This window comes from Perissodus microlepis, chromosome 8 (assembly GCF_051167445.1).
Source record: "Perissodus microlepis isolate ML-2025 ecotype Zambia chromosome 8, ASM5116744v1, whole genome shotgun sequence".
NCBI lineage: Eukaryota > Metazoa > Chordata > Actinopteri > Cichliformes > Cichlidae > Perissodus > Perissodus microlepis.
This window is the reverse complement of record NC_140468.1, coordinates 24,428,546-24,572,724: the sequence shown is the minus strand read 5'-3', so window position 1 is coordinate 24,572,724 and position 144,179 is coordinate 24,428,546. Positions and strand designations below refer to the sequence as shown.

Here is a 144,179-nt window from a genome sequence, read left to right as displayed (position 1 = left end):
CCATATGTGAGATGACCTCCGTGTTTGCGCAGTCCAGATGCAAGAAGAACTATTATTCCAACAGTAGCAGGTACAGATGACACTCCCCAGTTCTCCCACAGCTTTATTTTGGTGCTACCTTATACCCTTCACACGTACTCAGACTAGAACCTCTGTCCGAGGAGCTTTTAGCCTTTATTTTATTGCTGCAGCCACCAGTGTCTTCCAGTTGGGTGATCCACTGCTCTTCTTTCTTTAACCTCAGGGGTTAGACAACCCTTCAGTCGCTGCACAGATCAGGGGATTATTCTGCCCCGATGTCAAACAACAATCTGTGTATCCTCGGGTCCTGTGTATCCTGTGTATCCCCCAGAAAAAGGAACCGGAACGTGTCCCCCTTTTGCCCAAGAGCCTCTCGAACCTCATTGGTCTGGTGTTCCTGGATCTCCGCCAACCCATTCATGGTTATTGCTGTGTTTATGGGATCCATCCTTTTGAGGTGACTTATCAGAGCCCAAAATGCCATGACACTTGGACCCAGTTGGTGTCTCGGCAGTCACTGTGTCTGCCTCTGCTGCGAAGGATCCTCGTATATCTGTGACCTCGTCTGGTGTCTGTTCCTTTCTCTGTAAGAGACAGAAAACCAAAACACCTCTCTGCCTAGCCCTAATAATCTACTGTTGTTATCTACTGACCTTCTGGTGATTCAGAATTGGTTTAGAATATTCAGAATGTCCCAGGGACTTCCTATGTGTGTGTAAGCGTGTTTGCATTTAGCCCTCTGCACTCAAAGTCAATACCTGCAATATATCAGTCCGGACCATCACGCCGAACGAAGCTTATGACCTTCAAAAGACCAAGTGCCAACTCATTATAAGCACATTTGCAAGGTGTGTAAGAAAATTATTAAAACCACTCATGTGTTTCCTTCCGCCTACTGTCCCACGGTTTCCTCTCCAGTGTGGTACTCAGCTTCTCGTGAACACAGGCATTTTATCTTCTAAACGCTATTCAGTTATTTCAATGATTAATGCTTAAACATGGATTAAAAATGATTTATGCTTCTCACTGGTTCTCTAAAAAAGGTCCGGAGACCTCTTGGGTCACTATTGGCTTAAGCTTTACCATACCTAAGTTATTAAAACAAATGTAGTCATAAAAATGTTCATATAACCTTTGTTTGATGTTAAAACCTAACTTTCCCCCCTTTTTTGACACATTCCAATGTGTCAAATCAACGGAGCTAGAAAATTAAAAGAAAAGGTTAGTGACCTCATCTCTCAGAAAGTATCAGACTTTCTCCTATCCAGTGTCGTAGCTCCAGTAGGCTCCGCCCAGAGCCAAGAAAAGCATGATATTTGTGTTGTGTAAGCGCGTGCGGCCTTCTATGCTCAAAGTCACTCCAGTCCATAGATCAGCCAGACATCGCGCTGACTGTAGCTTTTAACCCTTATTAACTTGAGCACAACTCTATAATGAGCAACAAACTGCAATATGTATAAAAATGATCATGGTTACACCTGCAATGAAAGATCATACGATTATCCTGACCCCTGCAAATAGAAGATTAACCTGAGGGTATGACAATCACCGGAACACAAATGTTAATATAATGTCAAAAGCTTCAATAAATCATTAATGCAATGCTTGTTATATGATTCTGATGCAATAATAATGCTGATGCTAAAATAACAGTAAAACACCCCCTTTTATCCCGTTTATAAACTTCACAAATAAACGTTTATCCATGCCTCTTTTGAATTTTATTTCCCCCTGTTTTTCCCTCACTGACCACAGCAGGGGAACCTATGTTTTGATTCAGCCATGAATCCAGCCCACCTGATTCATCACTGAGCCCCATCGCCACTGGCGTCTGACAGGGTGGCGCTGCATATTCTTCCTTTAATGTCTCTATTTTCAATCTGTTAATTAGAGTGCTTAAACATGAAGTAGACTACGTCCACAACAAGTCAATACAGCTGTAAATGTGGCCAATTATCAATCTATAACCAAGCAATAACGAAAAATTGCTTTTATGTTATGCATGCTTTTAGTCAACCACTCACCCAGAGGATCTTCAATCCCAGAAAATTCCTTCTCCTCATTTAATAAGTCTGTCCTCCTTCCATGCCCTGGTAACTGGTCCATCCAGAGCCATATCATCTCGAAATATACATACACCAAGCCAACCCACACCTTGGTCACACCAACCCTCTTCCGCCCTGAAGATGTCCAATGCCATCTTAGTCTGGATCAGGGTTCTAATAGATTTGCAATTTAATTAGTTTCTATTTAGTTTTGACTTCAGATTTTCAATTTTATGTCAGTCGTAATTAGTTTTTACCAATTGTTTGTTAGTTTAGCTTAGTTTCTATCTTTTTTGAAAATCCTTAGTTTCAGTTCAGTTTTGATTAGTTTCCGTTATAGTTGTAGTTGTGTTTGCAATAATTAAGTGTAACAAAATCCCAGTTTCATCCTATCAGTCGTGCTCTTCTGCTTATCCTTGGGTATTGAGACTATAAACTCTTGCAGCGCCGGTGTTCGTAATTTTGGTTCAAGTGAATTGATAAACTTTTAGAAGGCAATTGACTCACACAGTTATGTAGATGTCCCCGTCCTGTTGTCTCGGGATGCATCACGCTGCCTTGCATGGGGTTAGCTTCTGTTTTCTGGGGATGAGGGTTGAGTGGGGGGAGCTCTTTGAGGAGGGGGAGTGTGCTCCCCCTTACCTTTTCAAGGTAAGCCAGGTCAGCCTTCTTGTGTGGGCTTTTCAAGTGCACTTTAAGGTTTGTAAAGTGGGATTTTTCCCCTTAGAAGTGTCCCTCATAATTTGTCTCTTTCCACTACAAGACACTTGCTTTATCCAAAACACAGTCATATTTAAAGTAATTCCAAATTGGACTCTGGCGCTTTCTCCCGACTTTTCCTGACATGATTCTGCGCGTGGACGGAGCAGCAACACAGACGACTCGCCTAACGTACTGGTCACCTGCTGGCCTAATGAGACGGCAAGAAAAAAATCTAGGAAACTAAACTTCATTTTCACCCATGACTATTGTAGGACACGCACACCTCAATGAAAACTAAACACACTTTGCTATAACTTCAGTTAATTTTAGTTAGTTTTGTGAACGCTCATTACAGTTTTAGTTAGTTTTCCTTTTTTGTTCTTATTTTTATTTCTGTTAATGAAAATGTTTTTTTTCTTTTCACTTCTAGTTTTCGATATTTCGTTTACATGTACTCTATTTGAACAGGGATTTATCAGTGTCAAATGGGATTTTTTTTTTTTTTTTTTTAATGTGTGTCTGTTAATGCAAATCAATTTATTTATTTATCTTTCTGAGAGACAGATGTTAAACGGGCTCTAACAAATCCACTTCATTGCGTGCTCATAGATTTTCTCTTGTCAGGGTCGCTCACCCAATGTGCTTTATTTAAGCTTATTAATTCTGTCACGGTTATTAGTGGCTCATGATTGCTTAAGGCCTATGTCTGAACTTGACTACAGAGGCAGAGCATCATTCCATCCTTTCAGGGTGAAGGACTTCACTTTCTTTGTGTCAAGGCAGCTCACAATTATCTTAATAGCTTTACCTAATCAAGTTATGGCTTACCATCACTTGTGTTATAAGTATGAAGTGTCCTAAATTCATTCAAATTTTGTTTCCAATTCACTTGCAGCAGTTTAGACCGAATTATTAACGATAATAACCTTGCTCTGGACTGTCAAAGGTGACTTTAACGCTGACTGTTCCGACAATTCATTTTATAACATTTCCTTGTCAGATTAGGTAATCTCTGCACTCTGGAATCAACATAATCAACATGGTCAATATTTTCCTGTGTGTTATTTCACCATGGTATCGATTCCAACTCTCCATCCGCATGTGGTTTGGCACATTATATTTATCTAAAACTCCACTCCGTCTCTAAATGTTTTGAACAATTTTTCAAGCCGGGGGTCAAATTTTGAGAATTTGACCATAAGTGAAAGTTATGGTGTTATCACCCCCTTTTGGGGCTTACCTTTCCCAGTTTTGATGACATTCCTCCCTATTCTTTGCAAGTACCCCCTTTTGGTGGCGAGAAACTGTTGGTGCGGTCAAGTGGGTGCTGTAAAAACAAAAGCTCAGGACAGAACAGTCACCAGTCATGTACTTCATACAAAATTAGCATATATTTGATTTCATATTGATCCTCTGAGTGTAATGGTACATTTTAATTTGAATTTCTCAAAGCTAAACACAAAAATTTTCTTTATTTTGCTCTTGTTCCTGTGCAGCACCACCTCTCAGCACATGACCCTGTCGGTTATATCTCTACTTTTCTGAATTATTGACTATTTCAATGAAAGGACCTAAAAGATGGGGACCAGTGTTTATCCTTACATATCTCCATTTTGAATGTGACAAGTCTATCATTCCCCTGTTATTCACAGACCTCAATAGAGTGTTTTTTTTTTTTTTTGGCTTTTTTCTTTTCTTTTTTTTCCTCTATAAAAGTTAATTGACTTTTTACAGTGGGCTGCTATGGTTAATAATAACATGTTCAGTCATGAGTGAAATCAAACCTTTTCTTCACTTTAGCATTTAACCTTCCCAACAATATAATGTGATACATTATCGAAACACAGCTACTAAAACACAATTTTCTTAATGCAAACATCAGTAACTCAAAATTAGCCACCAAAGGGTTAAGTCTGCAGTTCACGCTCATGTGAAGCTACAGTCTCCCCCTTTAGTCTCTGTCATCCTTCTGTTCTTGCAAAAACAAATCAAAGCAAGACAAAACATCCACCCTTTTTTTATAGGCTGGGTGAATTGTTTGTGGACATTTACTAATCCTAAAGTCGGCACCATTTTTGTCTCAGTATCAAGTCCATTAGAACTTTTAGTCGTCAGTCCATCACAGTCCAACCACATGCATACATCCACACACATTCATACCAGAAGTTGCTGATAATGGAGTCTCACGCGCAACCTATTCGAGCCTCCCTCACCAGCAAGATGACGTCATCATTTTAAAGGAAAACAGTTCCTTGTTTTTTGACTGGATTGACTCGCTGCAATCCTTTTAGGCTCAGGACTTCTCATGTGATCAATGTCCCATATAAGTGAATTTCTCCCCAGCCCATTATAATCATGGAGAAAAACACTTTGCGACTGTCTTCAGTAAGAATATTTTATAGCGCTTTAAAGTTCAATCTCTCAGGCCTGGATTAAAGAGCTTATTTGTTAAATCAGGAACTCACAAAATACCAAAATATCACCACCGGTGGATCACACCTCTCAGATGTTCTTATTTCAGTGCACTGTAACAAAAGCAAAAACAAACGTAACCAATAAAATACTCATATAATAACAAATACTGGGGCCCATTGCAAACATGTCCAAGCATAAAACCATCTTTCTCTCTCTTAGAGAAAGAAAACAATCCAAACCTCACTGATGAAATCAACCTAGTGTTAAGCAAAACCCAAAAATCAACTAAAATTCACCAGAAAGTTTTTCTCCCTCCTGGGACAATATTGTGTAGGAATACAGGGACCGTAACTCCTTTTTGCCCTGACAAAAAACGTGTTGGATTTACTTGATTCAATAGTGGACACTGGTTGCACACAAATGTTTTGCTCCGACAGAAACTTAAACAACTGAGTTAAATCAACACAACCTTTTCATATTCAGTAAACCTGTGCATTTTGTGTTCATAAAACACGATTGAAACATGTTCAGATGGATTAAGTTGAGCTCCTGGAATATTTTGATCCTTCAATTCTGTCAGTTTATTTCAACACTATTCAATAACTTTTATTCAAATTCTACTTGGTCACTTAAATACTACATGTTGTCTTCATATTGCATGCGGTTCAACAAAGTCTAGATCCTGGTTACCATAAAAATTGAATGGGTCTACAACAACTACCATCCTCCTATCTTTCTCCTGGTTGCAGCAGGGCCGGGAAATAACCCTAAAGTGATAGGTTATCAGGCAGGGTACACCCCGGACAGCTGACCAGTCTATCAGATAGAAACAATCAGCCATTCACACTCACATTCATGGATAATTTAGAATCATCAATTAACCTAGCTCTAATAGCTGCATGACTTTTCACTGTGGCAGGAAACCAGAATACCCAGAGAGAAACCACTGCAAACTAGCCAGACTGTGGACCTGCACCCAAGACCTTCTTAATGTGGAGCAACAGCACCAGCCAGCATGCCAACAATGTAGGAAATACAGGAAAGCTATGATTTCCTGTATTTGATGCAGAATTCTTTTGTTCCTGTCCTTGACAGGTTAATCCACAATAAATAGCAATAGCATGCATGTGGTGTGTGTGTCGCTGTCTGCCTCTTATAACTCCAGTGATTTTCCTGTACTTTGAAATCTTATGCGGTGTTGTGAATTCCGTGAGTTCAGCAGCTAACCACTCTTATTAGATCGTATCGTGTCATCTCAATGAGAACAAATTGAGTTGTTGGATTTTATTTATTTATTTATTTATTTTTTCAGTGTGTTCCTCCTCCAATTAAGTCTCAATCACAAAAAATGTGGCGCTCCGATATAAATCTCACTCCGTTAATTCATCATTTTCATTCTGTACCACTGCTCCTTATCAGGCTGTGTGAAGCACAGTAAACAATTCAGTCGAGGCCTTGAGCCATAAACAGACATCACGCACAGACATTGTTTTCATAACCAAACTGCCTTAGACCCTGTCCCCTAAATCTACACAAACGCCCTCTGGGTGACATGAAATGCATTTAACCAATAAACAATCAATGGCTTCTTGTTGTTGTAACAGATTCTGTATTTGGACGTTTGTGTGCAGCATTTTGCGTGTCAGCATAAGCATTTGTTAGTAAAGCATTCTTCATTGCAGCAGCGTGTGTGTGTGTATCACTCTTCATTGCACAAGCGTGTGCATATATGTGTGTGTGTGTGTGGATCACTTCTCAGTGAACTGAATCAGCATTTCGATTTGTGTGCGTCATTTCTCACTCAATTGACTCAGCGCGTGTGTGTGTGTCAGTGAATCAACGAGTGCATATGTGTTCATATGTGTGTTTCTCTTCATTCTGAGTCAGTGTATGTAGATGTGTGTGTGTGTGTGTTCATCACTTTCCTGTTCTGGTGTTCTGGGTAAACCACGGCCTGAGGCGTGCCCTGGGGTCCTGCCCTCCTCCATTTCAGTCTGTTTGCATCCATTGGTGCTGCTGCTCAAAGTTCTGTCCATACTGGTTCTGGCCCCAATTGAGGCAGTCCTTTTCTCCAGTGTCCTGCATCTTCTCCTTGTCCAGCTCCTCCTTAACTTGACCCTTTTGCTTCTGTAGCTCCTTCAGGGCTTGCTCCTGCTGTAGGAGCTTCTTGTCAGGTTTGGCGACCTCCTGCTCCAGCAAGCTCCAGCCTGATTTCAAGTCCTGTGTCTGGGACTCTAAGCCTGACTGATGGGTTCGATTATCAGCCAGCTCCTCCTGAGCCATGCTCAGTTTTTGCTCTGATGCCTTGAGCTCTTACTGAGGGCAGAAACCTCAGAGTCTTTTCCGTACACGTCAGATTAAAGTCCATTGATGTTTTCCTTGCTTTGCTCCACGGCCTTCTGCAGCTCTGCTGTCCGGCTCTTCTCAGAGGTCAGCTCCTGGCCGAGCCCCGACACCTGTGCCTTCAGCTTATTTTCTTCTTGTGCTTTTGTCCATTCTGAGGTGCCCCCTGACCTCAGTTACTCCTCCTGTCTCTGGCACGCCCTTTTTGCTGCCCGATCATCCGTGTTGGTCAGTCACTGTCCTGCACAGTTTTAATGCAGAGTTGTTAAGGTCAGCATTCTTTTGCTCTGCCTCACTTTTCATCCGGGCTTAATGGGCGTCTCGTCAGAGCTCTGTTAGCTGAAGCTGTCTGGAAATCTCCCCCGTGTAGTGAAACGGGCCTTGGATTTAATGCTCTCCGTCTCAGCTGCATGAGATCGTTTTCCTGCCGCTCTGTTGACATTTTCAGGTTGTTGTTGTGGGTCCAGCTGCTGTAGCATTTGGTCAGGGTCACATCAAAGATGGTAGAGGAGTGAGCAAAGATGGTAGAGGGGAGAGCAGGAGTCCAGGTCAGCCTCGGCAAAGCAGCCTGTAATCAAGCATAAAGAGAAAAAACAAAAACAAAACAAAAACAGACGAACAGGAAAATGATGTTGTGTTGGCTCTGTTATTCAGAGAGGGGAGAAACAACGGGGCCAGGCCCTGTGTCAGCCTTCTCTCCCCCTTTTTTTTGTTTTTTCTCAAAGTTATGTATGTATGTATGTATGTATGTATGTATGTATGTATGTATGTATGTATGTATGTATGTATGTATGTTGGCTGTTATACTTTGTTGTGTTTGAAAATAAAAGTTGGTCTGATAAACTTATTTTCAGAATAACTAAATCTGAGACTTTGTGTCACTGTAAGATTATAACAGTGATGGCAATATAATTGTTTGTTGTTCAGCAGTACAGTGTCCACCATATAATCAACTCATAACCCACCAAGCTGACAGGACAACACAGGTACATGTTAAAATTGTTAAGATCATGTTTAAAAGCCCAAAAAAGAATTTTCTTTCATTCAGTAATCACTTGTATTAATCAATCAGCAGAAAACATGTCACAATTTGAATCTTCTAACCACTAAATTTGTCGTGTCATCACTGGTTGGTCAGACCAGTGTCTTTTTTTTGAAGTTAAGTTGTTGTCCTGCAACCCAGAGAGTTTATTTGTTAGTAGTGGATAAACTTTATCATTTAACAACAGGTGTATGTTAAGTTTCGCTGCTTTAACCTTGCTGGAAAATCTTCACGTGTTCATGAATGTAAGCTGTTTCTTCATTGCGTGTGTGTGCGTTTGTAGGTGGGTTATTTTAACTTTTTTCTCAAACAAGGCATTCCTCTAACACGTGCCTTTCTCATACATTTCTCTGGTTGTGTGTGTGTTTTTATTTTGTTTCCCAAATTTTGATTCCCCACCTTAAATAACAGCATTCCATGTCTTCAGCCAGGAGTCAGAGCTTGCTTGTGAGATTCAGGGACACATGGTGCCAATAACAATTCAGTCAAAAACTTGCCTGCAAATTTCCAGTGATGGTAACCGATAACTGGAGGAGAAGATGTCCTTTAAGCTTATTTTCCGGGTGGGGACAAAGTGAGGCCAAGCTGTAAACTTTTGAGCCAAAGCTTGGCCTGTCTGTCGTCCCAATTCTGTTTATGCTTTTGCCGCTGTACTCAGGTTTCCAGGTTGGGAGAAATCCACCTGTATTAACACACTAAAACATTTACTTAGTATTTCTTTTCTGAAAACATTCACTTACTATTTCTTTTCTGAAAACATTCACTTACTATTTCTTTTCTAAAAACCTTCACTTACTATTTCTTTTCTAAAAACATTCACTCACTTCATCTGACTAGATTTTACTCTCTCTCTCTCTGGGTGCATACTTCTCACAGTCTGGCCGTTGCCTTTTATGGGCATGCAGAGTTCCTGTCACACACACAGCTGAAATTCGTGCTTGATCACACCCTATATTATGATAAAACCAACAGTAAATCAAATGTAACCGCTTATATTATTGAGCTGAACCAAGGGACACTTTAAAAATCTTATAAATCCTGCTTCACACCATAAAACTGAAACAAATCACAGCTGTATTTATCACTCAGTCTTACTCTGCCGACTGAAGTGCCGGTCTAAATCATGCACGATTTGTCTGTTCTATATCAAAACTCAGCCAAACATCAAACATTCACCCTAGTCATTCAAAACCTTATTTGTAATATTATAATCAGCAAAATCAGCGTCTTATTTACAAGTCTTTAACAGTATTTGCAAATCATAATTATAACACTCAAAAAACACGCTAAACAGGAAGCAGAAGTCCTCTGTGCGCTTCACAGCAGCCACCTCATTTGCATGTTCACACACCGTCTAAAAATAGCTCGCAGCGCTGCAGCGCGCTCTCGTCACACACAGTCTCTCACACAGTTCTATTATTTTATATTACAAAGACGTCTTATATTTACAACCACTGTCAGGCCTGGCAGATTTAGCGCCTACACAATTTTGACAAATTTAAGTTAACGGTCCAACCGAAAAAGTCCAACTTTTTTGTGATCAATTAACCAGTATCTGTCCAACAGTTTCTGGCCTCATCTCTAAAGTCCCTAACTCAATTTAAAAGTGTCCAACACCCAAGGTCCAACCTTTGCTGCCCAAAAAAGCGCAGACACCGTTCCAAACGGTGAGGAGACTCTAACTCCTAGCTTATTCCAGGATGCCCCGTACCCCACAGTTAAGCCAAACTGAACTAACCCTGTTCGCCGACAGGTCAAGGTCGCGCGTCCACGGCCAGGAGGGAGCGTAACCTCCGGGCTATGCGCTTCTTAGCAGTCCAACTGCCGTTCTTGAAAAATTTATAATACTTTGAAACAACAGTCAACACCCCAAAACAAGTGTATGACTGACGCAGGTCCAACCTGTCTGACCAATGGGGATTCTAACCCACAAAATGACCAATTCCCTATCCAACTAAATTCACTCAGCAGTCCAACTGCTTTAACTTCAATCAGCAGTCCAACTGCTCTAACTACTCAGTACTGTCACAGTTCTCATGAGATTTTTCATCAAAATCAAAACAGACATCTACCAGTAACTTCAGTGAGTAGACTTCAATTTTGTCATGTCCAATTTGGCACACTTTGGAAATAATTCAACAGGTAGTGCCTTACCTTTGTATAAGCCGGCTTATGCCCACTCACGTCAGACCACTGGCTCGTGCCTGTCCGTTCGACAACCTCGGACCGTCCAAACCTCCAAAATTCCACCCCAATACCACAGGACGAGCCCCCAAAACTGTTACGGATTCAAATATTGGGGATGGATACGAGAGGAAAAACCACAATAACAACACTGGTCCGGCCGGGTTGAGTCAAACGATGATTTTAATGATCACACGCGTGGGAGATGGACACCGTACGCAGACAGCATCAGATCTCAAAATGGTGGAGCATTGATCAAACTCTTATAGCCTCTAGTGGCCCCCACCTAATCATAAAAGCCTAAACATTCACATTCTTTCTCTCACACAGCGCCTAAGCTACAACCTTGGCTCCCTGTTTATCTGCTCCTGCTGAGATGGGGCAGAAAACTCCAGTGTGTTCTGTTCTCTTCTAATCAGACAAATAAGGCGATGACTTTCTGCAAACAGTATTTCTCATAACTCAGCAGTATAATGCATCATAAAACAATATCATTCATTCACAATAAACCAGCAGTCTAATGTAATGCAAATCAGCTTAACAAATGCAATAGTTATCACCTTCTTCTAATTCAGGAGAATAATGCAAACTAAAACTACATAATAATTCACCATCTTTAATTAAGGGTCTAACATGGCATAAAATAATATTATAATCTGACACCTTCCAAACTGATGGTTCGTCAATGCTGGACTATGTTTGAGACCTAAAACAAGGAAATCAAATAAGACTCAGTCTCATTTATAAACCTACCATTTTGTTTTAAAAACGCATTAAGTGTTGTTGCTAAAAATACAGCCTTAAGAAATAAGATGTTAAAATTAGTTATTCCAGATAATTGCTCATGGTTTTGTCAGTTTTTTTTAAGAGTAATTTTGATGCAAAACCAATGTAGCACATTTATGACAACATTTATAACAAAAAGTGGAAGTGTCCTCCTGAAATCCCATTCAGGAGGACACTTTTTTTTTTGAAAACTAACAATTTTTATATCAATTTGGGAACTTCAGGTTCATGCACAAGTTTTGCAAACAAAGTTATATGGTACTATTTACCTAAAAATGCAGCCAAGGCCTCAGGCGTTTTTTTTATATAACCATTTAAATCTATTTACAGAACAATCGGGTGTTCTGCATCAAATAAGAAGGCACACAAATTATTTGTGCCAGTCCAAAAAAATAGTTTGTGTTCAGTATAAGACAGAAGAGAACAGCACAGGCCTAAACCCTGCAGGGCTGACAACAGGAGGTGTATCAGTCCTGTTTTCCATGTGGGAACAGCGTTTACACTGGAATCTGCTTTTGATGGCTTTTTTGGAGCAAATGTGACATTCAGCAGTATAACTGACACACAATACAAAACAATAACTACACTACACATTAACTCTAGCCTCCAAACATGCTAAATGTCACTAATGTCTCACATACTCGCGCTCTCTTTCTTTTGCTCCCCCGCTGAATGCCCTTTTGAATGTCTCCCTATTATGGCCATAACACCTCACTCTTGGAGCACTTTTTTGCCACATGTATCGCAAACCACGTCTCAGCTGTTTGTGGAGGTAAAATAAGTCCGCACATGACTTCAATTACGCTTAGCCATTGTTGTGAGTGCGCACGCCAAGGGGCTGCGAGACATTTATACAGCCGTATTTCACACATGACTATGAAAGGCGGAAGAGGAAGTAGTTCCTTTGGATGTAGACAATCCGAATGTTATAGTTTCTTTCCACTGTGTTCCTGTTAATGATAAACTACAAATTTACTCTAAATAACTAAAATATCGATATTTTAATGTGAGAATCGATTCTAGAACATAAATGATTGGTATCGGAGGAATCGATATTTCAGGATGATCCGCACATCACCAGTGGAAATACAAGCCCCAACAGCTCCAAGCTGATCAGAATGTTCATATGTGGGACACAGTGAGTAGTTTAGAATTGATTCTTGACTGTGTGCTGATCCTAAAACCAGATTAAATCTTGGCAGATTATAATGGAAAGTTGAAAAAATAAATATTTTTTCCTTTTCTTGCATTCCTTTTCAAGTAAACTGTATTGTTCTTCAGATGAAGATTCAGACGAGTGTTTCGCCTTCATTTCTGCTACTATAAATAATGAATCGTATGCTCTGCACTTGCATTTAAACACGTATACCCATGAAGACTGACTTTGAATATTCAGCTGTAATAGGTGGCCATGTATTTTATATCTTTTATATCTAGTGTGTGTAATCTCTAATTCTGCAGGTTATGATGACTGCTGTGTGAAGCTACTAGTTAAAATGTTTATTTAGATGATAGATTAGTGAATACCAAACATACACTCAAAAAAGTTGCATCTAAACAAACCTGTTTGAATAAACAGGCTGCTGTTCCCTGTGTATGCAAACAGTTTTGTTAAATTATATTTAAAAAACCCAAGAACTTATCTTGCTGGAGAGCACATAGTCTTGATGCATGCTCAATCATCCAGGTAAGTAAATCTCCAAAAGTTGATTCTGTTCATCTGGACGTAACGTTTTCAGTGGGAGAAAAGTTTCGTCACTCATCCAAGTGACTTCTTCAGTCTCGGCTGACTGCAGGTTTCCCCAATCTTATAAACAGTGCATATGGCTCTGTGGCTTTTAAACCCCAAAACATGCTGCGGCAAAAATTGGTCCACTCCAAGGATCAGGTCCCCCGACACAAACAGAGTAACATAGTGTACGCTGTTAAGTGCCAGGAGGATTGCCAGGATTTATACATCGGGGAAACCAAACAACCTCTGGCGAAGCGGATGGCACAACACAGAAGAGCTACCTCGTCAGGCCAGGACTCTGCAGTCTATTTACACCTACAGGCCAGTGGACACTCTTTCAATGATGAGGATGTACACATCTTGGACAGGGAGGAACGCTGGTTTGAGCGCAGAGTCAAGGAGGCCATTTACGTGAAAAGGGAAAGACCATCTCTGAATCGAGAAGGGGGCCTAAGGGTACATCTTTCGCCATCTTACAATGCTGTGATTGCAGCCATTCCCTAACTCTCTGTGAATGGTACTCATGGCCATTGATGAGTGGGCTTTGATCAGTGGTCATGAGAATTTGCATAATTATGATGAAGGAACTCCTCCCAGGCCATTGTTCCTTCAGTGGGCTGGTTTAAGTCATTATGCAATTTTTATGTTTATAAGATTGGGGAAACCTGCAGTCAGCTGAGACTGAAGAAGTCACCTGGATGAGTGACGAAACGTTTCTCCCACAAAACGCTGCATCCAGATGAACAGAATCAACTTTTGGAGAGAGCACATAGTATACATGACAGATTATACATTCAAGATTTAATCATCATGTCGTGCCTGTGGGAGTTACCTGGAAGAGATGCAAACACTGATTTAAAATTAGAGGAAGGCATGTTGTCCAACATCGGTCTAAGGTGTGAGTGAACCAGTTTTTTTTTGGTTGTCACTATGCAGTTTTATAATTCTTACACAAACTAATAAGAACATATCTGATAAAAAAATATGACTCTGAAAATAATCCTTAGTTTTTAATTTTTGTTATAGGAGGGAACATATGTGGTATTTTAGCATCAGACACTTAGTTTTCTGTTTTCTGATGAAGATTTTCTGCATTCATTTATGCAGATGATGTCTTTTATTTAACGAAAACACAAATCAGACACCAGCTCACAACCTTAAACATGATTATTGTGCTAGCAATTGGGTTTGATCCAGTGATGGATTTATGATTAGCTAACAATGAGGATGGCAGGGATTTTTTTTCTTTTACTTTAGCAAAGCAATAAAACAATGAAAAGACCTCAGGAGACATAAAACTGTTTTACTGGCAAAATATCAAAAGTAAAACCAATAATTTTGCTGATTTTCTCTATCTGTGCAATATGGATTAACGTTACTGCTGCAGCTCTTTAAGGTAAATATCAAAACTGTTAAGGTGTGTTCACACCGAACGCGACAGAGGCGGCCAGAGCGCCAGGTTTACATGTAAAGTGAATGTAGAAGCGTGATGACGGGTCCCGCGAAAATTCGGAAGCAGATTTGCGTAGCGAAAACGCAAAAACGCGAGAAACGCGCGTCACAGCAGTGCGTCTGGCGCGTTTGGCTCGCGAATAAAACCACGCGCGTCAGTTTTTGTGTTGCATTTTGTGCATATGCACGTTTCGCGTCTACTGCTCGAGTTGGAAAAATCTGAACTCCAGCGTCAAATCACTAGTGGTGTGCGGATCGATACTGAAATATCGATTCTTCCGATACCAGCAATTTATGTTCTAGAATTGATTCTCATATTATAATATCGATATTTTAGTACTCTGGGGTAAATTTGTAGTTTTTCCATTAAAATGAACGCAGTGGAAAGAAACTATATCATTCGGATCGTCTACTTCCTCTTCCGCCTTTCATAGTCATATGCGAAATACGGCTGTATAAATGTGTCGCAGCCCCTGGCGTGCACACTCACAACAATGGCTGAGCGCAAACAGAGTCATGTGTGGACGTGTTTTACCTCCACAAACAGCCAAGACGCGGTTTGTGATATATGTGGCAAGACAGTGAGGTGTTGTGGCAACACCACTGACCTTGTCAAACACCTCGGAGTGAATCATATCACAGAATATGATGAGCTTATGTTGAGACGAACTGAAGAGGAGAGGGGCAGGTGCTGCTAGGGTGAGACAGATGTCTCTCACAGAGTTCATAGTGCTGCAGGCAGGCAACATGCTCAAATAGCTCACAACTTCAGGTTTCTTTTATTTCTATATGATTATTCTGCATTATTAAGCAATAAAAACAAGTTGTCTGATGTCCTCTAATCATTATGAAGCAATATGGTTATGTTATTATTACAATTACATAATACAATTATATATTGTATTATGAAATACAATGAAACATTAAGTTTTTGTACAGAGTATCGGTATCGGATCAGTATCGCCAATACCACCCTGAATTTTACTTGGTATCGGATCGGAAAGGAAATCAGTGGTATCGCACATCACTACAAATCACGCCAATCAGGAGCCTGGTGACGTGGCTCTGACCTAGGTCAAAGGGGCAGATCCAGCCAAAGCCCTTCATTCTAGTGATGGGATTTCCGGCTTTGTTTAGAGAACCGGCTCTTTCGGCTCGGCTCACTAAAAAGAGCCGGCTCTTTAAAATTATGCACAAAAGGAATTGCTAATGTAAAAAAAAAAAAAGTGGTTTTATTTATATATGTTTATATATAAATATATGTGGTGGCCCCTAGAGACAAAACACATACAAACTCCAAAAAGCACGTACAAATTCCAAAACACATTCCTAAAGTTAACTGAACTTCCAAAACAGAGCTACCTAGATCACTTAAATTACACAATTGAAAGCATATGTGTATTGTTTGTGTATTTATACACAAGCACTCATATATATTCAAATAATTAAAAAAAAAAAGTTCATTTACCTGTTACTACCACACACCAAATCCAGTCGTTGGTACTTGCTGACTTGTGTAGCCACTAGGTAACAAAAGCTCAACACTGGGCCTAGCATCCTTGGTGCACTTCTGTTGTGTTTTGTACGTGTTTTGGAGTTTTTACGTGTTTTGGAGTTTGTACGTGCTTTGTCTGTAGGGGCCACCGTAAATATACTTTTATTTATTCACTCCACATAAAATGTAATAAATAAATCATATAATACAAAAACCAACTAGTCATAGTTCAACTTTTAACTATTTAAATTTTCAGCTTTTTCCTTTTAAACAAATTTAAAATGAAACAACACAAAACACTACAAACCACAACACAATAAAATATAAATTAAAATATGAAAACAAAAAGAAGATGCACATTCTCTGTCATATGGACCTGCATGAATAAACTTTCTGAATCCTTTATCATCTGCAAATGAAAATAGTTGTGGATGATTACTATACCTTTCTAATGTGACGTTGTTGTCCCTGGCTCTCTTTCTCTCCTGCTCTGTTCCTGTGCTACTGCCAGTGTAACTACCACCGCTTTCGCTGATTTTTTTATTGCACAGTACAGCATTGCATTCTGCAGCCTGATTGACAAATCTCCTCCGTGTCGTGTCTCCAGCGCTTGCCAAATTTATCATGTTTGGTTTTGATAACCATCACGTCCAATAGAAAAAACAGCACAAAAACACCCATAACTATGACCTTCATTCGGAAATAGACATCTGCACCGCGAGGGAAAAAGGCGCACGAAAGTGGCAGGCAGATGAAGACAAAACCCGGCATAATAATACTTTTTACGTTTTGCAATCTACAAAGGTTTGCACTTTGAGAATCAACTTGTGAGAACTGTGACTAATGTTCATGTGTGTGTGGAAAAAAGTGTATAAAGTGTGTGGCGAGGGGCTAGTTATTCTGAGAACCCCTGCTGCAATAAATGAGGGACCACTGTATATACTTTCTCTATGATTATTGTATTCAACCTGTTAACATTTAATACTGTCTTGATAGAACCAACTGATTCTGCAGCAGAGCATCCCCTGTTGCTTCTCCTGGCTCCCCAGTCCCTGAGCTCCTGCTGCTGCACCTACAGGTATGTAATTGTAGCATCAGATGTACAGCAAGCACTGATAGCTTTTTACTCGGTGGGATTCCCTTGTGATCACCTTTACTAAATAACTACAACCAATCTGATTAGATCCTGTTTTTTTTTTTCAATGTTGAAATTAAAATCTAGTAGCAGTCTTCTCATTTCTTTGTGTTTTGTGCTGTTTTACAGGCCCACAGAGGAGGACAGCTCCGAGGCGGATGAGGGACGGGTCCCAGGACGGTCCATCGGCGGTGGAGCTGGCCATCCTGGTGTCCCTGAACTATCCACACCAGTCTCCAATGGAGCATTTCCTCCTCAGCCTTGTTCCTGCTCTGGAGAGCAGCTGGGTCCTTTTTATTCCTGTCTCTCTGTAAATACTTATATTTTATATATTTATGTTTAATGTTTTTCTGTTTGAGAATTTTAATATTATTTCAAATAAATTTTTATAATGACTAATGTCTCAGTTCTACTACACAGCAAATGTTGGCACACGACTTGACACATGTAGAATTTATTTCATATTATACTAATGACAAAATATATTAATACAGTGGAAAGATACCATCTGGCACAACTTCCTCCCACATTCCTCCCACATTTCCGGTTCATGCACGTCAAAATTGCATATTAATACTAAACCTGCCATTGCTGTGCGCTGCATTTAGGTGACCATGATGAGAGAGACAGAGTCTGGCTGGCTCAGATGCTGGCAGTTCTCGCTGCAGTCTACCGTTAGCGTCTCCTTTCAGGCCAGGATAGACGAATGTCACCGAGCAATGACTAAGTTTGTGGTCAAAGGCTTGCACACATTTGCCACAGCAGATGCCCCCGATTTTCGGTAAGTGAATGTGTTTAATTGTAGGCAGGGACATTACTGGATATTCTTGTGTAATTGCTACAGAATAATTTATGTTATACTTTGTTATTGCTACAGAAGAATATTTATTTTATTATTTTACATTTACAATTTTTTTTCCTGGGGATCCTGTGACACCCCATTGAAGAGCCGTAGGCTGTGGATCTCTTAAGATCTCACTGTTCGGTTTGTAAGGTCATGTTACTCCTAAATTTCTATCTTGTTCAAAGAGAAGATAAACAAAGTTCTAAGCTAATCGACCTTAGTGTTCTCCTTTTTTAAAAAGAATCGATAAAGAATCGAATCGTTAAACAGAATTGAAAATGGAATTGGAATCGTGAAAATCTTATCAATACCCATCCCTACCTGTGAGGACATCTGATCTCTGAAAAAACAACTGTTAATGAAGCTGGAAAAACAAACCCACATCTTGATCCTTAAAAAAAGCATATTAATATATATCTTAATAAGAATAACAATCACAGCTGAAGTAAAAGGCTTCAGCCTACTAATATTAGTTCATAAAATACATTCTCTGTGCCAAAAGTGATGAGTTAAGGTGCCCATGGAGGCAAAGGCCCCGGGGTAGACCCAAGTCAGGCTGGAGAGATTATATCTCTTGGCTGGCCTGGAAACGCCTTGGTGTTCATATTCATATTAATATTCTTATTCTTCTATGACAAAAAGTACAAGTGTTCATTTAAAGAAATAAACAGAGCAGTAAGAGATGTTTTTAAAAAATTGCTTTCTTTATTTTGATTTGCCGCCAATTACATGTTTTTATTTGTAATTTTTGTAGTGCTCCCTACTATGTGAACCCCTCACCTGAAGTTTTATGTTTATTGGTTTAAGCCAATTAAATTCTAAACTATCACAGGGCTCGCAAAATCGCTAGCTCGACGTCCCGGGGCTAGCAATATCTCCGGTTGGGCGACCAAAATCACCCAACCGGAGATATTGCTAGCCCTGGGACGTCGGGCTAGCGATTTTGCGAGCCCTGTATCAACCCAACAATCAAATGATCCCCTTTAATAGCAAGCACTGGGCAACGGTGGAAAGGAAAAACTCCCTTATAAAAAGGGAGAAACCTTTGACAGAACCAGGCTAAGAAAGGGGCAGCCATCTGTCATGACTGGTTGGGGGGTGAGAGGCAGAGGAAAAGAAAAATTAGTTTCTTTCTCTCTGGTCTTCTGGCCTCTTGTTGTCTTTCGGTGTGTTTTCACAGGTTTTGGTATTGCTCAAGCTCATATTGTTCATTTTCTGAACTAGTAGTCGGATAGTCCTTGGCGTCCAACTTTTTTGGATGCTCTGTGTCACTGCTGCTTGTACTGGCCTCTTGTTGTATTTCAGTGAGATTTCAGAGCTTTTGGTATCACTCGAGGTCGTAACGTCCATTTTCTCATCTTGGTCTTGGCTAGACATTGGCGTCCAACTTTTTTGGATGCTCTGTGTCACTGCTGCTTGTACTGGCCTCTTGTTGTATTTCAGTGAGATTTCAGAGCTTTTGGTATCACTCGAGGTCGTAACGTCCATTTTCTCAACTTGGTCTTGGCTAGACCTTGGCGTCCAACTTTTTTGGATGCTCTGTGTCACTGCTGCTTGTACTGGCCTCTTGTTGTATTTCAGTGAGATTTCAGAGCTTTTGGTATCACTCGAGGTCGTAACATCCATTTTCTCATCTTGGTCTTGGCTAGACCTTGGCGTCCAACTTTTTTGGATGCTCTGTGTCACTGCTGCTTGTACTGGCCTCTTGTTGTATTTCAGTGAGATTTCAGAGCTTTTGGTATCACTCGAGGTCGTAACGTCCATTTTCTCAACTTGGTCTTGGCTAGACCTTGGCGTCCAACTTTTTTGGATGCTCTGTGTCACTGCTTTTTGTACTGGCCTCTTGTTGTATTTCAGTGAGATTTCAGAGCTTTTGGTATCACTCGAGGTCGTAACGTCCATTTTCTCAACTTGGTGTTGGCTAGACCTTGGCGTCCAACTTTTTTGGATGCTCTGTGTCACTGCTGCTTGTACTGGCCTCTTGTTGTATTTCAGTGAGATTTCAGAGCTTTTGGTATCACTCGAGGTCGTAACGTCCATTTTCTCAACTTGGTGTTGGAGAGACCTTGAAGAAGAACTTTTTTGGATGTTCCGAGTCACTGCTGTTTCTTTTTTCTCAGTGTCTATTCTCATCCTCTTTCTCTCTGGAGAGTAGTTCTCAGAGTTGTTTTTGCTGCCTTTGGAAATCTGTCTGTATCGTCTTTTCAACACAGTTTTTTCTTCACAGATTCGTCTTTTTTTCCTCGGTGGAGAGCAGCTGTCGTCACTTCTGCAATTCTGTGCAACATAATTCGGGCCTCGCTTCCTCTTGAGTGGAAGCTGGAAATGTGTTTCATCAGAATTTGGCTCTGGATTTTGGTGGTCCATTGTAGTAAAGCCAGCGTAAGTGTGTTGGCTTTTGCCGTATTTACTCTGAGACATGTCAGAGTGTTGATGAAGTGACTGTCTTAAAGATTCAACTGTTTTAAAATTTTTCTCAGGCGTACCTTTGAATGCTGCAATCTCAAGTGTTACAAGTAAACTGCATGAAAGTTTGGGCTTCTTACCCGGATTTAAGGATTCACAGATCAAAGCCATATGAAATGCCTTTGATCATCATGATGATGTCATAACATAACGTAACAGCAACATTCTTTTTTTTTTCTTTTTTTTTAAATTTGGTTCTATTCTTTTTTTTCTTTTTTTTAAAATTTGGTTCTATTGTCCATGGGGCTTTGTAGCGTGATGTCACGACAGGGGGCGTGGCCGCCGGGGCGCCATTTTAGCAGGCCAAACAAACAGTGTTGCCAACTTAGCGACTTTGTCGCTATATTTAGCGAGTTTTCAGACCCCTTAGCGACTTTTTTTCTAAAAAGGAGGAGCAGGGTTGGAATTGTGACATTAAAAAAAACAATAATTGCTAAAAGAAATTTAATTTGTAGTTCTAAATAAACTCTAAATGCATTTAGGACGTTTTTTTTACTCACTTTATGTCTCTTCCACGATGTTATTTCTCTCTCCAACAACATAGGTTACAATTAGATTAGCATGACCAATTATGCAAATTAGGTGATGACGTCATGTAGCGACTTCTAGCGACTTTTAGGACAACCAATAGCGATTTTCCTTACTGAGGAGTTGGCAACACTGCAAACAAAGGGCTTAAGGAGCGAAAGCATCAGCAATGGTTCGCCTTGCTGTGTTGGGGGTTGTAATGTTAGATGCACGATTGGGAAGGGAAAATTGGCTCACGTTTTATTCTTTCCCCACCTGGAAGCAAAGTGAGGGAGCTTATGTATTGGATATTACCAAAAGAAGGCAACTAGCCTGGATAGCAGCTGTGAGATGAGCTATATCCAGTTCTCTACAGTTATCCACAGATATCTGTTGTTGTTAGGGTTGCCAACCGTCCCTTAAAAAACGTAATCGTCCCGTATTTAGAAACAAAAGTACACGTCCCGTATTGAGCTAATAAGGGACGCACTTTGTCCCGTAATACAGTGAGAATCAAAAGTAGTCTATAAATGTTTATGGAATTAACGCTTTGTTTGAAAACATAATTCCCAGCCCCTCTCCTGCTTTGTGACCAATGAGCTGACAGCACACTTATGACAATTCAGATTACCGCTCATCTCATTGGTCGAGGAAAGGTCGCTTACGGAGAAAATACCGGAAGACAACAGATGACCACAACAACAAGCATGGCCAACAGGGAAACAAACGCCGACACTGCGGTTCAAGTCTCGGACGACTAGGGGTTGCCAACCGTCCCTTAAAATACGGAATCGTCCCGTATTTAGAAACAAAAGTACACGTCCCGTATTGAGCTAATAAGGGACGCACTTTGTCCCGTAATACAGGGAGAATCACAAAAAGTCTATAAATGTTAATGGATTTAACGCTTTGTTTGAAAACATAATTCCCAGCCCCTCTCCTGCTCTGTGACCAATGAGCTGACAGCACACTTAGCACGAGTATAACAGATTACCGCTTATCTAATTGGTCGAGGAAAGGTCGCGTGCGGAGAAGATACTGGAAGACAACAGATGACCAGCATGGCCAACAAAGAGACAAACACCGACACTGCGGCGCGAGTCAGTGCTTGTTCCCCTCCTAGAAAGAAAAAAAAAAGGTTGCAAAAATACAGGGAGGAATGGGAAAATGAAAACAACTGGCTGGGAAAAGTGCGCGATAACACGTATAAAGCGCACTGCACTGTGTGCCGGCGCACTTTTTCCATTTGCCATGGTGGACTGACTGACGTTAAGCAGCATGCTTCTACTGGTGGGCACATGATGAATATGAGGGGCGTGAAAGAAAGAGGAACCCTTGACCAATTTGTTGTCCACCAGGCCACAGCAGAAGCAGATATGGTATGTAAACATTGTTGTTGTTTTTTTTAAACCCTCTGGTTAAGGTTAATATGTGCATGTGCAATGAATATCAGTGCTGTGTGGCCAGAAGTTTGATAATATAATTTGTTTTGTGTAATAAACAACTGCAAGGATAGATGATTACAACGAATAGATGACTAATACATAAAAGTAATACATAGATGAATAATGATGATGAGTTATGATGCGTAATCATGGGAACAAGCGGGTTTACAAACGGGAGCAGCTGATTAGCATTAGAAAAGCTGAAATAATACCTCAACTGAAGCCACAAAGCCCGAATAAGTTGACACAGAAGAGACTTCAGTTTCAAGAGATCCTTCCTTCCCACAGTGATTGTGGTCTTCAACAACGCTTTGAAGACTTGATTAGTCTGAGCTGCAACAACACCTAATTTCCCTCTGGGATTAATAAAGTATTACTGAATTGAATATATATATAAAGGATACACATTATTATTGAAAACATACATATATATGACCATACCCATTTCTTACAAGTTGCATGCGTAATTTATACTTTAAAGTCAGTTGATAAACTACACAAACTATACAGATATACTGTAATATATATATATTTCTATTTTATAGGTGACTGCTGCAGAGGTGACCCATGTCTACCACACTGTAAAGCACGGTTTAAGTTATAACTCGGGTGACTGTGCACTCAAACTGACTGTACGAATGCTGAATGACTCCAGTATTGCCAAAAAGATGTCCTGTGGGAGGACGAAAGCTGAAGCAGTTGTCACAGATGTCCTGTCTCCAAAGGCAATAGAAGAGGTGATCAAAAAATTGAAAAGTGGTGCAACTCCACTCCCATTCTCTCTTCACACTGATGCTTCAAACAAGGGAAATCGGAAGATGTTTCCCTTGGCCTTGCAGTTTTTTACACCAGAGGCTGGAGTTGTCAACAAGATGTTGGATTTTGTTGAAAATCCAGATGAGTCTGCAGAGGGAATAGTAAAAATAATACAAAGCTCTCTTGAAAACGTGGGGCTATCCTTAGATCAGGTTTCTGCATTCAGTGCTGACAATGCAAATGTAAATTATGGCATCCACAACTCAGTCTTCACAAAATTGAAAGAGACCAACAGTGAGATCATTCGTGGCAACTGCCATGCACATATTGTTCATAACACTGTGAAAAAAGCCCTGGACAAGCTCTCAGTTGATGTGGAAAATATTGTCCTGAAGATATACAGCTTCTTTTCCACCTCTGCCAAAAGGAGAGAGTCCCTGAAAGAGTTCTGTGAATTTTGTGACGTTGAATTCCATGATATCCTGCGCCATGTTGTGACGAGATGGCTGTCACTCAACCCTGCAATCACCCGCCTGCTGCAGAACTGGGACCCGCTGAAGTCATATCTCATCAGCATTGGTGAGGAATGTCCAAGGCGCCTGAAGGAATTGCTGAAGTTGACAGAAGGTGCTGCTGGAGTTGAGGGAGAGGCAGACATTGTGGAAGTCTACCTCCTCTTCTGTAACAATGTTATGTGTCTGTTTGAAGAAGTGGTGAAAAAACTGGAGAAGAATGTAACCACGTCTGTTGACCTCTATTCCATCATGGAGTGTTTCCTGAAAAGACTTATTCAGAGAAGAGATGATGGGTTCTACGGGTACCTAACAAGACAAAAGCTCCAGCGTCTCTCGCCATCTGATGCTGATGGTGCCAGGCAGGAGTTTACAGCCTTCCTAGACACTGCCATCAGTTATGTCCGGAAGTGGTTTGACTTTTCAGAAGAAAACTGGCTTTTCCACCTGCAGCCCCTCTCTCTAGCATCTGGGAAGATTTCCTTTGATGACATGGAGAAGATCATTGAACGGCTTCACCTGGCTGGCAGGTAAGAAGAAAACATTTGCCAGTGAAATGATAAACCATGTTTTAATAGTATTGATGGTTAAAAATAAACAAATACAATTCATAGATAACATATATAAATAAAACCATAATCATTAACTTTGTTTGGAGTGTATATACACACGCATGCAAACTTTTATACACTATTTTACAAATTCAAGGAGTTCATATACTTAATATAAGGATGGATAAATACATAATAAATAAACTATACTTATTGTATTGTTTAAATGCTATACAACGTTATAAACATATACATTTTTTCCATTTATTTACCACTTTAAATGTTCTATCTACCACTTAGGATTTAGGTCAACTTCTCATCTCTATTGGCAGGTTAAACATCTCTATGGATGAGCTTTATGAAGAGTGTGTCACTGCAACCAGCCTTCTGAAGCACCTCACCAAAGAACATCAGGAGAAGGAAAAGTGGCAGTCCAAGGGAACAGCAGAGAAGTGGATGGAAATTCTTCAGGCAGCTGACCTCCCCAATATGCAGGCTGTTGTATCCTTTGTACTCAGCATCCCATCTTCCACTGGGTTTGAGGAGAGGATTTTCTCTCTTATGAAGAATAAGTGGACTGATGTGCGGAACAAATGTTCTACTGAATTAATTAGAAGTGAGCTCATTGTCAGTCTAAATTATGATATGTCTTGCTCAGAGTTTTACTCTGCAGTACTGAAAGACAAACAACTCCTAACTGCAGCAAGAGCTCAAAAAAAAAAAACAAATGGAAAAAGTAGTCTGTTTCCACATAATGTAGCATTGAGCTTTTGAGTTCATGAGTTTGTTGGGTTTTTTTACTTCAACTTTCAGCTACAGTCAAGGCCTTTGAGGCACAAATGTTGTGTTTACAGGTGTTCCACAAACTTTTTTTGCACTTTTCTAATTGCACTAAATGTGCACTGTTACAAGAATGTTTTTCTTTCTATTGTTTTCTATTAATTTATATAATTTTAGGTTAAGCAGGACAGAGTTCTTTGTGTTAATTTTGTCACTTTGCACAAAAAGTGAAGCGTACCAGTCTTTCGTTTAGGAAAGAGACCTATTTTATTGTGTTAATGTTGTCATTTTGCGTTAAAAATAAATGGATAAATGATCATTTGTTTCCCATGTGTTCATATCACAAAGAATATGCATCTACTTAAATCAACTTCAAGTCAAATGGTTAAAAAAAAAAATTTCACACACAAAAAAAAGAGCTAAAAAAAATTCACCACACAGGGAAGGGTGAAGACAATTGGGTCGCCCGGCCCTGGCCACGAGGTGTCCCTTATTTATTTTTCAGGGAGTTGGCAACCGTAGTCCCTAAGGACCCCAAAGAGCTTTACACCACATTCAGTGATCCACCTACTCACACACACACTGGTGATGGCAAGCTACATTGTAATGTAAATATAGTATGGCCAATATTAAAGTTAGTATCATATTAATCATGATTAATTATTACATCAGTAAACTTGAACTCTGACAAATACTGAGCTTCAGTAAAGATTCAAGTTGCAGTTCTTTATATTTCCTATCACTTTATATCTTCACTCAAAGGCAAGTATCTTTGGCAGTGTACAAATAGATATATTTAAGAGACAAATATTGTTCTTTTAATATGTTGACATTACTAAAAGTTTGCTCAGTGCTTTTGTAAAAACAAAATGTACGAGCTGTGATAACTGTTGTTGATAGAATGAAGAGTAGACTGATATATTAAATATTCCTTTATTGGGTGAGAAAATCAGACCATGTCATAACTGCTTTAAGTCATACAGAATAGATACAGAGCCTTAAACAGGCTGACTTCTGCTTAATGGGTCAAACTGGGCAGAAAATATACAAACACATAACATCCTTATGGAATATGATGTAACACTATAGATCAACTTACCCCAGAATATATAAAGCATATAAACAATTACAGCAATATGATGCAACAAACACAGCAGTGCTACTAATCCAAAATACTCAAAGCTTCATAGAACTGAAACAAACATTTATTTTTAGCTCCATTCTGCTGCTGATACATACTTTAGGTTTCTGAATATTAAACTTGTTGCTGCCTTTCATAGTGTGTACCTTGAAGGCCCTGAGTACTTTCTCCCACACTGAAAACACTGGAATGATAAAATTATTTGAAAATTACCTAATAAGACTGATTCAGGACAGACAATTAGTTATAACTTTCCTAGCAGTCCTTCACAAACAGGGAACAGTCTGTCTATTCTCTCCATCTGTCAGCTGCTGCTGGCTCTTCCTCCTCCTCTTCCTCACACACTGCTGAGTTTGTCCTGGTGGATCATCAGGGGTGCAAAGCCTCACAGATGATGTGCAGCAGTGGGTCCCTCAGTCTGTCCTCACTCTGGACACTTGCAGTTGTCACACATGGAAATCAAATGTGTGATAAGCTGCAGGATTCAAACACAAGTGTAACTTATAAATACATGTTCATACTTTTATTCCACAATCAGAGAGAAAGAAACAGAGAGAGAGTGCAGGACAGACAGACAGGTGACAGTCTCAGGTGTAGACACTGCTACAAAACAGCACAAGAGAAGGAGGATTTAGTGTTTGTGTTATTACGAGTGCTAAACAAGAAGAGTTCCCAGATGGTACAGTGGACACATGTGTGACTCCTGTGATTAAAGCAGGCTTTCCCAGTGTATGGGGCCCATTGCGGCGGGGGGGGGTGCAGTGTGAAAAGAAAAATCAATGATGTTGTCCCACATTCTTGATTTTTAGTTCACAAACACTTGTTGTAATGACTAACTACTCCTGACATTTTGGCGATGTTAGCTCTTTATACAGTAAAGTTACAGCGGGATACAAATAATATCAGGCTGATCCTGCCATGATTTGTTCCCCTGGTTCAAATCACGGACTAACAGTATCCCACAGTTGTTTATGTTTTTGAACCCATTTTGCACAGAGAGACATTTTTTGAAAAATGTATTGATAGCAATGTTGAATATTATTACACAGGAAAAAAACAACTACAGGTAAAATAATTACACCGTGACGCCTCTGCCTTTCTAAATGGAGGGACAGTAACTGCGTGTAAAACCTGCAGATAGTCAGATTAACAGTATTTTGTCTCTATCTGCCATTCTGCAATTCATCTCATGTAAACAATAACGTGCGCACAGCGTGACGTGAAAAAAGGCACATACCTTTGACGTGCTCGTCCACACGTAAACGCAAAAAAGGAGTTTTAAAAAAATCTCAGTTTCCGGTGTGGACGTAGCGTAAATGAGTTAGTTTATTTTATTACTGCCTGTAATTTATTGCAGGTTACTTGTATTTGCTTAATTGTTTACTAAATGTTTGAGGTGTGAAATAAACCGCAATGGAGCAAAATATGGGTGTGTGTGGTTGGAGGACGTGTTTGTGCGCGAACATTTTTCTTGTAAAACAAAGGGGGGCCTAGCAAAAAAAGTTTGGGAACCACTGGATTAAAGCATCTTTCTTTCAGCTTAACAAATGAACCGTCAGCTCGTTCAAACACATGTTAAAGTCCGTTTGGCTGGACACCACCGAACAATATAACATAGCTAACATTAACAGTGCAGTGAATCCTGCTTGTGCTGTGATATTCAGGACTGCAAACCGAGCAGCATTCACTGAATTTCAGCTTGTTGTGTTTGCTTATATATGACTGACTTTAATTATCCATAAAATCGTCACATTCTCTGTAAGATTAAGGTCGACTATTGAGCGGGTATATTTTAAAGTAAAGGCTTTAAAACCAAGTTAGTACAAACATTGCTAATGTCACATAAACTTTGCCGACATGTGGCCAACGGTAATATTTTAATGCTCTTCATTATTCAACATTCGCACATAAATAAGTGACATATTATTCAGTACTTACTTTTAAAAGTTTACTCTTTGGTCGCCCCTCTTCCGCCGTTTTTTTCGGCAAAATTATCCACACCCACCGCCGCGCTATGAAGTCTGGGATATGTTGGGCCACGAAGTCTACACCGCCACATCCTTAAAATTCAGGAAAATGAAGGACGCATTTGAAGGCCGCATTTCGAGCAGCCTTTGAATTGGGACAGCCTTCGTCGCGTCGCTGTGACGTATTCGGCCTTAAAATGCGGCCTTTAAGGCTGCAGACCCTGAACTGGGTTACAGCCAGAGAGGGTAATGAGGGCAGTGGAAGCACAGAAGGAACACAGCTGAGGACAATCACACTTGACAAGACGGGGAAGACACGAAACTGAAAACCAAGACATGGACCTTAAACTTAACACAGGAAGTACACAGAGGCTGTGTCCCAATCCAGCGACCGCACGCTTTTTTTTAAATTTCTGTTTTATTTGAACAAGTGAACAACAAATATACATAGTAATGTAATTATAGAAAGGGTATGAAAAATTTAACATCTTGCAGTATCTTTTACAAGTCATAAATACAAATACATAAACAAAAAAGTATACTTCAGGAGAAAACAAACAAACAAAATAGCTGATTAAAAAAGAAAGAGATGCTCAAGGTATAAATAAACAACATAAACAGAGAAAAATTTCTTATAAGAGAACAATTGACCATTATCATTCAGTAATTGACTTGCAAGTAAAAATTTTCTATCAACCCATTTCTGAATATATAATGATTTGTTCTTAAATGAGATCACCAGATCACAACTTGTTCATCATTACATTTTTTTTTAATATAATGTATTCTCTTTTTCCAAATGAAGTTAAATAATATTTTATCAATTTTTGTGCATAATTCTTTTGAAACATCAAGTGCCATAGCTGCATAAATAAGTCGGGAGAGGCCTTCAACTTTGGCTACCAAGGATCTTCCGGTAATGGATAAATCTCTTTGAAGCCAAAGATGAAATCTTTGTTGTACTGCAGTAATGAGAGGGTTGAAATTTTCAGATAATCTAGCATCTTGGTCTTTTTGAATGATAATACCAAGATATTTAACCTTATTTTAACAGGAACACCTGATACAATAGTATCTGTGCAGAACTTAACAGGGAGAAGTTCACATTTTGCAATGTTGAGTTTAAGACCAGAAGCTATTGAGAAATTATTGACAACTTTGAGAGCTTCATCAACTTGATATTTATCCTTTAAAAAAGTGTTGTGTCATCTGCTAGTTGAGTAATAGATAATGTTCTGCCAGCAACAGAGAGACCCATTACACTGCTGTTTTTAAAATGAATAGAGAGTAACTCCATAGGAAGAAGGAAAAGATATGCAGAAACTGGGCAACCTTGACGGATCCCACGGTTGATATCAAACCTTTTCGTTGTACCATATGGGAGTTTGATTGAGCTCAATAGCATATAAAGCTTGAATTGATTTTTTAAACATATTTCCAAAACCAAAAATATCAAGTGCTCCGAACACGAATACATGGTAAATGGCCTGTATTTGTATAGTGCTTTACTAGTCCCTAAGGACCCCAAAGTGCTTTACACATCCAGTCATTCACCCATTCACACACACAGTCACGGCAAGCTACATTGTAGCCACAGCCACCCTGGGGCGCACTGACAGAGGCGAGGCTGCTGGACACTGGCACCACCGGGCCCTCTGACCACCACCAGTAGGCAACGGGTGAAGTGTCTTGCCCAAGGACACAACGACCGAGACTGTCCCAAGCCACGGCTTGAACCGGCAACCTTCCGATTACAAGGCAACCTCCCAAATCTTGAGTCACGATTGCCCCTATGCTCAATGGAGTCGAAAGCTTTATAAAAATCCAAAAAAAGAATGAAACTATTATCTGTGATTAAATCTGAATGGTCCAAAATATCAATTACCAGTCTTATATTGTTAGTTATGTGTCTGCCCTGTTAATATTATGTATGTAAATTCACACATCATTTGTTAAAAAGGTGAGCTTAACAGTTAAGGGACAGTGCTCCATACAGCCTGTTAATTGGGTCAGAAACATGGGATGCGGGGCAGCTGGTAAGGATTTGTTTATTTCTGCAAAGTCTGCAAAGTCTGCCAAGTTGTCTTGGCTGATTTCAAAAACTTTGCTCGGTTTACTCGTCAGAAGGCTGTAAATTCAGCTCATTGGTCAGATCAAAACCGTCCCCTGGTGTTTCAGAGGCTCAAGCAAGAGCCTGCCTTGCTGAAATGACTTTATTGACAGGTCTGGGAAGAGCTTGACAGGTCGAGCTTGCGGCCGGGAGTTACAGTCAGGGGCCTATTTCCACTAGGTGAGAGTCAGGCAGGCGAGAGCTTGAGGTCACTGGAGTTGAGCGAGGGTGGGGTAAAAACTCCCCAAACAGCTGATTCACACAATTCATGTCAATTCGCTCTCTGATTGGTCAAGAGAGTGCCTGCCTCTCTGAAACTGCTTTATTGATCAGTGGTTTTTCTCATAGGCAAACGGTAGGGCCACCTCTATTTTAAATTGCTTTATTAGTGGATTGGGGAGGAGTCCCTGCTCGGGAGTGGCACCGTGAGTCAGACAGTCATTTTACCCACACTGGCTGCTTTGTGAAGACCCATTTTTACTTTTCTCGGGGATCCTCGCTCTGGTATGATCATCTCACGCTGAGGTGGAGCGTAACTTACAACTCTTTTGGATTAAACAAACCAAAAAATGTAATAAAGTGTTGCACCCTCAGAGAGACATGACTCCATTCTCCTTTTGGCAACTTTATTCTCCTCAGTTCAGGTTCGGAGTTTACAGGCAGCATAGCATATCATCAACAAACATTGCTCTCACGTCTTATTTTCTTTTTTTCTGTGCTTACTGATGGCATCACAGTCTGAACTCTGACCTCCTGGAACTAATGAACTACAAAAATTAACTGAAACTACAATAATTAACTGGAAATGTGTCCAAAAATAAAACACCATTAAATAAGATTTTTCCAACGATTCAGAAAATCTAAATTTTATAACTACTTTTAGAGCGCAGCAAAAGCTTTTCATCAGGGCATGCAGCCTCCATCTCTCCACATCCTCACCATTAAAAGAGCACTGGTGCCATTTTTGTCAAAAACTAAACTTTTTGGCTTAAAATTACAACAAACTCAAACTATCACAAACATCCCATTCATCATCCTAGTCCACTGCCATATTTTCATGATCATATAACTTTTGGGAATATGATTATTGATAATTTCCAAGTATCATAATTTTATGACTCATAATATGATTCATGGTTCATAAAAAACTATGACTGCCGTTAACTTTTATTACCTCCAAAGTCATAAATCATTTGACAGGGGCCATAAATCACTAGTTTGACACATATTATCCCTCCTGCTGTGCAGTTTCTGTTTTAAATGCATTCATTGTTTCACTGCTTTCCTCCATTTGCACAATATCTCTAAATTTAGAAATATCCTGCCTCAGGGTGACGCTAAAAAACTAGTTCCTTGATTTATTACTTCTAGGCTGGACTAGTTTAATTCATTATTATCAGGAAGTCCTAAAAACTCCCTGAAAAGCCTTCAGTTAATCCAAAATGCTGCAGCAAGAGTGCTGACAGGGACTAGAACGAGCATATTTCTCCGATACTGGCTTACCACATGGAAAAGAAATAGAAAAAACTTATAAAAGACTTGCATCAGATGTGGCCTACTTCATACAGTGAATCATATAAGGCTTATATGATTTACTCATGAAATATATTCATATATTGTTTTAGTAAGAATCCAAAACATACAAGTTTCATTTATATAATTTTTTAGGGATCTTATATCTGTTTTTACTGTTGCATGCTTTTCATACAAGTTTCACACAAGACAGATACAAACTTTATAAGATGTATATATCTTTTCCATATGGGTTCCCTTCATTGGCTTCCTGTTAAATCCAGAATTGAATTTAAAATCCTGCTCCTACAAGGTCTTAAATAATCAGGCCTCATCTTATCCTAATGACCTTATAGTAAGTACCATATCACACAACTCTGGCATGTAATCAGGATAAGATTAACAAACAGTGGTTTACACGTGGGCCTAGAAGATTTCTGAAGGAAGTTGTGTCCCAAAATCTAGGGCACATCCTTCTTAGGACCCGGCCTTCGCAGTCTACGTGGGCCGGGTCCTTCGACGACCAAGAAGGCTGGAAGTGCGACGCTGTGAAGTGGGACATCTAGCCTTCAGATTTGCGTCACCACTGTGTCGGTGGAGTTTAATAAACTCGGCCGTCTGCTCCTTGCTATCTAAAATATAACAGGACACTGCCGTAATTTCTCGACCGTCTCATTCTGTCACAGATTAGTAGGCAGAGGACTCACTCGCAGGACTCTGAAGTTTAGAGAGAAGGTGAGGGTTTATTTGCAATGTGACACCAAGTGAGAATATATACATATATACAGTGGAACAGATAACACGAGGCTCCAGGGAGTAGGGCGGGGTCCGGAGGGAAGGTCCAAGACGGGGGTACACACACGCTCTTCTTCAACTTGATCCGTAACTCACTCCAAATGTCCACACCAAAAAGTCCACGCTCACTCACACACATCCACAGAAATCCAGACGGCAGGGAAGACGGGCAGGTAGTCTAGAAGGCCTGAACACAGAGAAAAAAACAATGTCAGGAGGAAACTCTAGGAGATCAAAGGAACACTAGGCTAGGCTAGGCTAGGCTAGGCTAGGCTAGGCTAGGCTAGGCTAGGCTAGGCTAGGCTAGGCTAGGCTAGGCTAGGCTACACTGACGCTAGGTAGTGTGACGATCCAGCGAGGAAGCAGCCTCTCTTGCCGTCTTAAGTAGTCTGCCAGGATCAGTGTGAATGAGCCACAGGTGCGTGTTCAGGGCGGGTTCAGAGGCGGGGAATCAAGGTCCAGTTCCGCCCTGGTGGGAGAGGCTAAGACAAAAAATACACACACCACGACCTCTCCAGATCTTGAGAACCATGACACATACTTCTGTTTAATCAGTTTTCTGTTTGATCTAATCTAATAACTTTGATCTCAGCCAAACCGATTTATTCACAAACAAATAAAACACTGAAAAAAGCCAAACAATAACATTTTTAAGTGATCTGAGTGACTTATACGTATTGTTTAACCTGAGAAGCAAAAGACCGCCAGGGTCTGAAATTGATGTAGCCAGGAGTCCGCTGTTCTCGCCGGCTCGAGTGACCATTGAACCCCCGGCTAGCAATCGAACGGGTGGGTAACAGACGTCTCCAAAAACGTTGGAGCACTTTTGCAAATATGCGATGTCTTGATAAATCAAGCAGATATTTGAAGTTTACACGGCTACTTTCTCGCCTGAAAATATGCTTAAAGTTTATTTTGTGAAAGAAAGATTAATAAGAGTAATACTAAAACTTAGGCTCTTGACATTTCCAGCAGGTGTCATTGTCAGCAAGCTTCAACCTGACTAACTTACTGGGAGTCCAGTAATTTCTGTGAAGCAACTTGTATTGGATAAGCTGAGATTGTGCTTCAGGTGAGCAAACATACCATGATGAAACCAGCTTTTTTCGATGTTTTTTTTCCCCTTGCTACCTAGCCTGACCTGTCTCCCCAATGTGATGTTTGTGTATTGTATGTACGGTCGGCAAGGTCTGTCATCTCGGTTGTGGGCAACTGCAACCGACAAATAAAGGCTATCTCATCAAGCCACTGTGAACATGACATCTTTCGACAGCTCTTTAACAGCTCCCTGTCACGGCGGGGTTCGCTGGCGTAATTTTGAAGCAGACCCAAAAGCAGGACACAGAGGACGACAAACTGTGATAAACAAAAGGCCAGCATTTATTATGGCTGAAACAAGGTGGCATGACAAAACAGCAGGGACAGTGACTAACTAAACTAGAACCTAAACTGGAGAAACTAAGAACTAAGACTCTACTATAAACGACAATGACTGTGACGATTCTGACTGTGACAACGTGGTGGCAGGTAACACAGATGACGTGACAATGAACAAAGGGAGATGGAGAGCTTAAATACACACATGACGTGATCAGGAGAAGTGAAGACACAGCTGACTCGAATGAAACAATGACAACACAGGGGAGAGTAACACTGGACACACTAACATGAGATACGGACCTTCAAAGTAAAACAGGAAACATGACAGGCACAGACTAGACACTGAACTAGACCTTAGAACAAAACTCTTAACTACAATAACACTCAAACTTAGGATTATAACGTTCAAAACAGGACAACTAAAGACTCAGAAAACAAACCATAATACAGAAAAAAACACAAAAATACAAGAAACTGAAAATGCTAGGTCAAAATGACCCAGAACCACGACACTTCCCTAAATGTCGATACCCTGCAAATAGTTACTGATTTAGCCAAAAGAAGATGGTATCATCAAGCTGTGAAAGGGGACCAGATTAGGGAGTATCTACTCCTTGGTAGATCATGTACAGGTATTGTTAAAAAAGACAACAATATTTTTTGGATAAACAGCTCTCCATCACCCAAGCACATGATTCAGTTATCCTCAGAAAAAGAATCAATTTATTATTATTTATTTTAAATAAAAAAAGGTATATATGTTGGGATTAATTACTAAAAAATGTTTTAAATAGTTATTTTTGTAGCAGTGGTAGCAGGAGTAGTCTAAAGATGTCCACAGACTTAAAGTCCAACAATAAAAATCTGTATTTCCAAAACAGGCAGTGGTTATTCGCGTGAAGGCATCAAAATAAACAGCCAAAAAAGCCAAAATCTAAAAACACTTCAAAAGGTTGCACAGGAGGAAGTCAACATAAGGAGCGACAAGAGAAAGAACTAAAAATCACCCCCAAAATACTTCACTACAAGAAACACATCTGGCAATGAGCAGTAATTCAAAATGTGTGAAGGACAACAAAGGTGAGAGTATTCAGTGCAGGAAATACAAGCACAAAATAAGGAAAAGGAACAGAAAGAAAAACTAACGAGAGTATAAATAGATATAGAATCACAGCACAAAGCAATTCATTTTAAACTAAAGCTAGCCCCTGGCACACACAAACCTCTGCACCATGGTAAAACAGAGACTCATGGAGGGGCAAATGTGACCTGATATTTTACATCTTTATACAGTACTTTCTATATGTTACCAATTTACATCACACTTAAAAGAATGATAGTTTCTAAGTTAAAAATCTTTTTGTAAATTTTCAATCTATAAATCATTAAAGTTTATCTTGAAGATCTTGCTGGATGTAAGCCAAATTCTAAGCGAAATCATTAACATGACCCAGCTCGACACACCTACAAAGTTTTTGTCAGATAAAGAAAGATAACACGCCTGCATGCACACAAAAACATAACCTCTTTCTTTTTGATAGTAAGTGAAACAGTCACGCGCACTTGTCTTTCAGCATATTGCACATTCCCTTTCTGTTGCTTTGCTCAGCATTAACTGACATAATTGCTTCAGGATGTAACCTGTTCTTTCACGGGTTGATCCTTGTTTCATAGGCTTGAATCATCTGTCTGAGGACAAGACCGAGTTGTTGTCCTTGCACCACCTGGTCAGCTGCTCCACCTAACACCTATAAGCTGATTTATTCCTGTCAGCAATGACTCCAAACACAATAGTGTCACCTGCAAACTTTGAGGTCTGAGACCCTACTCTTCTGGTATGATCCCGATACTCTCATATTAGACTACTAAGATTCTGAATCATTAAACTCCTCAAATTCCTTCAGTATCCACAGGTTCAGGTCATCAGTTTCAGAGCCACAGGCTGTTCAAATACAGACAGCTTTCCCAAGTGGTTAAAAGTAAGAATGACCTACTAAACTTCACAGTTCCATGGTTCATGCTTCGCTGAGCCAGAATTAAATATGTGAAGGTCCACGCTGAATCAAAATCATATAAGTGAATATTTTAAAACGGTCTGAGTGAAGAATTAATAATGGAAATAAATTCATGTCAACACTGTGCAAAAAGGAAGAACTTAAAAGAAAAAAAAAGTTTCTTGCAAATGCAATTAAACCTAATTTAGAAGCAGAGAAGCAAGAACACCGAGCCAGTGTTTAGACATAAGAGACTAAAGGCAGAAAGTTAAATAAAATCCCAACATAGAGTCTTTACTGCACAGTGCAACATCTACATCAATGCTGGCTCATCATCATTTTTCTCTTTTAACTATATGACATGACTGAAAGTCATGTAGAGCTCTGTTAATCACATAAAATCCTCATGTGAATGTTGCTCAGTCAGCATAAACACAAGAAAGAATTTTCTGAAAGACTAAAAATGAAACGGATGATAAAAAAAATGACGACAACAGGACGGTTCAGGAGCAGAGTCATCAATGGTGAGGACTAGCTTTCATAAACAGCTTATACATTCATATCCACCCGTTCACTGATAAAAACAATCTGAATTTGTCAGTCTGTACTCCCTGGTGCAGTCTATGTCACTGTCCTCTCACTCTGCATCTGTATTTTCTATACAGGAAACACAAAATGACCACAACAACAGCAGCAGATGCAAAAACACAAAGCACAGTGGTTGCAGCATGTGCTGACTCCTCCTGCAACCGATCTGATACAGCTGGTTCACCTGTAGAATACAGTACAATATAGTTACATGACAGGTACACTGAATACAACGTGTTCTGCATACACAGACTTTAAAATGCTGAAACACACTCACCGCTGATTGGCTGTACTGTGATAGGACAGGATTTCTCCATACCACAGGTTGTCGAGAGTTCAACTGTGACAACGTCCTTTTCTATCACATGGTCAGTGACACATAGGTATATTTATTCCATTTACAGCCGTATTTTACGCCATTGTCACAGAGTTTGGTGCCATTTGTGTTACGCCAGACATAACTGTGACCAACACAGTCTTCTCCTTCTAAAATCCAATTTATGAAACAGGTTAGAATCACATTTTCTCCAGCGGTAATGTTGACAGTCTCGTTACACGTCAGTGACACGCCTGGAAGAGAAAAAAGCAATAAGTGATGTTATTCCTTGTTTATTTGTCCCAGTGTCTTAATAATAGTATAGTACAAGGGATAAAAATACCTTGATCTGATGATACAGTGCTTGGTAAAGCACAAAACACACTCAAACATATCCACAGGCAGAACATCCTGGAAGTGCCACAGTCTTTAGAAACTGGAAAAAAGAAGAAAATATCTGAGTACTTTTAAGTAAAAACATTCTCAACAGGAAAAACTCCAATATAAATATTCTTGTTTCCAAAACGCTGTAAAAACTTACATATAGCTGCTAAGGCTAACATGTTATCCAATAATAGCTTACACCTAGTGCACCAGACCTAAATAATGTTTAACATAGGCTTTCTTTGCATTAGATGCCTGGACATCTATAAAGGCTACACAACAGTGGTTACCCACTTTCTCTGTTAATCTGTTAACATGCTATCAGATGTTGATGATGATGATCAGGGCTGGACTGGGACAAAAAAATCAGCCCGGGCATTTTGACTAGAGACGGGCCCACCAGGTATTATAGGAAAAACCATAAAGCCTTTGAATGAAAACAAACGTCGTTGTGACAGTGATGTACACTGTCTTGTTGGTACATATGTATCAGTCTAATAACCTTAAACCTACACCATCCTCCTTATTCTGCTATTCTAAACAGTACTTAGCTGAAACCCAAAGACTTGGTTGAGTTAACCTCCTGAACTATCTACAACACATGGTGGAAACCTGAAATGAAGACAGAGAAGACTAGAGGTGAGACATGACCATTACTGAATATTAAAAAATAATAAATGACAGATTTAGTAATATTTTTATAAACTATTTATTTACCACATCAATAAATAGCATGGCAGGGCAAAATATGTTTTCTAACATGGCAACCTTTAAAAAGTGAAAGGAGACAGAAAGACAGGCGAGAAAGAATAAAACTTAACTGACTTTTTGATGGCATTTTACACACAGTACTGGTACAGAATATAGAAAACGTGGGAAAATACTGGCATCATATACAGTACTTACTTCTGAAGAAATTATGTTGGGACCCTCAAAAAATTACTATGTACAATAATGGATTTCTATATATTTGACATCAGATGAAAACTTTGGTTGTAAGATTCGGATAATTATTTGTTAAAAGCTAGAAATTTTAAATGAGAATAAGAAAGAAAAGTATTTCTTTGTTCCCCCCTCTCCCTGTTAATGCCCTACCTGCCCCCCTGGCAAGACTTTGCTAGACCCGCCCCTGCACAGTTACCAGCTGTCAGCTACTAGAAAAGGATCCTGGTGTTATTTGTCTCTCAGAAACAGTTCATAACTTCCCTTCAACTCATTCATGTCACCTAAAAGGTAAACCTGTTTCTCCATCACCTGTTCAGCTCTGATGATTCAGTAAGGACATCTCCTGGTTTCATCTTCATGTTTCCCTCTCACCACATATCCAAACCGATATCATGACCAGCAGCTTTACAGCTGTGGCTCCAGCAAACATCAGCTGATACTAGAAATTAATATTAAATAAATTCTAACAACAGCTGATCAAGTTTAAAGGTGCTTCTGCTGTTTAACGCGACCTCCGCTAGTTTCCTCTTTCTGGCGCAAAGTGGGAGATAAACAAACAAGAGAGAAAAGCCGATCAACTGATCATTGATCAGTTTCATGATTGAAGTAGCAACAGGAGAGGGAGGGGAGAGAATGAGAGAAGAAGAGGCAGCTGACAGCGTAAAGACAGAATAAATCCAGCTTTGTGTCTTTTTTTCCATTCTGAAATCGCGTTTATTTTCAGCTCAATACGAAACGCGTAATATTAACTCTGAATACGAGACGATTCCGTTTTTTACGGGACGGTTGGCAACTCTACTAACTAACCTTATGAATAAAATAAAGTTCACTATCAATAACATCACAGCACCCACCCAGCTGTATAGAAACTCTGTCATGCTAGCTAGCACGCAGTACGAGTTATTGTAACTGACTGTAAAACGTCAGCACAGCGAAAATAAACTAAACTTGGTTTATATCTGACCCAGATAGACTGCAGGTCATAACTTCTTACCTGAAGTTCAGTTCACCTGACAATCGGACCGGCCCCGACTCGGGTCTCTGCTCCTCCGCCTCCCCTCTCCCTCATCCACCTGCTGCCCTCCACCACTTGCTAATGTTACTGAATCTGTGGAAGCTCCGCCATAGCCACCACCAAACAATTGAGTTATTTTTACACATCTGCCAGCATCTGTCCAATCCGCCACCTTTCACTGTTTACACCGTTACGGAAAAAAAGACAACAACAAAAAAACATCGGCCCATAAAAACAAAAATTTGCCTGATGGGCTGATGGTCAGTCCAGCTATGATGATGATAAAATGGCAACAGAAAAAAACAAAAACATAACAATAGAATGCAATAATTTTACAAATAAGACAAGATTTAGACTTTAAACATGCTGTGAATCAGTGGAAATGTGGGGCTTTCAAACAACCTGCTCTCAACAGTTTCAGTTGTTGTTCTTTCAGCTGGAGACTCTGTGGTGTTTAAGAGTTTGAGAGTTACGATTAGTGAAGATTAAATACAAAAGCAGAATTCAATCCTAAGCTTATTGCACAAATACATTTGATATGCGATCTCCAAGTATGGAGTAAGTGTCCTGTTTTAGGATCATATATTGATTCTTATAGAAAAATAACATTTGTTGTAAAATTGTTTGCTGCCAACAGAAAGAAAGAAGTTTTTAAGAATTTGTATTACTCACTGAAGCTGATCAGGGGAACATGGAGACATTAAACACTGAAAAACTTTGAACCTTCCTACTCTTGCCACAGAGGACAACTCAACTGAAGGGCCAACTGCATTTCTGAGCTCCTCTGCAGGTCTCGGCTGGACTTTTTCTTATTCTTAAGAACACGACTTTTAGATATTGTTCAGTCTGCTGTAGATAATCTTTGGGCCTGCCATTTCTCAATGACACACTGCACACCATGATTAATCAAGATTAGTTTTGAGCTAGTGGCTCTCTGGGAATCACCCTGTTGGTGCAAAAATACTGTTTTATGTCTGTCAAACTGTATTGTCTTCAAGTAACTTAAAGAATTCCAGACGCTTTTCTTTGCAAGCTCCTTTGACTGTATTGTCTTCACCATTTTTTATTTTTTTGCAACAGGCAGCTAGTAACAAAGAGGCTATACAGAAAATGTATAATGGTTCTTTGTTAATTTTTCTGCATAGACACTGCACTGGTTCTTCCTTGAGTTACGTAGCCTTTTTATCCTTGAATAGGGCGGCGTTTAAGTGGCTTACCAAAAACATACATTCCTCTCAAAATGGTCAAGTGTAAAAAATGAATAAAGAAAACAGCCAATCTGAAAAGAAAAACGTCAAAAGCTTGGAGAAATGTTGCGCTGTTCAGAAGAAATAATAATAATAATATATTTTTTTTTAAGTCTGGCTCCTTGGAAGCAAAATCTGAAGAAATGAGGGTTGGCTGAATACTATACAGTATATACAGCACTGCCTGACTGAGTTTGCTAATGAACCTCAGAAATAATGTCTCCACCTGACATAATGACATCTGGGTATTTGTTTGCTTTCTATTTTTGCCTTCTGCTGTTTCAGAATCCTCTAAAATGAACCCATATTAAAATGACCCTCTCCTAATTCACTCCTAAAACACGGTGCAATATTAACGTGCCAAAACCCCACATTATAAATATTTATTGTTTTCTGATTGTATATTTGTACAGCTGATATTTTTTGCAAACTGTTCATATGTACATAGTGCTACAGAACTGTGCACCTCACCCCCCTTTTCTTTTCCCACATGTCCGCACCGAGTAGGAGCTACTCTGTATCTCACTGTACACAATGTGTATAGTGACAATAAAAGGCATTCTACTCTAATTCCAGTGTTTGCCAAACTTCACACTGATGAGCTGTCAGTGAGTCATTAGTGTCATTTGTTAAATTATAGTTTGTTCGTTTGGTTTGGCATTAATACTTCAGTCACATTCCACACTGTACAGTCGCTCTAACTGTGACTGTGTTCTGTGGAAATTCAAACAACTGAAGGACTAAGCCAACAGCTCCATTGTAGCTGTCACTATAGTCACTAATACAGTTCAGATTGTAGATGCTGATGAACAACATGGAATAAGTGAACAGAATAATCTCCCCGCTCATTTAGAGTTTTTGTTATGGGGTATATTTTTGTACTCTACACCTCCGTATTCCCCTGACAGCTACACCTCTACTGCAAATGAGTACTGGGATTAAGATTTTACAAAACGTCCTACCAAAGATACTTGGGTAGTAGGTATGTGTGCAGTTTATTAGGAATACAGCTTGTCAGAAGATAATTTAGTATTGATCGACTTCTTAAGTTAATTAACACATGCATGGACATGGATTTAGTTAAAATATATTAAATATATTAAGTACTTACTTGGCAGAGAGCGTATCTCCTCAGAGAGCATTTGAGAATGAGGCACAAAAAACCAACAAAACAAACATAACCCTGTTATCTGTTATCCAACCGTGAGACCACACCCAGGGAACCTGTGAAACTGCCTTCCAAGGTAAAACACTGACTGACAGGAAAACAAAAGGAAGAAGGAAAGTGAGACAGATATGTTGCTTAAAATGTGTCAAAGGTACAAGTGAGCTTGTTCCTGGTTATGCTAAATTAACATTGTATAAAAACGTTTTCTTTTGGAAATAAATAACACCAGGACAGAGCTGTGTACACTGTGAAAGGCACCTACTGTGTTTTTTTTTGCAGGATGACACTTTATTATGTTTTGGTATGTTTGGAGATGTCATGCACTTCTCTGCTGTCTGCTTCAGGCAATACTTAAGGCCCCGGTCGGAGTGTTGATCCTCGCTGGATCGTTGTATTTATTCAGGTAGTGTAGCCCTGGTGCTTTCCCGGGTATCTTTCCTGTCTTCATACAGACCTTCCTGGACCCCTCCGGCAGAACCAGGCTGAGGGAGGGGCGGGGAAATCTGCTGTGATTGGTTGGGGTGAGAGAAGGAAGACAGGATAACAGACATGCTGTGGAAGAGAGACAGAGATTAATAACAGATATGATTCAATGCAGAGAGGTCTATTAACACATAGTGAGTGAGAAAGGTGACTGGAAAGGAAAAACTCATCATCATGGGAATCCCTGGCAGCCTACGTCTATTGCAGCATAACTAAGGGAGGATTCAGGGTCACCTGGTCCAGCCCTAACTATATGCTTTAGCAAAAAGGAAAGTTTTAAGCCTAATCTTAAAAGTAGAGATAGTGTCTGTCTCCCGAATCCAAACTGGAAGCTGGTTCCACAGAAGAGGGGCCTGAAAACTGAAGGCTCTGCCTCCCATTCTACTTTTAAATACTCTAGGAACAACAAGTAGGCCTGCAGAGCGAGAGCGAAGTGCTCTAATAGGGTGATATGGTACTACAAGGTCATTAAGATAAGATGGGGCCTGATTATTTAAGACCTTGTATGTGAGGAGCAGGATTTTGAATTCAATTCTGGATTTAACAGGAAGCCAATGAAGGGAAGCCAAAACAGGAGAAATCTGCTCTCTCGTTCTAGTCCCTGTCAGGACTCTTGCTGCAGCATTTTGGATTAGCTGAAGGCTTTTCAGCGAGGTTTTAGGACATCCTGATAATAATGAATTGCAGTCGTCCAGCCTGGAAGTAATAAATGCATGAACTAGTTTTTCAGCATCACTCTGAGACAGGATATTTCTAACTTTAGAGATCTTGCGCAAATGGAAGAAAGCAGTCTTACATATTTGTTTAATATGTGCGTTGAAGGACATGTCCTGGTCAAAAATGACTCCAAGGTTCCTCACAGCGTTACTGGAGGCCAAGGTAATGCCATCCAGAGTAAGAATCTGCTTAGATACCATATTTCTAAGATTTTCAGGGCCGAGTACAATAACCTCAGTTTTATCTGAATTAAGACGCAGAAAGTTAGCGGCCATCCAGGTCTTTATGTCTTTAAGACATTCCTGCAGTTTAACTAATTGGTGTGTGTTATATGGCTTCATGGACAGATAGAGCTGGGTGTCATCTGCAAGCAGCTCTGAGTCCTGCATTTGAGTCCCGCCTTGCAATCCTGACAGGAAAGTTTTAATTTCACTGAAAAGAACACCTTTCACTTGACTTTTAAATGGGTTTGTTTGTTTGATTTCTTCATCAGAGAAAGTTCACAAAGACTTTGAACTACTTAAATCAAAGATTTCAGAGAACCCGATTAGGTCTTTCTTTGTTGTGTTGTGATGTTATCAACCAGTACTGTCCCAGTTTGACCGTATTCTTAGTGAATTTAAAGGAAATAAATCTGCTCATATAGGCACCTAAGGCTCACCAATCTGGTTGGGTAGGGAGGACTGCATCAGAAGTCGGGCTTTCACAATAATTGGTGCTGAGACAGTCATTACTAAAAGTTACTATGAATACTAATTTGTACTCAATAAAAAAAATGGCCAAAACATATATGTGCTAAAATACATTTCAAAATATGTTATAAATATATTCTAAAATGTATTTTAGCACATATATTTTTTGGCCATTTTTGTATATTTTGAAATATATTTCAAAATACAAATGAAAATTATTTAAAATCATTCAAATATATATATATATATATATATATATATATTTATATATATATATATATATATATCCCTTCATATATTTCAATCTAAGTAAACACATTCACATGTAACAACTGAAAAAAATCTTTATTTGATGTCTAAAACATACATATCAATCAAGCAAGGAACATATATTTTATAATATTATTTTCATAACATACTTAAACATTCTAAAACAAACACACACACACACACACACACACACACACACACACACACACACACACACACAGATATATATATGTGTAGGTGTGTGTGTGTGTGTATGAACATAAATCAACATACTTAAAATGTAATTTGTTTTCTTTTCCATCAGTCTCAGTTCCTCCAGCTTCAAATTCACTGCAATCCCCAAAGCCCCTCTTGACACATTGGGAAACCTCTTCCTTACCGCCACTGCAACAAACAAAAGTCACAGTTCTATTACTTTTATCAGAGTTCAAATAAAAATATGATTTAACTTAGCTGGCTTCATTTAGCAAACAGATATTTCTGTTTATATAGCTACAGATATATTTCACACAGAATTCTACCTCTTTTTTTCCCCTCAATGGAAAGTCTATCCAGTTCACATTACAGTAACACTAACACCCCTTTATGTCATCTCCTTACCCTCCAGCATTCATAAATCTGTTGACCAACCACTACAATGCATCATCACCTATTTCTACAATTTTTTTAATGGTTGCAAAGTAAGTTACTTGTGCTGTATAAAATTTTAGATACACAGAAAGTCTTCACTTACTAAATATATCTGTCATAGTTTCCTTATCAAGGGCAGTTCTTCGCTCTGCGCCAATGTCCGTTTTGCTCTGTCCTCCTATAAAAAGCATGAATATTTGAGTGTCTGACTAGTTTTAGATTTCCAAAAATCTGATCTTTGTTCACCTACACACTTGAACTACAATAATATGCTATTGACAGATACTTTTATGGATACTTTTTGGTAAATAAACTGGTGACCTGTTCTAACGTTTGAATCTAAGGTTTATTTTTTAGCACCTGGCAGCTCTTTTTTGCTTCTCATCCATACAAAAATCTGCCTACTCTTTCACGTAATTCAGTTTATTTTGAAAAGTCTCAACAGGATCTTGAGCTTTATTGTGAAAGGTTTATTTGGAAAATAAACAAGCGGACACGGGAGTTGTTGCTAAGGACAACGCATAAAGACAGTCGCTTGTCCATCCCTAGTGTGGTTATATTAAATATAAGAGAAAGAGAGAACTTTAAGAAATTAATATAGCCACTACAATGACCATCAAAACGATGAAAAAAATATTGCCGTAAACAGTTTATTTTGCGACACCTAGTATAAAATGAAGCGATAGACGTTTTTATATTGTCATCCGATATATATATCGTTATATCGAACAGCCCTAATATGAACTTATTTAGAACTTACCAGAATGAAAATGTCTGTAGCACAACAACTAGGGTTGCCAACTCCCTGAAAAATAAATAAGGGACACCTCGTGGCCAGGGCCGGGCAACCCAGTTCACCCTTCCCAGTGTGGTGAATTTTGTAGCTCTTTTTTTTGTGTGTGAAATTATTTTTTAACCATTTGACTTGAATTTGATTTAAGCAGATGCATATTCTTTGTGATATGACCATATGGGAAACAAATGATCATTTAGCCATTTATTTTTAGCTCAAAATGACAACATTAACACAGTAAAACAGGTCTCTTTCTTAAACAGAAGCCTGCTTAACTTTTGAGAATATAAGTAAAACTTTCTTTAAAAGAACTCTGTCCTGCTTAACTTAAAATTATATAAATTGATAGAAAACAATAGAACGAAAAATATTCTTGTAACAGTGCACATACAGTGCATTTAGTACAATTGGCTTCAGTTGAGGTATTATTTCAGCTTTTCTAATGCTAATCAGCTGCTCCTGTTTGTAAACCCACTTGTTCCCATGATTACGCATCATAACTCATCATCATTATTCATCTATGTATTACTTTTATGTATTAGTGATCTATTTGTTGTAATCATCTATCCTTGCAGTTGTTTATTACACAAAATAAATTATATTATCACACTTCTGGCCACATAGCGCTGATATTCACTGCACATGCCCATATTAACCTTAACCAGTGGGTTTAAAAACAAACAAACCAGTGTTTACATACCATATCTGCTTCTGCCGTGGCCTGGTGGATAAAAAATTGGTTAAGGGTTCCCCGAGCTTTCACGCCCCTCATGTTCTTCATGTGCCCACCACTAGAAGCATGCCTATGGAAAAAGTGCGCCGGCACACAGTGCAGTGCGCTTTAAAGGTGTTATCGTGCATTTTCCCAGCCAGGTGTTTTCCTTTTCCCATTCCTCCCTGTACTTTTGCAGCCTTTTTTTTCTTTCTCTGAGGGGAACAAACATTGCTGCTCTAATGCCGGGCTTACACTGTGCGATTTTTGGCCCATTTTGAGACGATTTTTGAGTCGTGCGACCGATTTGGTGATCGGCCCGATTTTGGCCTTCATCGTGCATCGTGTAGTATACGTGGGGTAACGAGAAGCGATTAACACCTCACGACCAGCTCCCGATCATCAATCGCTCGTGAGAGTGTCACCACAGCCGCTCACACTGCTCACGCGCAAACACGTAAACGTCGGTGAAAAAGATGGAGCAGCGGTGCAGCGTGTGATCTGGACACAAGCGATGGAGGCACAACTTGTAGAACTTTGGAAAGCTCATCCGAGCCTTTTCGATGTGGCATCACAAAATTATCACGACCACAACAACCGTGAAAATAGTTGGATCTACATTGCTGCTCAATCACAGCTGCCTGATCAATGTTTTTCATTAGCAATTTAGCAAAGTTGATGGTGGTGGTGTGTCTGTGTGAGTGAAAGACAGAGAGAGAGAGAGAGCGCGACAGATTTTCTGTTATAACCTTCATTTTATGGAGGCACAGTGTGAGCACTCAGGTCGCATCAGAGCATCGGGCGGTATAGTGTGAGACCCTGCATCGTGACCTACCAACTTCTAACCCCTGCGAGTCAATCGTGCAGTTTGAGCAGGAGCTGAATAACGTGACTGAAAAAAATCGCACTGTGTCTGCACAGCTTTAGGTGTACTGTCGTCCGTAGGGTTGCCAACTCCCTGAAAAATAAATAAGGGACACCTCGTGGCCAGGGCCGGGCGACCCAATTGTCTTCACCCTTCCCTGTGTGGTGAATTTTTTTTAGCTCTTTTTTTGTGTGTGAAATTTTTTTTTTAACCATTTGACTTGAAGTTGATTTAAGTAGATGCATATTCTTTGTGATATGAACACATGGGAAACAAATGATCATTTATCCATTTATTTTTAACGCAAAATGACAACATTAACACAATAAAATAGGTCTCTTTCCTAAACGAAAGACTGGTACGCTTCACTTTTTGTGCAAAATGACAAAATTAACACAAAGAACTCTGTCCTGCTTAACCTAAAATTATATAAATTAATAGAAAACAATAGAAAGAAAAACATTCTTGTAACAGTGCACATTTAGTGCAATTAGAAAAGTGCAAAAAAAGTTTGTGGAACACCTGTAAACACAACATTTGTGCCTCAAAGGCCTTGACTGTAGCTGAAAGTTGAAGTAAAAAACCCAACAAACTCATGAACTCAAAAGCTCAATGCTACATTATGTGGAAACAGACTACTTTTTCCATTTGTTTTTTTTTTTTGAGCTCTTGCTGCAGTTAGGAGTTGTTTGTCTTTCAGTACTGCAGAGTAAAACTCTGAGCAAGACATATCATAATTTAGACTGACAATGAGCTCACTTCTAATTAATTCAGTAGAACATTTGTTCCGCACATCAGTCCACTTATTCTTCATAAGAGAGAAAATCCTCTCCTCAAACCCAGTGGAAGATGGGATGCTGAGTACAAAGGATACAACAGCCTGCATATTGGGGAGGTCAGCTGCCTGAAGAATTTCCATCCACTTCTCTGCTGTTCCCTTGGACTGCCACTTTTCCTTCTCCTGATGTTCTTTGGTGAGGTGCTTCAGAAGGCTGGTTGCAGTGACACACTCTTCATAAAGCTCATCCATAGAGATGTTTAACCTGCCAATAGAGATGAGAAGTTGACCTAAATCCTAAGTGGTACATAGAACATTTAAAGTGGTAAATAAATGGAAAAAATGTATATGTTTATAACGTTGTATAGCATTTAAACAATACAATAAGTATAGTTTATTTATTATGTATTTATCCATCCTTATATTAAGTATATGAACTCCTTGAATTTGTAAAATAGTGTATAAAAGATTGCATGCGTGTGTATATACACTCCAAACAAAGTTAATGATTATGGTTTTATTTATATATGTTATCTATGAATTGTATTTGTTTATTTTTAACCATCAATACTATTAAAACATGGTTTATCATTTCACTGGCAAATGTTTTCTTCTTACCTGCCAGCCAGGTGAAGCCGTTCAATGATCTTCTCCATGTCATCAAAGGAAATCTTCCCAGATGCTAGAGAGAGGGGCTGCAGGTGGAAAAGCCAGTTTTCTTCTGAAAAGTCAAACCACTTCCGGACATAACTGATGGCAGTGTCTAGGAAGGCTGTAAACTCCTGCCTGGCACCATCAGCATCAGATGGCGAGAGACGCTGGAGCTTTTGTCTTGTTAGGTACCCGTAGAACCCATCATCTCTTCTCTGAATAAGTCTTTTCAGGAAACACTCCATGATGGAATAGAGGTCAACAGACGTGGTTACATTCTTCTCCAGTTTTTTCACCACTTCTTCAAACAGACACATAACATTGTTACAGAAGAGGAGGTAGACTTCCACAATGTCTGCCTCTCCCTCAACTCCAGCAGCACCTTCTGTCAACTTCAGCAATTCCTTCAGGCGCCTTGGACATTCCTCACCAATGCTGATGAGATATGACTTCAGCGGGTCCCAGTTCTGCAGCAGGCGGGTGATTGCAGGGTTGAGTGACAGCCATCTCGTCACAACATGGCGCAGGATATCATGGAATTCAACGTCACAAAGTTCACAGAACTCTTTCAGGGACTCTCTCCTTTTGGCAGAGGTGGAAAAGAAGCTGTATATCTTCAGGACAATATTTTCCACATCAACTGAGAGCTTGTCCAGGGCTTTTTTCACAGTGTTATGAACAATATGTGCATGGCAGTTGCCACGAATGATCTCACTGTTGGTCTCTTTCAGTTTTGTGAAGACTGAGTTGTGGATGCCATAATTTACATTTGCATTGTCAGCACTGAATGCAGAAACCTGATCTAAGGATAGCCCCACGTTTTCAAGAGAGCTTTGTATTATTTTTACTATTCCCTCTGCAGACTCATCTGGATTTTCAACAAAATCCAACATCTTGTTGACAACTCCAGCCTCTGGTGTAAAAAACTGCAAGGCCAAGGGAAACATCTTCCGATTTCCCTTGTTTGAAGCATCAGTGTGAAGAGAGAATGGGAGTGGAGTTGCACCACTTTTCAATTTTTTGATCACCTCTTCTATTGCCTTTGGAGACAGGACATCTGTGACAACTGCTTCAGCTTTCGTCCTCCCACAGGACATCTTTTTGGCAATACTGGAGTCATTCAGCATTCGTACAGTCAGTTTGAGTGCACAGTCACCCGAGTTATAACTTAAACCGTGCTTTACAGTGTGGTAGACATGGGTCACCTCTGCAGCAGTCACCTATAAAATAGAAATATATATATATTACAGTATATCTGTATAGTTTGTGTAGTTTATCAACTGACTTTAAAGTATAAATTACGCATGCAACTTGTAAGAAATGGGTATGGTCATATATATGTATGTTTTCAATAATAATGTGTATCCTTTATATATATATTCAATTCAGTAATACTTTATTAATCCCAGAGGGAAATTAGGTGTTGTTGCAGCTCAGACTAATCAAGTCTTCAAAGAGTTGTTGAAGACCACAATCACTGTGGGAAGGAAGGATCTCTTGAAACTGAAGTCTCTTCTGTGTCAACTTATTCGGGCTTTGTGGCTTCAGTTGAGGTATTATTTCAGCTTTTCTAATGCTAATCAGCTGCTCCCGTTTGTAAACCCGCTTGTTCCCATGATTACGCATCATAACTCATCATCATTATTCATCTATGTATTACTTTTATGTATTAGTCATCTATTCGTTGTAATCATCTATTCTTGCAGTTGTTTATTACACAAAACAAATTATATTATCAAACTTCTGGCCACACAGCACTGATATTCATTGCACATGCACATATTAACCTTAACCAGAGGGTTTAAAAAAACACAACAACAATGTTTACATACCATATCTGCTTCTGCTGTGGCCTGGTGGACAACAAATTGGTCAAGGGTTCCTCTTTCTTTCACGCCCCTCATATTCATCATGTGCCCACCAGTAGAAGCATGCTGCTTAACGTCAGTCAGTCCACCATGGCAAATGGAAAAAGTGCGCCGGCACACAGTGCAGTGCGCTTTATACGTGTTATCGCGCACTTTTCCCAGCCAGTTGTTTTCATTTTCCCATTCCTCCCTGTATTTTTGCAACCTTTTTTTTTTCTTTCTAGGAGGGGAACAAGCACTGACTCGCGCCGCAGTGTCGGTGTTTGTCTCTTTGTTGGCCATGCTGGTCATCTGTTGTCTTCTGGTATCTTCTCCGCACGCGACCTTTCCTCGACCAATTAGATAAGCGGTAATCTGTTATACTCGTGCTAAGTGTGCTGTCAGCTCATTGGTCACAGAGCAGGAGGGGGCTGGGAATTGTGTTTTCAAACAAAGCGTTAAATCCATTAACATTTATAGACTTTTTGTGATTCTCCCTGTATTACGGGACAAAGTGCGTCCCTTATTAGCTCAATACGGGACGTGTACTTTTGTTTCTAAATACGGGACGATTCCGTATTTTAAGGGACGGTTGGCAACCCTAGTCGTCCGAGACTTGAACCGCAGTGTCGGCGTTTGTTTCCCTGTTGGCCATGCTTGTTGTTGTGGTCATCTGTTGTCTTCCGGTATTTTCTCCGTAAGCGACCTTTCCTCGACCAATGAGATGAGCGGTAATCTGAATTGTCATAAGTGTGCTGTCAGCTCATTGGTCACAAAGCAGGAGAGGGGCTGGGAATTATGTTTTCAAACAAAGCGTTAATTCCATAAACATTTATAGACTACTTTTGATTCTCACTGTATTACGGGACAAAGTGCGTCCCTTATTAGCTCAATACGGGACGTGTACTTTTGTTTCTAAATACGGGACGATTACGTTTTTTAAGGGACGGTTGGCAACCCTAACAACAACAGATATCTGTGGATGGTAGAGAACTGGATATAGCTCATCTCACAGCTGCTATCCAGGCTAGTTGCCTTCTTTTGGTAATATCCAATACATAAGCTCCCTCACTTTGCTTCCAGGTGGGGAAAGAATTAAACGTGAGCCAATTTTCCCTTCCCGATCGTGCATCTAACATTACAACCCCCAACACAGCAAGGCGAACCATTGCTGATGCTTTCGCTCCTTAAGCCCTTTGTTTGCAGTGTTGCCAACTCCTCAGTAAGGAAAATCGCTATTGGTTGTCCTAAAAGTCGCTAGAAGTCGCTACATGACGTCATCACCTAATTTGCATAATTGGTCATGCTAATCTAATTGTAACCTATGTTGTTTGGAGAGAGAAATAACATCGTGGAAGAGACATAAAGTGAGTAAAAAACGTCCTAAATGCATTTAGAGTTTATTTAGAACTACAAATTAAATTTCTTTTAGCAATTATTGTTTTTTTTAATGTCACAATTCCAACCCTGCTCCTCCTTTTTAGAAAAAAAGTCGCTAAGGGGTCTGAAAACTCGCTAAATATAGCGACAAAGTCGCTAAGTTGGCAACACTGTTTGTTTGGCCTGCTAAAATGGCGCCCCGGCGGCCACGCCCCCTGTCGTGACATCACGCTACAAAGCCCCATGGACAATAGAACCAAATTTTAAAAAAAAGAAAAAAAAGAATAGAACCAAATTTAAAAAAAAAGAAAAAAAAAAGAATGTTGCTGTTACGTTATGTTATGACATCATCATGATGATCAAAGGCATTTCATATGGCTTTGATCTGTGAATCCTTAAATCCGGGTAAGAAGCCCAAACTTTCATGCAGTTTACTTGTAACACTTGAGATTGCAGCATTCAAAGGTACGCCTGAGAAAAATTTTAAAACAGTTGAATCTTTAAGACAGTCACTTCATCAACACTCTGACATGTCTCAGAGTAAACACGGCAAAAGCCAACACACTTACGCTGGCTTTACTACAATGGACCACCAAAATCCAGAGCCAAATTCTGATGAAACACATTTCCAGCTTCCACTCAAGAGGAAGCGAGGCCCGAATTATGTTGCACAGAATTGCAGAAGTGACGACAGCTGCTCTCCACCGAGGAAAAAAAGACGTATCTGTGAAGAAAAAAATGTGTTGAAAAGACGATACAGACAGATTTCCAAAGGCAGCAAAAACAACTCTGAGAACTACTCTCCAGAGAGAAAGAGGATGAGAACAGACACTGAGAAAAAAGAAACAGCAGTGACTTGGAACATCCAAAAAAGTTCTTCTTCAAGGTCTCTCCAACACCAAGTTGAGAAAATGGACGTTACGACCTCGAGCGATACCAAAAGCTCTGAAATCTCACTGAAATACAACAAGAGGTCAGTACAAAAAGCAGTGACACAGAGCATCCAAAAAAGTTGGACGCCAAGGTCTAGCCAAGACCAAGTTGCGAAAATGGACATTACGACCTCGAGTGATACCAAAAGCTCTGAAATCTCACTGAAATACAACAAGAGGCCAGTACAAGCAGCAGTGACACAGAGCATCCAAAAAAGTTGGACGCCAAGGTCTAGCCAAGACCAAGATGAGAAAATGGACGTTACGACCTCGAGTGATACCAAAAGCTCTGAAATCTCACTGAAATACAACAAGAGGCCAGTACAAAAAGCAGTGACACAGAGCATCCAAAAAAGTTGGACGCCAAGGTCTAGCCAAGACCAAGTTGAGAAAATGGACGTTACGACCTCGAGCGATACCAAAAGCTCTGAAATCTCACTGAAATACAACAAGAGGCCAGTACAAAAAGCAGTGACACAGAGCATCCAAAAAAGTTGGACGCCAAGGTCTAGCCAAGACCAAGATGAGAAAATGGACGTTACGACCTCGAGTGATACCAAAAGCTCTGAAATCTCACTGAAATACAACAAGAGGCCAGTACAAGCAGCAGTGACACAGAGCATCCACAAAAGTTGGACGCCAAGGTCTAGCCAAGACCAAGACGAGAAAATGGACGTTACGACCTCGAGTGATACCAAAAGCTCTGAAATCTCACTGAAATACAACAAGAGGCCAGTACAAGCAGCAGTGACACAGAGCATCCAAAAAAGTTGGACGCCAAGGACTATCCGACTACTAGTTCAGAAAATGAACAATATGAGCTTGAGCAATACCAAAACCTGTGAAAACACACCGAAAGACAACAAGAGGCCAGAAGACCAGAGAGAAAGAAACTAATTTTTCTTTTCCTCTGCCTCTCACCCCCCAACCAGTCATGACAGATGGCTGCCCCTTTCTTAGCCTGGTTCTGTCAAAGGTTTCTTCCTTTTTATAAGGGAGTTTTTCCTTTCCACCGTTGCCCAGCGCTTGCTATTAAAGGGGATCATTTGATTGTTGAGGTTGATAGTTTAGAATCTAAACTAAACTAATAAACATAAGACTTCAGGTGAGGGGTTCACATAGTAGGGAGCACTACATAAATTACAAATAAAAACATGTAATTGGTGGCAAAATAAAAAAAAAATTAAAAAACATCTCTTACTGCTCTGTTTATTTCCTTAAATAAACACTTGTACTTTTTGTCATAGAAGAATAAGAATATTAATATGAATATGAACACCAAGGTGTTTCCAGGCCAGCCAAGAGATATAATCTCTCCAGCCTGACTTGGGTCTGCCCTGGGGCCAAATGTCTGGTGGCACCCTTGCCTCCATGGGCACCTTAACTCATCACTTTTGGCACAGATAATTATTTTATGAACTAATATTAGTAGGCTGAAGCCTTCTACTTTTACTATATATAAATATGCTTTTTTAAGGATCAAGACGTGGGTGTGTTTTTCCAGCTTCATTAACAGTTGTTTTTTTCAGAGATCAGATGTCCTCAAATCTTCAGCAGTAACGTTAATCCATATTGCACAGAGTGCATGTTTTGTATTGTTGCAAAATCAGTTTTACCCCGGTTCTTTTTATTCCTCGAGCATCCAGAGACGGCACCAGAACTCAGTAGTCATTTTCACAAAACTTTATTCATTTTTATTCATCTTTACTCATCTTTACTCATCATCTACATTTATCCTAATTTAAGCATGCATCTTCTAGAAGGGAAGACTTGCCAGGCTGGTGCCCCTCTGCAAAGTCTTCACCCCTTTGTTAGTTACAGCCAGCTTTATAGAGGCGTCCCCATCATAACCCCCCCCACGGTGTACTGCAAACTCTGTGTCTGTGTCTGTGTCTATGTGCGCGTTCCCGTGTGTCTATGTGAGAGCTTGTGAGTGACTGTGTACGCATACCTGTGTGTATGTGTGTGCACGTGAGTGAGTGTGCGTGTGGATGTGTGTGCGTGACAGTTAAAACACTGTGGGTGTAGGTGACTCCCTAGAGGTCATAAAAACCCATCTCCCTTCCAGACCACAGTTATCCAGTTACATATGTTGAGACCTTTCACAGTTCAACTGGGGGAGGGGTCTCCTACAATCTACTCCTAAGTTCATGACACAGTCAGGCCTTTATTACATTGAGGGCAGTGTCAGTGTCTCTACAATAATTCTACATTCTATGTTAACACATTTCTAAACTCTAAAATAAGCTAAACATTTCTACAGTATGATAAATTTTAATCTAAATAAACATTTAACTAGTAGCTTTAAATAACAGTCATCATACCCTGCAGAATGAGAGACTGTCACGGTCCCCGTGTCTCTCTGGTTGGCTCACGCTGGCTACAGGTTTTGTTGTTGTTGTTCGTTTTTGTTTTTGTTTTTGTTTTCCTTGTCTCTCCTCCTCCTCTCTGCCTGGGTGGAGCTCGTTACGGGCTCTCGCTCTTGGCCCACGCACCTGTGTGATTGTGTCCACCTGCTGCTGATCTGGCTGATTTCCCCAGCTGCTATTTAAGGCAGTGGCACAGAGCAGCTCACTGCTGGAACGTTGAACCTCCTGAGTTCGTGCTCTCGGCATTTTCAAAAGAATCCCTTGTATAGATTTTGCTGTGGAACTAACGTTAACTTCTGTGTGTAGATATCCCTCTTCTGGACCAAATCACGGGACCTGCCCGGGTGTGGCAGTGTGTGTGGAGTTTTGGAGCGAGTGCGGCTGAAGAGGAGTGCGTGTGTGCGGAGGAGCTGTGGTGGTGACTGTGTGGAAGAGGAAGCATGTGTGTGGATTCCCCCCCCCCCCTTCTCTCCCTGGAGCCCTGGACCCCCCTCCCAACTCAATGTACATATATATAGCACTGAGGTGATCCCTGTTGTAAATAAATCACCTTTTGGTCTCTTAGAAAGAACTGTCTGCGCGTGAGTCCGTTCAGTAGCCATGACAGAGACAGAGCAGCCGGGCTATGTAAAAAGTGTAAGGGGGCGTGTTCACGGTCACGTCCAGTGGGTGTGTGGGCAGAGACGCTCCACCACGAGTTACTACTGAGCAGACTCTGGCTCCAAAAGTGGAACATGGCAGCTCCCACAAGCGGGATATTTTGCTTCATTTTTGCACAATGGGAGGAAGTGCTGTCGTGTTGTTCATCTTTTAAACAGTAATTGGTTAGGGCCAATCAGCAATCTTCTCCTTAAGAAATTTCAAAAATATACAAAACAATATATGTAACTTCATAAGTCGACAAAAATAAAATCCAGAAAAATCATGTAGCTTTTCAGATTCATGATTCTTTCGGTTGCATCATAAAGATGTTTCAAGTTCAAGTTTATACACTTAACCTTAAGTTGAGGTCTTTCATGTCTCTTTAACAAAAAACAGAAACAAAATCCCTATTCAGAAATCTCTCTTCTATATGATGGTTTGTGTGTGTAAATGTGTGTGCGTGTCTGTGTGTCTACACACAGCAAGCATTTGTTTGGCCTGCTGATATGGCGCCTCGAGCAAAAATCCTGGCCACGCCCCATCCCTTAAGATCCCGCTCCAAAGTCCTATTAACCTACGGATTTAGAAAGAAGACGCTGCATTGTTAACTCTGAGGGAGATGGAGAATGAGCCTATTTCCAAAAAAAGTGGAGTGTGTTCCTTTAAATACTATATAGTATATATTGTTAAAAACTAAAGTGTACACACACACACACACACACACACACACACACACACACACACACACACACACATTTACACACACACATACCATCATATCATATCTAAAATGTCTTTTGAAATGTATTTTGGTCTGAAACTAATAAAGTGATGGTCCATCATAGAAAGGAAGGCCTTCTCTGAATGAGACAAACTCAGAATCTGTGTCTTTCTTTTCTTGTTTAGAGACTTCAGGAACTTCATTTTTTCTATATATGATGATGATGATGATGATGATGAATTATGATCACATGCAAAAAATACCGTTTGTATGTTTAATAACATGAAATATTATTTCACACAACTTCTTACTTGTATAAGTGTTAAAAGTCAGTGACAGGTACTCAGAGATAAGGGTGCTCTCTGCTGCCCTCTAGGCCCAACAGACTGTCAAAACACTTTATTTGTACCTAATTATCATGCAGTTATAAGCATGGTAATTGTATAAAATGTGTGTAAAAATATAAGTCTTTAAATACACTTAGAAGGGAAATTGCAATGTTTTCTCTTACTGTCTGATATTAATTGAATCTATGTACAATGCAGAGTACAGATCAGAGTAACATGCAGTACTGTAAGTGAAAGGCACTCTTGAGTTAAGAACACAGTGTGGTATTTATTCCTCCCTCAGCTCCTTCCTCTTAGCTTGGCACCTACTCAGACACTCTTTGCACAGGAAGCTTTCTTTGACTAGGTAAAAGCTCTCTGAAATACTGACTGGTTTCTCAGTGGGTATCTTCTCAGCAATAATTGGATTCCTGTCCATCTTGATACTCTCCAGTTTTTTCAGCTTCAAGAGGCAGCCGGGGAAGCGGGTGAATCTGTTATCAGAAAGGCCAATGTGGCGGAGCTCCTCCATTGCACCAATGGAGGCAGGAAGAGCTTCCAGCTGGTTGAGACCCAGGTTCAGTGTTTGGAGTTTATTCAGGAGGCCGAGCTCGCTTGGGAGGCTTGTGAGACGGTTGTTGCACAGGTTTAAAACCTTAAGGTTCTGCAGGTAGCCGATAGCCAAGGGGAGCTCCTCCAGCTAGAAACAATAACACATTTTTTAACAGATGGTGATTTTGGTGCACTAAACATGGACATAATTACGAACCATGGTACAATTTTGAAATGGGCAAACTACAGCTGCCAAAAGGCTAGTGACAGTTAGCGGGTCTCTAAGGTGTCCCCGTATGCTTGTGATTATTTAATGATTGGCTTTTGATGATTAGAACTTTAATCTAGAGAACGTATTTTTAAAAAATGGGCTTAATTTTAAATATTTGGAATATTAAATTATTTAAAATGATTTAAAATAGTGTGACACAACAACTGTTTAGCAGCCCCATAGTATTGCTGCTATACAGTAGCTACCATTTATTTACCTACTTTTAAAGAGTTGTTGTAAACATTAGGCATTATCTGTCATACTCACATAATTGCTGTGCAAATCCAAAACAGTCATTTTGATGAACTGAGCAATAAAATCTGGAATTTTTCTGATCATATTTCTGCTCAGGTCCACTTCATCCATGTGAAAGAGCTTCTGGACGCACTTTGGAACAGCTGTAATCCCCTTGAAACTCAGATCCAGTCGGCGTTTACCATCCAATGTCAGCTCCACGCAGTTCTGGGCCATTTTCAAGGTGATCTTCTTACTTTTAGTCTTTCTTTTGGCTTTCGTTCCCTTGGCCATGCTGCTGCCGGGACACACAGTGATGGAGTCTGTAGTTAACCTTTTCCACTAATGCGCTGTGACGACAGAGTTGACCGTGGAGCCAGTCTGTGAGATCACGTTACCCAGGCAGCGGTAACTGTAGACAAAGTCAAGCTTTACCTTTCCTGTTAGATAAAATATGAGTAACAGTATCATTTGCTTTATTCCACAACACTGCTAACATGACAACAGAAATCAGAATAAGACTTGCAGTGAGTTTAAACTTATGAACCAGCATTAATGCCTCCTCACACCCAGTTCACAACAGCAGGGAAGAGAAAAACTGAAGATAATTGGCTCTCTTTCCTCAGCCGAAGAACGTTGCCACACGTCCAAATGTCACTGCAAAGAGCTGTAAATAGATAAGCGGTCAGACTGCTGCTGTTTGACAGGTAAAAAAATCACCATGCTGCATCATGGCTGTCTGTCAGCTGGGACTCACTTGGGTCAATGTGGCATTTGTTGTAATTTGTTCCCAGGCAACTGCTGTTTGGTCTGGTAGCTTTGGCTATAGCTATAGCTTTATAGCTATGAGCAGCCACCAGTCACAGCAGGGCAGTTCGTTCTTTTAAAAATCTGTGTGAGAACATTTTAAAAAACAACAGCTTCAGTTTCCAGGGATTATCCTCTTTCAAATGAAGCTATGGAGGATTTCAAGTCCAAATTACTGATAAGAATAAGCTCTTGATGCCTGTGTGACACCTACAAGTGTATGGTCAAAGTAAACTTTTTGTAAAACATTTATTCATGTAAAAAGCATTTTTTCATGGTGGTATTGCACTTTTCAAAGTTATGAAGACGTAATTGCGTGGCAACGCCACAAGCGGGAAGTAGTTGTGAGTGCGATAGGCCGTTGCAACGCTTCTGTACCTCAGACGAGGAAGAGCCTGCAGACCAAATGCAACTCATGTCTCCTGTCTCTACTTTTCTGTATAAAAACAGACCCCATGGAAGGCCTGTAACACCTGTAGCTGATTTGTCCACATTCTTGTTATTTATCTCACTGAAACGCAGCTCTGCCCAGTACTTTGTATTTGCCACTTTGTTTGAAATGAAGAACAAGTACTACTGCCTACATAACAGCGAATGTATACATTTATACATGAATGTGAGTCCCACAGCCTAAGTAAACCATCTATACACATAATGCTTACATAGCAAATGCTGGCAGCTAATGAGGCCATTCTTGCTTTATATCTGAAATAAAAATCTGACCTTTGACCTTTAACTCTGACTCGAATCATTTCAGGTCTTTCTCAAGCTTTGATGTGATTCTGCAGCCACACACTGATCTCTTTCCCACAAACACAGAGAGTTGTGTCAACAATGAGTTTAAAGTGTCACATATTGCAGTTACTCTGCATCATGCATTGCTGATGATGTACTTTTTGAATAACACACAATCTTACCAGCAGGTGGGGCTGTCTCCATACATATAAGTTCAAGATTACTTTGTGCCAAGAAGACAGGATGGATCCATTCTTTCATGTTGTTGATGTCAAATTCTGACCCCATCAATCTAACATCAGAGCTAAAATTGAGACTAATCAGATTAGATAACAGTTTTTCAATCTTCTATTATCTAATATTGATAGACCTGCAGAATCTTCCTCTTCTTTGGTGACAGAAGTGGCGTCCGGTGTGGTCTTCTGCAGCTGTAGCCGATCTGCTTCAAAGCTTGACGTGTTATGCATTCTGAGATGCTCTTTTGCATTGATTGTAACAAGCTACGTTTTCTTCCCATCAGCTTCAAGCAATCAAATCATTCTTATTTTACACAGAAAACTGCCACTGGATATTGTCTCTTTTTCTAGTCTCTGTAAACTAGTGATGGTTATGTGGGAAAATCCCAGTATCAGCAGTTTCTGAAATAGTCCCATGTCATTGTCAAACTCATTTAAATCACCTTTCTTTCCCATTCTGATGCTCTGTTTAATCTTCAGCAGATTATGTTGATCACATCTACACGCTTAAATGTCCTGTGTTGCTGCCATAGGATTGACTGATTAGATTTACTGAGGAAGTGAACAGGTGCACCCAGTTAACTAAATCTCATTACTGTAATATTTTTAAAGGTATAATATTTCATATAAAGTCTTTGTGGGAAACCACTGTGTTCAGAGGTAAGTTTATAATATGTTGTGCCTGCAAAATATCAGGAATGGCCAATGAAAGGAAAGAAAATGAGAGGCAATTTTATGTCTATTAAGGTATTAATATTGTTGTCTGACTAGTGTGTAAGAAAAGTTAAAATAGAGTCAAAGCAACACTGTGCCACATTGGCATATGTACGTAAACATGCACTTGAATGACATTCTTGGATATAATGATCCAGTAAAAAGAAGAACATCTTGTTAAAACGAATTAGCACCATTATATTGTAGACTTTAGAAAATGCATAGCCACAAAAAGCCACTTACTTTGTTATGTTAAACTACAGATAAACACAGAAAACCTGTTTACCTCCTCCATGTTTGATCAAATCTTAGCTTTGCATTTGGTCAGTTCTTTTATTCTCCTGAAAGAGCAGGAAAATTTAGTAAATGAGCCTGAGTCATGTCCCTGTGGAGTGTGAAATACGGGTCAGGAAATGTGAAGCTCACACTGGAGGAAATGGTGCTGACCTAATTGCGTGAGGTACGAGTTTAGATTACGTCCAGTGATTAGAAATATGAGCTGTGTGTTTGTGGGTCCATTTGTGAGCATGAAAGAAAATGGCTACAGCTATACCCTGCAGACAGTAGCATAGAAGTATGGAAGAGTTTAAATGAATAACTTTAATAAATGATGTCATTCTAATATTTATCATTTCATTTCAAACTGTGCAAAAAAAAAATGATCTCATTATTTAAAAAAAAAGAAAGAAAGGAAAAACAAAGTTCTGTAGCAAGGCCAGTTTTGCTTAGTGTGGTTATCATTGTTTTACTGAAAAAGATCAGAGTTCCATGAAAACGTTATCAGAATGGAAGCAGATGTTGCTCTAAAACCTGAATTATGCGGTATTAGCAGCGCTGATGCCAAGTAACAGTCTGTTTACGACTTATATTTACTGGGACATCTTATTTAGCACTAGCTAAACAGTTAGCCAAACAGTTAGCTATAAGTTAGCTATAAGTTAGCTAGAGGTTCAATGTTTGAAGCTAGTTAAACTAATAGTCTAAAAAAATTACATTTTCTTCAAGAAGAAGTTTGCTGTAAATTAAATCAAAACAAAACATTGTTAATAATTTTTGTGCCCTGCTTATAAATGCTAAATAGGTGCCTTTAACCTCCTAAGACCCAAACTCTTCCACGGCATGCATTTTTAATTTCTCTTTGATATTTGGGCTGATTGGGACCTGATGATTGTAAAAACAAAGAATTACTGGATTTGTTTTTTTTTTTTTTTACCTAATTTTTGTTTCTAAGAAAAATGAGAGCCACATATGTGGATATTCGTTTAAAATTTCGATAGAACAGTAGCAGTATAATGTCTTCATATGTGGATATCAGGCCCTTGTAGAGCAAAATTGAGTATTTTGGTCTAAATTACCCAAAATGTGATGTCCACATATGTGGACGCCAGGTCCTAGGAGGTTAAGGAACAAACATACCATTCACATTATCACATTGTCAAAAATGGGCTGTTTAAGCCTAGCATAGGGTCATTAACCTAACGAGGGTAGGCTAAAGGCAGCAAATCAAACATAGAGTGACAACACATAATCACATTAAAATCTAAACAAAAGCAGCATTTATCATTGACATCATAAAAGTCATCGCCCTTTCATTTGCTAATTTTACAGTGAGGATTTCCCGTCTTTCATCCACTCATTTCCTTCCTTCCTGTCTTCTTTCACAGCTGCTGGACAGCATTTTTAGCTGCTATCCTGTAGAGAACCACAAAGCTTTCACACATACCATTATCGCCCAAGTGTCTTATCAATGTACAAATGATGAATGAAGGTTTGTAAAAAATCTACTTCTTAAATGTCTGTGTGCAAGACATTTGACGCAGTGAATCTGGTAAACAGAACTTCCGCAACTTGCAGTTAACACAGGATTTTACCACCTAAACCTCAAAAACAAAGCATCACATGCGACACATGTTGGTAAACTGTCACACGTTGCAGTTTCGTCATGATTTTACTTCCCTTTAAAACTGCTTAGGTAGAACAGTTTCCATTGGAAGGAAATAACTCCATGAACTGCAAAGGAAAGGAAAATAAATCTAGGGCTGAAGAGTCACTTGCGTGAAGCCTCACAAAATTCTCTTGAAAGACCCTGAGCAAATGTATGACTTACATAAATGCCAAAAAAGCTCCTATATTTCCTGCTTAGTGAGCTTTAGTAGACTGCAGAACGTTTTAAAATGCCTAAATGATGCCTGAAGGATGCGGTCTTCCCGCTTAGGATCAGACGCGTGGAAGGAGCCACAGGGCTGGGTGAAGGCTCCAGAATTTGTTTTTGGGATTTTTAATTTCCTGCGTGCCTCAGCATACTTCTTTACAAACTGTCCCTTAGGCATTCTGATCCAAAACAAGAGTAAAGCTTTTTTTGTGCTGCCTGTTTAAGAAAGCTGGCACCGCAGAAGCAGAGGCGTTCAAGTGTTTATCTAAGCCCTGAGTGGACGTGGCTTTGCTTTCCTCCAAACTTTGCGACTGTAGGGTACTTTGCTTCAGGGCTGCCAGTTCAAAGTCTTTACCCATTTGTAAATGTTTGCCTACATCATATTAAAAGAAAAACCTCCTCAAGGCTCTCATTAAATGTTCACTGGGACTGTGGCAGTGTCTTTTGGTGGTTAAATCAATTAGTTATGATGGATAAAATGACTGAATCTGGATTAGTTTGGTATTTGAATGTGTCCAAAATTTTAAAAAAGGACAGAAAGTAATTAGCCCTTACATTTAAGGCCTCTGAATCATTTCCAACACATTATTAAACTCCATGAAGATGTGATAGAAAACACATTTTTACAGCTTGTGTACAGTAGATGATCATTTCTAATTCAAAATAGCAGAATGACTTGTTTCCTTGAAAAAAAGGTAGTTTTCTACAGTTATGTGTCTACAATATGATAACCTGACAGGTTCATTTCATAATTCAGAGGCAGACATAATCTGTCTCTGAATGCACCGTTTTTCAGATAAGTGTCTGTCAAGAAGTAACTATATAGACTGTAAATAAAAATGGACAAAGTAACATGCATGGCATCACCGATTGGTTTGTGGACTACAATTATATTTAATGACATATTTATTTTATTTATTTTTAAAAACAAAGTAACATATTAGGGTACTGTGGGGATATGAATGCTAGCTATCTGCCTTTGTTAATAAAGCAACATGATTTTGCCATTCTTTAGTGCTGTTCAAATGTATAGTGGACTTGATATCCCATAATGCCTTGCGAGATGTACCGTACAGTAATATTATAAACGAAGGAACCATCCATGGTGTTACTTTGGTCATGTGGTATATGGCAGCGGTCCCCAACCGTTTTTTGCACCATGGACCAGTTTATGTCCAATAATATTTTCACAGTCTGGCCTTTAAGGTGTCACAGATAAATACAACAAAATAAAACCAGTACCAGTACCCAAAAAAAGAAGATTTATTCATAACACACGGGAAAAGACCCAGGGAAACTGAGTTAATGATAAAAACAATAAAAAACAATGCTATAAAGCGGTAAAACCCCCGAAAACCATAAATTTCACATCCGAGCCTCATCTCTTGTGGCCCGGAACCAAACAACTCACAGACCGGTACCGGTCCGGGGTCTGGGGGTTGGGGCCCGCTGGTATATGGTCACCTACTCACCCACTGAGGTAAACTGGCACCCAAGATGCATCAGCGTTTTAAATGCTACATTACATGTTCATGCAGTAAAAATCTACACCTGTAGTAGCTCTCTGGTCACTTTGTTAAGTACACCTGTTCAACTGGTCATTAATCGGTGCGTTCAAGCATATAGACATGATCAAAGCCATCTCTAGACCCAGCAGTCTTAGCTAATTATAGGCCAATCTCCAACCTTCCTTTCATATCAAAAATCCTTGAAAGAGTAGTTGTCAAACAGCTAACAGATCATCTGCAGAGGAATGGTTTATTTGAAGAGTTTCAGTCAGGTTTCAGAGCTCATCACAGCACAGAAACAGCTTTAGTGAAGGTTACAAATGATCTTCTTATGGCCTCTGACAGTGGACTCATCTCTGTGCTTGTCCTGCTAGACCTCAGTGCAGCGTTCGATACTGTCGACCATAATATCCTATTAGAGCGATTAGAACATGCTGTAGGTATTACAGGTACTGCACTGCAGTGGTTTGTATCATATCTATCTAATAGACTCCAATTTGTGCATGTAAATGGAGAGTCCTCTTCACACACTGAGGTCAATTATGGAGTTCCACAGGGTTCAGTGCTAGGACCAATTCTGTTTACAATATACATGCTTCCCTTAGGCAGCATCATTAGAAGACATAGCATACATTTTCACTGCTATGCAGATGACACCCAGCTCTATCTGTCCATGAAGCCAGATAACACACACCAATTAGTTAAACTGCAGGAATGTCTTAAAGACATAAAGACCTGGATGGCCGCTAACTTTCTGCTTCTTAATTCAGATAAAACTGAGGTTATTGTACTCGGCCCTGAAAATCTTAGAAATATGGTATCTAACCAGATTCATACTCTGGATGGCATTACCTTGGCCTCCAGTAACGCTGTGAGGAACCTTGGAGTCATTTTTGACCAGGACATGTCCTTCAACGCACATATTAAACAAATATGTAAGACTGCTTTCTTCCATTTGCGCAACATCTCTAAAGTTAGAAATATCCTGTCTCAGAGTGACGCTGAAAAACTAGTTCATGCATTTATTACTTCCAGGCTGGACGACTGTAATTCATTATTATCAGGATGTCCAAAAAACTCACTGAAAAGCCTTCAGCTAATCCAAAATGCTGCAGCAAGAGTACTGACAGGGACTAGAAGGAGAGAGCATATTTCTCCTGTTTTGGCTTCCCTTCATTGGCTTCCTGTTAAATCCAGAATTGAATTCAAAATCCTGCTCCTCACATACAAGGTCTTAAATAATCAGGCCCCATCTTATCTTAATGACCTTGTAGTACCATATCACCCTATTAGAGCACTTCGCTCTCGCTCTGCAGGCCTACTTGTTGTTCCTAGAGTATTTAAAAGTAGAATGGGAGGCAGAGCCTTCAGTTTTCAGGCCCCTCTTCTGTGGAACCAGCTTCCAGTTTGGATTCGGGAGACAGAAACTATCTCTACTTTTAAGATTAGGCTTAAAACTTTCCTTTTTGCTAAAGCATATAGTTAGGGCTGGACCAGGTGACCCTGAATCCTCCCTTAGTTATGCTGCAATAGACGTAGGCTGCCGGGGGATTCCCAAGATGCATTGAGTTTTTCCTTTCCAGTCACCTTTCTCACTCACTATGTATTAATAGACCTCTCTGCATTGAATCATATCTGTTATTAACCTCTGTCTCTCTTCCACAGCATGTCTTTATCCTGTCTTCCTTCTCTCACCCCAACCGGTCGCAGCAGATGGCCGCCCCTCCCTGAGCCTGGTTCTGCCGGAGGTTTCTTCCTGTTAAAAGGGAGTTTTTCCTTCCCACTGTCGCCAAAGTGCTTGCTCATAGGGGGTCATATGATTGTTGGGTTTTTCTCTGTATCTATGAAGCGCCTTGAGGCGACTTTTGTTGTGATTTGGCGCTATATAAATAAAATTGAATTGAATTGAATTGAAATTGAATCAAAACAACCTGCTGAATTTTAAACTGGACATCAGAATGGGAGAAAAAGGTGATTTAAGTGAGTCTGAACATGACATGGGTATTTCAGAAATTTCTGATACTGGGATTTTCCCACTCAGCCATCTCTAGGGTTTATGTGAAATGGTCCAGGAAAGAGAAAACAGGAGAATGGCCAGACTGTTTTGAGCTGAAAAGAAATCAGTAATTCAAAAGCTTCTCTGAATGCACAGCATGTCAAACTTTGAAGCAGAAGACCACATCAGGTGTCACTTAAGAACGGAAAACTCAGGCTACAATTCATAGGCTCAACAAAATTGCACAATAAAACATGGAAAAGACTGGAAAATGGTCTAAATAGTTTCAGAATTGGACCTAATTGACATAAAAGCATGAATCTTGCCTTGTATCAGTGGTTCAGGCTGGTGGTTTAATGGTGTGGGAGGTATTCTCTTAACTAAGCACTGCTTAAACACCGCAGTCTCTACCTGAGGGTTGTTCCTGATCATGTCCATGCCAGTCAGCTCATCTTCTCATGGCTGCCTCCAGCAGGATAATGCATCATATCAAAAAGCTCAAATCATCTCAAACTGCTTTCTTGAACATGACAATGGCAGATTTGCAGCAGCCAATAAATTTGCAGTAGTGATGCTATCATGTCGACATGGACAGAAATCTCTGAGGAATGTTTCAAACACCTCGTTGAATCTACAGCACAACGAATTAAGTCCCAACCCAATACTAGCAAAGTGTAACTACAAAGTTGATGAATATTTGCTACTGTCTTTAGCAGGGAGTTGCTAATACTTTTCTCTCCCCCTTTTTTAATGGTTGCTTGCCAGTTGGTGTTTAGAACATTTATTTGCTGAAAAACAGATGCTTGGCGTAGCTGTGAGTGGTGTTTCTTTTAGTGTATTGCCTCTTTGAAATTCTTTGACTAACGCCGTTTTCACATCTATGAACCATAATTGCCACAAATGAAATTTTCTCATTTGTTCCTTTCATACAGAACATTAATTTGTCCAGCTTTAAGCGTTGTATAATGAAAACGGATCTAAAACCTGGATGGAAGCAGAAGTTCAGAAAAGCTTTCTAACCTCGTTGTTGGGGAATCCTCATTCTGACTTCATCATTTACAACTTTGCACCCCTACTGGCTTCTTACTGCTAGTCTTGGAAGTCATTGTAGTATGATGTCATTATTGTCAAGAGCTCAGAGGGGTGACAGGCAGCTGGCCGGTGAGCTTGGGCCCAAAAAGCTGTTTCACATTAGTCCTGCTTGGCCTTCACTTCCACACAACAGCAGAGTGAATCACAGCGCTGGGAATTGAAAGTCGCCGTGCAGACTAATAAATCCCATGGTGAAATGTCTCACCAGTAACTGCATGTCTGTCAAGCACATCCAAGTGCAAGATGAAGATAAAAATAATGGTTACCAAACAAGAGCACATGACATCATCAGCTACTATTTTAAATACAAGAAGCCTTCCAGACTAACAGCAATTAACATTTTAACTGCTGCAGAGGCAAAAGACTTATGATGTACTAACAGCTTGAGCCATCATAGTCTTCTGTTTTTTTGTTTTGTTTTTTAAAGTCAACAACTACATCAAGCGTTCACAATGGCAAATCTGGGGTAACGTGTTCACCCGCAGGCTAACCGACTGCTTCTTCTGAGCCAGCTCTCAGCAGGACCTCCACACTGTGCCAGTGTACTGTGCTTCAGTGAAAACTTTGAAGCCCTGTGGATACTGCCCTTATTTGTTGTACTTACAGATGCGATTAAAGAGGACGAGGTCACCCTTCCAACATGAACTGACTGTACTGGACACTGGATGTTGCTTACAGTTCAGAAGCTAAATCTTAAATTGTCCTTCCTGTGATTTCCACTTGCAGAAGTCTTTCATTACTCCTTTTTCCCTTGCCTTAAGGCCAGTGTAGCTATGCATTACCCTTACCACACAGGATATGTTGGTTGTAGACTATGTTTACTATGTATTGTATTTCTATGGACGGACATGATGGCATGCTTGGGATAGAACGAGCACAGACACACGCAAAGTTTTCTGCTTTAACAATAGGTTTTGTTTGGCTGCTTGACTGGTGACATCAGTTGTTTCTGTTTTGGGAGGTGCCTGCAAACGCTGCTGGCCTGTCCTCAGACATGTTACAAACATCGAGTTGTCCCACAGCTCATATATCCTATATATCTTCCTTGCCCCCTAAATATACATTTTCTCTTGTGTCTTCATTGAAATTCCTCCTTGCCACTCTACACCTCCATCTCTTTACTTAAACAATTTAAAATTTATTTTCCTTACTTATTATATTTTATTGCCATTGGATCGGTTTCCTACGAGCCATGTACTGACCTGTCTTTTTGTCAACGCCTTGTGTTTGCTCTGTGGGTGAGATATTTTTATACGACCTCTGGGGTTCCGCTTGTCTCTCTCACGCAGCTTCCTTTTCTAAAATAATTTGGAGGCTGCAAGTAAACTAAAGCTAACATTTAAACCTCCCCCTCTCTCATCACAACTCTTTCACCACCACAAGAGTAGCTGACACCCAGTCCCTAACGGCTGTGCCCCTTTCACGTCTACTTTTAATGCTTGCATGGAGGCAAACGTGTGAGCTTTAATCATAACAAGATGCCTTGCTGCACTATGAATTTGTCTACCATTGAATAAATACAAATTTTGTCCTAATGTCGTCACTGAAATCACTACAGTACCCTCGGGGGTACTAAAACAGGCATTGTGGCAGTGACCTCTCATGCTAAGGTTATGCTCACCTCCAAGAATTAGCAGTTCAGGTTCACCTGCAGGATGCATGTGCATTTTGTTAATTGTTGTGTCGTGATAACAAATATCTGTCACTCACACCAAAGCAGTTAACACCCAGTTTATATTAGATTTCATTTTTATTTCACTTATTTTTATTCAATATACAGCTGAAATGTACAAAATGAACATGAGTAGAAATGCTTGAATCTTGATAAATGCAGAGATCAGTGGTGAGCAGAGAGACAGAGGGAAAAGGGGAGGGGGAGAGCACAGAGGCACAATTCACACACATGGTTCTAGTTAGCAGACTCCTATTAAGGACAGTGTGGTCTGGAAGAAACTTTACATTTCACAGTCGAAGGGCATTTTTAAGACACTTCTACTCACCGCTGAAAGGTCACTTTCAGTCATTTCATTTATGCAGGGGTAATGCTCGCCGTGCGATTGAAGCGAACATTAGAGGGCAACGTCGGGAAAGTTGGAGCGCTAACAAAAGTAGAGGTCAGCAGTGGTTTACATAGTAAAGTAATATATAGCCAAGGGAAGAAAACATGTCCGGGTCTATAAGCACCAGCTTGCCTTAGGAATGTGTTGTAGGTCTGCAGTGGTAGGTGAGCTCTTTAGATTTGTTTTGAATTGGCACAGCAGCTCTGGTAAGTCAGCCCTAGGGTTGGCTGATGATATGTATTTCTAATGCTAATACCACATACATGTTCAGCGTTGTTTTTGAAGTGAGTCCATTCACCGTGCTATCTCAAACTACTGGTTAAAAGCTGGTACAGCCAACCTTTGATGGCTGGAAATGGAGCAAAACGCCACTTTGAGATGAACTTCAGAGAAGCTTAAAAAGTGAGACTAGCCGTCTGAATGCAGAGAACTCTGATAGCGGACGTCTTGGGGGAAGGGAGGGATCAGGTGCCTTTGTGTCTGGGTTTCAAGTTCACTGTTTAAAAAAGCTTTCCTTTGCTTTTCCATGCCTGAGTCCAAAGGATCATTAAATTGAAAAAAAAAAAAAAAAGTACTAAAGCACTTTCACACTCAGATTCATGGAAAACGAGAAAGCAAGGAAACCGTAGTGTAGGTATGTGGGATCGTGGCCAAAGTGGCTTCTGGTTCTTATCTGAAACAGCAAATCACCTCAAGATTTAAAATCCGTGACTGGCGTTAATGTGAAACAGCCCAAACACAACTCTTAGTCTGACCCTGACCACAGATCAGGTGTCACAACTGCTGGCAGCCTTGTGAATTTACACTATGTGCCTGTGTAAGTCAGTGATGAGGGTGTTTAGCCTTCATGTAACTCCACCCTTGTATGTATATATAAATGAGTTCATGAGTTGCTAACAGCCTGCTAAGCCGATGTTGGCACCAGTTGAAAAGAATTGTGTGATCTTAAGTGTTTGCCTGTGGGGGGAGGTCCGAGGGCTGATTACCAGTTTTGTGTCAACTCTTTGGGGCTGTGGTCAATATAAACTGCAGCTTGATACACAAAAACAGACTGAAGACAGATGCTGGGAGGCAGATAAAGCTGGGAACTCACTAGAAAGTAAATCACATTTGATAATGGTGGGCTTTGGGTTCACATTCATAACAACGGATGTCTTTAATTAACTTTTTCTCTCCTTTATAAATCCACTCACTTCAGAATGGGATTTCCAGCTATTCATTGTGAAGGGAGTGTAGCTGGCCTAAGAAATATCAAAGGCTATCACTGGAGTCATTTTATTGTATGAAGCAAAGCATATAAAACAGGATTTCTTTTTTAGATCAAGCCTTCATGTATTTCAGTTTATTCTAAATGACGCCATTTTAATAAAGTGCATTAATGATTTCAAAGGAACACTTGGGGAAAGGCTTGGGTGAAAAAGACTGATGCTTTGCTCATGTTGTTACATTCAGTATGAAATTAGCTCAGCCTGACTCCAAGCAGAGAAATTCTGGATTTGCACCCCACCTTGCTGACTACTGCTTTTGCACCTTTGTCCACTGTCCTTCTACAAATGCAAAACTATAAATCTGACTCAAGAGAAAACAATGGAGAAACCAAGCCAGAATCTTAGGATGGTAAATGTAGCCCTAACGCATGGCAACGCAAGCCAAAAGTGATGTAATTATTGTTAATGTGCTGACTGGACAGACGGGCTACGGAGAAGATGACTTTCTCTGGAAAATCATGAAAAACGTTGCCATTGTGTACGCACCAGAGGTTTCAGATTTCTTTGGACTGCATTTGAATTTGAAACCTGGTTTGGATCTCATATTTCAGAAAATGTATTTTTGAAAGTTTGTCTTTGCAGCTCAGGAGCTAAGTCACACCGAAAAGCAGAGAGCTAACAGGACCAGCCTGAAATACAACAACACGGGAGGAACAGGAAGTGCTCCTGTGCTCATTACTCTGCCAAAGGAGAAGACCAAAACCAGTTATTAAATACTGGGTATGAAATACATGAATCACAAAAGCTGGCATAAAGTGTTTTGTTTAACTATTTGTTTCCAATGAATTCTGCAAGTAAGATGCAACGTTTGCTTGACGTGAGCGTATCAACCTTGTTTGGCTTGAAACGACACTTCAATAGTTATCTTTTTAAAGTCACCAACAGCAGCAGAGCAAACCTGACTGTCACTCGTCATGTCAGCTTCACAGCACAGCACCTTATTCACTCACTAACATGTAAAGTTTTGTCTCACATATCCAAACCTCAATTTTCCCTTCCGATTGTCATGACAGACGAATCAGGTCAAAATCAGCACAGAAGTCTTCGATTGCGTTCCCAGGCTCGGCTACACAGGTTTCAATTGTGGGTACAAAAGAAAACAAGAAATAAGAAGTCCAGTAATAAAAAATAATCAGTTTGCACCGTGGTCTCACAAAAAGAAGTTATACAAAAGTTCATATAAAATCATATTTTGCCATAATTTTGAGACATTTTTTCCTTCACAAATCATTTAAATATAAAAAACAATACAGACTATAAATAGAAAGTACTTTTTTTTTTTTTTTTACATAAGGCACAGGTACTAGTGGTGTATGTGTCTCTCTCATAGCTGCTGTTCTTCGAACAGTATCTGGGCGTACACTGTGCCACTACGTGATGCCTTGGTCTCTGGAATTGGCTTCACCAGATCCAGCTCTGCGTAGGTCAGGTTCTCCTCCACTATCCTCGGCTAGAGATCAAAGAGGACAGAGAAAAATAATGATGGAGGAGAAGGAGAGAGCTAGTTAGCGGTTAGAAAAGGAAGGCTAGAAAAAAATTATAGAACTGCATAAATACATTACATTGCTAAAGATGCTGTAGGTTTTGGTAAATCACTGGTTTTGGTAACTTGGAGCACGCTGTGTGTAAACACCACCCTGCATCAGTTCTGGGTTGATATAACCTAAAATTTAATTACCTCTTCAAGTATTTTATGGCATTACCATACCAAGCTGCCACAGAGCCACTTCATGCCAACAGCAATAAAAGATTGGTTATGTGGCACAGTTTTTCTGGCACCTTTGCCCTTAGACATTCTGCTTAAATGTTCATTTAATTTCAAAGTTATATTTAAAAGTTTTTGTCTGCATTGTCTGGTTTTCCACTCTTTTTTCAGTTCAGTTCAGTCCTTGTACCTTACCTTAAACATGCAAAAAAGGACATTGCTAACTGATAATCAGGCATGAATGGTACTCACCAACACTACTTTTCTTGGTTGAGGTTTTAAAAGTTTCGGTTTGTGTGTTTTGTCTCCAATGGGAACTGCACAAGGGACAAGACAAGTTGTTAATTGAGCCAATAGAAGGTAGATACTGTTGTAACTGGGAATATTTGAAGGGCCCAGTTGCATTGCCATGCTTCCCTACAAAAAAGTTGGGATACAGAATGCAGGGATTTGCAAATAACTCAACCCCAATTCAAAATAGTACAAAGACAACCTAGTAACAAGAAATTTGTTTCAAACGGACAATATGTTTAGGCCTTCGAGGAGAACTGCATTAAAAACAAGGTCATTCCGTAACACATTACATGGGTGCAGGAACACTTCTAAAAAACTTCATCATGTTCAGACCTAAAAAAAGATAAGGATCAGTTAACTTGTCAGCACAGTTCAGAGCCATTATCTGTATGGGGAGTGCATTTGTGTATTAGTGTATGGTTAATGGCCCCATTAATTCATTAATTTCTCTCTCCCCAACCAGTTGCGGCAGATGCCCCCCCCCCACTGAATGAGTACAGATTTTAGAGAGAGATAATATACCATCGCTGAGGGGTTTTCATGGCAGACATTTTATATCACAGCAAGACAACCCTGAACTATGTTCATCTGTCTTATAACAGTGTGGCAACATTGCTTGGTAATAAAAAAGCAGCAAAACCCACTAAAAGCATGTGGTGGAGTAGCTAACAAAAAATAAGGCAAAATAAGCCTATTAAGACACAAAAGGAACGCATTGCAGTTTTCAAAGTTACTATAATTTCTGTAATTTGCTGATAATTGTCCTAAAATGTTTCTAAACTAGGAATTCTGATCATTCTAAAATCTTTTTTAAGACCTAGGCGGAGTGAAAATCCGGAATAACTTTTTTTTTTACCTATCATTGGAAAAATTATCCATAGAATTCCACTTGCTAATTAGGAAGTGAATTTGGTGTGACTCAGTATTGGTTTAAGAGTGGGAACATGTTCCCAGCTAATTTAAGGAAGCCGCTCCATAACTAAGTGTATATGTGGAATGCCAGTGTATTTTCATATTTAGAAATCTATGAGAACAACATGAAGTCAGAGCAAACTTTTAAGTTGGGATTTTTCTTACAGTCATGTACAAAGAAACAATCTTCACAGAACTCTGTACAGTCCTCTGAAAACATTATGCGCACCCCATGATTTAGTAGCTTGTGGAACCACCTTTAGCTGCGACAACTTGAAGTAATATTTTCTATATGACTTCATCAGTCTCTCACTTTGATGTGGAGGAATGTTGATCCACTCTTCTTTATAACGTGGTGTCAGTTCATTAAGGTTTGCAGTCTTTTGTTTATGTACAGCTCTCTTAAGGTCCTGCCACAGCATTTACTGTGTGGAAGCCCGGTCTTTAACTGTAACATTACAGCACCTTAATTCTTTTCGTTTTCAGCCGTTCTGTTGTATAACAAGCTTTAGCTGTCAGCCAGATGACCTCCATTTGGCACTAGAATACTGGTATATAGAGTTCATAGTCAACTCAACAAGTGAAAGCTGCTGTGAGTACAGGAAAATAATTATTATAATATGATGTGTTAAATTTGTTTAGATCAGAGGAATAAGGTGTATTTTAGTTTGGCTTAGCTGTAGGCCTGAGAGTGTAATTGTTTAGAGAGAAAGGAATTTATGGACACTGGGGGTCTGCCTGCCATAGAAGGAGACAGGAAGGTACAGTTGGGGGTTGCTGATGCTGATGCTTGTACCTTTTAATAAAACTCATAACTGTTATAAACTTAGAAGTAGGTTTGTAGGAGACTCTCCACCTTATCTGTAAATGTAAGACAACAAGAGGCCAATGGCCCAGTGGATGCAGAGTGGGGGTCAGTGTTTGTAATATGTTAACTCTGTTTTCTATGTTGTGTAGAGGAATTTGGTGTAGCTTGGGTGAGGAGATTACTTTTATGACTGGCAGGAAGTCACATACACAGAGACACACACACAGTGCTTTGATTGTTATGACACACCCACACCCACATGCACACTCACTCACGTGAGTGCACGTGTACGCACACACAGGCACTCACGTGATCGTGCATACACACAGAGACACAGAGTTTGCAGCACACCGTGGGGGTTTTAGGATGGGGTCGCTTCTATAAAGCTGACTGTAACAAACAAAGGAGTGGATGATTTGCAGAGGGACACCAGCCTTGCACGTCTCCCCTTCTAGAAGATGCATGCTTAAATGAAGATGAATAAAGATGAATAAAGGTTTTTGTGAAAATGACTACTGAGTTCCGGTGCCGTCTCTGGATGCCTCGAGCAATAAAAGAACCGGGGTGAAACTGATTTCGTAACACTGCCCAGACCCTGTAGTTACAAAACAAGTCATTACTCTTCCACCACCGTGCTTCACAGCTGGTATGTTTGGTTTTCTTTTGGCCAACATTTCCATATGGTTTAGTCTGTACAAACGACATTGTTCCAGAAGTCTTATAGTTTGCTCACATGCAGCTTTGCAAACCTACCCATATGGAAAAGAAATAGTAAAAACTTATATGTGATTACTCATGAAAGTGGCCACTTTCATGAGTAAATCATATAAGGCTTACATGATTTACTCATGAAAGTGGCCACTTTCTCATTACTTTCATACATTGTTTTAGTAAGTATCCAAAACATACAAATTTCATTATATAATTTTTCAAGGGATCTTATATCTGTTTTCACTCTTATATGCTTTTCATACAAGTTTCACACAAGACAGATACAAACTTTATAAGATTTATATATATCTTTTCCATATGGGTAACCTGTGCTCCCGTGTTCATTTTAGAGAGAAGGCGCTTTCAGCTGGCAGCCCTTCCAAACTGTCAGAATTTTAACATTTAACATGCTCACAGAGGCTTGTAGAGACTAACATATAGATCTTGCATTTTTGGGAATTTGCTAGGATACTTGTTCCTCGGAATATTGTGATGTGTTACTAAAATGCCAGAATTTCTGCATTTCTAGACGTGGTCACAATAGCAGAACGTGCCTCCTACCTATCTTCTCAATTCCTATGGGAGCACTAAGGGTCTACTTAGATTTTCACAACTATATGTTCTGCTATTGCAGAAATTATAATATAAATATAATATAAATATCTGTAAGACTAACTTTAAGTATTCACTCAAATTTTCCAGCATGTTTTAGAAAACATTAAATCAACAAACTTGTGATTACCTTTTGCCGGTATCTCTGGTGGTATCTCCTCTTGGTAGTCTCGGCTCCTTTTCTTCCTGTATCTCCTCTCCTTCTTTGGTAGAGCAGGAGACACACTGATCACACTGGTGACTGTTTCTCCTGAGCTGTAGTGGAATCACGTTAGCAAAGGTTCAGTTTATGTGAGTGATAGCTGTTTTTTTTTAATTATTATTACAATTTTCTAGATTTTTTTTAGAGATGGCTTGCTCTTAAACCTTTACCTGTTTTGCGGGCTTTTGACCAAGTGGTAATTATCTGCAAAGACAATATCGGACTGTTATTTGAAAAAGTTGAAATCATAGACAAAAAGAAGAAAACGGCAACGTCAGAAAGAGTTACAAGAAGACTAGACTGAAATGCTGCTGACCTTTTAGCCTCTTCTTCCTCTGTATGTACTGGCAGGTCACTGTCACGGTGAACATGCACATGCACAGCAGACCCACTGAGCAGATCAGCACTGCACACAGGTACACATCTGAAAAACACAAACAGGCATGCACCAGTCCAACACTGCAGGAGCCTGTACTGTTACTTTACTGTGCACAAAAATGTAAATGGAAGAAAAAATGAGAACATGTTTGGCCAAACTATTTCAAGGTACTGGAGTACATCCTTTGGGTTGGGCTATTTTTATCTACCAAGGACTATACAGTGCCAGTTCACCACACAAATGCAAACACACACATTCACAGACTAAAAATATCTGCACTTACCTTCAAACAAGGTCCACAGACTTTCTTTGGCCTTGGTGGCCGGTAGGACATGCACTACAGTGAAAATGAGAGAAAAGAAACACATGAAGTCCGTAGTCATCGCTGTGGGTTCCCTGCTGCCTGATTACACACCGGCTCGAGTTTAAATAAAGCTAATTGCAGGAGGACAAGGAGTCTATTTTGGCCTCCTCCCTGCCTGATTTTGTCTCTGATTCACCGTCCACAGTTCAAAGACTAAACATCTTATTGAGTCAGACATTAGCGCAACAGTTATGCATCTTTGCAAACTTTCACCTCACACTCAGACATAATCCAACGTGGGTTGTTAGGGTTCTCGTCTCCAGACAAAACATCACAATTGAATCTTGACCCAAGTAGCACCGGGCTTTGTGTGGCCAGCATACGTCATTGTATAAAAAGCTTTGAGTGCTCAGGTAGAGTAGAAAAGTACTGTATAAGAACCAGTCCATTTAACATTGAACATATTTCTAGTGAGTATTTCCTGAACTTGATGATGGATCATGAAATAAAATGAAATGCATTGATCTATTCCAAAATTAGCATTTATCAGTAACCAGTATTATATCAGTAGCGCAGTATTTAGCTTTTAGTTCCAGATTGGTGAATATAAATGTTAAAAAAGTATCTTTTTGTGAGTTCTTTGCAACACTCCATCCAATCAACTGGAAGCTTTTAGAAATTGTTGTTGCTGTGCGTAGCTTACATAAAGCAGCTGAACAAGTGAATTTAATGTCTGTTGACTTGACTAATTTGATTGATTAGCTAGTTGGCTAATTAACATTAGCTCCATGAGCTAGAAACTTGGTTTCTGGGCCTTCCCAACTTAGCTCATTAAATTAAATGGTGTCAAGTATGTTTGATTTTATGTATGTGAATGTATGTGTAAACATACACACATGTATAAAACATATATAGTATTCTTGTACAGTATGGGGTTTACTCTTAATCTGTGTAAGTTGATGTAGCTACTGCGACCATTCGTTCGTGAAATCCTTTATGACGTTTCCTGTTACTGGGTTGGTGATTTGAAGCAAGATGTGAGAAGTAAGGGGAAGATCTGAGTCTGAAACCAAATATTAATTGGCTTGTCGATCACAAGTCAATAGATGATAACTATATCCTGGACACTCTTTTCTGAAAATAAGGATGACTAATTTTTTCAAAATTAAGTTAATGTTTTATTCCTTATTAAGTAACTGAGCCCATAAATTAACAAGAAAAGTGCTTAATAAACTCATCTTTGAGGGACATTTTTTAATAGATTTCTATAGGACCGGAAGTCCTTTTGAAGTCACAGGTGTCGCCCCCCAGTGGCTATTTGAAAGGACACATCTTTAAGGCAGTTCCATTTTGGCTTTCATTTTCAAACCCGGAAGTTACGTCCATATTTGTTTTTACTGTCAGAAAATGTTACACCACCAAAAATTAAAAATAAGCATGAATGGAGAATGAATGCATGTGTAATTTGAATCCAAGATGTGCTGTATGTGTCCAAGATGACAGAGAAAACATGTTTCCAATGCTCCACATGAAATTTCACCCCACACACTCACTCATTTCTCCACCCCATCTGACCACAGGAGTCTTAACACTGCTGTACTTTTGCTGGGCTGGTGGCAGGAAGCTTGTGAAGTGACACCCACCAGTGCATCTTGAAATACTCTAAACCACCAGCAGCTGAGGACAGGCAGGCTCTCCACCACGCCTGCCTGAGACTTTCCCACAGGCATACTGGGTAACTGACAAATAAGCAAGTATGGAAATAAGCATACCTCAGATAATCCAGAAGCTAAAATATCTATATGCAATGTTTTCAGGATTTTTAAAATTTTATTTCTTCAGATTTTAGCTTCAGAAAATTCATAAATATTGGAAGAAGCAGCTGTGAGAGACAAAAAAAGCACACAATCACAAATTTCACAATTAGAAGATGTCAAGTATGACAGAGTAGTAAGAAGTTTACAAGAAAGTCTGAAGTCAGAGAAAAGAGTTTCTGCAAATGCCACATGGTTTAAGATCTGAATTTCTCTAACATGATACCTTTACAGAATGTAAAACTGCAGATGGCACAAATGTTTAAATACACAAACCAGCCACCCTAGATCCTTCCCAGTCTGCAGTAACCTGAACTGTGCTTTTCATGCCCTGTGTAGTCATTGAAGAGTTTGGACTGAAGCAGTGGTCCTCAGACTGTTTGTACCTTTGTATTTAGTCACCATCTGTGAAACCACTAATCCTAGACTGACCGTGTGTGACCTACATTCTGTTTGGAAACACAGCCGTTGAACTTTAAAAAAAGAAGAAGATTGGATAACTATTGGATTATAACTGTCAGAATCTAAACCTGTGATGAAAATAATAATATCAGACTCACTCTTCTGTCCAACTTCCTTTGACAGTTTCCACTGTTGACCATAGATATATTCATTCTGATACCTCACTGGCTACTTTTAATGCATGAACACAGATATTAATATACAGCAGTCCCTCGTTTATCGCGGGAGTTACCTTCCAAAAATAACCCGCGACAGGTGAAATCCGTGAAGTAGCCACTTTATTTTTTACAATTATTATAGATGTTTTAAGGCTGTTGTTGTGATTTGGCGCTGTATAAAGAAAATTGAATTGAATTGAACTGAATGGAGATTAACTCCTAAAGCAACCATCAAATGACCTGTTTGAGCTGCTAATGACCAAAATAATTGCAATGAGACCTTCAGTGCTTCATTGTATATCTCTTCCACACCAGTTTCACCTGGTGACAACAAACAACCTCCCACAAATACTCACCAATTGGTCGTGATGTTGGTGGTGTTTCTGACTAGTTTGTAGGCCTGTGTGACTGGAGGTTAGCAATCAGTTCCACAGTTACTGCCAGTAATGTACACTGTACAGTTTGCCTCCTATGTAATATGCCATATTTTATATGGTAACACTAACACTAAAATTAAATTTTCCCTACTATCACCTTTCTCATGACGAGCATAAAGTAGCATTAGTAAATAATGATAAATAAAACCAAAAGTCTCTGAGATCCAACAACAGCAAAAACACTTATGAGCCAAAACAGCGTCTCACAGTGAGCTGCTAATTTTCTCAGTCAGATATTTAAAACAGCCAAAATAAATGGCAGCTGATTTAATATAAAGGCAAGCCCTGCCTTCATTGTAAATTATTCACAGGCTCAGTCTTGATAACATCTCTGACATTTATGTGGGTTTTTGTTTTTGCCTCAGGTTCTGTGTAGCTCTGTCAGTGCAGATGCACATGCTGGAATAATCAGAAACTGGTGCTGTATGCCATAAAACTGCCTTTTATCCTCATATTGAGAATGTCTTCATCCTAGTGCAACTTTTGAAAGGCTCCATCACGCTACAGTGGAAACATTCATCACTCTCCTTTTTTCGTCTCTCAGAGGCACGGCGTTGTCTTCGGCTGCCAACTGTATTTCAGAGTTGTGGCTCTTTTTGTGCACCAACAAACCCAACACTGTAAACATCAATACACAGACGTAGACCAGACTGAATAATGATCCTCTGTGACTAAATCCATCACAGAGGATAATTTACTGTATTATAAATGACCAGAGATGAATGTAAGTACACAGCCACATTGTGTGTCTAAACAAAGGTTTGAAAAATGCTTTGAATAATAAACCCTTTAACTTCCTGTTGTCTCTATGAATCTTTTCTTCTAAGAGTCAGTCTGTACACTTGTTCACTGTGTCCCCATGTCCCCTTTATGGACACAAACATAGACATACTTTGTTGGCTTCTTAGTCATATGTCCCCTCATAGAAAGAGCTATAAAAAGATGTTTATGGTTCTAATTTTCATTTTATTTTTCCTTCGTTCCGACTAAACCCATACCACATTCGTGTGCCATGTACCTCTAGTTAGCTCAGAATGGCCCATATGTTTTACAAAAATACCTAAGAGTACACTTAATTAATGCCAAGACGAGACCGTGCCCACGTTCTACACTGCCCTAAGTTTTTCTACAAAACCCTGCAGCCTCTCTGGGTGTGTTCATTTTAGCAGTATTAAGCAGAGTAATCGGGGTTTTGTTTGTGTGAGATTGTGGAAACACCTGGTCACCTGATGTTATCCCAGCATAAGAATTCCATGAAATTTGATGAAATAGAAGTAATGGTGAGACTTTACTGAAATGTAATACACGATGAAAGCAGTGGGATTATTCTTCCTAAAAAGGAGAGAGTTTTTGTTTTTTATGTCAAGTCCACCACACCAGCAGCATTATGAAGCACTGCAGGCAGCCATCAAACTAATGGAATATTTTCTCAGTTTGCCAACGATTCTGAAGTGTGCCAGAGAGAAAAAATGGAGGAAGAAAGACTTTAATAAGTACATGAGTAAGTGGCAGCACCAGGAATCTACAAGTCTGATTAGCAAATTGTGACGAATGTGTAAATAATGCTGTTAAAGGTGTTTCTACAAGCTGTTGAATCATGAGGTGTACTTGCCATGTCCTAATTGCAGTATTGAAAAATGACACAGTAAGCTTTTTTATTATTATCATCACTCAAACCATGATGGAATGGAGCTTCCTTGGATGAAAATAGCTCCCCACATCCTCAACCACAAAAGGTTAAGAGCCCAACACGAGCCTGCTGCCCACTCGACTGTCATTGTAAATGAATATTCAAGCTCTACCTTCCTGAGCACAGCTATCTCTTGTTCCATTTCTGCTGAGTCTCTCTGGGCTTCCTGTCTGTTCTACTTTAGGGAGGGAAACTCAATCTCAAGGCCAGTGTCAACAGCTCTCAATATGGACTCCGTGTCTGCTTAGCCCCAGACTTGGCCACAAAAGTCACAGCCTGTAGGAATGCATTCATGGAAAATGCAGTGATCAAAATGTGGGGAGGAAGACACCGTATGGTTATAAATTTAAAATGGAACTGTATTCGGATTGTTGCGAGGATAAAAGACTCTGACTCAACTGATTATTTCAATAAACTATTATTTTCAGAATGATAATTTCAAGTGCATTCTGTAGCCATTAGCATTAGTGACATTATTAACGAATACTCTTGCACTCTGAATGTGTATTGTCCACTTTTATCAGACCATGAAGAGTGGACGAGAGTGTCGACTTGCTAGTGCAGCCAGTAATCTTTTCCCAAACTCTCTTGAACTGTGAACGCTGAATCATAGCTTAGCGACCATAACAAAGCACATGAGGTCACTCAAGCACTGAATTTCTCCACATGGCGAAGCAATGTCCAAAATGTGGTCTGTGGTTTTAGTAGGTTTTTCAAGCAAAAGTGTGTTTACCCTCACTTACATAGGATATAAATATTAGCAAACTCGGCTAACTAGGTACTGTTTGCAATACTATAACATCCAAGTGTTATTTCAGATGGTAAAGATTACAGGTCATATTACAAAAACAAGTTTATTTTTCTTTATGTCCCTTTTTCCCTTCTTCTCTTTGTCACGTCTTTTTTCTTCTTGCCAAGCAAATGTGTTTGGCACAACAGTGCATTCAGATCATGATTCTGCTTGCTAGCACTACCAGACAGGTAAAAGTTTAAAAAAAAGTTTTAGGTACATACAGTATATTTTTACATCCTTTGTAGACATAACAGTCTGATCTACTGTATTTCTAGAACTAACTCACTAAAACTGGTGAAACACGAGTCATTTAGAAACATCAGCGATAACATTTTTATCTTCTAGATGAAACGGTAGCATTAGCTCAATTATTAGCTTCCTTTTCAACAACCAAAACCACGATAACTGATCACAAATCTGAAGCCTGATTTTCTCTACCTGTGCTTGTGATTGAGGTCATATCTAACCCCTTCTACTAAGATCTTTTTATTAGACTTTTGTGTATGCTACACTTATTATTTACAGTATATTGCTATATTTAGCTTATAGATGTCGCAGGTGAGACAAGAACAAATAAGAGATCAACAGAAACTGCTGAACGGTTCCTGCAAATCTGGCACAAATTAAAAGCAGGGAAGAAAAACTCCTTTTAAAGATGCTTCTGGTTTTTATGAAAGCGAGTGGATTTCTGAGCAGTATCTGGTACCACTGAATGTGTCATCCATTCCACTATGTGAACGTCTCATGTGGTAGCAGTGGAAACCTCACTACTTTCTTGCTGCTCTGTCTCCACGATCGTTTAGTCAGTCACAGCCGCAACTTGTTGAGACGGAGGATCGGATCCTTTAATCGGCAGGCTTCTTCACTAACCAATGACATTCCCCCTCCCAAATCTAAAGCAGGATTTTGTTTTTGCTCACTAAACCCACTTCAGCAGCCTCTTCAGCCTGATGCATTACATCATCCAGCTATGGTCACACACTACTGCTACTGTTGACACATAATGACTCCTTTAGGTCAAATAGCTATCACAGTTGACATTAACTTGAGTCTCTTAAAGTCTGTAAGTTTATGAATGTCACCAATTTACTTTAAGCCCTTAGTTGGAGGCTTTTGTGACCCCTTCAATTTTCTGCCAGATGCAGTCCAAGGTAGTGACAGTGTTTTGCTGCTGCCAGTGGATTATCTTTGTAGACAAACCTACAACAGCTTAAACATCTTTGTAGATGAACTATTAACAAACCTGCATTTCTCTTTGCTTCTGTTGTGGTTGTAGAGATAGCTGTCAAGCCTCCACCCTCCACTATCAAAAGATTTGAAGACTTTCTAAGAGAAACTGTGCCGTGATGCTGCAAGCCACAAACATTCCCAAATGTTTTAGGACGATTTTCACATCCTCCAAAATTTAAAGATCATTTATTTTTCCACCAAATACATTCAACATAAACTAATTTTGCTAATCCTTTAATCCTTAAACATAAGGGGCACTGTGTGTTCCCACTAAAATGGATGGATGTACAAAGTGGGCATTCAAATTCAAACTCTGGATTCACAAATGGTTGCAGAGGAGTCTTTGTGAAAGCATATGCCAAACTGGTTTAACATGCACACGTGTTGAAGTCTACAACTTTTCAAGGATGTAGACTGTAAATGCAGCAATATGCTTTTGTGAACATCACCCAGTGTTTTCAAGTGTAACCTTTTCATCTGAAGTTGATTTGGATCTTCAGTGTGGCAGTTTTAACAGGCCACCCAATGTGAAGTTCCAGCCCAGAGTTACACAGTTTCTTAACAAACCACTAACTGAGGAACGACTCAGACGCCTGTGTCTCTGCCTGCTAATGAGTTGCTTGGACCATTTTCTGAATCATTTGAAGTTTATGAATCGCAACTAAATACTAGCTGTTAGCAGTGTCTAATGATAAGTTACTATATTCAGTATAGGACTACCCACTTTTTGCTTACAAAATTACATCTGTCTGTCCTATGTATTTATTATGATTATTTCAGGTAACAGTCCCGGGTCTTCTTTCTCATATTTTTAGTGTAATCATGCGGCACATGTTTTAAGTTGGTGAAAGGTCTAGAACACAAATCCAGACTCAGTGTCCGGATAGTTCTACAGTGAAGACATGCTGTTACAATAGCTGCAGTGTGCAGTTGAGTATTGTCTCACTGAAATATGCAAGACCCTCTCTTAAAAGGATGTGATCTAGATGGGAGCATACGTTGCTGTAAAAGCTGGATATTTCAGCACTCATGCTGCCTTTCCAGATATCCAAGAAGCCAGTTCTATAGGCACATACATCCCTATCAGAGATGCAGGCGCTCCGCTTTGGAATTTCAAACTTTGATTAATCTGACCACAGAACACTCTTCATGTTCAGAAACAGGGATTTCTGCACGTCCGTGGAGTGATTTCCTTGACAGAATCATGTCTGTTTTTAATGCTTTGATGCCTGAGGTCTCGAAGACCACAAGCTTCTAATATTGATTTTCAGCATTGTCACTTGTGCACAGATCATAGTATGTACTGTAGCTCACGAGATATTTAAAGTCTTTGGAATTTGCAGATACATTTGTCAACTATACATTGATGAACCTGTTCCCATCTTTACTTCTGAGAAACTAAGATGCACTTTTCATACTCAGTAATATTACTGACCTGTTCCCAGTTAAACTTTTTAGCTGCAAAATATCCACTGTTGAAAGTTATTGTTATCCATATGACCTAAAACTGTGTGTTACCATTGGGAACCATAGTTTGGATTGGAGCATCCCTTTGATTAAATCTATAAGCACCACTCTCACATTTACAAAGGTCCATATGTATTGACTCAGTCAATGGATCTCATTCTAATATGGTGGTTTGTAAATCACTTATAAATCATCAAATCTCAAACAGTAACTTTAACTACAGGGAAGCTCCAAGATAGCAAACCAAGCCCTCACCTCTGAGCTCAGTAGCAGCAGTGTAGTTGGACGAAGCTTTCCAGCGAGCCTGATGCTTTTTAAACTCCTGCACCCGGCACATGTAGAGCCCCCGGTCCCCCTCGGACACGTTCAAGATAACCAGCTCAAAGATCTTCCCCTGTTTCACCACTGTCAGCTTCATCTTTGGCCATGGGAAACTTTTTGTGTAGTTGCCATAGAAACGCTCCTTCCTCATATTGACACGGGCGATGAGGAGTTCGTCTTCTGGTTGATCTGTGCCCGCTGGTAGAAAGGTCCATTTAACCACAGGTAACGCTGTGTTGCGACGTCGCTGGGAAACAACACAAGTAAGTGTGATATTTTCTCCCTCCTGGGCCACCGTGAAGGGAGAAGGGGTGATGGTGGCGTTGATGGCCAAACACAGATCTGTAGAAACGAGTAAGAATTACAGCATATATTATTTGGACTGTTGGATGCCATTGGCTGCAGGTTGTTTAACAATAACAATTGTGGCTTCTGTAAAATAATTCAGAATTTAAGTGATTAAGATTAAGTTAAGGAACATGGTGCAGAATTCAAGTCTTTGCAGAGATTAGTTGTTCTAATGTAAACTTGCTTACTTATGAACACGTTCAAAAAGCCATCTTTAAAGTAAACATTTCAACTTGCGCCAATGCATCTGTATTCTTTTAGTAGCAGTATTTTTTTAATGTGCTGTAATATAAAACATCACTTCATGGAATTACATGCAACTTACAACATTTTTAAACATTTCTTTTGCTGTTTTTTTTCTCTGTTAAGCCACTCAGCATTGACCCATGAATCATTCGAGCATAAAGAAGGCACCTGAGCCACTGTTGTTTTTATGTGTAACACCTAAGTAAGTTTAGGCACCTTGGTACCCATAGCAACATAATTTGTTCCCATTTCTTTAGCTAAACGTTTGAAAAATGCCAGAAAACACAGTTTGACAGGCAAAAACGTAAATATTTTTTGCACCAATAAGGTGATTCTCAAAGAGCAACACGAGTGTGATATTTAAAAGCTGCCATATCTTGGCATGGAAGAGTGTTCTCAAAAAAAATTAGGGAGGAGAAAAGAAGAAGTGTCAAGCTTAACAATGATCTGAAGCAGATGAACGGTGGTTCAACGGTGGCTGTGAACGGTATTAATTTGGACCCAGAACTGACTAATAACGTGAGTCTATTGTGAACAACTTTTAAAATGAGACGTTCAAAGTCAAAGCATCGCATCAAAAGATCATAAAAGTGCTCTGAAAAATGGGTTTTCCTGACACAAGTTTTAGTTTTGGGGGGGTCAAAGCTGTACCGTTCACAAAAAGTGTAAAAAGTGTCCATATTGTATCAAATGTAAGTGTGGGCAGCCTAGTGTTATTCATCAGTAGAAGAATAAATCAGTGCATAGTTGGCTTGAATTTAGCTTTTGATAGTAAATGCACTGAGAAAGAACAGTCATTAGCATTACAAATCAGAGCTAAATATCTACACACTCCACGGTGAGTTTGTGAGTTTGTTGTTGCTGAGCAGCTTTCTTCCCTCTCAAGCTGACAGCCGTGTTGTTTTTGGCAGCTGTGATGACATACGTGGGATGATGGTTGAGGAACAAACTTTACTGCTGTGCGTGTTGTATGGCATTATATATGATACTTCTGCTTTTGTCAACTTTGGGCACATTTCACAATCCCCATTTTCCACGACACGCAAGCGTTTTACTGTCAAACAAGTCACATGCTTTGAGCGCAGTGCATAATTACAATCAGGGCTTTTCCCCCCAGTTTTGCCTTTTATTTGGTCTTGAGTGACAGAACAAAACAAGGAAAATATAGCTTAGAGACTGTAAAGTGCTGCTGCTGTGATGAGTTACTTAAATCGTCTGAAATGAATGTGGAGGTGAAACTGTAAGCTCTGTTTTACTTTCAAACACACACACAGGAACCACCAATTTTCACTCTGGAATTCCCTCCAATCTGTGCAAAGATATGCCGCGTTGATAAAATGTCTATTCTGTTGATAACACACTCTCTAATCACACAAAGCTGCAGAAACTGGACAAAGACATGCAGTGCTGAGTTTGAGTCCACAAACCTTCTGAGATAATCGGGAATATTTTTCACCACCTATTTATCCATCACTCTAAAATCTTTCCTTATTTTGTGATGTTTTCGTCTAAGTTTCTCTGAAAAACAGTGGAAAGCATTTTGTCTCCACCACATCCACTTTGACATGAAGCAAAGCAAACTTTTTCCTACCTGCAAACAGAACTCGGGTCAGGAAAGCCAAGACCACAGAGGAGATCTTCATTTTCCACAACTGCAACCTCCATAAACTCTCAGTTAAATGCATGTGAAGAAAAGAAGCCCCAGGTTTCCTCCTCCTCTTCTTCTCCTGCGCCTCCGCCTCTCCAGCTGAGGCGTGTAACATGACACACTGGACTCTCTGTTTCTACTCAGAACCTCCCCTAATCCCTCCCCCTCATGTCACACTCAGTGGGACCACATTTGGCAGGCTCACATGAGCACATTTGCACATATAGAAACAGGCAGGTGAGCATATGTGTGTGTGTGTGTGTGTATGGGGGTGTGTGGGTGCATGTGCATGCACCATCTCTGGTTCTGGTAGGAGGACTGGGAAATGTAATTTCCTGTGCAGGAAGGAGGGTGGGGAGGGGAGTGTTGTTTAGGTTGACGCTGAGCAAATCACACTTCCAGCTGTGGAGGACAGTGGCCACAGACCTCAATCAGGGCTTTTATTTTGGAACACACACACACACATGTGCTGACACAGAAGAAGGAGGGGGAGGGTTGGTTGCAGACTCTGTGTGCGGGAATCTTTGCATTAATTCAATTTTTCCTAAAGCACTTCACTGGGGCAGTAGTTTGTCCTGCTTTCACAAAGATCCCCAGACACTCGTGTTTAATATTGTGTCTTTGCAGGTCTGTGTGTGTTCATATCTCGAAATTCTGTAATTTTGTGCTGGTAACAAGATCGCCTATGAATTTTTGAACATCAGTCTTTCTGCTTGTTTGGACTGTTGGAACACTTTGCCAGCTTTTATCAAACCTCAGAAAGCAGCGCTAGGATGATCTGGGACATTTCTGATTTGCAGATAAAGGACTGAGGCCTCTTTAAGTGCTCCTGGTCTGGCAACAGTTTGACCAGCCTGGATGTTCCTCTGACAAACACGTCCCCACTTTGCGAAAGCTCTAGAAGCTCCTGGAGTCAAAATGTTTGTGGGATTCACTAAATAAGAGAAAAGAGGCAGAGATCATTGCTAAGCTTTTCTTCCGACTGTTTATCAGCTCTGCAGACAGTTTTTTCCTTCCGTGTTCAGCATATATAGGAGAATTTTTTTTTCAAAGTGTAATACAAAACTTGTTTTTCTCAAGCAGCCAGCCCACTGTATTGGCTGGAAAGTGAAGTAATATTTAAGTTGTATGAAGCTACAGACAAACTTCTTAATAAGCTGTTATGTTAACTGCTGTTGGCCAGTCACAGAATATGCAGTAAAATAAACAAGTTAAGTACACACACATATAAATAATCTAAAGATTTATATTCTCACAAATGTCTAAAGTGTGAATAAAAATATTGCAGTGGTTGAGCCAAAGGGAGAACAAAGCAGACCATCCAACCCAACCCATCAGCTGGCTTTGTTTCTCTGCTCCATAGAGAGTGATACAAGTATCAAGTAAACAAGATGCATACATTTATAGAACCATGCCACGATCAGCAGCACATCTCCTTCTAATCTTAATGGAAAAGGTGTAACTTTCAACACTTTCAACTTTATTCCCCCAACAGTTTCTGTATAAGAACTGAAAGAGCTCGGGCACACTGGCCAGGGCAGTTTAGAAATAAAACAAGCAAACGTCTCAAAGACCCTAAAATGGATAAACGGATAAAAGTGGGTCCATTCCTACAAACAAACCCTTTCACTCACCAGCCCTTTGATCCAGTTCATTGCCTGTTAGCAAACAGAGTATAAACATACGGTGCAGGTCTATAAATGATATGTTTCTGCAGAGTATTGAAAAAATATGTGAAAGCTCAATATTCTTATAATGTTCCAGATGTTCCTAGTTTTCATCTGGGTGAAAGTGCAGAAGTAGTTCAGTGGCTGTGTAGTAAACATTGTGACTTCAGGATTGACAACATCTGCATGTTATTACTCCGTGTCTGTGTGTAAGGTTTCCAGGATATTAGACGGGGTTTTTAATGAGTTCTTCATGTGTCTCTGAGCTGGAAAAGGCAATCCCACAAACTTGGCAAAAGACTCAGACTTCTGATTTGGGTGATATAGATCTTATAGTATGGACATGGAAAAATGCCAAAGTAATGGATCTACAACCTGAGCACTAACTCTGCTTACAGTGGGTGCAACGGTAGAAGACGTTTCACCTTATACATAATCTAAAGTGTTTAAAATTTTAATATTGATATGTTATAATAATGATACAGGTCAGATATTCAAAAACAAATGTATCATATGTTATTATTTTATTTATATTCCTGTGCCTGTGAGAGTTCACTGTGACTATAGTCCAGAGACATGGATGTTAGGGTAACTGGTACCTACAAATTGGCTTTAGATGTAATTGTCTTTCTAAGTTAACCCTGCGACAGGCTAGAGTCCTGTCCACGCTGTAGCACACCTATCCCCGTGTCAGCTGGGATAGTCTCTTCCCTCCTTTGCAACCCTGAACTGGGCAAACCTGGGTGATGTGGTGTGATTAAATTTAAGCAACTAGAATGGCAGAACTCAAGTGAAAGCTCAGAAACAGCATTTCATCATTATAATTTCATTACTTTTTATTATTTGTTATTACCCAGCCACTCGAGTGCATTACTGAAAGGCTCCACTGTGTTTGTTGGCAAACATCGCCCCCTTGTGGAAAAACTGCCAGCTGCGTCTTTCCCGGTGCGTGGTGTTACATAATTTTTGTGCAGCTTGTGTGTCAGTGGAGCCTATAAATGATCTGAACCTATTTATAAGACCTTTAAAGCACACCAACGTTCCACAGACAAATAAAACACAACAAAAGCACAAAGCCAGTCCTCTTTAGATATTTTTTTATGAACATCATTATAACAAATGTTACAGAGAAAGTAAAAAAGGTAAAACTCAGTGTTGAAATTCTGCAACAATTCCAACACTGAAAAACAAAAAAAGGCCGCCAGGTTGATGTTTCGCTTTTTGCAGGGTTCACAGCATCGTCACTGTGCCGGACTTCTGTCATCACACGCCTCTGGACACCGCTGCATCAGAACGTTCTGATTGGCTGAGATGTCTCAAAGAGTGCAACTGAGGCTGTGGTTGAGAGCAGATAAAATTTAAGGCCATGTGCACCAGTTGATGCAAACATTTCTCTTTAAAAAAAAAAAAAACTATTTAGACTCCATCCTCATGTCTTCCTCACTGTCATTTATAAAACAGAACAGAAGACAGATGAGCTACACTGTGTTTATCTGAGGAGCTTGAAAAGAAAGTGAGTGGACTTGTTTCCTTGAAGACGTTTCACCTCTCATCCGAGAAGCTTCTTTAGTTCTGAGACCAAATGGTGCAGAGTCCCAGCTATTTAAGACCTAGTGGGAGTGGGAGTCACATGAATGGCAGACCTACAGCCATCCCCTCTGTTCAAAGATCAGTGGACATGGCATCTTTCACTCCTCTTTCAAACCATCTGTCCTCTCTGAACATTGGCATCCTTGAAAGATTGACCTTTGACCTTTAGATGCAGCTGAGACAGCTGAGTCTTGTCCTCTCAAGGTGGCTCTTCTATGTTGTGCCATGCATTTATGAAGTGGCTGGTGGGTTTCTCCAGTGTAGACGTCTGAGCACTCCTTGCTGCACCGCACAGCATAGCATACTTTACGTTGTTTAGTTCTAGCAGCTAGATAGTGTGCTGGTAAGACTACATTCCTTTGGAGTGGGAATCGCAAGTTTGATTTATGCCCGGTATACAGTAAGGGTCCTGGCTTGACCCCCCCCCCCCCATGCTAAAAAAAACCAAGCCCTGGAATGGCACGGCTATGGCTGCAGCTCGGACACAAGCATTACACTATATGTTGTACTGTGCTGTATAAGTCATTTTGTCCCTGGGATGTACCAGATTTTGTCTGAGGTTGTGGCTGGGTCTGAAGTGCACTGGGGTGCCATGAAGAAGCGTTGTAAGGTTTAAATAGCTCAAATGAGAGGTGAAACGTCTTCAAGTACAGACGCTTTTCTTTCCAAGCTCCTTAGATGACCATGACCTGGATGACTGAGAACCTACACAGACATACATTGTGTTTAGTCTTATTGTACACAACAAATTTATGAGGTTAACCACCCTACCTCTGAAAATCTTCTCATGTTGACATCTGTAAGGAAGCAGGGGGGAAAGTTGCACATTTTAAAGATGCGTGATGCATTTAATGCGGCATACTTTCGCATTGAAAGATTATTTTTGCAAGTAGTAAGTGGCTGTAATATAACCTCACAGTCCATCTCACCTTCATTGTTTTGACTCACTTGCTTCCTAATGATGCAGATCTTTGTTATAATGAATACAGCAACTAACAACAGGCCGATCCCACCTCCGATCAAAACGTACTTAATATCTGAAAGAACAACCAGAGGAAGCCAAGCAGCCATTAACAAACAAGGTAGTGATGAACGATGGGAAACCTGCATGTAGTTTAGATGGAGTAAAGGTATCCCAGTTAGAAAGTTTAGCTATAATTTAGAGAAGTAAAACCAAAATCCCTCACATGAAGACCGCTAGTACTGCTTTTTACTGATAGTCACTAAATGGCTCTCATTTTATAGACAGCTCTCATTCAGCTGTCTACAAAATTAGAGCTCAAATTGAAAGCTAATGCTGAATTACTCTGAACGGGGAATGATTCCTTTGAACTGTGTTTGGAAATAAACAAACCCACGAGACCTGGGTCACTCCAGAAAGCAGTTACGCTCATGACTAAACACCTGCGAAGGAACAGAACACAGTTTGGGGAATGCCAGCTCATGTTTGCCCCTCCTGATATTCTGAAGAGCGTGTGCGTGTGTGTGTGTGTGAGAAAGAGGAGAAGAAAGAGAGTAGATGTTTGATTTCACAACTTGTTTACTTCTTGTAGGAGTAAAGATCTGAGGGTCACGCTCCTCCTGCAAATTAAATTGCATCATCGGTGTTTGCAATTTGAATCCCGAACATATCTAGGAAGCATTCAGGGAAATGGGCTACTGCTGGTCAGAGTGAGAAATCCCTCACAGGCAACTTCAACTTTACTGCCAGTTACTGGTACAGATGATCACTGATTCAGAACCAAAATGATGGGAAGATTCAATTGTTTAACATTTGAAATCTGGCAAAGATTCAGGTGAATGTGCATGAGAAGTTCAACATACATCAGTAATAGTTCACAATCAACTATTAGGGAGCTACAAGCATTGCAGTTTATTGTTTTTGGGGCTGCATAGTCACAGACTAGTCTAAAAAGCGCTAACAATGGGCATGTGAGCATCAAAACTGGACCATGGGGCAATGGAAGACGGTGGCCTGGTCTCATGAATCATGTTTTCTTTTACATTATGTGGGTGGCCGGATGCCGGTGCAGATTTGTCTACATTCCCTGCCTGGGGAACACCTGGCACCGATGTGCACCATGGGAAGATTTGGGCAATGTTCTGCTCAGAAACTTTGGGTCCTGCCATCTGTGTGGATGTTACTTTGGCACATAAAACCTACCTAAACATTGTTACAGACCATGTACACATTTTCATGGAAATGGTATTCCCTGTTGGCTGTGGCCTCTTACAGCAGGATAATGCGCCCTGCCACAAAGCAAAAATGGTTCAGGAATGGTTTGAGGTGTTGACTTGGCCTCCCCAGATATCATCTTGAGCTTCTCTGGGTAGACAAACAAGTCTGATCCATGGAGGCCCCACATTGCAACTTGCAGGACTTGAAGGATCTGTTGCATGTTAGTGGAGATACCACGGCACACCTTCTGAATCTATGCCTCAATGGGTTGGGGCTGTTTTGGCAGAAAAAGGAGGACCAACACAATATTAGGCATCAGTGGTCATAATGTTATGCCTGATTGGTGTATGCACCCATGTAATATATGAACTAGAGTAATCAAACAAAACTTTCAGAACTTTGAAAGTTTATGTAAGTGCAGCCAGAGAAGAAGTTCAGTTACTCTCCAGTTAATATTGCATCAGACTTGAATGCACATCAATGTTTCCATCTTAAATATCAGCTTCAGATGACATATCACTGCGACTTAACAACTGTTTAACAACAAGGCCTTAACAACTGAACTGATGCAAAGAGATAAATACTGAAGATTGATCTTAGGCAGATGAGTCTGATTACACACTTGACGAACAGACATAAGTATCATGTCATCACATCCTGCTCATGCTCACAACAGCAACGATGACAGAAGAATCAGCAAAAACACACATTTAGGCTCAATGAAGGCAGCAGAGCATATAACCTGGTCTCCATAACGAGCTGATCTAAGCCCATATGGGATAGGTTGGGTTGGGGTAGACCAGAGTTTAAGAGTGAAGAAAGTGTCCTTCAATTGACATTTGGGAAAGCATTTCAGGTGAAATCCATGTGAATTCTCTTACGAGAGAATACTGTATTCACACCGGCGGTAAAAAATAAGAAATGGACTAAAAGTCAAGAAGGGGCTTTGTGAAACATCCTTTCGTGTCAATCAAAGATGAGCTGGCCTCAGTTGTGTTTTTTCTTTTTGTTTTTTTTGTTTTGCTTCACCGCTGCAAAGCAGTCCATGCTCTGTAACTTTGTCACTTGTGTGAATGCAGCTGAATTAGGAGTGCATGAAAATATCAAACGGTGGATGCTGGAATTTATTTATTTTTTTGCATTCTTGTGTTTGCTATATACGGCTATTTTATGATTGAGATATTTAAAAAACAATAATTTTCTGCAATCCCCAAATAGTAGAAATAAAGAAAAGCCACAAAGTGCAGATGTGTCCAGATATTTGACTGGTACTGTAAAATCAAAACAATCTGAATGGGTAGACTGGGTAAATAATTACTGGACAGACTGACGCTTAAATGATTGACTGTGAAATATAAAAAGAATTGACACATAATTTAACAACAGTCAGAGAAACCTGCAGGCATTTTGCTAACTGTCTTTAACTTGAGCTTCAACTATAATCCACCTTAAAATCGTTATGCATGTTGTTATTGTTACCCACCTAATGTTTCTGAATCTGCGCCGTCTCCTCTCACACTTGTCAGCAAAAACTCTGAAAAACATTTTTTTTCAGTGAGATTATTTTCAGGTCACAAAAGCAGGCCGTTCCAGACAAACAGGAAGGCAGTAACGCCACAGTGAGGTCGCTTCTATCAGATAAGGCGTCTCAACGTTGTGTGCAGTTTACAAAACAAGCAATTGCACAACATTCATAAAGGATGAGGTGTGTTCATGTAAATGCAGTGCTTTAAAAATAATGCTGGAGAATAGTAAATGCATTGAAGGCCAGTCTAGAACTTTGACTTGGGTTTTAACCGTTGAAGATATCAGCTATTGTCTAGCAAACCTGCAGTGGTTAGAGAGGTTAACCTGACTCCTTCCCTCCTACTTCAGATAACATAAGCTGAGTGTTATATAACAGATGTACTTTTAACAGAAATGCAGTCACTGATACTAATGTGAGGTATCGTTTACTTATATTTACTGTGGAGGGAGTGGTAACCATTATGTAGATTTAATCACTGGGAAAAGGTTGCTTCTATGTCACTTTGACATACAGTAGACTATGTCAGCAACACGTTGCTGCACTGTGTTGAGGAGAGAGCTATTAACTAATATCTATATGTACTCGATCTCATCCAGCACTGATATTTCACAATAAACTATAGTGAAGTAATGGGCCAATTTGAACTAAAGTTTGTGCGACCATGTATACATAAAACAAAATACCCAACTCAGTCTTGTTATCCTTTAAGCTTATCTAAGAAGTCTGGTAGCTCGATGGTCCTGCACAGTATCGGATGGTCCACTCCCCCAGTTTGGGGCTCACTGCCCTGAGTGCTTTGACTACAACAGGAACCACTGTTGCCTTCCCCCATCACATCTTCTCAAGCTCCTCTCTCAGCCCTTAGTATTTCTCAAGCTTTCTTCTTCTTGATGTTTTGCTATCACTTGGTATAACTATGACCGTCTTGCCCTGCTTGTCCGTCACTTCTGTCTGGTTGGTTTGCAATCACCAGTTTGTCTGTCTGTATCTGAAAGTCCCACAGGATCTTAGATTGGACATTCTCAACCATCATATCCCATTATGACCTCGGGACTTCCAGGCCATACTTGGCATAGATGTTCCTGTATACTCTGCCAAACACTTAGGTGTGGCTGTGCAAAGATGTCCCTGACACAACCCAGCACATAACAACAGGATGAAAGATGCTAGCAGGCAGAGCATACATGGAACGCCACAACCAAGGTCCTGTCTGATGATTAGTGCCTCTGCACTGTCCACCCATTGGTAGAATAGCTATCATAGCTGTCCTACACATCCATGACAGGCAGCACAAATAGTACATTCTAATCTGATCGAATTCATATTACTCAAATTGATAGTGGCAGGGATAGCTCAGTAGGTAGAGTGGTGGCCCCATACACTACTCACCAGGTGCCCAATAGCTGCCCACTGCTTCACTGAGTGGAAGTTCCTTAATGTCTGGCAAAAATTAACCTTAGGCCAGCTCTTGCCAAAAGTATTTATAAAAGTTAATAAGCAAAAAATACAGAGAGTTTATACCATTTATGTTTACTTCCTCTGTCTCAGGGCAGCTGTGGCTACAATGTAGCTTGCCATCACCAGTGTGTGAATGGGTGAATGACTGAATGTAGTGTGAAGCACTTTGGGGTCCTTAGGGACTAAGTAAAGCGCTATACAAATACAGGCCATTTAGCATTTTACTTTAGAACAAAAGGATAAACTTTAAATACCAGATTTATAATAGTCCTTTAAATGTAGTAGGACTACAACATGAACATGATAATGGCCCGTATGTGCATCAGACAGTTTTTGCATAGCTGACTGATGTTTGTCTATCACCAAATATGTTTCACATTAGTAACAGTCTGGAATTTCCCAGTTATGAATGCCCTTTGTCCTGGCATGACCTAGGCCTTAGTTTGCTAGATTTGATCTTGTTACCTATATTAAAACAACATTTACCACTTTCATGATTGAGAAACCTTTTTTTTTTTTCAGCTTAAGCTGAACCAAAGCTCTTATTTCCACTGAAAAACAACAGAAAAAAACAACTAAATTACTGAGTAATTCTTTTTGTACTTTTGTTTTTAGGGTTCATGAAAGTTCATGAAATGTCAAAGCATAGGTGATTACTACATGCTAGCACTGTAACCAGTCAAAGATAAGTCTGTTGCTTTGCACTAAGTAGCAGGCATAAGTATACAAGCTTGGGCTCCAAAGAAACTACATGGCAGCAGCCAAAATTACAACACTTAGGCTTATCTATATTTTTTCGGTAGCTGGTTGTGTGCCTACAAGTTTCAGTTACCCAATTCCTTCATAAAGTTTCAGGCCAACAAAAGGAGTGACATACATCATCCCTGTTTGGTGCATTAAAGCTGAAGACATGCAAGACCAGACATGCAAGACCAGACATGGGCAGAGCACAGGAAGAAAACACTGAAATTTATGACACCCCTGAGCCAGGCACTCAGTCTCCAGCTGCTCCTTCAGAGGCCAAAATAAGTGGAATGGTGCTGTGCGAGGTTAAGTATATAACTGCAGCAGAGTGCTGCTGAAACAGAGCACACATGCTCAGCAATTGGCTCTCTTACAGATTGGAACCATGAGTCACATTCAAGGGGCAGCTCTTAGACTCGGTCTGCTGTTACCATAAGCCAGATGATAAATGAGAAGCAAAGGAAATAGATCTTCAGCAGAAACCAGCAAGTGTGGGTTAAATGCCTTGCTGAAGGACACAAGCAGTAGTTGGATGATTGTACGACTGGCTGTTGCTGGGGTCAAACCTGTGACTCGTCAGGAAAAGATCTATGTGTTATTTATCGGTCTATGGCAATTGCTGCTTAACACATCCTGAGTGCTGCAAGACTGAGTAAGATAAAATTTCAAGTGAACAGACTGTATGACCTCTTATATAATGTGCCATATCCAGTAGTTACAGGAGGCACAGTCTGGCTGTTCACTAAGGGTTTGACTCAGGTCAAATGGCTGAAAATATTAATACCATGTACATTACAAATTAACATAAAAAACCCATTGCATGAATATATCATAAAGGAGTAGATGGAGCAAACGGCAAGAGTGTGTAAGAGATATTCAGACTGTAATATTTCAATTTTCTTCCTTTTTAAACAGATCAATCTGATGAGTCATTAGCATGAGCATTCTAAGAATAGTTTTTTTCCATTGTGTCTGTTTTATGTTAACAGCTACAGTTAGATCCAAATATATTTGGACACTGACAAGTTTTGTTTTTTTAGCTGTTTACTGAAACTCAAACTGAGACTCAAAGGGCTATTTCATGGGCAGAAGTGGGCAATTCCTTCATTATGTCATTATCAATTAAGTAGGTAAAAGGTTTTTGAGTTAATTTGAGGTATGTTGCTTGCATTTAGAATAGACAACATGCAGTCAAAGGAGCTCTCCATGCAGGTGAAACAAGCCACCCTCAAGTCGGGAAAACAGAAAAAAACCCATTTGGGAAATTGCTACAATATTAGGAGTGGCAAAATCTGCAATTTGGTACATCCTGAGCAAGAAAGAAAGCACTGGTAAACTCAGCAACACAAAAAGAGCTGGACGTCCATGGAAGACAACAATGGTAGAAGATCGCAGAATCATTTCCATGGTGACGAGAAACCCTTTCACACCAGCCAGCTAAGTGAACAGCGCTCTGTCTCATCTATGGATGCACCCAGTTAAACAAGCTTGTAAACTTTAGCTGATACCTCAGCACTCCAACTTTCTATCCAAATAAAGTCAATTTTGACTCCAACAAATACTAAGATGGTAAAGGACGAAGTGCAAAATCAAGAATTCACAACCCATCTTTTATATAGTCTATGCTATAGCTTCATTTATTCATGTAGAGTAACTCAGTTAACTGGTAAATGTCAAGTAAGTTTAATTAGCAAAAGAAGCTGTGGCTATTTCACTAGCTATCTTCTTTTAGCTTTGCTAGTTCAAGAATTCTGAGACTTGTAATTTAACAGCAAGTAGTTAGTAAAGTTTCATTTTAATCTACCTTTTGTCTGAGAAAAATACACTCACTAAACACTTTCTTTAAGGTGTAGCTTGCTAGTATTGGGTTGGGACACCCGACACCTTTTTCTTCATTTCAACAAGATGCTAGAAACATTTGTCACAGATTTGGTCCATACTGACACTACAGCGTAACTCAGTTTCTGAAGCTTTGTCAGTTGGTCATCCATGATACGGCTCTCCCGTTGCACCACATCTCTAAGGTGCTCTATTGAATTGAGATCTGGTAAATGCTATCGGAATACAGTGAACTCACTATCATGTTTAAGAAACCAGTCTGAGATGATCTGAGCGTATCCTGCTGGAAGCAGCCGTCAAAAGATGGGCAAGCTGTGGTCATGGAGAGATAGACAATGATACTCAGGTAGGCTATAGCGTATACAGTGGCTGGCATAAAGCATTATGAAACAACATGAATCAGGGATTCAGCACCACGAATAGTGTAGGTATAGGTAGTGATATGTAATGGTGTGGGGGATATTTTCTTGGCACACTTTGGGCTCTTTAGTATCAGCAGGCCAAGAATTGTTTGCAGTGGCTTGCAAAAGTATTCGGCCCCCTTGAACTTTTCCACATTTTGTCATATTACAGCCACAGTCAATACTTTGTAGAACCAGCTTTTGCTGCACTTACAGCTGCCAGTCTTTTAGGTTATGTCTCTACCAGCTTTGCACATCTAGAAACTGAGATCTTTGCCCATTCTTCTTTGCAAAACAGCTCCAGCTCAGTCAGATTAGATGGACAGCGTTTGTGAACAGCAGTTTTCAGATCTTGCCACAGGCTTTATGTTTAGGGTCGTTGTCCTGCTGGAAGGTGAACCTCCGCCCCAGTCGCAAGTCTTTTGCAGACTCCAAAAGGTTTTCTTCCAAGATTGCCCTGTATTTGGCTCCATCCATCTTCCCATTAACTCTGACCAGCTTCCCTGTCCCTGCTGAAGAGAAGCACCCCCAGAGCATGATGCTGCCACCACCATATTTGACAGTGGGGATGGTGTGTTCAGAGTGATGTGCAGTGTTAGTTTTCCGCCACACATAGCTTTTTGCATTTTGGCCAAAAAGTTCCATTTTGGTCTCATCTGACCAGAGCACCTTCTTCCACATGTTTGCTGTGTCCCCCACATGGCTTGTGGCAAACTGCAAACGGGACTTCTTCTGGTTTTCTGTTAACAATGGCTTTCTTCTTGCCACTCTTCCATAAAGGCCAACTTTGTGCAGTGCATGACTAATAGTTGTCCTATGGACAGATTCCCCCACCTGAGCTGTAGATCTCTGCAGCTCGTCCAGAGTTACCATGGGCCTCTTGGCTGCATTTCTGATCAGCGCTCTCCTTGTTCAGCCTGTGAGTTTAGGTGGATGGCCTTGTCTTGGTAGGTTTACAGTTGTGCCATACTCCTTCCAATTCTGAATGATCCCTTGATCAGTGCTCCGTGGGATGTTCAAGGCTTGGGAAATCTTTTTGTAGCCTAAGCTTGCTTTAAATTTCTCAATAACTTTATCCCTGACCTGTCTGGTGTGTTCTTTGGACTTCATGGTGTTGTTGCTCCCAATATTCTCTTAGACAACCTCTGAGGCTGTCACAGAGCAGCTGTATTTGTACTGACATTAGATTGCACACAGGTGCACTCTATTTAGTCATTAGCACTCATCAGGCAATGTCTATGGGCAACTGACTGCACTCGGACCAAAGGGGGCTGAATAATTACGCACACCTCACTTTGCAGTTATTTATTTGTAAAAAATGTTTGGAATCATGTATGATTTTTGTTCCACTTCTCACATGTGCACCACTTTGTGTTGGTCTTTCACGTGGAATTCCAATAAAATTGATTCATGTTTGTGGCTGTAATGTGACAAAATGTGGAAAAGTTCAAGGGGGCCGAATACTTTTGCAAGCCACTGTAAACAATTCTTGGCCTGCTGATACTAAAGAGCCAAGAAAATATCCCCCACACCATTACATATCACTACCTATACCTACACTATTCGTGGTGCTGAATCCCTGATTCATGTTGTTTCATAATGCTTTATGTACATCAAATTCTGACCCTACCGTGGTGATGTGGCAGCAGAAAGAGTCATCAGACTGGGAAATGTTTCTCCAATCTTCCGTTGTCCAGTTTTGGCGAGCCCAATACGAGCTGTAGCCTCAGTTTCCTGTTCTTAGCTGACAGGAGTGACACTTGGTGTGGTGTGCTGTAGCTCATCTGCTTCAAGGTTTGCATTCAGAGACTTACTGTTGCCTTCCTATAAGCAGTCTGTCCATTCTCCTTTGATCTCTGATCAAAATACTCTGACACTTCAGCACGTTATCTTAATCAAACTACGCTGTCTGATTAAATACTTGCATTAATAAGCAGCTGAACCTGTTCAGAGAGTATACATGTACAAGTGCATACAAGCATTCATTGTACTCACCAGTTAAAAAGATAATCCTGATTGCTGCCAGCAAACATCCACGTGTCTTAAACACTCTCATCGTTCTTGCTGTCTGCAACACACTCACTGACTTCTTGAATTGCCTTTCAGCCTTTCATACAACAACAAAGCATTTCCTGAACTTGTGGGCTTCAAAGCTTTGCTGACTAAAAGATTACATCTATCTTCCTTCTTTTGTATGTCACATTTCCCTGTGCATGTTAAATTGACAAATACAACTTATGGGTGTTATTAGTTGCAGTGTGCTGTATTTCTGTTGCTTTATCATGCAAGTTTGCTACAAAAGTTTCATAAATTCCTCAGATGTGGTCAACAGTCTGTGTTTCTTGTTTGTGCAGTCAATTTGATATTCACACCCCAGTCTGTTTAATAATGAACATCATTAACTGTGTGGCACTGATCCGTTTGATACGCGTTGGCAGGTATTGTTGGTTGTTTGCGTCGAGAGATGTTGGCACGGGAAGCATGATGTTCCATTGGATTTATTTCTGTCACCAAGATATTACAGGTCAAGGTGTCCGCTCAGACCAAACTGGCACCAGACCAGCATTGACTTGCAGCGTACCATGAAGTCATGAAGTTGTCATGAATATTTTGGTAGAGCCATGGTTTAGCCATGTCTAACAGCTTCACGTCTTCTATGATGATGATTCAAGTGCATTTTTAAAATCCTTTTGCTTGAAAGTTACTTGCCTTATCAGCATTGGGGGTTTATATTACTACAGTAGTGGTGTAAGTCCCCCTCTGGGTAATAATGATAGTCTGTTGAGTCATTTCTTCCAACAGATCAAAGCACATTTCTAACCTCAGCTGCAGATGAAAAAGAAATGTTTAACAAAACACCTTTAATGTCTATTATAATAACATAGCAGCTCTCTGTAGTTTGCAGAATTTCCTTTGTGCAGTGACCTACTTGACTCTTTTATTTTCACTATGCAAATTTTCTTGAGAAATCAGTAGAGTCTTATAAATAATTATCTTATTATTAATTATTTATAATAATTATCTTAGCAATAATTATCTTATTACTGTGACAAAACAAATTTCCCACATGTGGGACTAATAAAGGTTATCTTATCTTATCTTATCTTATCTTATCTTAATTGTTACACAATATATTCCCTATTTTAAGGGATGTCAGACATAGCAGTTACTCAGTTTGAGTTTATAATCAAGATACGAATGTAGCTGGTAATACAACAAGTCATGTATCAGGTCTTTCTTGATGCTTTTTACCTATTTTTACCTTCACTGCACCTCCACTGTACATGATCTGTCTCAGCTGTCCTAGAATTCCCATACCTGGGTTTATTAGCCTGCCAGAACTTGAGGCCGGTTACCCCCTTTCCCTGCCTGTCCCAATTCTCAGCAGGCATGAAGAAGCATGATCCAGGCTGGTTGCTAGCTCCCAATGATTTTACAGCCAACCAAAACACATGTGGGTGTCAGTCATAATGGTAAAAACAAAGCCTGGATCTGGACTGTGAGGCACTGATCTTGTTTATTGGTTGTTGGGTTTTTTTCCATTCTCTTTATGCACATCAGTCAATGCCTCTGATGTTCATATACATCCCACTTCGACATATTTAAATAACCAGAGATAGAATTCTCATCAATGTGTATGCATAAACATTGTATACTTTGAACAGCACCACAATGAAAAAGTGTCTTTTTTAATAATTTACAGTAATATTCTTCTATAAAACAGGCAGACCCTTGAAGTACTACAATTAACCAGGAATAACTTCTATGCAAGGGAAACACATAGATGTGGTGGTTAGCACTGTTGCCTTACAGCAAGAAGGTCCTGGGCTCAGATTCACTATCTGGGTGTGGTCTGGAGTTTGCACGTTCTCCCTTATTAGTATGAGTTCACTTAGTGGTGTTAGTTTAATGGTGATTCTAAATAGCACATAGGTGTGAATGGTTGTCAGACTCGTGACCTCTTGAGGGTGTTCTCCTCCTCTTGTCCTATGACAGCTGTGATAGGCTCCAGTGGATAAATGGAAGAAAACGGGTAGTTAGCTTACATGGATTTTGCATAACTGGTTTTCAGTCTCTGATATCAGATTTCTGACAAGTTTGAACAAACTTTCATGGAAAATTCCATCAGTTGCAAGATGTCCAACATTCCCGTGTTAATTTCCACGTGGGCATCTATGCCAGGTTAAACAAATGTGTATGGAGTGTATATATTTGTGGAAGTGCTCATATTTACTGTAGATTTTTTAGCCTAATGCTTTAAGACATTGTGTGAGCTGTTTGTCCATTTATCATAAATGCATACCTAAAAAAAAGGCTGGCGAGTGCATATTCCTTACAGTTCCTTACTATTGCAGGTCTCTGAATGCTTGAGCTAGCCAAGATGACAGTAGATAACAAGTGAAATAGCCATGTCTAAATTAGCTTACTAAAATTACTTGATGTTTACCAGCTGCTGAAAAAAGTCAAAATTCCAATTAACTGAGCTATAGCTGCTGCAAAGGCTACAGTTGACCTATTTTTGGTGACTATATTTTCCCCTATAAAATAAATTTGAGCTGTCCAACGTTTCTCAAACACTCAACTTTCTCCATTTTGAGACTACACAAGGTTAACCACTACATATGACCTCACCTATTGACTTTCTCTGCCTCACAAAGGGTAACAAGTCAACAAAATTCCAGCTCCGTCTCATCGTAATCTCACAGCAACAACAGCTGCTGGTCCTAAAACTAGATTACTCAGTCACACAGAGTCTTGTAAACAGAGCTTCAACAACAAGAATGAGCCCAGCTCCGCCGTATCAGTCAGCAGACGTCTGCCTCCAGCTGCCAATCTCCACTTCAGGGACTTAGTGATGCAATATCAGAAAGCTTGTTTCCCCGGGAGACAGTAGCAGAATTAGTCAGCTGCTAAATGCTAGCGAGTGGTATAACCATAAAAGTGTACCTCATTCGTCTTTATTGTCCAAGGATAAACCCAAACAATGGCTAATCTCTATTGACAAGAAGGCCTTGTCATGTTTTCAGGGTTGGCAAAGCTAAAGAGTGGGCCCATGCCTATCAGCCCTCACTGCCTTGTTATAAAAATAACCAATGACAGTGTCCATTTCATCCTGCCCCTCTGTCTTGCCCTGCCACTCGACACCCACTGGATATTCCAATGTGAGCAAGCTAGCTGGGCCCTCTGTTGCTGCTCAGTTTGGCCACACCGACTGTGGGTCTATTTTGGTATCATTTGAGTTCACAATCAGAAGCCTGGCCACACCAGCGCATTCGAACATGGATCTCAGGGCTTGACTCACTTTGGTGAGCTTTCTTTATTTCTTCATCCACACCAGCAATTGACAACATTTAACTATAAACGTGTTCTTGACAGGCGGATCCTTGGATTCTACATTTAGGACTTGGTTTTATGCAAACCTCGGACTCTTAAACTCAGCATGAAAGATCCATCACCAAGGTGAGGGAGCAGTGTGATTTTTATATAAAGACATGTACCTTAAAACCTTTAAACTTTTTAAAGTTTTTTGCTAAACATTAATCTCAAAAATCGAACATACATTAGTTTTCTTACTCTAAAATAACCGTGTTTATTTATTTTACTTTCACATCAGATATACTAACATTGAGAACAATTAGGACAACTAAAATTACACTCCAGTGGTTTTTGCCTTTATACAGTATAGGTGACTTGGATAACTCGTTCCTTGGGTATAAATACACAGGCAGATGCTGGGAAAGTACCGTGGTGCTAACTGATCTCTGCTTTAAGATGGTTGGCAAGTGAAGAGTCCTGGAAAGCCAAAGTCTTCTGTAAGTCTAGTCTAGGATACAGTAAAGCGACACAGTTTTGGATATTTAATCTGTTAGGTTCAGATAATAAAATAAAAGTAAATATCATAATATTAATTTATCTTATTTTTTTCCTCTGTTTTAAATGTATCCACCTTTCCTGAAAATCATTCTTGACTGTGAATGTAAACACGCAGAGAGACCTGCTTTCCATTTATTCCATTTTAATGCGCTAAACATATCTATAATTCATGAAGTGTGTACGGTTATATTTGTCTCAATCAAACCTCTTATATGGAGAGCAATGGTTGTGTGAATAGTTGAAGACTTGAGTTATATGTCTGTGGCTATGCTCCCAGGTCAGGCCGTATAAATAGGTTAATGAGCTATTCTAAAACCTCACCCACATAGCTCAAGGAAGCTACAGTAGAGCAGCTGCTGCTGATCTGTGACACTGACTGACGATTTACTCACATTTCCTGCCTTCTTTTCTATAGATTCATGTCAATATTGTCATGCATCTAAAGCTTAGCAAAAAATATATCTAGATAACAGCTGAACAAATGTTTGACATTTAAATGAACAATCTTCTTCTTTTAAAGTGAATGTTGCATGTGAAGAATATCATTATTTCAAATATGTGGACACAAATAACAGAAATCTTCATATTTTTCCTAAAAAAGGGAAGCATTTATTTTCATCCCATGCTTGGTGCTCACAGCTTAAGGCATCATGCGATGCTTAAAATAACTGCATGGTATGAAGTGTTTGTCTACTGCTTGCATAGTGACAGCATGGCTGTAGCCAGCACATGTTGTGTACATAAAGGTCATCAGTGCAGCGAGTTCAAAACCATTTAAAGTAATCATGTCAGTCAAACAACAATTTTTGGATTCTTGACTTGCACAAATGCTAACAGTTAACTGCTTAAACTGTGTGACAGTTAAACGGTTTTAGAAAAGCTTATGTGAAAACTAACACTGATTTCACTGGCTTGTTTTTTAGGAAATTTACGTAACCCACCGCTTCCCAGATGTCATCCTGAGCTGGAAGAAACTGGAACCTGCAGAGGAGAAGCAGCTGTACAGGAGGCACAGCTGGTGATGCAAAGACGCAAAGACAGTCGCTGACATCATGAGCTGCGTGGAAAAGCGACACATGAGCCATCGGGCAGGGAGCATGCTCCACCACCGCTTCCCCAATGGCTTCACGGACTTGTTCATGGACGAGACCGATCGGGAGGTTAGCACTCTCACCGATCGAGCCTTCCGAAGTCTCTGCGTTGGAGATGATGCAGTTTACAATGATGACTTTTTGTGTGGATACTCGCCTTTCAGCTGCCACAAACCTCTGGCGGAGGAGCCACTTAAGAAGAATCCTATTAAGGAATCTAAAAAACAGGGGCAAAGCAAAAGTGAGAAAAATCACACCCAGCCATGGAAACACCATCAGCAGAAAACTATATCCCACATGTCATCTTTCCTCAAAGCTTTAAGCGCCACAGAGGAAAGCTGCAAGGGGATGTTAATCAAAAATGGAAGCACGACTGATGCTAATGGAGAATCGTGGGATAAAACGGCACTTCGCAGCATTCAGAGAGAGCTGTCAGAATTCTCCTCAGATTATCACACCAGTCTCACAGATCATCATTACAAAAACCCTCTTAAGCATCAGTCTGGTGATGGCTCATCCAACAAAACTGGCAAAGACATTGGCCTTCCTACAGGAAAATCCAAAAGGATTAAAAATGGGAAGGCCACCGTCAAATTAAGAAAACTTAACATTAAAAACTTTTTTCTCCACAGTGAGTTTAGTCCTTTTCAGACATGGACTGATTTTAACCAGTTCCCCTTTGTCCAGGGGGACACAGTGAGCTCCGTTCTCCCCCTAGATAATATCCCTAAAATGTACGAGTTGCCGCTGTACAAGGAACTAACCGAGGCATGTAGAAAAGAAACTTTGCATGCGGAGAAGCCTCTGTCATCTCAGAAAGAAGAAGCTCAGCCTTGTTCTCCCACTGCTCCTAAACCCATGCCTCCCCCACAACCACCAAAGGTCCTACCAAAGCCCTCAGTGGCTGAGAAGAGGTGCTCATCCGATGGAGGGAATGGAACTGCTGCCCCCTGGAGGCGCAACAGGTCCAGAGCAACTAGTGCTGTTCTGGTCAATCAGCCTGGGATGACTCCTCCAGAAAACCATTTGAAAACAGTGGATGAAAGTCTTTTGTTGGTCAAAAAGGAAGTCATATCTGTGGAAGTCAAAGCAGTTGAGGAGGTCAGCTCTGTAGCTTCTACTCCGTTCAACATCTGCCAGCTGATGACTCCGCTCATTCCCTCCAGGCAGCTGACAGAAACATCAGAAATCCTCCAAACGGTCCTCTCGCCCTCTGCATTTGACCTTCCGCTCAGGCCGCACTCTGAGGCCAAGGGGACCCCTGAACCTCAAGTTAAGCGGGACAGCTACAAATCACTTGCCTCCAGCATCCTCTTCAACCTCAAAGACAATAGGAAAAGGGTGAAGAGCCGCTACAGTCCCCCTAAATTCAAAACTGTGGAGCTGCCCGAAGGCAGCACAGACGACAATCAGAAAAATCCACGAGCTGGTTCTGAAGGCAGTGGATCTGGTTTAAGCACACCTGCCATGACAAAAGATGGACTGACAGTCTGCAGTCCTATTTTGGAATCCCACGGATCCCCAACTGTTGATCTTACAGAGGATAGGTCTGACAGGCCTCTGTCAGACGATTATTTGTTGTCAAATCTACTTCAGAGCAAAAGGGAGGCTCTTGGGGAAGAAAACTCCACGCCCCCCTTTATATACCCAAAGAAGAACAAGAGCTCAATGGCTAAAAAGCAAAACTACCCTTCTTTGAATCTGTACAAGAAAGCCAGCCCTGTTGACGGTGATATAAAATATCTTCAAGTCCCTCAGAGCACATCTGCACATACAGATGTACCAACCGAGGTGCAGAAAGTTTCGCCGCTTATACTAAACAAAGAGCTTTCCCCTAAAGCACTGCCAGCGAACACGGGGCTTTCACCAAACACTTCAAACATCATCAAAGATTGCTTACCCCTAATTTCACCCCACACGCTTGAGAATGAGGGTCTGCCATCAGTAGGGAAAAGGCCCCCAAATGTGCCAGAGAAAACAAAGTGTCCAGTGAAAGACAGGAAAGATAAAGACTTTGGGGCACAGCAGATGTCTAAGGAAAAAGAGGCCAGTGGCCAAATAATAAGCACAGTGGATGTGATCAGAGCAGCGAGAGAAGCAATTAATGCAGCCAAAAATAAAGCTCAGTCAGATAGCATCAACAAGCACACAGCAGACAGAGAAGAACTGCGGCAGAAAGAAATTGATGAGAATGTTTCAAAGGAGGTGTTAGGCAGCAAGAAGGAGAGTTTGGTAGCAGAAAGCAATGTTTTATCCCAAAATAGGAATGAACTGAATAATGGAAAGCAGGTTAGCAACAGTAGTAATGTTAAGAAAGAGCCCCCACCTGTTCCAGTGAGAAATATTGCTAAATCTGATATTAAACTTCCTCTTGATAAACAGCAAATGCGTAATGATGAATTGGAGGAACCAAAACTAGATTTGCCACCAAAAGAAAATGATTCCATCCAGAAACAAGGCAAACTAAAATATATATTCTCAGCCAGACAGAATAACTATATAAAATATCAGAGATTTGCAGTGACCGATGATGAACAAGTCGAGGAGAATGAAGAGGGCAATCTGAACGTGAATGCAAGAGTGGAGTTGGATGATGAGGCGAGAGAAATTAAAGACAGTGAGCACATAATTAATGATTTGAATGCTTTGAAAGAGCTGGAGAGAGCCAGGCTTGGTAATCGCATTCTCGAAAACGCGAGGAGCAAACTGGAGGTGGTTAACATAGACGAGGAGACAAAGGCTAAAAATGATCTGATCTCAAGGGAGCTTCGAAATATAAAGAGAGGCATGTTGTCGATGAGAGGCAACACGTCAGCCAAGAGAGAAATGTTTGCAAAGAGAGAAAAGGAGCAGAACAAACAGGAGGACTTCGCAAAGTTAGATAGCAATGTAATCGTAAACAAAGCGCTCATAAATGACAACTATGACAAAGCCAAAATGGCACTCGAAGAGATCATCTCAGAAAGGGAGAGGAGGAAGAATAAATTAACAGAAGCAGATGCAAATCCACAGTTAGATGAGAAAGTTTGCAGTGAAAGTTATACAGCAAGGGCACAGCAAAGTAAAAACTCTACAAAAGATGCTATCACAGTGAGGACAGAGAAAGAAAATGACAGCACTTCTGCGCTTAAAGAAAAGGAACTAAAAGAAATGTTGAGTGATCTGAGAGACCACAATCACCTGAGACAGATTTTGGCACAGACTGAACCTAGACTTAGAGAATCACACAGATCAGGCGGTAGGGTAGCACTACCTGGCTTGAACAAAATTAGCAGTGAGGTGAACACACTCCAAAAATCTACAGGCAGACATTTGAATGACAAACTTACCGATCGTTCTAGTCACGATAATCCAGAGGCTAATTCAAAACAAGTTGCCAGACAGGTGTCTGAGGATAGCGGAGATTCCCTGATGAATGAAACTGTAGGCAGCAAAGTCGACGCCCCTCCTGTTCCTCCTAGGATCAAAAAAGGAGGTAATAGGAGACGTGGAAGCGTCGCTAGCGAGAAAGACTCTGTGGATGAAAATGTCTGCAACAAAGATGGGAGATATGAAAATCTTGAGGTACACCTTAACGCAATGGGGAAAGATTTAGCTGTACAAGAGGTAAATACTGATTATGCTGTGCCCAGTCAGAGTGAAATCAGCTCCAGTAACGAGAGGTGGAATTTGGAGGAAAGTCTGATATCATCACAGTTCAGTGCAACTTGCAACAACTTGCACATAAATATGAGCCCAAGGAGTGCATCAGCTGAAAACAATGCTGCTAAGGCACAAGAGGCATGCAGGATAAAGCGAAAGGCCCCATTAAAACCAGATCATTTAATCACAGCAGATGGGACGGTGACTAAGAATGTAGTAATGGATGAAGAACCTACGAAAATACATGAACCGATTGAGGATAAAAATGTGGATTCAGAAGCTCATAGCGAAATCCCCAGAGACATAATATCGCCCTTGCTGCTGGTGAATGGTGTTAGTGTAACTCAGAGCGCGCCCGATCAGACCAGCTTGTCCTCGAAATCCTCGTACTTCTCTGTGGAGAGCACACTCCACAACTTTGAAAATGTAACTGAAGAGGTGAAGGTGGTTAACGAGGCAGTGCGAAATGTTTCGCGGAACACAAGAGGCGATTCGGACAGGGCAGAAGTGGAATATTATTCTTTAAGTGATCACGAAAGCGAGCCAGATGCTATAAAGCAACCCGTAAAGTCTCCTCAACAAGAGCTGGAAGTATGGAAGGCTAGCAAAGAGAGAGAAAATGCAGATACAGATGAAAGATTAACTAACAATGAAAGTAATTCAGCAACTCTGTCACCTGTTAATACTTTCTCACCGACCTTGGGGATCCCTTCCCTGTTTAAAGTCAAAGACAACACTTTTAGTAACAAATTAAGGAAGACCATACAACCCTGGTCACCCAGAGGGAGTCTGAGTGGTTCAGAGAGGGGAGAGGATGAGCTATATCATCCAAAGGAATGTCCAGAGCTCACACTGGCTAATGAATCCAGTGCTACCACCAGTGGGAGGGCCGTAATTCTAGCAGACATTCTTACGCCTACAGAGATGACATCGATTCAGTCACCACCCCAGCTGGTTTACCCTTCAGATCTTCAAAATGAAAACCCACAGAAGTCACAAGCTGGAGGGTTCCTCACTGTGCCACAGGAGGAAGACAGATTTTCCGGGTTAAGCCCGTCATCGGAAGGAGTGGAGAGTCTAACCACCAGCACAGCTGACACATCTGAGGAGACCGTGCTAAACGCTGGGCTGACAGAACACGATACGACAATGGGGTTCAGCCAAAGTGGCGGTGATAATGAAAACCAAACAGGTCTGCTGAAGCCACCGCCCGTCCTACCTAAATCGGAAAAGGCAGTTCTAAAAGCAATCAAGCTTGCAAATAGAAGGATAAAGAAAGAAGAGGCCCAAAAGTCACCTCACAGGTCTTCTCAAAGCAGCAGCAACAGTAGCAAACACAGAGCAGAAAGACACAAGGCTGATAAGTCTGAGCACAAAAGCAGCACTGGTAACAGAAATGGCAGGAGGAGCGAGAAAGAACACAGAGGAAAAATTGAGGACGATCACAGCAGAAGCCACCATAGTAAAAACAGCAACAGCCAGTGTGAGCAACTGCTAAACAAGAATGAAAGTCCCAGCTGCAACAAATCAGAAGTCAAGCATGAGACTCTGAGACAGGATCACGTATCATTGGAAAGTAACAACCAGAGGAGAGAAGCCCTACCCAGTATTGCATCGGAAAGACAAGGCCGCAGCAGCCGCAGACACACTGGAGATAAGACAGAGCAAAGACATTGCAGTAGCGACAGGATCATCAGTAATGTGCCCGTCTACAAAGCTCACATCAGTGAGAAACAAGTGCCAGACAGGGCTTTGCATCGAACACAAAGCACTGACCGGCATTTAGGAGATAGAGCCGAGTGCAGACTCAGCGCCGACATGCCGATCAATGAGAAGCTTGATCCCAGAACCCAACGCATTGAGACATCCATCATGGATGAGCTTCAGCAGAGAGGCCGAGCCAGAAACAAGTCTAACAGAGACAACCCTCTGAGACGAAGCCACAGTATTGATGCATATGCCACTGAAGTACCTCACCCTTCACCCCTATCCCGCCAATCAAGCCACACCAGCCAGCTGTCTCGACAGTCTAGCATGGAGCATGCTATCGTTACGCAGTCCTTCCCCATGACCCAACGTAAGCTGCTCCAGGATCCAGACTCAGGACAGTATTTTTTTGTAGACATGCCTGTACAAGTCAAGACGAAAACCTTCTTTGATCCTGAAACAGGAAGCTATGTGCAGCTGCCAGTCCAGCCACCAGAAGGTGCTGTCCCTAAGGCATCCCCTATGGAGGTCTTGAGCCCTCCTTTGGTTGTTTACCATGGCTTTGTCCCAGTGCCTCTGTCGCCCATGGCTCCAAAAGCTACAATTCAGGCACCTCATTTGGAACCAGAGGACTTTGAGCAGAGGAATATAGAGAGATCAAAGCAAATGTACTGTAAAGATGCACATCCATATTTGGAACCTCTCTATGGTCAGAACGAACACATGTTAGGGGAGTTCATAGGCACTGAGGAACTCGACTGTCCTAGCTGATGGGCCAGAGGGTTTAAAAGGAATGCTGTTTTGTATCACTGAATTGTGGTGTTTGTTGCATTCCAGGAGTTTTTTTAAAAATGCTTTTGTCATGTTAAAACTCTTCCCCAACCAACTTTGCCTTCTTATACTATACCGGCATTTGACAGAAGGACTATTAAAAAGCAACAACACTGTAGTGATGGATCTTTCTCTGTTTGGTTGTTGAACGCTGGTACAAAACAGCAATCCCAGAAAGAAATAATTGCTCTTGTAAATACTTTTTGTTGTACTGCTACATTTGGCCTGTTACAGACAGAATGAGGAAAAATGCACCACAAATGTTCCCAGGAATGTAAAGTTCATTGCCAATGCATATTTCAGGGCGTTTTTTTTCCCTTCAGTGTTGACTGTTTTTGCAGTTTAGATCTGCGATTGTGGTTTTGTTTTTCTTGCCTTCAATTTTCAGGAGGCACTGAAGTTGTGTTGGATTTGTAAAGCTACTGAAGCCATTAATGGCTTTGTGAAAAGAGAATGGCTTTTAGATGAGCATAACCTGACAAAAGATGACGACTTATTGGATGAATGATGTAGAATGTGCTCATTTAAATGTGGTTGAAAGGGTTTGCGTAAGATTTTTGAGTAAAATGGACATGGACGTTCCATGTACATAATGTATTTAAGTATAAACAGAGAGGGTGGGCTTCACTGTAAAATGTTTATTTATTGTAAATGCTGACAGTTTGTTATATATTACAGTTGTATTGGGTCTCCACAACTGTGTAGATATTGTAGCATTTCTTTTACTACCTGCAAGGTTTGTTGTCTTGAGAGTTCCTTTTTCACCAGACGTATACAGTCATTTATCATTCGATATACTTGAACCAAATCTTATTGATTTTAACTATCTCCATACTACAAAATTTTGGAAACCTTTGCATGCTAAAGTCCAAATTGCACATTTTGATTATGTTTTCATTTATACTGTCTGAAAGCTTCAACTGGTATTATTGGAATTCATGTTTTGTATGGAGAGGATATGAGGGAGAATTTGTTTTGCAAGTTTGTAGAATCAAGCAGGGCTGTCTTGTGTCTGTGATGCATTCCAATAAAAGAAAACAACTACTGTTATGGGTATTTGCTTTAAATTGGATTAGTGAATGGTTAGAGTATGATATAAGCTTTATTCATCAGTAACACACAGATTCATACAAACATCTTTTGACTTCCTGTTTGGGGGACGAACTGCTCTTCGACCTGAGTCACAGCAGCACCACTGAACAGCCCTTCTTCTACCTTTTCTAATTATCCTCAGCGAAGTGTGCTGCTGTTTAACTTGAGTTTCTTTTTAGCCCAATCTCTCTCAATCTTCCTTGAGGGGCTGAGCCTTTTTCGCAGGCTGCCTTTGTAAATAACAGTGAGTACTTTCGCCTGCTTAAATGAAGGTTACATTGACTTGTTGCACCATCTTTTGGCACAAAGTGGTATTGCATGGAAGTAAAGCCCCAGCCATAGTTCAGCTTCTGTTACTTATGGAAGCTCATCTCTGCCAGTGGGGGAAAAAATAAACAAAAGGAAAAAACTTTTTGAGTTAGTAAGTAGAAATTTCACATAAATAAGTTGAAATTCTGAGAAAATAATTAAAATTTTTGTTTTAGTAAGTTGAAATTTCGAGTTGCCTCTGCCAGTTGGGAAGATCTTTGAAGGATTTGAAGTCATTTCCTTGTCACCCAGAAGCAGATGACATCGTTTACAGAATTTTCTGATTTGCAGAGCAAACTTGGAATTTTGAGTTATTTTCTCAAAATTTCAACTTATATACTCAAAATCTCGAGATACAGCTCAACATTTACAGGTTACACATGGCATTTTTTATTCCAGTGGCAGAAACAAGCTCCCTTTAACACAATACACAAATGTTTTGGACATACAGTGCAATCAAGTGTTTTTCTCCTTTGACAGTTTAAGTAGACGGTTTCTAAAACACTGGAATTTACAAAAAGCAAATTTAAAGAATTTTTATTTAAAACCACTGCAGTTGTCTTTAAAACTGTTTTATTAAATACAGCATCAAATATTACTTTATATTATTTTTAAGCACATTAGCAGCTTCCAGCTTCACCTCTGTCCTACCTACCTGCTGACCAATTTATGCAAAGACACCGAACAATGAACAAGAATGTTTCTGGGCACTCATGTGCTTCTTTTATTTCCTGTGCGCTCTAATATAATACAATAAGAACTTGAAAACACAATGCAGGGTCTTTTAATTTCCCCCAGTTCATTCAGCAAAGCCCCCCTGCTTTTAATAAAACACAAACATGTAACATTGTTTCTGACATTACAGAATCAGGTTGTAACAACTTGCATATTACTTTTTTTTTGGCCTTGAAATTAACATCCAGAGCTTTTTTTTGTACATCACACTTTTTTAATTTTTGTATTTGTGTTTTTGAAAGATATATATAAAAAAAAACATTCAACACTGACTCATTACTCAGTGCAAATCCCCTTGTAAAACATTGATATGTGGTACTTAATAAATAATAGTCCCTGGAAATCATTTTCAATCAATCAGTTTATCCAAATGAATTTTTTTTAAATAGCCAATTAAAAAAAATTAAGTTACTTTAAAAATGTTGGAGTAGTTCTTTGCTTAAATGTAAAAATAGTTTTAATTTGATGTGCTCCTGAACTAAAACAATGAATACTTGAAAACATCACCTTTAATTGTAATTTTTGAGCATTTTAGTGGCAGCTACCACAGTCCGCTGAGAGACAGTAAAAGTTAATTCCAAATAAAAAGTAATGATTTTGTAGGACAGACCACATGGGCTGGCTCAGCACCATGGACATCTCAGTGTCACAGAAACATTCAAATTACACTCCAGAAGAAGAACCTGAAGTGGGCCTTTGGGCCACAATATAAACTATATAAACAATATTTTAAAAAAATGGAGAACAACAACAGGCCATTGGACTTGCATCGTCAAAGGATTAGCGACGAGTAGCTATGAAATAGCTCTTTCAGTACCTAAGTGAATACCATCAAAAACACAGGAACTTAACCCTTACTGTTTCATGCCCATGTGTTGACCAGTGTTAACGAATCCAGGAGACTCACAGGCAGCTAATGACAACCACAGCTTAACGCCATCATGTCGTCATACTGCTTTAAAACCACATTCTCCTCATCGTCAAAATACAACAGACTCATAGACTGGAGCATGTCCGGCACGCAGCAGGGCGCTTCCACCTCATCGCTGGTAACCTTGAGTGCGTGCATGATAGAACGCACTGTGGCGTGGTTGGTCGCCCTGATGCCTACCCCCAGCGGGAATGGACAGGAGCCCGTACAGTGATAGGCATTGTATCCACGGGGAGAGATGATCCAGCCCGACCAGCCGATCTCCTCGAAGTCAACAAACAGAGAAATGCGCTGGCAGTGCTGGGAGCTGTCGAGGGGCATGACACTGGAAGATGCACGAGGCCTTCTGCTGCGGTGCTCGGGGGCAGCCGGTTCAGGTTGGGCTTGTCCTGTGATGAGGGTAGGATAGAAAATTATGACCATTTTTACATTTCGATCACCTGCCTAATATTGAGTCAGTTAGTCTGCTACCAAAACAGCCACTAGACCCCTGAAGGTGTGCTGTGGTATCGGCACCAACATGTTAGCAACAGATCCTTTTAAGTCCTGTAAGCATGGAGGTGTGGCCTCCATGGTTCGGACTAGTTTGTCCAGCACACCTCACAGACACACGATTGGATTCATATCTGGGGAATTTTGAGGTCAAGTCAACACCTCAAACTTGTTGTCGTGCTCCTCAAACCATTCCTGATCCGTTATAGCTTTGATGCAGCTGAAAGAAACCAGAGCAATCTGGGAATATTGTTTCCATGAAAGGGTGTACATGGTCTCCAGCAATTCTTAAGTAGGTGGTACATGTCAAGGTAACATCCGCATAGATGGCAGAAACTAAGGCTTCTAAGCAGAACAAAACATCACATTGCCTATGCTGGGTTGCCTTCTTCCCATAGAGCATAGGGTTCCATGGGTAAGAGACACACGCACCCTGCCATCCAAGTGATGTAAAAAAAACGTAATTAATCAGACCGGGCCACCTTCTTCCATTCACCATAGTCCAGTTCTGATGCTTGCATGCCCATTGTTGGTGCTTTTGACGGTGGACAGGGGTCAGCATGGCATGTGTATTCTGACAAAACCAGCATTAAATTTTTCAGCAATTTGAGCTACAGTGGCTCATCTGTTGGATCGACCACACCGGCTAACCTTCACTCCCCATGTGCATCAGTGAGCCTTCATCTCTCACGACCCTGTCGCTGGTTCCTTCTTTGGACCACTTTTAATAGATACTGACCACTGCAGAAAACAAAACTGCTGAGGATCAGACCCGGTCGTCTAACGATCACCATTTACTCCTCAAACTCACTCAAATCTCACTTTGGCATTTAAATGACATAATGCTAGAACTTTACTCATTGATAAAAACTAAGCCGTATTATGTATAACATAGTGTACTGCATTAAAATGGATCCACATGAACAGCACACAGTCAAGAGATGGGTTAAGTGAACAAACTGTATTGATCGGTCAACTGGTGCTAAGCAGACTAGCATGAGATGTGTAGATGCCTCACTTTTTTTCTTTCATGGTGATCATCTGCCCTGAGACTTGATTAGCCCAAGTCTAAAAGACAAAAACAAACAAAAAACCCCACCAAGCATGAAACCAAAGCCCAGATGAGTTGCAGGAGTCCAAATATTCCACTTGCAATTTGCTTAGAATTTCTTATTAAGTTAAAAATGGCAAAATCATCTTGCCTGCCTAAATCAATCACTGTTATAACAGAGGAAAGGTCACTGTGCAACATGCCCACATCTCTCTCACCACCTTACCAAAGTATGACTGGTTTGATGCTCCTGTCTGTTTGTCGTGTGAGAATATGACCAGGTAGGCGCTTGTGTCTGTCAGCTCTACATTCTGTTTAGATGAATGCAACACCGACTCCATCCAGTTACCGGAAGGAAGTGTAGTCACCACCAGGATGCCGTTGTCCTCCTGACTGTTCTGGATCCACTTGGATACCTGACATTTAAAACAAGCATGACATCATCCCCCCAATCTAACACAAACTATGATCGTCATCATTATGAGACGTTTTTATTTGGAATTGATCATCTGAGTTTTGAAATAATGACCAATGATTTAACTCAAAAGGAATTATTTTCTCACAACAAGCCTCAAACATTCATTTTAAACAAAGAAAATGAAGTTATGGATTTTTTTTACCATTTGAGTGACATTGAAGACTTCCCATCCTTGTGTGTATAGTGGAACCAATCTGGAGGTGATGAGGTTTCCTCGCCATGGCTTCACAAGGTTCTCCAGCACCTCATACAGAGCCACCTGGAGAAAAAAAAAAAGAGGAAAAAACCCCACCACCAACCAACAAACAGAAACTATCACTATTTGTTTTCAAAAACGCCAGAATCCCTGTTAAGGCCCACGATTATGAAATGCTGGCAGACAAAGAAACCACGTGAGTACACTTAGTAGTTAGTGCGCCAAAACATTGCCACAATGTTTCCTGTACAATATAAGAAAAAAGTGAAAATGATATGTCTTTAAAAGCAAACAAACAAGAAGCATTTACTTTGTAGAAATGAGGCGTGTGAAAGCTTCCGGGATAAAACTTCCTTTTCTTTCGGAACCAGCGGAACTGCGCTTTGATCATTCTCTCATCTCTGCCGAAAGATGACAAGTTGAAGAAGTGAAAACTCTCTCCAGGTTGCCCTGCAGACGACAAAACAACATAAAAATATTTAGAGAAATGATGAAACCATACACTGGAAAAGCGCAGGCTTTTAAACAGACACATAGCCGTGCGCGATTGCGTCTTTACGCACTTATACGCACTTATACGCATACTACTTATTTTTGTGCGCCCTAGATGCAAACTCATTGGAAGATATTCTCGCGGAACAGCCGTTACTGTTGCTTCTCACCTTTATCGTTGAAACTCCGCACCGTGTTTCCTTCCAGAATGTCCGTCTGGCTTTTCGGGGTCCCATCCGTGACAGAAACCACGTTAAAAAGATCCAGCATGAACTGAGGAGCCTTCTTCTGAGGAGCCACCGCTGGTCTGGGGATATCCTTAAGATAGAAGAGACGATCCAGCTTCTGCATGGCCATTTTCGTTGCGTCCAAACCGTCCTGCGGGATCGCCAGCGGGGTGACGCATCTTAGCAGGAGAGCGAGGAGGCAGAGGCGCGGAGCTCGTGCTGTCATCTCCAGACTGGACTGAGCTCTACACCTGTGGGAGGGTAGGTAATAAATGAGGGGTGCCCTTGTATTTAGCAAACAGTAAGAGGTGATTGGACCATGACTGATGACAAAACACAAAAAAACAAATACACAAAAGTATGTGTGGAAACGAGCAGAGAACCAGCTGTAAAGAAAAATAAACACACCACTAATTTGTCCGGCTTACTGCAGTTTACAAGCCGCTCCTGTTCATTTGAAAAGTTAATTCAGACATGCTGTAATGCACGTTTTACGACAGATTGAGCGCATGTGTTAAAATAGGTTCAAATGTATTGAAGAGAATAACTTTCACGTATTTAGTATTACACCACTCGCCCTTCGGTGCCACCGTTTTATTCACTGGACCAAATAAAATTATCCGATCATGATGTCTTGTCACCTTTGTCCCACGTCATGCGTTATCAGTATGAGGCCAGTCGCTGGAGAGCAAACGAACAACCGAGCCGTGACGCAAATGAAGCGCGTTTTCAAAAGCTGCCTGTTAACGCGCACGTTTTCACAAAAAACTCTGCCAGTGTTTGGACAGTGACTCAGAGTTAACAGCGTGACGTGTTTATTCCTCAATTAGGGCGAATCCCCGCTGACCTCTGATCAATCAAGTACAACAAAAGGGATCAAACTCTCGGGTTCGTCACGCTGATCGATGGCTCAATCTCCTCTCCCATTGTTAATCAAATCTACGACCATTACACGGGAATGATGATCCCGCTCATTACTCACATTTAAGACCATGAACGAAAAGGTATCACTGAGTAGCCACCCAGTCAGATGAGCCTGAAAACAGACAAAAGCAATAAAGACTGGAAACAAAGAGGATCAAATGATTGGATTTACAGAAACAAGACTTGGATTGAACTCAACTGCTTTGACTTCTTTTTAAACTGCTTTCAATAAAAAGGCAAAATTCATGTTTGGATATACAACCTTGTTTCCAAAGGGCTAGACTGGTGTGTAAAAACCTGAATGCAATAAACATGATTGAAAAGCTGTAGATTGCATAACTAATTAGTTTCATTACTAGCTTGGAGATAGCAGCACTGACAAAAATCTGAGGTCAAAGATGAAGACAATGGTGAAGATGCTCAGATTTTTGATTGGGAGTGACCAGAATAGACAGGACTGGAAATATATATACATCAGAGGGTTAGAGCGGCAAGGTTGAGATGGTTTGGACATGTGTAGAGGAGGGTTAGTCGACATATTGGACAAGGGATGCTGAATATTGAGCTGCCAGGCAGGAGGAAAAGAGGAAGATCTGAGAGAATATTTGTGGATGTAGTGAAGGAGGATATGGAGAGGGCTGATGTGACAGAAAAGAATGCTAGGGTGAGATGGAGGCAGATGATCTTCTGTGGCGAGCCCTGAAGGGAGCAGGATAGTATTAAAAGAGCCTCCCAGAGAAGCTCAATCTTTCAGAATGTAAGGTAGGGTGGTGTAATAGGAGCAATGGCTGTAATCTTAAAATTTCAAAGAAAGGTCAAGGTCAAGTTTATTTATATAGCACATTTCATTGCTGCACAAAGTGCTTAAAAATATAAAAATGGCATTAAGAAGCAACAATGTAATACAGTAATAACAATATAAAACAATAATAGGACAATAAAAGAATTAAAGCAATAACTAAAACTATTTCCAATAAGACCAAAATGCTTGGGCCATAGTGTGTTAAAAGCCAGGGCATAAAAATGTGTCTTTAGTAATGATTTAAATTGCTCAAGTGTTTGTACAGATCTAATATTTAGGGTGAGACTATTCCAAAGTCTGGGACCTGCCACAGAGAAGGATCTATCACCACGAGATTTGAGATAAGTCCGTGGGATGGACAGCATTAATTTTGAGCTAGACGCCATGGTTTTTCCTGGAGCATAAGCAGAGAGGAGCTCAGATAGGTAAGGAGGGGCTTGGGCGTTAAGTGACTTAAAAACAAAAAGTAAAAATTTAAATTGGATCCCATAGGAGACAGGAAGCCAGTGTAAAGAAGCTAAAACTGGGGTTATATGCTCTCTCCGTTTGGTACCAGTTAGCAGGCGAGCAGCTGCATTTTGAACCATCTGAAGACGATGGATGGTGGCCTGATCTAGACCATAATACAATGAATTGCAGTAGTTCAATCTGCAAGTAAGGAAAAGGTGAATAACACATTCAAAGACGTTAGCCGGGAGGTATGTCTTTACCTTGGCTAGCTGTCTTAACTGAAAGAAGCAGGACTGAACTACTGCACTCACCTGCTTATTCAATTTAAAAGAACCATCAAAGTAGACACCGAGGTTTTTTTATGACAACCACTGTTTGTCATCGTCAAGGCAGCGTAATAAGAGCTGGGGATGGTCTGACCCTGCTTTTAAAGGTAGATAAACCTGCAAATCATCAGCAAAACATTGAAATGAAATGCTGTACCGCGAGAAGATGGAGCCCAATGGCAACAAATAGAGTGCGAACAGGGCAGGACCCAAAATAGAGCCTTGAGGTACACCCAATGTTCCCTCTAATTTTTCACGTGTCTGAGCAAACTCAAACTCACTGAGCGATCCCTTAGACCACTGTGAGCGACATCAGACGTGTGCACTGTGGTCACGCCAGCATCGAATCCATCCAAGTTACGTGTTTTATTAAAATAATCAAATCACAGCATTTATGTTAGACTACTTTTAACTGCTTTAGCCCACTTACAATGAAAAAAAAAAAAAATCTTGTTCATGACCTGTGTAGCATGTTAACACTATTGGAAGTAAAAATAACTTGAACTCCAATTTTGAAAACACAACTTTCTTTCTTTCTTTCTTTTTTTTTTTTTTTTTAAATAAAGCTCTGACTTGTATTATGAGTCTGTGGTCTGGGAGAGAGTCCTGTAACTCTCTGTGTGCAAAATACAGTATATAATAACCAATGTTGGGCAGTTAATTATATAGTTACTTCTTCAAAAAAGTAACTGAGTTTTGCAAACAACAAAGTTTTTTGCAGCTGTTTACCTAAAAATGCTGCAAAGGCGTTTTTTTAAACAAACATTTCAAAATATTTACAGAACAATCAGCTGTTCTGCATCAAATTTGATGCCACACAAATTATTTGTGCCACTCCAAAAAATAATTTCTGTCCACTATGAGATAAAGGAGAACAACAGCCTGATACCTGCAGGCCTGACAACAGGAGATGTATCACTCCTGTAACACCTGTAACATTCAGCAGTCACCTCATTGCTGTGACACACACAAGGAAACTATTGACTACACTACAAACTAACTACACAAGATTAGCGCTAAACGTCGCAAATCTCTCACATCTCAAAACACCGCCGTCACTCCTAAATCGGTCGGTGCATAAGGACGCTGTCATAGCCTGTCAACGACGTTGATTAGCTTCGCATATACGAATGTGAATCGCGTGATTGGCTGGACTATGGGATAAGGTGGCATCGTTCTAATCCCATACGGGAGCAGCCAGTAGTTTACTGACTAACACTGCAAGACAGAATTGTTAAAGTATTTACTTTAATTTTTTTTGTGTGCGCAACGCAGATTTTTTCTGCGCAGAGACCGTGCCAGCAGTGCGCAATTGCGCACGCGCGCAGCTTAGAGGGAACATTGAGTACACCGTATTTAAGAGGGGCTATTTTGGAGTTATGGGGGCCCATATCGACATGAAAAGTCCTTTCTGACAAGTAGGACCAAAACCACTGTAGGGCAGATCCTTTTAGGCCAACATGAAATTCTAGCCGTGATAACAGGATGGTCGACCGTGTCAAAAGCAGTCCAACAATAAAAGGGCAGCAGGGCTGCCAGAGTTAAAAGAATATCGTTAAAAATCCTTAAAAGTGCCGTCTCAGTGCTATGAAGTGATTTAAAACCAGATTGAATTTTTTCAGAGATCATATTAAAATCAAGGTGGGCCTGCAACTGTAAGTAGACCACTTTCTCCAAAACTTTAGACAGAAAAGGAAGCTTTGAGATAGGAACCAAGAAAGCGATTAAGGACATTAAAAAGTACCTGAGGCCTGTGACAGTTTACTGACTCTAAGTTTGAGACAAACTGTGTCTTTGTAGTTTTTACAGCTTCTTGGTGAGCAGAAAGACGAGTCCTTAAAATCTGTAGGGAAACGTGCAATCTGTCCTTTTTCCATCTCCTTTCGGCGCGTCTGCAGTCGCGTATGTTCGTTCAACCATGGCTCTGATAAATGCTTAGCGCGCAGTCCTGAGCGGAGTCCAAGATATCAGTGCAGGAGGAATGAAGAATGTCCGAAAGGTCCTCAACACTTTTACAGTTGGAGTTCATTATTCCAGAATCCATAAAGGCAGCAGAAAAAGCGGGCGCTGTTAGAGCATTAAGCGCTCGCTTTTTGCGCGCTGGGGCATACGGCTTATCTACCGAGCAGCGCATTAAAGTCAGTTTTTCTCCACAGTCACAGATGCAATTTAAAACAATACAGACATACAAATAAGACTCAGCAAAACTATCATCTTCTCTGGGATCAAACTCAACCGGCCGGTGGTCTGACCAATCAAAAATCACCCTCAAAAAATGAGGCTCATATTTGCTGTGTCTCCAACACAGGAGAAGATGGAGTGATCAGCGTGATCACAAAAAAAAAAAATCTATATTCTGAGAATTTAAAAAAATAAATAAACAAGATGATGAGGAGAAAAAAGACAAAATACATAAAAAAAAGTCAGAATTCTGAGAGTAGAGAAAGAACTTTGACTTTTTCCCCTTCAAGTCTTTGGAAAATAAAAAAGTCAGGGTAATTTTTTTCTTTCCCCTAGTGGGCAAAATCCTCTCTTATAATAGTACAATGTTGGCTTAACATCACTAAAAAAACAAAAAAAAAACCCAACAACAACAACAACAACTACATGATCTAAACATGGAAAATGAACTGGTACTGGTTTTCTATTCTAATTGCACACTGAAGGCACTTTCTACTACAAGCCTCATTATGCCTTTACTTTATGTCTCTCTTCTGACTTACTCTGAATAATCATTGGTTTGGCTTTTCGATCAGTTGTCTTGTCTGTATGTCGTTGATATACAGACTTTGAGGGACCATCGATCGACCCATTCAAGCTTCTGATTGGTAAACTAACTGCTGTAACTCCTGTGATATAGCTTCTGTTTTCTTTGTAATATTTTCAGTTAAACATATCATGTAAATTATTTGCAAACGATTGAATTCTGTTTTAATCTGCATTTTACACAGAATCCCAAAATAATTTGGAAACAACAGTTAATTGAACTATTCAAATGCTATTAATAAACCTAAGGAGGAAGAAGAAGAAAAAAAGATAAATTGCTTTAAAATTTACACTAAAATAGGAACTATGGAAACCACTTTTCTGTCTTGTCAGGGTATGGAGCAGTGTACTGAGTGCTGAATACCCAAGAAAAAGTCCCCTCTCTAAAAATTCTGTTGTTCTAGACATGTGCGCTGTACATGTAAAAGCTTGTGAGACTAGGATACCCTTGGACGTTTACACTGACTTAAAGCAAGGCCGATGTTCTCATAAGCAGTTTAGGAAAGATGGTAAATGGACTGATTCTTATACAGCGCTTTTCTACTCTCCCGGAGTACTCAAAGTCTATACAACATGCCTCATTCACCCAGTCACACCCACTCATACAAGCACTTCTAAACTGAAGTGCAACCTTAACTACATTCACACACATTCATACTCCGATGAACGCATCGGAGGGCAACAAGGTTAGTATCTTGCCCAAGGATATTTGGCATGCAGACTGGGGAAGCCAAGGATCGAACCACCAACCTTCCAATCAGTAGCTGATCTGCTCTACCACCTGAGCTACAGCCACCCTTTCTTTCACATAAAGAAATGTTTTCTGAAATAATCAACTTACAAAGCCATCTTTTCAGTGAAGTACATGCAAACCTGTAAATGCAAACCTTGTTGATCATGAAAAACGTTCAGCACTGATATAAATGATCTGTTTTGCGTTTCCACCCAGTGTTTGTTCCTGATAGATGCTAAAGACCTTATTTTGACATCTGGACTTCACGTTCCTGTCTTAGGTTTGCAGACTAGAGGTAATTCTAATATCTGACATTTGAATTTGAAACTCCAGCTAGTTTTGTGTAAAGTCAGGTGAAAACAGGTAACCAGGCTCAGTCTGAAACAGGCCTCCAGGAAAGCCACTGGGCTGGGCTTTGTGACCAAACATTATGTAACCTGCACACCATTTGCTCTGGTACAAACAAAAGCCTCTGTAGTTTAACAGAAGTTGTGTTTCCATCCGTTTCTTGGCCTGCAGCAGTGACTTTTTTTGAAGTTTCTGCTGCCTGGCACCTTCATGACGAGGACAAGCCTAAATAAAATCATTAGTCCTGCTCAAGGAATTTCTTGGAATGTATAACAGCCTTAAAAATCTTTGTTATGGTAGCACTAAAGCAGTGAGACATACTGTTTTGTGAGCCTTTGCTATGTTTCCAGGTGAATTCAGTTACCTTTGGACAAAATCAGCTGCGCCCCCTTCTCCAGTCTTGCAGTGCTAAACTAAGCTAACCAGCTGTTGGCTGATTGGTAACTGTCAAAAATGATTGGAAGGTTTCCAAGCCTTCTCCTTCTTCTTTTGGGTCTGCTTGCACTTAGCAAAGAAGTTTAAAGATTCATTATCGCCACCCACTGGACGGGAGTGTGGATCAGACACTTGGCAAAGGGAGAAAACAAAATCAAAACCTCTCCTGTTCTTCTTACCAACTTTGGCAAAGTAGTGACACATCAGAATAACATATACTTATGTGCAGTTGTTTGAACTAATTATTTTGGAGTCTTCTGAATTTTTTATTGTTTTGTTTGTTTGTTGTTTCCTCCACATCCTGGATCTCAATTGTTTTTAAAAATTATGGGACTGCTTAAAAGCAGGGTCCATACCGCAAACCCCAACAGTTTAAATTAATTCTGCCAATTCTGTCAAACATCCATACACTTAGCATTCTGTGGCTTAGAGAAAATCAAAAATAAATGTGAACTTCTTCACCCAATTCTTATTTTTAAAGTCATTAAAGAAACATGTTATACAATCGTTCAAACCTGGAAAAAGAACAATTCAAAGAAATCATTAAAAGCCACAATGACAGTCTGACTCCAAATCCTTGACATTGCAAGACAACTGTTTTTGTATTTTCCTTGTCCACATGTAAACACAGATATGGAGTTTGTTAAAATGTATACACTGTAAGGAATTTTTCCAAAAACGTTGTTTTCAGCGACCTAAAATGTCGTATACGTGTGCACGAAGAGCAGAAACAGTTAAAGCTTAAAAAGCACCCGTGTATGTGGACAGGGCCTTGAAGTCCACTTTATATTAACCACCTATGTTAGCAATGTGCTGGTGAGAAGAGATCTAAAAGATAAGCAGTCTTTTTTTGGCTTTTCAGAGTTTTTTGACATCTATGTGATGTAACTGTATCACATCTGATGTATCTCTTTGAATATTTTTTATATAATCTTCATATAATATTATCACATAGTATCTTATCATAAGTGTTTTCTGCTGTAAAATATCTCATAATCACATGCAGTTTAAAAGAACTAGCAAAGCATTGTGTGGAAGTATTACAGTTTGCATGTACAAATCCTAACAGCTGTTACCTCAAGGCAATTTAAATTTTAAGTTAAGCAACCTACAATATTACAACACTACAGAATTCTTTGTGTACCCAAAATCATCTAATTCTATAAGTGACAGTTCAGTTTCTACAGGCTAGTTGTCAAGGCCCTTGCATGTTTTTTTGAAGAATCAAAAACAACATTTGGTTGATGCTCATTGTTTTATTTAACATGACTTAAACCTAACTGTTGGGTGACCCAGATGCCTGGCACCTTGTTCTCGGCTCATGCCAGGATAGCCAGCCTATGAAGGAGTACGTGTCGCTTGCTTCTGGTTCTCTGGGGCTCTTATCCTTTGGCTGTAGACGCTTCATCTTTGTGTCTCTCTTTCTTGGGTGGGCACATATTTGTTATCAGAAATGTGTGGCCTCAGCTTGTAGAGAATCTAGAGGTTGTCTTGGATAAACAAATGCAAATGCAACAGTGCGTTCATATCATAATTTGCAAAAGATGTCAGGCAGGACAGGCTGAAATCAGGGAGGGCCAGCCATCTGCCGTGACCGTTAGAGCGGGTGAGGGGAAAGTGAAAAAACAAAACAAAACACAACAACACAACAAAACAAACCCCATAGTGATATTTGTTGGAGTAATCTGGTAATTCATTTTTAATTACAATACTAATAGTAAAACAGTAAGACAGTGCAGTATTCAGGTATACAGCCAGATGATGGACACTGCAGTCGATGTTGTGTGGTCTTTTTGTTTACCAGCAGGAAACCTGATGAGAAACCACAAGGTTTTGGTCCTATGTGCTCTTCTTTTCAGTGCAGGTGTCTCTAGGGAACTCTTAGAGAGGCTGGGCACGAAGGGAAGCTGGAGAACCGGCTGGGTGTGATGCACTGGTTTGCATTCAAGCGCAGCATCCTTTAAATTAGACTCACCAACAAATGCTGATCACTGTGGCTTCCTGTTCTCACCTTCATTAACTGTTCGAGTTCATCAAGATCCTTAAGCTTTAAGAATTTGGTTTTATGTGGTTGGAATCCTCATCTCATATTCAAATTGCTCTTATGATTTAAATCTCGAGTGCTCTTCATTTAGTTTTCTTGTAAAGAAACAGTATTCAGTATTAGTACCACAGTCAGTCGTTTGATGAGCTTGAAGAGACAATAATCCATATTTCCAGGGTAGAGCTGATAGAGCCAGCTCCACAGCTACCAGGGCCCAGAGACCACGTATCAGTGGGTTCATTAAATGAAATGTGGAGCATAACATCTGGTGCCATGCTTCAGACAGTTTCCATACAGACACCAGGAATCACTGAAGAGATGGGACATGCCAGACTAATGTCAGTAACTTTGAATTTAAGGAGGCAGTAATAGCAGTCCATGTCTTTGAGATCAACATGCAGTATTCCTGTGGAACTCAGATGTGACAGAGCATTTACTAGCTGCTATAAAATCAGCCTCATCTCTGTTATGGGGAGACCTTGGTTGCAGTCTTGTATGTAGTCACAAAGGCTTTGATCAAGTAGTTCAAAATTTAAGCATGGTCCCTGTCAAGGAAACAGCCATACCAGTTCACAATGCTGAAGGTGTCTGGAACCAAGCTGTTTCAAAATTTCAGGGTGGATCTTGCTGACTTTGTTGGTTCCTGTGTGGTGACATTTTGGTACAAAGCTGTAGCCACCCTGTGTGTGAGGAAAGCCTCTACTGAAGGACGAGGAGGTGCTTTGTATCACTGCAGGTGTCTCTGGAGAAGCTCTTGGAGAGACAGGTGTGAAAGAAGTGGTGACAGAGAACATCCGAGGCTGTCAAGCACTGACTGGCATCTAAGTGCAGTGTTTAATCAGACTCTCCAACAGATGCTGATCTGTGTCCTGTTCTCACATTGGATATTTTGAGCCCGTTCAGGAGCCAGTATCAAATATGGAACCATCACCGCCTTTAGTCAAAAGCAAATCCACCTTTCCCACCAAACCACATATTTATACAATTTCTTCACACAAAAAAACATTTTTAACTTTAATAAACATGCCGACCAGTGGATATATCAACTTCTATGTTATGACTTTTGTCACAAACCTGTACAATCAAGAGACAGACGGCAGTCGACTTCAGTTCATTGCAGAGTGAAGCTACTGTCTGTTTACAGAAGGTCTGTGCCACACTGCCCCCTGCTGGCAGCAAAAATGATGACAAAGCCATCAATTTACAGGAGTTACAATAATCTCCCACTGTGTTATCCATACGTTCCAACATACCAACATTCCCTGGGGCAGTCCTACAGTTTGTGATGTGATTTCCCTTCATTGCTATAGCGACAAACTTCCTCAGCTATGAAATCTTCTGTTGTCCTGTATCTCTAAAAGCCAAACCCTCCTTCTGTAAACAATTTCATCAGTATCATATTAAAGTGAGTGACTAAACAAAGGTACAGCAGCTCTGTGTCCCCTTTAACCAGCACAGTATCAGTACCATGAAAATGAATTAAACTGAACGATCTTTGCACTTTTAATTTTTACCCCCGTGCTACTATGTGTTCAAGACTGATCACGTTTACTTTACTCTGATAATTCACACTTTAATCTTGAGTTTACAGCCTCTATTCTTTTTCTTATATATAATCAGTTGTTTTCCTGGATGATGCAGTGTTTCCAGTTAAACACCAGATGGAGCTATTACCTAAAACATGGTAAACCATGCGCTTTGTTTACATGAGGTGAAAGTATGGGCGCATGGTTTCATACACGATTTTTTTAAAGTTTAGATATGATTTTATAAGAACACTTTTTTTTTTTTTTTAAAGAACCTTATTGAAAAAAATTCTTCGGTTTCAGATTTTACTTTTTCAGACTCATCAAAGTCTTAGGTTGTAGTGGATAAACAAACAAATGTAGTGCTTCACTCTTATATTTGCTTTTCCTGAATTGCCCTGAATTGATGCACAGCATTCTGGCCAGCAATCACTCAGGTTCCTTAGATGGACATTGTGGATTTTGCATTAGCTTTTATGTGCTCTTGTCTTCTCTTTCACCCAGAGCTGCCTGGCTCCACATCTGACAAGTGTGTCCATGTGTTAATGGCTTCACCTTGTGTTAAATACCTCTACTGAGGCAATTAGAGACACATGGAAGGCATTTGCTTCCCAGTGCTGCTGCACCTCTGTTTGACTGACTAATGAAGAGGAATACAGTCACAGCACAAGTGGAAACACATGACAAGGATGTCGAACTCTGCTACAATCTGATGTTTTTTCTTTCTTTCTCTTCTTTTTTATTTTGAAAAGTGTATCCACATTGCCCGTGACCACAAACAAGAACAGCTAGCTGTCCTTTTCAGGGTGTTCATTCTCTCCATAACTAATGTTGTCATTTATATGTGATTTGTGATGGTATGAATTGCAGGCCTTTTAATAGAAAATGACCTCTCCCAAAAATTATCTGTCTTTACACTTCATCTTACACAAATGCAGAAAAGACAAAAAAAGGAAGCAATATTTCACATATGATAATGATCATCACCAGAGCTGGCACAGCTTTCATCTGATCCCTGATCAGCCTAATCATGAGTAATCAGTATGGCTGCAAGAGTGGCCTTAGGGAGAGTCAGTGTGGTTCATAAATGTGTTGGTTTTCTATATATTACTAACCAGGTGAACAGTTGTTACTAAAACTGATATTGTGCTTACAATAACCTCAGTGTGAGTTGATGGCACTACCCACTGAACCACTGTGATACGGACATACCTTAGGGCCTGTCTCCTTGAATTTGCAACATGAAATATTGAAATTTTTAATTAGTTACATTTCTAAAGAGACAGAAAGGAAAACAATAAAGGAGTAGATACCATATCTGCAGTTTGTTAGTGAATTAGATGTCAGGTTGAAAATTACCTTAGTGAAGCAGGTCCCTGACCCAAAGGAGCTTTTAGGATATACTCACAGTTATTGTTTTTTCAGATAAAGTTTATTTGTGCTTCAAGTTTTATTGCAGTAAAGAGACACCAAGAAAAGCAACTGTTGATTACAGCAAGACAAGGTGTAGAACAACATAATACGTCAGTGAATGCGTTATTGACTGAGCAGAAATAAGCATCACTATCTACAGCACTAAGAACCATTATTTACCATTCTGTGCATATATGTGATCTGGTGGTGAAGTCAGCTAAGAATGCTAAATATCTCATTCGTCTGATTGCCTCAATGCTGATAAGTTCTGCCTTTCAGCAAGTGATTTAAAGGCCAATAGGCTGTCAGACCAGTGTTAATTTCCAGTGCTAATTTAGATTTCCTTTGAGGGATAGGAAAGACTAGGAAAGAGTAAAGAGCTTTTCATGAACTAGACTTCAGACCTGCAGTTTGAAAACCATAAGATTAAAAAGATGGCGTCATCAGCATAATATGGGTGTTTATGTCCTACATACTTCATTGTTTCTTTTTCTTTCAGGGTTTTTCTTTGGTCGTACAGATGATTGAAATTAACAGTACAACCTTGCTTCTTTAACAAAAATTGAAACAAACTGTTTAAAAATAACAGTTAATAATAATTTTAGGTACGATATTAAGTTGCAACTGTTCTTGTACTTTAAGCAGCTGCTTTATAGATTGACCTGTTATATCATGAGACTGATCTTTGCATATTGTCTTAGTCTTGCACACTCATCACCTGCATGTACTGCACATTAAAGTTCCCCAGTGAAAAAAGGTATCAAAGTACTTCATACTAATTTTGCTCAAACTCTTTGAGTTCATTCCTCATTTTTAAAAGCTCAGTGAGAGTTTTCTCACACTGCCGGGCTGACTCAGCTATAAGATGTGCGGCTTTTACTTCCTCTGTCAGTTTGTTCATTTCATTTTGAAGTCCCTGAAACTTTTTAATGTCTGAAAGAGTTTCTTTTGCTTGCGCTCCAGCTTCTGTTCTTACAAAGGAGGAGTTTTCATTCAGTTCATCTGAGAATGTGATGATATCATCCAGGATGGTCTTCTGTGCTCCAATAATGGTCATGAATTCTTCAACCAAAGCTTTCAAACTTTTCATCATGTCCTGCTCTGTGAGTGACTTCTTTACATTTGCATTCAAAACAGTTGAGTCTCCAGTTTCGACTGCAGCAGCAGATAATGAAAGTAAGACTAAACCTCCCGCAGCGAGTGCTTTTTCATCTCCTCCACGTGAAACTGAAAATCCTACTCCAAACGCTGTAGATAAAGCAGCTACATATCCCAGTCCTTTAAGGGCTCCCCCAGTCCAATCTTTCCATGTAGTTTCAGTTTCCATCTTTTTATATTCATCAGATAGCTCTTGAAGTTCATTGCCAATGGCTTGTGCTCTTTTTTCAAATTGATTACAGTTTTTAAGAAATGCCCTGGCAGCTTCACACAGTTTGCTTAATGGAATAGACACACAAGCAGGTAGTCTATTGGTCATTGTTCCTCTTTAACCTTTCAGCACCTTTGGACCAAATCCAACAAATATGGAAAAACTACAAAAAGAAGCACACAAACAAGAAAGGCTGTGTCACAGTCCTTGCTGTTGGTAGTCTGAAAAACAAAACAAAAAATCCATAAGTGCCTTTACTGATACTACTACGGCTGTGAATACTACTACTACTACTAATAATAATACCAAAACAGTACTAATAAATCCTAATCCAGTGAATGATACACAGCATGTATGTCGCTAACATCATGGAACCGTTCTTGTCCTGGTTGCACAAGTTGTCATGTTGTGACTACAACAAAGCGTGACTGTTAGTAAGATGAATCGGAGAATATTTTGATTAAGCAACTAAGAGTAGAGACTCATCATTGATGCAAAAATCAAGATGTTCTAAAATAAAGTAGATTAGTCTTATGTAGGGATGGGTATCGAAAACCGGTTCTTGTTGAGAACCGGTTCCCACTGTTTCAATTCCTTGGAATTGTTTGCCATTTTTGCAAACGATTCCCTTATCGATTCCAGTCGCCCCGAATGACGTCACCACGTTGCGGAGCGTCATTTACCTGGCAGGAAACATGGCGGCTCAAACGCTCAAAAGTTTGGTTATACTTTACGAGAATGGATGACAACAGGGAAACTTGCAATACTTGCAAAGTAAATATTTCATTTAAGGGAGGAAACACTACGAATATGCAAAAGCATTTGCTCACAAAACACGCGATGACCTTAAATGAATGTCGTGTTTTTAATTCCGCTCCGGACTCGTGAATCTCAACGCAGCAGCAGCGGTAACGTTTGCACGTCCTCTCCCGTTAATGCGGCAGGTAAATAATCAACTAACAGTGCATATTATGTTAGCGCGATCTGCCTTATTACAAAACCTGCCATTGCTGTGCATTTAGGTGACCATGATGAGAGAGACAGACAGAGTCTGGCTCAGATGCTGGCAGTTCTCGCTGCAGTCTACCGTTAGCGTCTCCTTTCAGGCCAGGATAGACGAATGTCTCAGAGCAGTGACTAAGTTTGTGGTCAAAGGCTTGAACCCATTTGCCACAGCAGATGCCCCCGATTTTCGGTAAGTGAATGTGTTTAATTGTAGGCAGGGACATTACTGGATATTCTTGTGTAATTGCTACAGAATAATTTATGTTATACTTTGTTATTGCCACAGAAGAATATTTATTTTATTATTTTACATTTACAATTTTTTTCCTGGGGACCCTGTGACACCCCATTGAAGAGCTGTAGGCTGAGGATCTCTTAAGAGCTCACTGTTGGGTTTGTAAGGCCATGTTACTCCTAAATTTCTATCTTGTTCAAAGAGAAGATATAAAACAAAGTTCTAAGCTAATCGACCTTAGTGTTCTCCTTTTTTAAAAATAAGAATCGATAAAGAATCGATAAAGAATCGAATCGTTAAACAGAATCAAAAATGGAATCGGAATCGTGAAAATCTTATCAATACCCATCCCTAGTCTTATGTGTCTCTTAAAACTATTCTTGTTTTCATTATAGTTTACAAGTATCCATGTTATTCAAACTAGATTTCAACAATATAAAGATTAAGTGAAAAGCTTTGTTATTTTCAGAAGTATAAATCACCATAATATTACTGCTGCCAATAACAGATTCAACAAAACCTATATAAAGTTGAAGTTAACACTGAAACAACAATGTAAATATTGTCTTACCACCTGTGTATCTGTCTGTGGTCCATATTAAGCTTCTTCTAAAATACTTTCACTTTAGTTTTTCACTAGCATGTCACATGATATGCTAACACGTCAGCTTCCTTACAGATTGAACCTGTTCTGCATGTCACCTAAAAGCAATGGCATGTAGGTTTTAACTTCACTGCCATACCTGCCCTACCTTCTTTTGTTTTGTAGTTTTATTTTGACTTGGTTGGTTATAGTAGCATTTCTGTCATGGTCTGGGTGAGTGCTGGAGTCATCATCCGAATTGCTGTTTCCACCTCTGGGTGGTAGATTTCCATAGAATGCAAATGACCTTGTGACCGTGTTTTTCTCTTTCGGGTTCCATCTCTGACAATACTCACTTTCATTCGGTTACTGGTTCGTTTTGGCAGTTCAGTCTCTCACAGCTTCAGTCTGCTTTACTCATCTCCTTGCCCTCCGGCCACAGTCATTGCACTCCACGGATTCCCTGCCCTGGAACTGGGCTGCCTCACCCGGACCTCTCAACCTCCTTTTGCCAGTTCTCCATCTGCAAACTGTAAGATTAAAGAAATGTGCTTTGACACTTCTCCTCTGGATTACATGGCCTCAGCCACTAAATCTATTCTCTTCTCTTTGCAGTGTACTGACTCCCAGTTGCATTTACCGAAACCCAGGTCCCGGAGTTTAAGATTATGGTCTCTGTAATCGAGTTTGCTTTTAGTCATAGTTTATCGTTAATTTTTACAGATCTAGTAAATCTTAGTTTATTGTTCGCAGTCTTATTCACTTCGTAACTTCGTGTTTTTGAGCAATTAAATATTGTTCACCACGCTTTTCTGTGCCTCCATGTGAGTTCTGCTCATCTGTCTTGTGTGACAATTTCTTTATCAAATACCATATCAAACCTTTCAAACCAAGTGGTGAAAAAGAAACTTATATAAATCCAGGTTTAAAAGCAAAGTTTTTTGTTTGATTTATAATTTCAGCTTTTGGGGCCTTCTGTGTAGTATTTTGCAGGTCATAACATGTTTTGATGGAGCTGCTTTTGTCTGGCTGGAGATTCAGGCTGCTGAGGTCCCGGACAAACAGACTCAAGGTCAGCTTTTACAACAGGGCAATAGCCCTAATCAATGCGAACAGCTGACCTGATTGGCTACCTCCCTGGACTTTTTCGGCAGGGCAATAACAATTATAATAATATCAATAACAATGTGCAATAAACATACACTCAGCGGTTTTTAAAAAAAAAATTAAGTTAAGGTACTGTATCGTGTTCGCTTGTGTTGTCTTGTATAGTGTGTAGTGCAGATGCAGGACAAGTTCCAATTTCGTTTACTATTGTATTAGGTATGACTGTACAATGACAATAAAGAGTTATCTATTTTATCTATCTATATTAGCTATGACAGGTCTGGACTGCAAGCCGGCCAGAGGAAAACCTAAAATAGTATATGATGATGTGGTATTTGAGATGTTGGGGTGTTGCAGTTTAACTTTAGTTTTTATTGCTGGTGAGTAGGGATGGACCGATCCGATATACAGTGGGATGCAAAAGTTTGGGCAACCTTGTTAATAGTCATTATTTTCCTGAATAAATCGTTGGTTGTTACAATAAAAAGTGATATTTGAGAAGTGAAATGAAGTTCATTGGATTTACAGAAAGTGTGCAATAATTGTTTAAACAAAAATCAGGCAGGTGCTGTCATGAACTAGCTGTGTGGAGGCAGATGAGGACCCAAACGCAAAACTCACGGAGACAGGAACTGAACTCAAAATCACTGCTTTATTGCAGGCCTTACAACGAAACAGAACTAAACCGGGAATGCTAACTGAGGACCGAGGGCACACAGAAAAGCACACAGGTTCGGGGAGGAGACATTGACGACGCGACACTGAACTGAGGGAGACATGCACATAAATACACAGAGGGTTAACGAGGGAAGTGGGAGCACACGGGGAACACAGCTGACACAGATAATCGTAACGAGACACGGAAGGAGTGAACACAACATGACGCATACTGACGAGAGACTGTCAAAGTAAAACAGGAAGTACACAGAGGTTCAGACAGGAGGAGAGAGAGCACAGACATAACGGGCTGGGGAAAACATTAAATGAAACACGAGGGGAAACGAGGGCTCACAGATACACAGAGGGGCACACAGGGGGTAATCAAATAAGGAACATCTTTAACAGAACCTAGGAACCACGGCATAAGGAACAAAATACAAAAATACAAGAAAACTAAGAATGCTGGGCCAACATGGCCCAGGACCATGACAGGTGCATAAATTCGGGCACTGTTGTCATTTTATTGATTCCAAAAACTTTAGAACTAATTATTGGAACTCAAATTGGCTTGGTAAGCTCAGTGACCCCTGACCTACATACACAGGTGAATCCAATAATGAGAAAGAGTATTTAAGGGGGTCAATTGTAACTTTCCCTCCTCTTTTAATTTTCTCTGAAGAGTAGCAACATGGGGGTCTCAAAACAACTCTGAAATGACCTGAAGACAAAGATTGTTCACCAGCATGGTTTAGGGGAAGGATACAGAAAGCTGTCTCAGAGATTTAAGCCGTCTGTTTCCACAGTTAGGAACATATTGAGAAAATGGAAGACCACAGGCTCAGTTCAAGTTAAGGCAGACCAAGAAAAATCTCGGATAGACAGAAGCGACGAATGGTGAGAACAGTCAGAGTCAACCCACAGACCAGCACCGAAGACCTACAAAATCATCTTGCAGCAGATGGAGTCACTGTGCATCGTTCAACCATTCGGCGCACTTTACACAAGGAGATGCTGTATGCGAGAGTGATGCAGAGGAAGCCTTTTCTCTGCCCACAGCACAAACAGAGCTGCTTGAGGTTTGCTAAAACAGATTTAGACAAACCAGCTTCATTCTGGAATAAGGTGCTGTGGACTGATGAAACTAAAATTGAGTTATTTGGGCATAACAAGGGGTGTTATGCATGGAGGAAAAAGAACACAGCATTCCAAGAAAAACACCTGCTACCTACAGTGAAATATGGTGGTGGTTCCATCATGCTGTGGGGCTGTGTGGCCAGTGCAGGGACTGGGAATCTTGTCAAAGTTGAGGGACACATGGATTCCACTCAGTATCAGCAGATTCTGGAGACCAAGTCCAGGAATCAGTGACAAAGCTGAAGTTGCGCCGGGGCTGGATCTTTCAACAAGACAAGGACCCGAAACACTGCTCAAAATCCACTAAGGCCACATGCAGAGGAACAAGTACAACGTTCTGGAACGGCCATCTCAGTCCCCAGACCTGAATATTATTGAAAATCTGTGGTGTGAGTTAAAGAGAGCTGTCCATGCTTGGATGCCATCAAACCTGAATGAACTAGAGATGTTTTGTAAAGAGGAATGGTCCAAAATACCTTCAACCACAATCCAGACTCTCACTGGAACCTACAGGAAGCATTTAGAGGCTGTAATTTCTGCAAAAGGCGGATCTACTAAATATTGATTTCATTTCTTTTTTTGTGGTGCCCAAATTTATGCACCTGCCTGATTTTTTTAAAACAATTATTGCACACTTTCTGTAAATCCAATAAACTGTACAGTATCGGTATCGGTCCGATCCTGACCTAAATTACTGGATCAGATATCAGGGAGAAATAAAAAATGTAATCTGATCCATTAAATATCACAAAAGCACCTCACAAAACTTGTGACATGGAATAATCCAGCTCATGAGTTTAGCACGTCAGAGAGGTATGGATCACGTGATAGTGCGGCCGTTGCATGCAAGACCTGTCAGCCATCTGGAGTTACTTCACACTGAAAGCATCTGGAGCCTCACTACGTGCTACCAAACCGGCATTTCATGTCCAAGCAAGCTGTCCCAGAGAAGTAAAGCAAGTGTGTAATTTCATGTCTGAATATTTGTAAAGCATTTCTACATTAAGCTCAACAACCGATATTTGGAGCTCGGACATCTGTGTGTTGTCATTGCTCAGTCTGACTGTACAATGGATAGACTGTTACGTTGAAAATAAAAACAGTGTTGCAGGCTAAACTGTGGTTTGACAATATCGGATTCATATTGTAAAGTGTAGAAGTAAATTTAAATCTAATTTGATATACAAAGAGGTGTTTACAAAGGTTATAAAGCTAGTTATGTAGCTATTTGGTGGTTACGTGTTTTGATATTTACATGTTTACATGTTTGAATGTTTAGACATGCATGTTCAAACCAGTAATAAGTATGTGTTATATCTACCTGGTTGTTTTCCCTGTTTTGATCTGAGTATAAGATTTCCTGGCTTCTGAGAGGCCAATGAAGTATTCATGAGGGCGGCACACAGGAAGTGTGGGTTGTTGTTGCGGTGTGCTGAGAGTAAAGTGGCTGCTAAAAAGTTATCCGTCTCCATCTTGCTGTTCCTAATTATTCAGAGAGATTCCAAACCATCTAGTGAACCCTCACGTTACAATATCAGTATCGGCAGATATCCAAATTTATGATATCGCTATCGGTATCAGACATAAAAAAGTGGTATTGTGCCATCTCTACTGGTGAGATGAAAGCACTAAATTTAGAGCTGATGCCAGAGGATGGTACAACTAGCTTAAGTGAAAGATAAAGTAGAATCAACAGCTACTCTGGCTCTCTGAAAAGTTGACAAATATATATCTACAATCAAACTCATTTTAATTAAATTTGAGGAAAAGTGAGGAAATTTGTGTTTGGTTGTGTCATAGGGCAACTTCAAGCTGATGTTCCAGAAAAGAAGTTGCATCTTTATTTTAACCGTTCGTAGCATCTCCAAATTGAAGCCAAGTTCTATATAACAGGTTATATCAAAGAAAGACTGTGAAGTGGCCGTCTCAATAAAACCACAGCACAAGCAAACAGTTTGTCACCTTGTCAGCGCTTAGGAACTGTAAGCAGTCTACAGATTTGGAGACGAGAATTGCCGGGTGATTTGGCCGAGAGCTCTCTAAACAGACAAGGTGGAGCAGACTGGAACAGTAGGCCACGACTGACCTTCACTGGCCCATTTGGTAACATACATTCAGCAGTGAGTCCAGATTCTGCCTGTGTAAGGAGGAGGTGTTGGGCTGTTGTGGGTGTGTATAGCTCTTCCATATGCTTGGAAGAGCCATACACACCCCCTGTTTGTTAATTGAATTACTTGTTAAACTACCAGTATGTCTTGTTTCTTCAGACTTTAATCATCCAATCCAATAAACAACACCGAACAGGAGTCAATAAGGGAAATAAAAAGGCTTTACAGCCGTATAAGGTTTATTGCCAAGAAGCATTGTTACAACAAAGAAATAATCAACCAAACACGAACTTCCTGTTCAACTCAGCAAAAACAAAAGACCTGAAAGTTCACAGGAGACAACTAAGGTGGATGAGGACAGAATTTTTTCCCATGATTAAGAAAAACAACTGTGGATCTGCATCACTAAGTGTTGACTGATGATGTGACCGCTGACAGGAGCAGCAGGATGGATTCTGTGTACAGGGCTGTACTCAGATTATACTCCCAATCAGCCAAAAGCAGCAAAACAGAGCTTTACAGTGCAAATGGTTAATGAGCCAAAACATACTGCAAATGCAACCCATGCTTTTCTCAAGAAATCGGATATTCTTCAACTGACACATTGACTGCAACAGATTTTCACCCAAGTAAAAACAATCCTTGTGTTAATTTGTCCAGTTTAATTTTGAGTGTCTGAAAATGAGGGTACCACCTATAAAAATGGCTATAATGCAATTTTTATTTGGTAAACCCCCTAAATTAAAGCAAAACATCTGTACTTCATTCATAGTTTGTTTGATTTAAAATCCACTGAGGTGGTGAGCAGAAGCAAAACTACAAAGATCGTGGCTTTGGCCAACAAATGATTTAGCTAACTCGATTTCTTATCCAAGCAAGACAGTAGTGTGGATCTACTCATGGAACATTACAACATGTCCTTAAAATTACTAAAATGTCAACCTCCAAAAATCTGTGATGTTACTGCACAGCCTTTAGCTTTCTGTTCACGAGGTTGCTAATCCAATATCTGAATTCAATCTTTCATCTCATTCACATTACAGATTTAATTTGGAGAAACACAGAAAACATTTAATCTTAGATCAAGCTGCAGAGCCGGTGGTTGACTATTGCATGAGGCTGAGGACCAGTTATATTTTCTTGTTTTTTTCTCCTACACCCCATTTCCCTCTCATTCGCCGTGGCGACCTCACCTTTCTGTCATTAAGCCAGCCAGACGCTACTTCATCTGTTAAATCGTGGCGGTTTAGATATTATTCCTAATCGCTGAAACATACTCGTTTCCCTTTTTACTCCGTGTTCATCTCGAATTTGCAGTAAAAAGTACTTTATAACATTCACCTGCTCCTAATTATGCTGTTTGTTATCATGGTCGGCCACCTGCATGGTTTTTATGTGTGTGTGTGTGTGTGTGTGTGTGTGTGAATAAGAGAGAATGTTTGCTGGTAAAAATACATTTATATTTGATTGCATAAGTGTGTCTGCCCCTGTGTGTTAAAAGGACAGATCTTTGTTTTTTATTTAGTCTACAATGTTCGTTGCTAATCGCTTACTGTTTTTCTGCACTCCAAGTTTCCCTCATGGTCAAATAGCACAGGTTGGACCAAACAGGTACTTTTTACATTAACTACCATGTTTGTTTCCTATCTCCATAAAAATGAAAAGAAAAAAAAAAAAATCGATGCAGTTTGTCACAGCATTTATCAGAAAAACAAACACAAAGGAAACAACCAAAGTGTTAAAATGGTCAGAGTCTAACCACATTACTGATATTAAAAACAAAAACAAAAAAACAACAAATTTATAGACTCTCATTGAATCAAACACTAACAGAGTCTAAGACCTTAAAGAGCGCATTTACTTGACAGGAGGTGCAAATTAATTCATAAATGGCACTATTTTAAAACACACGTGCCAAATGTGAGGTGACAATTAAATTGCATGTGAACCACAACTCCTTCATTTTGGACTGGTGTAAAGGTTTTCCATCAGAAAAGTACATTTTAACTGTGATTGGGTTTAATGAAGACATGAGCTCATAATTGTGTCCTAGTAACAAGGTAAGATACACCAATCAGGCACAATATCACAACCCCTTGCCTAACATTGTGTTGGTCCCCCTTTGCTACCAAAAACAACCCTGATTTGTTGAGACATGGATTTCATTAGACCGTCGAAGGTGTGCTGTGGTATCGGCACCAACTTGTCAGCAACTCATACTTCAAGTCATGTAAGTTGTAAAGTGTGGCCTCTATGGATCTGACTTGTTTGTCCAGCACATCCCACAGATACTTGATTGGACTGATATCTGGGGAATTTGGAGATCAAGTCAACACCTCAAACTTGTTGTTGTGCTCCTCAAACCATTCCTGAACCATTATTGCTTCATGGCAGTGAGCAGTATTCTGCTGAAAGAAACCACAGCTGTAATACCATTTCCGTCAAAGGGTTGTGTGGTCTGCAACAATGCTTAGGTAGGTGGTACATCTCAAAATAATACCCACATGGAAGGCAGGACCCATCGTTGCCCAACAGAAGATTCCCCAAAGCATCAAACTACTTCCGTCAGCTCGCTTTCTTCCCACAGTGCATCCTGGTGCCAGGTGTTCCCAGTTCTGTTCCGATGCCCATGATTGGTCTTCAATGACCCCATCACTGCTTCATCTCTTTTCCTTCCTTGGACCACTTTTCATAAATACTAACCACTGCAGACCGGGAACACTCCATGAAACTTTTAGAGATATTCTGACCTGATCATCTTACCATCACAGTTTGACCCTTGTCAAACCCAAATTCTTATGCTTGCCCATTTCTTTATCCAAATTTGCTAATATCCAAACAAATAATACACAAATAGTGGGTCAAATGACCGCAATGTGATTCTGGTTGATCACCATGAAAAATACACTAGAGATTATATGATGCCTTTGCACGGCCCTGCTGCTCTGCAAGGGTTTTAGTCTGGATTGATTCATTGTTTTATTTCCAATAAAAATGCTCTAAGAAACCCACATTTTAAACTGTGGGCACAGTTAACAACTAAACACAGCAGAGCTCACTAACTAGCTAGTAAACTAAAACAGAACAAAAATGTGCTTTGATGAGTTAATAACAGATTTACATTGGTGTGTCAGCCACAAACAAAATTCCTGAATCTATTTTGACCCCCTCGTCTGACAAATTCATAAGCAGGCACCAGTTTGGGACAATATGTTTTTAGTTTCTTCTTTCTGAGACACATCGGAGCAGAAATGTCCCAGAAAAGAATAAGTGCAGCTTTGAATGTAAACGGAGTAATTACACTCTGTAAGGGAGCAGTAGTAGCAGTATAGCAGTTGAAGACACATAATTCAGAGAAATAGAAGAATGAACGTGCTGATTGGACAGTTAGCAGGAGGTAAATGTCTGCACTTCTCTCTCATGCTGTTTTTCACTGAGTGCCAACATCTTGTGGCTCCAGAAGCTCGACTGATGTAGATTAAGCTAGACTGGCCAAATAGACTGAAGTAGCCCAGTTGTTGTAGCTCGGGCTCCCGTGGCTCCAGGGAACCAAGCACATTGAGTAATGCAAAGGGTAATGTTTGTTTTTTAATGCAATACGTGCTGTTTTATGTGTATACTTGGCTGTTATAGACAATGTATATGTATCTGTGTGTCTCTGTGTGTGTGTGTGTGTTTGTCTCAAGTTTCCAGATGAAGTGAGGAGGTTTATGTTATTTAAATTGGCTCATACATCATGCTACCAGCCCATTATTACTGAGGCCTGCTATCTGAGCCACACATCTCCTGCTCCCTTTTTGTGTTCTTTATTTGCATAAACTGGTCACTGGTTTGAAAAATGCTGATCACAAATGGTGCGAGGAAAAACTGGACCTATGCCTATCTGCTTCAATTTGTTCTTTCCATTTTCTTTACCGCAGCGCAGCGACGTCTGAGACTCTAGTCAAGGAAAAACATGGGAGGGGGAAAAAAAGCTACTCCATTTGTGTCTTTCAGCGGTCTGATGGCTACAGCCCAAACCCACACTCACTGAAACTTACATGCATATGTATGTATGTATGTATGTATGTATGTAATATATATATTACATACATAGCAGCGACAGTCACTATTCTTTAAGTGGCTACGGTTTGTTATAATGGGATAAGTCGCGAGACTTACCCCGGATGGGCAGAGTTCTTAACTCTGCCCGCCGCTTTCTGTAGCACGCCAATACCATAAAAACATGCAATAAAACCCATAAAAATAAAACACTGTACAATATTAAAATATTAAAAAAGTAAAACACAGCAAAACATGCACAATAAAAAAACCCTAGGTAACTTGTCCTTTACACCCCGTGACCAGTGTTGGTCAAGTTACTTGAAAAAAGTAATCAGTAACTAATTACTGATTACTTCCCCAAAAAAGTAATCCCGTTACTTTACTGATTACTTATTTTCAAAAGTAATTAATTACTTAGTTACTTAGTTACTTTTTAAAAACACGATTTACAACCTGAATAGGTGATAAAGCGATAGATCTTTCAGCCCAATTCTACTTTTTCTACATAATCCATCATACAAAATGTAATCAAATGGAAACGTCTCTTTTTAAAACTTGTTTTATTAGTTTTAATCTTTTAAATTCATGCACCAAGCAAAGATTTAATTATATGCAACATTCTCTGACTGGAAGAAATTTGTTTAATATTTAAACCTATTTTCTGCAAATTCCAGCACATAAATTTTTTTTTTTTGTGTTTACACTCACTCTTTCAAATAGATGCAAGTAAAACACAGCAGAAAATAAATAAAGTCAAAGACTAGCGGTCCTGTTGCTCTATTTTCACCTGTAAAGCAGGACTGGGGTAGGCGGAGGTTTACCCTGGTGCAGGTGTGCCGCAGCGGTCAGTGGAAGAATCCGCGAGTTTCTCTGTGAGTTTCCCATTACGTCGTAGCTACTCGGTGCTTGCTCGGAAGTTTAGGGTTTTTTTTCGCTGTAAAAAGAAGTTTTCTTCCCACGCACAGCGGACACTAATGTTTTTGTCACTTTTTATGGAATCAAACTCAAAGTAAGGTCAGTACTTCCACGCTTTAAACGCTGCACGCTCATACTCTCTCCCGCACTCGATATATGATCCATTGTTGATCTGCACACAGCTGTTGTCACGAACGTCACTCGCTTACGTCACTGTCATGAGACACTCTCACAAAAAAAAATCACGGTTTTAGTAACGCAGTAACGCAGCGTTCCTACGGGAAAGTAACGGTAATCTAATTACCGTTTTTGCAATAGTAATCCCTTACTTTACTCGTTACCTGAAAAAGTAATCAGATTACAGTAACGCGTTACATGTAACGCGTTACTGCCCATCTCTGCCTGTGACACTACCATCTGCGGCTCCCACGCTGTCACCTGCAGCGCCACTGCCTGGTCGTGCCTCACCTGGTCCTGTGGCTGCCAAGCTGCTGTCCAGTCCACATCCAGCACCTCAACATCGCCAGCCACCTTCCAGGCTGCTGACTGGACTTCATTGCCGTCGTGGATGGCCTCCTGAACTGCATCGCCGCCACCGCTGTCTCCCACACGGCCGGCCTCCCGACCTGCTCAGCTGCCGCCGCCGCTGCCTCCTGCATGGCCGGCCTCCGGACCTGCCCTGTCACCTCCAGAACTGACTTGTTTTGGGCTGTTGTGCTGTCAGCCTCCGGGCCGCCCCCCTGAACTTTTTTTGGAAGTGTTTTCCTGGCTGCCTGCACCTTTTTTAAACCTTTTTTGTTTGTTTGGTTGTTTTAAGTTGTTTTCTGGGCTCCGGTGGTTCCTGTTTTTGATCTCTAGGTCCTTGTGTTTAGTTCTTTTCGACATCCATGACATGACATCCGAGCAACCATGAGGTAACAGAGTAGTTCACAATTCCTGAAAACTAATCTATGTAATAATAAATTATATGTATTTTTCTGCATTTATATCAGCAATATAAATCCAAATACATTGCTGAAGTGATCTAGATTATGATACTGTCATACACTGCAATACAACATAATGAATAACAGTGAAGTGAGCTTCTAAACCTTTTATTTGAAAAACCTAGCCCTCCAGACATCTGGATCACCAGTCTAGAGGTCTCAAAATGTAGTGTCATGCTGTACTTGAGCAAAATCATTAACATTGTAGCACTCTCTGTATGAATAGAATACATAAAAGCTTGATGGCAGAGGATAAAGAAACCCTAGATTCTAATTGTGGTCAGTTTTCCTGCTTTCACACTGACGGTCTAGGATTGGGATTTGGGATGGGGAACCTGATCCTGAGCCTGTTGCTCTTGTCTGAGAGGAGAGCGGCATATGGAATTCATCCAGCACATACATCCATTTTTCATCATCACCCTCCTCTTCTTTCTCCATTGTAGTGCTGAGTTCCTAATGGGACTCTGGTCAACCGGTGCAACGTGTACGCGCCAAAAGCTCTGCAGTCTCTCATCTCCATCCCTCCCTCACACTGGCAAAGTTCAAGCATGGCTCTTGTCTCCGAAGCTGTCTTCAAACTAAAAATGTAATCCTCCTTTACGAGGTCAGCCGGATCAGAAATGCCCTTCTATTAGTTCCATTTCATTTAAAATAAATATGTGCGTTTGATGCTTTATTTTTGGTATTGTAAAAACACACCAAAGAAACAAATAAAACTTAAGAGTACCGACTCAGATCTTCAGCATATACTGTAGAAAATTTCAGTCTGTTTAAATGATAAAATGAAAGGAGAACTTGCGAGACAATATTACTTTCATGGAAGTTTTTCTCGTTGGAAACAAAGCTTGGAAAAAAAAACCCAGAAAGAAGAAAGAAAAGCCACTCGCCAAAGCTCTTTACCTCTTTGGCTTCTCGCTTTAGGCAGATTGTGGTTTTGTTGCAAAGCCTCCATGAACAATCTGA

The 144,179-nt window shown here is 40.2% G+C and overlaps 7 protein-coding genes across 8 annotated transcripts; 2 read left to right on the top strand and 5 right to left on the bottom strand.

Annotated features, from left to right (window-relative positions):
• Positions 1 to 22,279: 22,279 nt before the first annotated feature.
• On the top strand, positions 22,280 to 25,532 carry LOC146382059 (uncharacterized). The gene is made up of 3 exons (XM_084936841.1): positions 22,280 to 22,548; positions 23,160 to 24,412; positions 24,766 to 25,532. The coding sequence occupies exons 1-3, from the start codon at positions 22,468 to 22,470 to the stop codon at positions 25,205 to 25,207; spliced, it is 1,776 nt and encodes a 591-aa protein (XP_084792967.1). The 5' UTR covers positions 22,280 to 22,467; the 3' UTR covers positions 25,208 to 25,532.
• A 21,955-nt stretch (positions 25,533 to 47,487) lies between these two features.
• Positions 47,488 to 50,557, bottom strand: LOC146382058 (uncharacterized). The gene is made up of 3 exons (XM_084936840.1): positions 50,199 to 50,557; positions 48,334 to 49,586; positions 47,488 to 47,980 (listed from the first exon to the last, which is right to left on the bottom strand). The coding sequence occupies exons 1-3, from the start codon at positions 50,523 to 50,525 to the stop codon at positions 47,539 to 47,541; spliced, it is 2,022 nt and encodes a 673-aa protein (XP_084792966.1). The 5' UTR covers positions 50,526 to 50,557; the 3' UTR covers positions 47,488 to 47,538.
• A 6,016-nt stretch (positions 50,558 to 56,573) lies between these two features.
• On the bottom strand, positions 56,574 to 58,302 carry lrrc18b (leucine rich repeat containing 18b). Its single transcript, XM_084936839.1, has 2 exons — positions 57,674 to 58,302; positions 56,574 to 57,283 (listed from the first exon to the last, which is right to left on the bottom strand). Exons 1-2 carry the CDS (start codon positions 57,932 to 57,934, stop codon positions 56,873 to 56,875), a joined length of 672 nt encoding a protein of 223 aa, XP_084792965.1. The 5' UTR covers positions 57,935 to 58,302; the 3' UTR covers positions 56,574 to 56,872.
• Positions 58,303 to 68,276: 9,974 nt separating this feature from the next.
• Positions 68,277 to 86,854, bottom strand: vstm4b (V-set and transmembrane domain containing 4b). The gene is made up of 8 exons (XM_084938328.1): positions 86,693 to 86,854; positions 84,442 to 84,849; positions 76,115 to 76,168; positions 75,769 to 75,876; positions 75,623 to 75,656; positions 75,381 to 75,505; positions 72,166 to 72,230; positions 68,277 to 71,658 (listed from the first exon to the last, which is right to left on the bottom strand). Exons 1-8 carry the CDS (start codon positions 86,784 to 86,786, stop codon positions 71,533 to 71,535), a joined length of 1,014 nt encoding a protein of 337 aa, XP_084794454.1. The 5' UTR covers positions 86,787 to 86,854; the 3' UTR covers positions 68,277 to 71,532.
• A 2,751-nt stretch (positions 86,855 to 89,605) lies between these two features.
• Positions 89,606 to 100,243, bottom strand: LOC146382055 (uncharacterized). Its single transcript, XM_084936838.1, has 5 exons — positions 100,151 to 100,243; positions 93,669 to 93,719; positions 90,936 to 91,043; positions 90,778 to 90,803; positions 89,606 to 89,751 (listed from the first exon to the last, which is right to left on the bottom strand). The coding sequence occupies exons 1-5, from the start codon at positions 100,209 to 100,211 to the stop codon at positions 89,680 to 89,682; spliced, it is 318 nt and encodes a 105-aa protein (XP_084792964.1). The 5' UTR covers positions 100,212 to 100,243; the 3' UTR covers positions 89,606 to 89,679.
• A 2,872-nt stretch (positions 100,244 to 103,115) lies between these two features.
• On the top strand, positions 103,116 to 112,345 carry LOC146382054 (uncharacterized). Of its 2 annotated transcripts, XM_084938327.1 has the most exons (3): positions 103,379 to 103,461; positions 103,532 to 103,615; positions 104,953 to 112,345. In XM_084938327.1, the coding sequence occupies exon 3, from the start codon at positions 105,082 to 105,084 to the stop codon at positions 111,238 to 111,240; it is 6,159 nt and encodes a 2,052-aa protein (XP_084794453.1). In that variant the 5' UTR covers positions 103,379 to 103,461; positions 103,532 to 103,615; positions 104,953 to 105,081; the 3' UTR covers positions 111,241 to 112,345. The 2 variants fall into 2 exon arrangements, with proteins under 2 accessions (XP_084794452.1, XP_084794453.1); XM_084938326.1 differs by having other exon boundaries at positions 103,116 to 103,615.
• A 734-nt stretch (positions 112,346 to 113,079) lies between these two features.
• LOC146382053 (bone morphogenetic protein 2-B-like) lies at positions 113,080 to 124,086 on the bottom strand. The gene is made up of 6 exons (XM_084938325.1): positions 124,017 to 124,086; positions 117,247 to 117,554; positions 116,895 to 117,034; positions 116,531 to 116,647; positions 116,137 to 116,326; positions 113,080 to 114,756 (listed from the first exon to the last, which is right to left on the bottom strand). The coding sequence occupies exons 2-6, from the start codon at positions 117,527 to 117,529 to the stop codon at positions 114,350 to 114,352; spliced, it is 1,137 nt and encodes a 378-aa protein (XP_084794451.1). The 5' UTR covers positions 117,530 to 117,554; positions 124,017 to 124,086; the 3' UTR covers positions 113,080 to 114,349.
• Positions 124,087 to 144,179: the final 20,093 nt, after the last annotated feature.

Coding starts and splice junctions, on each gene's coding strand:
- LOC146382059 (XM_084936841.1), top strand. CDS start 22,468: ATGATGAATATGAGGGGCGTGAAAGAAAGAGGAACCCTTGACCAATTT. Junction 22,549..23,159: donor CCACAGCAGAAGCAGATATG/GTATGTAAACAT, acceptor TCTATTTTATAG/GTGACTGCTGCAGAGGTGAC. Junction 24,413..24,765: donor CGGCTTCACCTGGCTGGCAG/GTAAGAAGAAAA, acceptor CTCTATTGGCAG/GTTAAACATCTCTATGGATG.
- LOC146382058 (XM_084936840.1), bottom strand. CDS start 50,525: ATGACCAGCATGGCCAACAAAGAGACAAACACCGACACTGCGGCGCGA. Junction 49,587..50,198: donor CCACAGCAGAAGCAGATATG/GTATGTAAACAT, acceptor TCTATTTTATAG/GTGACTGCTGCAGAGGTGAC. Junction 47,981..48,333: donor CGGCTTCACCTGGCTGGCAG/GTAAGAAGAAAA, acceptor CTCTATTGGCAG/GTTAAACATCTCTATGGATG.
- lrrc18b (XM_084936839.1), bottom strand. CDS start 57,934: ATGGCCAAGGGAACGAAAGCCAAAAGAAAGACTAAAAGTAAGAAGATC. Junction 57,284..57,673: donor TGGATTTGCACAGCAATTAT/GTGAGTATGACA, acceptor TATTGTTTCTAG/CTGGAGGAGCTCCCCTTGGC.
- vstm4b (XM_084938328.1), bottom strand. CDS start 86,786: ATGCATTTAACTGAGAGTTTATGGAGGTTGCAGTTGTGGAAAATGAAG. Junction 76,169..84,441: donor TGCTGCTACTGAGCTCAGAG/GTGAGGGCTTGG, acceptor TTTTCACTGTAG/TGCATGTCCTACCGGCCACC. Junction 75,506..75,622: donor GTCAAAAGCCCGCAAAACAG/GTAAAGGTTTAA, acceptor ATTCCACTACAG/CTCAGGAGAAACAGTCACCA.
- LOC146382055 (XM_084936838.1), bottom strand. CDS start 100,211: ATGAGAGTGTTTAAGACACGTGGATGTTTGCTGGCAGCAATCAGGATT. Junction 93,720..100,150: donor CAGGATTATCTTTTTAACTG/GTGAGTACAATG, acceptor AATGTTTTTCAG/AGTTTTTGCTGACAAGTGTG. Junction 90,804..90,935: donor AGTGAGTCAAAACAATGAAG/GTGAGATGGACT, acceptor GCTTCCTTACAG/ATGTCAACATGAGAAGATTT.
- LOC146382054 (XM_084938326.1), top strand. CDS start 105,082: ATGAGCTGCGTGGAAAAGCGACACATGAGCCATCGGGCAGGGAGCATG.
- LOC146382053 (XM_084938325.1), bottom strand. CDS start 117,529: ATGACAGCACGAGCTCCGCGCCTCTGCCTCCTCGCTCTCCTGCTAAGA. Junction 116,327..116,530: donor TCTTCAATGTCACTCAAATG/GTAAAAAAAATC, acceptor TTTAAATGTCAG/GTATCCAAGTGGATCCAGAA. Junction 114,757..116,136: donor ATCAAACCAGTCATACTTTG/GTAAGGTGGTGA, acceptor CCCTCATCACAG/GACAAGCCCAACCTGAACCG.